This window comes from Diabrotica undecimpunctata, unplaced genomic scaffold, assembly GCF_040954645.1.
Source record: "Diabrotica undecimpunctata isolate CICGRU unplaced genomic scaffold, icDiaUnde3 ctg00000626.1, whole genome shotgun sequence".
Classification (NCBI taxonomy): domain Eukaryota; kingdom Metazoa; phylum Arthropoda; class Insecta; order Coleoptera; family Chrysomelidae; genus Diabrotica; species Diabrotica undecimpunctata.
Genome location: NW_027311923.1, coordinates 260,387 through 384,798, shown reverse-complemented (window position 1 = coordinate 384,798; position 124,412 = coordinate 260,387). Strand labels below are relative to the sequence as shown.

The window sequence follows — 124,412 nt, the reverse complement described above, 5'->3', positions numbered from 1 at the left end:
ATTCATTGTACCATGATCGGTATCTGATAATCTGATCTACTGTTACTGTCATGTCAAAGTCAAACTTCATTCATATTATTTGTTAAAATCAGTTATCATTAATATTAATTGTTGTTGGCTTTTTATAAATTGTAAGTGTTAAGGCAGCCAGAAGAATTAAATAATGATAGAAGCAGTTAAAAAATTTATTAACTATTGGTACTTCAGATACCTTTTAGTTACCGAACTTTATATGGTTGAAAAATGGGAAAGAACCATGTTTCGTATCCTTTTAAAAATAATTTATATTAAAGTAAGTTCTTATCAGTACCAAGAGAATATAAAAGTTTGCTGCTTGTTAATGTAAAGGCCCGTCCTCACTTAATAACATGTTACCGAAACTTGTTGGCAACATGTTTTTAATAATATGTTGATAACTTTTGTGTTGAACGTCCTCATTGGGATATTGGGATTGCAATTATGAAATTGCAAGCAGTAACATTTTAATAGCCCAGTCCATTTGAACATGTCCGACAAAAATGATGTACTTCTCGCGGTTGCCGCTTGTGTAGTTTTAGCGTGCAAAGTTTTGAATTATTTCAATTTTTGAGAAAAGAAATTATAAAACAACCATAAACATATAATTACATTAAATTTTGTAAGTTCTTATCTTAATTTGAACCTTCAAGAGTGGGACGCTGCCTGTTCTTAACTTTTTAAAAACATCAAACTTTTAAATACAGATAACGTCACATGTAAATGTCATTAATTCCGACTCCTGAATGAGATTTATTTTCTTAACTTCTTTCTAAATTTATCGTATTACTCCTTTAATATTTTTCTCCTGTACCTTAATCTACTACTACTGTATCACTCTTAATTTTCCGATTTTATAACCTTTGTCAAGGCAATCCCACAACACTCTCTTGTCCTTAAATAAATCAATTCAATGCATAGTCTCTTCTTTTGAGCACTCCATTTTTCCACAAAACTCAAAAAATATCAAAGCAAATCACACAAAATATGTCCTGCATTCACTTGCTTCTGGCCTAAATTGCAACTGAAGAATAGATTCAAAAACATTATGCAGTATCAACATGTGGCACCAACATGTTGACAACATTCTTTTATCTTTACCACTTACTGACAGCTAACAAATAACTTGTTGAAATAACATGTAATATGTTAATTTTTAGTAGAATTTCGGTAACATGTTGAATAACATTGTTGATAACATGTTATGTTACTAAGTGAGGACGCACCTTAATGATAATGAATAGACCAACTTTTGAAGTTAAATACAAAATTTGTTGGTGAATTTCTATCTAGTTAAAGATTAAATCAAAACTAATGTACTGAGTCTGAAAGCATATTTTATTTTTTCCTGAAATGAGTATCTAATGTGTTGGCATCATTTTTATGATTTGGTGAAATCATAAAAAGGATGTCAAAACATTAGAACTTCGTTTGACCAACACCAGGTCTCTTTATTTTCAAGCTTTTTTTCTAAGGTTGGTCCAAGTATTTCAAATGCAGTACCTCTAATAATAATAGCCATATTTGTTTCTCCAATGTTTTGGTTTCATTTCATAACTTAGTTCAATGTCCACCATAAGCAACTTAATGAAATAGTTACTTTTTTAATTTACTGGTATTATTTTTGTCACAATGAATTTTATAAGATGGTTAAAAGTGATCCTCACACCAAATGTTTGTATTATTAGTGTGGTTATCCTTAAACTTTGTCATTGCTCTTATTATGATTAAATGCTAGTAGTTAGTAGTTATGACCTATGCATTTTGTTTTTAATTTCTGCTTTTGTGCTTTTTGTGGGTTTTTTACTTTCTTACAATTATTTGAAAACTATTGTTCTGATGCTATTTTACTGTGTTATTTTAATGTTATTTACTTTCTATAATAGGAGTTAACCACAATTTTGGTTTATAGTGGGTTTATTTTGATAATTTCAGTTCCACTTAATAAATTATTCTCAAAGTTTATATTGTTTAAGCCCCAACGTATCCCTAATAATCCCTCATTATTCTGTTACAATAATTATTAAGAAAACACAAAAATATATTCTCTTATTGTTGATATATTTTAATTCAAATAAAACTAGTTTTTGTCTCGTCCGCTTTCTGTTGACTCCCGCTAAAACAGATTGTTTATTTTAATATTCAAAACACTTTGAGATTAAAGTACCGCAATTCTCCCCTCCTCAATATAAAAAACTCATTTTTACGACCACAACTGCCAACCGCCTCGCTAATTCGTTACAAAAGAGAAGCTTTTTATATACCTAGAGCTGGGTCAACAATATCTATTCGGTTTTCGTTTAGTTTTATTGTTTTTATGCAGTTTCTGCGTAATGTATAAAAAAAGTGGTTTTTAGAACCCACTGTTTGGGACATGTAAAGTTCGTTAAAAACGTTAAAGTTCGTTATAATTGTTGAAAGAGTGGCGGTTGTTTTTCCCTATAAAAGGTTGAATCAAAGAGACATTCAGAGACTTCGTTCCCGGTGCTCCCACTGAACAGTAGTTACTCAAGACTTCTTTCTCGGCTTTTACTCTTATCAGACTTTGTATCCAGTCTTTGTACTGAACACTAGTTAAATACCAGACTCCTCTCTTAGACTTCGTACTCGATCCTCAAGTAGGATAGTTCTTACACACGCTTTATGTAAACCTTACCTTCATACACATAGCAGAAAATAAAATAGTTAGTGTTAGTTAAACACTAACTAGAATCTTTGTAACTATAGTGCAACATAAAATAAAGTGCCATTAAATATAACAAGCATTATTACTACCAGTTCAACTTGGAAAATTGTTTTGACAAAGGATTATTTACTCCTAGTCTAGATACTAAGCCAGTTCCAACGTCTGGCCCGCTTCTTGTGTTGTAGAAAGGAGACAATCCACAACAGTATTTTGATATGGATTTGTTATTGTGGAAATTGAAATCTCAAAATAAACATATCTATACCTCAGTTCCATAAGGAAGTAAGTCAAAATTTCATGAGTTTGTTAAAAATCAGATTTAAATGATCAAAAATTTTCTTCTTTTTCTTTACCATACTATTGTAATTATTATATATAATAGATTTATGCATTAAAAACACATATTTACTTACTAAACTAAAATTCTGTTTTGATTATTAATCTTAATTATTTTTATATTAACACACTTATATTTGCTGCTTTTACTACTGAGTATTATTTTGTGTTGTTGTTTTATGAATCTTGTAATATGGTAAGGTATTACCGATGTTTTGATTTCATTTTTTTAGATAGTAAGGAACTGACTAGTTGGATATGAATTTATTTAAATAAACTAGGTAAAATTTATTTAAACTTCATTCAAAATCCATATTATCGATGTGTGCACTTGTTGATGCAAGGTTATTGAAAAAAGCCCACTAGTTTTGCAGTAGTAGTAAATATCTTTGGACATGTGAATGTTTTTTTAGTTGGGAAATAATGGGAAGACCATACTCCTCCTAAACGGCTTTACTGATTTTTAGAAATTTTACATGTATATTCGGTGGGTATGATAATCGGTCGTAATCTCTTTTTCATACCCCTAAGTGGTAAGGGTGATCCATCCGAAACATTTTTTAAAATTTTTTGAACAAATTTTTTTTATTTTTTTATGACGTGGCATTCAAAAATACATAGAGCCCTTAATTTTCACTCTTCTATCAACAACCCCTACTTTTGAAAAGCCATATTAGTGTCACATAATTAGTTGCCATAATCCTCCGAAACGGCTTGACTGATTGTTATGAACTTTTATATTTATATTCGTAAGGTCTAAGAATCGGTTGTAATATATTTTTCATAAAGTAATTACTCTTTTAACGGGAATAAGCCACAATTGAAGGTTAAAGTAAGTTTATTGGCGTTTTTCAATTTCCACTTCGGAAATCGTTCTCAAAATACAAACATTAATAATTCCGCGTTGGTTTTGATAAAAACCATTATTTTGACGACGTTTCGGCAAGGTCGTACTTGCCATTGTCCAGTCAGGTAGTAGCGCTTCTCGCTGATGCTTGAAGTTAACTGACTCTTCTGGTCGATGCGTTTACTTTTTATAGCCGCAAGGCTTCTTGTGATTGGTCCTGTCCGTGTGTAGGTAGGAGTCCTACTAGTCGGTGTTGTGGTCTGATGTATTTTTGACTTTTTCTTTATTACCGTTTTCCATGTTGTTGGAATCCTTTGAGCATCATCTCTTTGGTTTAGGCTATTGGGATTTTTTTTCTATTTCTATTGATTCTCTGATTTCGCGTTTTCTTTTAATTTCAATATTAGCTAGCATCGTAATTTGGTTCAGGTGTATTGTATGTCCTGTGTTTGAGACATGTTGGGCAAGGGACGACGGTTTTTCTCTCCTTTCGATGGCATTTCTATGTTCTTCTCGTCTAACATTGATCCTTGGATTGGTCTGTCCGATGTACGATTTATCACAGTCCCCACATGGAATCTCGTATACTCCTTGAGTTTCTAACAATGTTTTTGTTTTGTCAGATGCTAAAATGGTTGAGATTTTTCTGTCGGTATTAAATATCGTTTCTATTTTGTGTTTTCTTAGCACTCTCTTAGATTTGAAGTTTTGCACAGTCATACAGGTGGAAGGTCCACATTTTTTAAGATACCCAACTGAAATTTAAATTTTAAACGCCGCCTACTGCGAATCTACAAACAGGGTAAATTTTCAATATTCTGCTTCGCGTTAAAGACATCGGAAAAAATTATAAGCAAAAGTTGTTCCAAATATTCCGAAACAAAGTTCGCAGTTTTTCATTATTTTTGTCAATACCTACACAAAATTGTATATATATTGATTGGAATCTATTCAACCCAAACGAAAGACAACCTACCATCGAAGAGGTTGCACAAGCCATTAAAATGCTTAAAAATAATAAAGCGCCAGGAACTAATCAAATTTGTAGTGAGCTCTACAAGAATGGTGGCGATGCCCTGCTACAAGCACTGCATAAACTTTTACTTCTTGTCTGGCAAAATGAGACCATGCCCTGTGAAAGGTCTCCAGGCGTGATAGGCCCGTTACATAAAAAAGGCGATCAGCTCCAGTGTGACAACTGACATTTACAGAAGTATAACCCTGTTTACTAACTGCTTACAAAATACTAGAAAAAATTCTTTATGAAAGTTTACACAGTTGTAAATCAACAATTTACCAGATTCATTCAATAAGACAGCTTTCGACATCCTCTTCGAGCCTCCAGTCACTAATCACTAATCAATGCACTGGGTCATTTATACCGTCGATGGTGACGTGGCTTAGGTGGAGGTTGGCGTGGGGGCCAGCGTGAGGATTGGAGCGGGACTTGGCGCGAACATTGCTGACAGTAGGATTTTGATTGACGGGTGAAGCGAACGGTATTTTCTTTATGAGAGGTCTCTAAGTGGCAAGTAACCGTATGCTGTCGTCTCTTTTATTTAGACAATTTGGAATGTTTAATAAGAAATAGAATGTTCATAGATTCTATTTTTTATTCTACGATATGTTTGGCCTATATAAGGATAAACGACGTGGTTTAACCCGGAAGACTGTTGAATTTAATATTAAATCCTATAATAGTATTAATCTTAGCTCTAGGTGTACTAACTGCGGAAACCTAGAACGGAACATATATATATATATATATATATATATATATATATATATATATATATATATATATATATATATATATAAAAGAACAGTTCTAATATGAGACTTGAGAGCATGTTCGTTACAATATATATATATATATATATATATATATATATATATATATATATATATATATATATATATATATATATATAAAAGAACAGTTCTAATATGAGACTTGAGAGCATGTTCGTTACAATATATATATATATATATATATATATATATATATATATATATATATATATATATATATATAAAAGAACAGTTCTAATATGAGACATGAGAGCATGTTCGTTACAATATATATATATATATATATATATATATATATATATATATATATATATATATATATATATATATAGTTTTATATATATATATATATATATATATATATATATTTATATAATATATATATAGTTTTATATATATATATATATATATATATATATTTATATAATATATATATAGTTTTACATATGGTTCAGACTTCAGAACTTGAATGAAATGAAAACATGAATTTTATGTTTTTTTTTGACAAATTGCGTATATGACTGAAAGTTGAGTGCTTGAGGTTATTTTAATTTATAGGTCTTCCTTCCTTAACTTCACTTAGATATTGTAATGCTGGCTATTTTGTCCGTCCTTTGTTTATTTAATGTTACAGTGATTCTAGGATTGGTTAAAATCATTACCAACACAGGACCTTACGGAGATTTATTAAAAGTAGAAGATAATTTAATACTAAAAGCAGTACCAAATGTATAACATATATTTTGATTATTTACATAATTTGACACCATGCTACATTAAAAATATTTAGGGGAATATTAAAAGTAAAGTTTTATTTGTATAGTTTTACCTTATTTACATTACTAGATATATATTTAAATTCTAATACAAAAACCTACGGTATAATAAACTTAACTAAAAATGAAATATTTTATTTTTAGGCAATAGTGCCCTATCACGTGTTAAAGGTACCTAAACATAGGTACATTTTTTCAAGGATTTGGTCAAAAAACAAATATTTTCACAGAAATTTACAATATATTAAAATTGTAAAACAATGTGTATAACAACATACATACAATGTATGTATTGTTGTGGAAAACAACAATTTGGTCCGACTCCGTAGACAACCACAGTAACTTTCTATTAAATTAAAAACAACTACGTTATAACTAACGCTATCATTTGCCAGATGGCACCAGTTTTTCTTTCATTATTGTCAATAAAATTATTCGCAGTTTTTCTATTACAAAAAATTCATTTCTTTGCTATCTGTGAACGAGTAGTCATCTTTGTAAAACACATGTAATTAATCCGGTGTAATTAACGTAAAATCTGTGTTTAATTAGCAGTGGATATTTAAATTCAATGCTTCCAACTTTTATTCATCCATGTAACCTGTGTGTGATCGCCATTATCCTGGAAATTGTGTAGTTAGTCAAATCGAAATCGAGTGCAGTGTGATCACATAATTAATAATCCACGTTAATTTTCATCGTTGCAGCAGAAAAGCTGGTAAAAAATATAAATACCACGCAAATCTTACGTTATACGGAAAACCAATAACATAGATCCTCATATTCAATTTTTTGCAATGCATTTTGACAACAAACTAACATGGCGAGAACATATAAAGCAATTACAATTAATTTGCTATAAGAGAATAAATATTTTAAAATCATTGTCAAACAGGAAATGGGGTTCCGACCAAAATACAATATTATTAGTATTTACCGTTTTTAAATAAAATGAGCGGTTCTTAATTTCTATAAATTAAGATTATATTTATTTATAAGTTTACAGCACGAAAATATTTTATCAACTAAACTTAGCTAATATCGGAGCTACTTATATATAAAAGTTATTATGTACTAGAATATTCTGGGTGAGTCCACTTCTAATTCGTTTGTTTGACGAGTCAATCTCTCCCGCGCTCAATACATCTCTGGAAGCTTCTTGTCATCTCGAGGTTCAACCGTTATATGGGCTACGTCGAATGCATGCTAACAGTATAAAAATCGTTAATCAGATCTAACCTTTATTATGGATGCATCGATTATTCCTCTGCCACAAAGTCTATTTCAAAATCTTTAGATACAATTTATAATAATGGTCTAAGAATCGTACTGCGAGCATTTAGTACATACACCTATTGAGAGCATATACGCTGAACTTGGTGAGCTATCCCTTTACTCCTTTACTACAGGCGAATGCAACACATTCATCCTCGGTATACTGTAATTCAGAAAAACCTATTTACAGTAACACCTTCATAGATAAATATAGACTACTCTTTAATTCTAATGATAAACTAAGAAAACCATACTATGAAAGAATTAGAACATGTTCTAAGAAATTAAACTTTGATTTTTCCGATATATTCGATCCAATCATCGCCGATCCTCATATCCCTTGGTCAATCAATATTCCACAATGTAATGTATATTTAAGCAAATACAAGTCGGAAATGCATCCCTCTGTAATAAAAACTATTTTGTCAAATATACTCCTCTGTCAAATATACTACTCAATCTTATAAAAAAAAACTATTTTGTCAAATATACTACTCAATCTTATAAAAATTTCTCTAAAATATTAGCATATTCTTTAAAATCTAGCAATGAAGTTGTCAATTTCAACTATCTACTCACTGTAGTATATACACAGCCGAATTATTTGTTCGTTATCGAGCAATTAAATTTATTAATGATACCAATTAAAGCGGCGATTCTTTCTGATTCTCTGAGTTCGAGTACTTCAATTCAACGAGTAGATCATAAACATCCAATTAAACAAATGATCAAATCAGAACTTTACGTCTACAGCCAGGTTAGCACCCTACTGATAGACTTTAAAACCATACAGCTCATAGAAACAGGATTATGCCTCGGAACAGGAATGATTTCATTAAAACGACTAACGCGAGAAAGAGGAAATTACAAAAGAGTTTATAGAATATATATATATATATATATATATATATATATATATATATATATATATATATATTTATATATATATATATATATATATATATATATATATATATATATATATATATATATATATATTGTTATGTTTCTTCTTTCCCAACCAAAAAAAAAAAATAAAAAAAAATCCATCGAAATAAAATTTTAAGATATCAATATAAACAAATTGTATATAGAAATTTAAGATAAGATTTAGTGTAGATAAGAATAGAAATTTGTTTGGCAAACGACCTTTTTCCGTTTCAAACAAAATTATCAAAAAACCTTTGTTAGAATTAGAAGACATTTTATCTGTAAGTTAATCTTTTCATTGTTTGTATAATCGAGTATTAAATGACCATATTCTAATCTTTTGAAATATGTATAAATTATGTATTGACAAAACCAATTTTAAAGTAAGCTATTTAGTTTTTCTCTGAAACCGAAATTAGGCTTTTCCAAAATCATGGTAAACACAATTTGAGCTTTTGATTGGACGGTCGTTTTTAAATGAGAATTTGTGAGCCGATCATAAAAACGGGAGACGTCAGTTATAATTTGGTCATCGAAGGAAACAGTCGTTTGTCTCAAGATAGAGTGTGGTTCGTGAGTTTGGATACCGGCATTGTGAAAAGAAATGAATAGTTTTGCAGAAGGAGATAACAAGTAGATTAAAAGAGGTTATTGTATCTACCGTGGGCATTTTGTGAAGTATATGTTTATGTATTTTTACTGCATCAAGTTGACAAAAGGAGGTCCTTGTGTCATAAATAAGTAGCTGAGTTTGGAGAAGTGAATCAGGTGTTTTGTGCAGTGTGCAGGAGGTTTGCAGAGCCGTTAGGAAGGAGCCGAGGTGCCAAAGAGGAGAGATCACATCGTTGAGGAGACTGGACTTTTCTGGGTATGTTCCAACATACAACTCAATAAGAAAATAAGCTGTAAGTGTTTTGTACAATTGAATTTTATATCTGTGAAGGATCGGCTTGACATCATGGTCATTAGCATTCAAATTTAAGAACTGAGGTTTTGTTAGGCTAATCAAAAGTTTAAAGTTTTGTTGTTTCTAGTTTCAAGTAAAGAAAAATTTAAGTAAAATTGGTTTTCACTTAATATAAATGTATGTAGATTTAAAATCTTATTATTATAAAAATTTGATTTATTTTCTTGTATGCTGATTGATAAGATAACGACAGAATTTGATAATTGTTTTATTCGTTCATAAAAAATAAAGAAACGTAAATTTTTGTGATATAATATATTTTTTATTCTTATCCTTCTTTTCTATCCCGATAAAAGACAACTAGAAAATCTTTGAATCCATCGAACACAGGTAATATAAGGAGTTTATTTTACTTTTGATAACAAATAAGTTATATTTTTTTATTGGCTCAATAAACTAAGATTAAAGTCAAAATAAACAATCATAACAATATATATATATAAATATATAAATATATATATATTATTGTGATATTTTATAGTCTTGGTGCGCCAAGCAATAATTAGCTAATTAATTTTTTTTGATTAATTAAAATTATTTAAGTATTTAGTAAAACATATATATTTAGTAAAACATATCTAAAAGCAATACTGAACATCTATAAATGTCCTCAAAGCACTGTAAAAACAGGAAATACTTTCTCAAGGGTATTTACAGTAACGAAAGGCTTGAGACAAGGATGTTGTCTTTCCCCCACCCTATTCAAAATATATATCCAAGAAGCACTGCACCAGTGGAGACAAAAATGTGCGGGAATGGGGTTGAAGCTTAACAACCATTATCTGACAACGCTGTTCTTTGCAGATGATCAAGTACTAATTGCAAGCTGTGAAGAAGATGCAGATTATATGCTTAGAAAGCTCAAAGATGAATACGAAAAATGGGGGATGAGTATGAATATGTCTAAAACAGAATATATGCGAATAGGCAATGAAGACGAAGACCCGGATTTGGAAATTAGACAAATGAAAAGGTGCTACGAATACAAATATTTGGGAAGTATTATCTGCAGTAAAGGAACAACGGAACGAGATATAGACTATAGAGTGCAACAAGGCAGGAAGAGTGTTCAAATTCTGAATTCGATACTTTGGTCCAACAAAGCTACTATGAGAACTAAAATGACTATCTACAAAGTAATTGTAGAGCCCATTCTTACATATGGAGCAGAATGTTGGCAAATGACAGTAAAAGGAAAGAAAAAAGTTGACACGGTTGAAATGGACTACCTAAGAAGAGCTTGCCGTATATCAAGAGTAGAACGTATACCTAATTCTGAAATTAGAAGAAAAACAGATAGAGTACATACAACTTCTGAAAGAATAGAAACTAGACAGTTAATATGGTATGGACACGTACAGAGGATGGACGACAACAGATGGCCAAAAAGAGCTATGGAATACAATCCAAGTAATAGAAGGAAACGAGGAAGACCAGCCAAGTCTTGGATACAAGGTGTTATGGAAACCATGAAAGATAGAGCCATTGATGAAGACACCTGGAGAGATAGAAAAAGATGGCGATCGAAATGCGGGAAGCGGCAGAAGCTGTAGGATCCCCGCTTATATATATATATAAAATTATTTAAATGATATGATTATGACTTTATCACAATTTTTAATTCTTTTATCTCAGGGTTAAATTCGTGCTTCAATATCTATGCTATTACATGTGAAAGGTAAGGTCCAGAGAATACCGGAATAATAAAAAACACATATGATCTAACACTATATATTGAAATAAAAATAATGAAATAATTCACACTCAAAAGTTTTCAATAAACAAATCTCATATAATGATTCTCAAAAATTTTGTTCTACGTACGTGAACAATCAAAATTAATGGTACAAACAATATTAATTGAAATCTCAAAATTCCGAACTATTCTAACTCTCCTAATCAAAATATTTATATCCTTTCTAAATTAAGTGTAAAAATTGTGTCATCAATAAAAGAAAAAACTGCAGAAAACAAAATATCTCTCTCTGATGATGAGTGGTCCAAATCCTTGTTCCTTGTAGACTATATTATCTCCTCTCAACCGCTCCCTATGTAATCAGCAATCTTACACAGATTGTTGCAAGTATATCGTCCTTAATGATCTCCTTCAAAAGCACAAATCATTCAAATTATGATAGCCTTTCTCCTCTCGATAAACTGAATCTCTCGTTGGCCCGAGTGAAAAATGACTCTTGGAATATCTTCTCTTTACGATAAACTGAATCTCTCGTTGGCCTGAACAGTGACTCTTGGAATATAAGTAGAGAAATATGACTTACAATATTTTGCTGCTTCAGCATTCTGTCAGATACACTAACTCCACAAAAACTCACTAACATTCAACACTACTGCTTGCTACATTTCAGGAACCGCCAGAGAACAATCACTGTTCCTCTTACAGATTTGGAAAACCAACTGATTCTATCTTTTCTCTCTCCTCAATCTCGCTAAACTTTTTCCTACATACTTATCCAACCTTTTTCAATCTCCGCCAATCAAAACTCGTCACAATTCCCCCATTTTTTCATTTCGATAACAAACAAATTTTTACCTATAATTATAAAATTTCCTAAAACTTATTTACAAATAATATTTTCTATAATTCTTAAAACTAACAAAAACCACTTTCTAAAATCTCTTCTATTTGTCTCTAATCACTGCATTAATGTATTTTGGAAAACCCCGTTCAATTGTCTTTTTGTTTTCACTTAAAATTATGCGGGTCACTCAAGTATAACAAAGAAATAATTTATGCAAAGCTTATATTTTGTTTAGTACAGGTAATTCAAGAAATTAATAACTCTCCTTCTTCGAAATGTTTGTTTAATATTATCCTACTTATCTGAATTATTTTAATGTTATTGAATTTTGAAATATTTTTAAACAAACCAATATTTTTCTCGATTTTACATATCATAACAAATCCCCGCCATTTGATCTGCCGAAAACTCTTTGTTAAATTTTAAAAATGACAAAAGTTTTCTAGGATCAAATTATTTCACTATGTTATTAAAATCTATTCATGATATTGATAGATGTCGTGAATGTTAAAAATACCCCGTATATTGCCTGTCTTTATACGGGATTGGATATATTTTCGTTTTAAATTTTTCCAAGTATTTTCCCTTAAAAGAAAGTTCATAATTTTTAACCACTTGATTTACTTTATTAACAAAATCTCCATGGTTTCCTAAAATCTTCTCTATTTCCTTCTCCATGTTTTTTCCACAATTTATTTTTCTTTCATCCACCTTTTGTTCACATGTGTTCACTGTCCATAATACTTCTTCACAAAATTCTGGATTCTCGTCCATCAGTGCCATTTTTTCTTCTGTTTTCTTTTTCTCCTCTAATTCCCTTTGGTATTCCGAGCACCATGTTTCTATTCCTTTCATTTCTCTGATGATACCTTCTTTTTCTTCCTGCTTCCATTCTGTTTTATCGTCGGTTGCCAACAATTCTTCTGTACCTTCTATTTCCTGTTTTTCTCTGGTCTCCATCTTATTTTCCTGCTTTCTTTTCGAACTCTTCTTCTTTTTCTTCCTTCTCTTTTTCTTTTTTGTTAGATCTTGTTCTTGTACTTTCGGTTTATTCTCTACAGTCATATCGATTTCTTTGCGTTTTTCCTGTGCATTGATCCTTCCAGAATTTGTTTTCCTATCTGTTTGCTTTTCTTCTCCTGTGTTGTCTGGTTCTGCTCTGATTTCCAGTTTATTTTCCGAAAAATTTATGGTGATATCTTTTTTCCTCAATTCATCAATTCCCGCTATCATATCATGATTTAAATCTTCAATCACCACACATTTCATAATATGGACTTTGTTTCCCACTCTTATCTGTACTCCCAAGCCTTCGTTTACTGTCGTCAAATTTTTATTGTTTGCACCCACTAAATCAACCCTAGGAATCTTATACACAAATCTGTCCAAATTTAATTCTTTTACTAGTTTTTTATTGATTAGCGATATCTCCGATCCAGAATCAATCACAATTTTAATCGCTTTATGTTTTATAAATGCATCTAAAAATATTAGATTAGAATTAGAAATTTGTCTGTCGTTTCCTATTGCTACATGATTCATCTCCCTTCTATTTTGTTGTTGGAAGCTCTGGTTATTTCTATCGTCCCTTTGTTCGTTAGTATTCCTATTCGGAGGATTTTGTGCATCTCTATTCCTGTTGTGATTTTCATATGTTCTCTGTTGTGTGTCATTCCTGTTATCGTAATTTTGTTGTCTATTGTAATTATTGTAATTTCTCGGCCTATATTCGTTTGTTGATCTGGGATGTCGGTTTCTCTGGTCATAATTTGATGAATACCTTCTTTCCGGTCCATTATATTGGTCATGTTGTCTTCTATTTCTCATTTCTTTTCTTTTCGCTTCTTTTAATTGAAGGAATTGGCACAAACTATCAATATCTTGATAGTTTCTCAAAATCACGTGATCTTCCAACGTTTCCTCAAAATGTCTGCTGATCATTTCTACCAGCTGTTCGGTAGAATATTTGTATTCTAGATATTTTGAATTGTTATATATCTGCAAAGCATATCTTTCTTCAGATATTCCCATTTTTTCGTGATATTTTCCATTCTGTAGCTCTTGGTTGATTTCTCTCTGTTTATTTTTCCCCCAGAAATAGTTGAGAAATTTATTTTCAAAATCTGTCCAATTTTCAAACTCATCTTCCTTGCTTTCATACCATAACGCTGCTCCTTCTTTCAAATGGTTTCTAATTGTTTCTTTGCAATCGTCAAAATATCTAATATGTTGTAATTTGGTTTTCAAATTTTTAACAAACGGTACTGGGTGTGTTTTCCGAATATCCCCGCCAAACTGTATTTTTATGTCACCCGGACTTTGGATGAGTACTTCTCTCCTGTCTCCCATCTCTCGTTGTTTTCTGATATCCTCAATTTGTTTTTCTATTTCTTTCTTGTCTTCTTGTAGCGCCATTACAAATTTTTCTTCCAACTGTTCTATTTCCTTTTTCTGGAAATTTCGTATCTCCTTCATTGTATCTTGGATATATTTAATCTCTGTCTCTTGTTTTGCATTCTTTAGGGTTATTTCTTCTATCTGTTGTATTAGTTCTTTCTTTATCCCCTCAACACATCCTTTAATTTCCTGTTCATAGTTTTCCAAACGCTGCTCTATATTCCTGTTATTTAGTTCTATTGCTTGCCTTGTTTCCCGTTGGTTTTCTTCCATTGTTTGTTTTGTTTCATCCATTTTTTGTGATGTTTCTTGTTGATTTCTATCCATTTTATCCATTTTTTGTGACTGGAGTTGCATTAGTTGTAATATTTTATCTATTCCTGATAATTCTTTTTTTTCCTCAACTATTGTAACATTTCCTTCATTATCCGATCCTTCTTCAACAATTGTTTCCTCTTCTCTGTTATCCTCCTTCCTTTCTTGCATTTTGCTTTGACTCCTTGTGGTCGACATGTTGTTTCTTTTCGTTACTGTTTTTGTCCCCGCCAAATGTGAAATTTTACAACACTCTATATGTTTCAGAACACGACAGTATTTCTCCCCAAATGTATTAAATTTTCACGACAAATATCAAATATGCAATCAGTAAAATTCAAATAATTCAAAATAAATATCAAATGTACGATTGGTAAAGAAAATAAAATCAAATAATTCAATAGCAGTAAATATCCACTAACTACGATCAATCAATAAATCAAATTTATATTCCCTGGAAAAATTGTCAAAATACTTTCAAATTCAAATTCCCTCAATGTTATATGTTTTTATCTCTGGATCACCTGTACTTATTCCAGATCTCTTTCCCTTCCTTCAAATGTAAAGCTGCGATATTTTCAAGCCCCACGTTTTGGAAGCCAGTTATTGTGATATTTTATAGTCTTGGTGCGCCAAGCAATAATTAGCTAATTAATTTTTTTTGATTAATTAAAATTATTTAAATGATATGATTATGACTTTATCACAATTTTTAATTCTTTTATCTCAGGGTTAAATTCGTGCTTCAATATCTATGCTATTACATGTGAAAGGTAAGGTCCAGAGAATACCGGAATAATAAAAAACACATGATCTAACACTATATATTGAAATAAAAATAATGAAATAATTCACACTCAAAAGTTTTCAATAAACAAATCTCATATAATGATTCTCAAAAATTTTGTTCTACGTACGTGAACAATCAAAATTAATGGTACAAACAATATTAATTGAAATCTCAAAATTCCGAACTATTCTAACTCTCCTAATCAAAATATTTATATCCTTTCTAAATTAAGTGTAAAAATTGTGTCATCAATAAAAGAAAAAACTGCAGAAAACAAAATATCTCTCTCTGATGATGAGTGGTCCAAATCCTTGTTCCTTGTAGACTATATTATCTCCTCTCAACCGCTCCCTATGTAATCAGCAATCTTACACAGATTGTTGCAAGTATATCGTCCTTAATGATCTCCTTCAAAAGCACAAATCATTCAAATTATGATAGCCTTTCTCCTCTCGATAAACTGAATCTCTCGTTGGCCCGAGTGAAAAATGACTCTTGGAATATCTTCTCTTTACGATAAACTGAATCTCTCGTTGGCCTGAACAGTGACTCTTGGAATATAAGTAGAGAAATATGACTTACAATATTTTGCTGCTTCAGCTTCTGTCAGATACACTAACTCCACAAAAACTCACTAACATTCAACACTACTGCTTGCTACATTTCAGGAACCGCCAGAGAACAATCACTGTTCCTCTTACAGATTTGGAAAACCAACTGATTCTATCTTTTCTCTCTCCTCAATCTCGCTAAACTTTTTCCTACATACTTATCCAACCTTTTTCAATCTCCGCCAATCAAAACTCATCACAATTCCCCCATTTTTTCATTTCGATAACAAACAAATTTTTACCTATAATTATAAAATTTCCTAAAACTTATTTACAAATAATATTTTCTATAATTCTTAAAACTAACAAAAACCACTTTCTAAAATCTCTTCTATTTGTCTCTAATCACTGCATTAATGTATTTTGGAAAACCCCGTTCAATTGTCTTTTTGTTTTCACTTAAAATTATGCGGGTCACTCAAGTATAACAAAGAAATAATTTATGCAAAGCTTATATTTTGTTTAGTACAGGTAATTCAAGAAATTAATAACTCTCCTTCTTCGAAATGTTTGTTGGATATTATCCTACTTATCTGAATTATTTTAATGTTATTGAATTTTGAAATATTTTTAAACAAACCAATATTTTTCTCGATTTTACATATCATAACAATATATATATATATATATATATATATATATATATATATATATATATATATATATATATATATTTCTTTGTAGTACCAATTGACTTCTGGACGAAAAGTATTCCCATTTGGCATCCGTGAATATTCACGGGCCACAATATACAGCGAATTCTGTTGCGGTACCAATTGGCATCAATCGCTGTTACGGTTTCTTTGGCATCGATTGGCTTTGGACCTTTAGCATCCATTGGTTTATGACTCAAGTCGACAATAATACCTAAAGGTTTCGGTGGAATTCTACCTGAGTCAATTCATCTGTTCAGTCATTGTAATATTTTGTTGTCGAAACGGATGTTTAAAAATTTAACTTGTTAGAGTATATTACTCTTTATCCATAAATTGTAGGCAGGTAGTTATTGCTTTTTTCGAGATTGAATATTTTTCTTTTAAAATTATGACAGCTTCAAATTTGATTTAATTAGCTAAATACTTTTATTTTACATTTTTTAAGCTCAGTAATTTAAAAATGTTTTATCGTCTTTTAACAACTTCTAGTCTGATTATTCCCTGAGTAAAAGAGCTCTGTTGTAATGAATTATTTGGTATTACTAAAGAAATTCTGGTATAGTAGGATTAAATGTTAAAATTAAATGTTACAATGATTGTAACTTCATGTCTTGGGCTGTTACGTCGCATTATGGGCTATATGGGCTGTATTTTGTCGTTCTTGTTCGTATTTCTCTTCGATTTGCATTTTCGATGACACTTTCCAATATTTTAGCAAATTCAAAGTCCATGAAAAATACTTAGAAAGCAAACAAAAGTACTTATAAGAGTATACGACCATTTGATAACACTCACTGTGAAAATTTTTGCAAGTGAAGATGTTTAAGACAACAGGCACATTATTGCCGAAAGCAAAGTGCACATAACTTTCTCCTTTATTTTTTGGTATCTGACTTCTTACAACTGTGTGTATTTTTCTTTCCTCTGCCCATACTTCTCGTACGTCACTGAATCTGGTTTGATGTGGTATTATATAATAATAGATGCACAATCAAAACGAACCAGATTCTTTTACATTAAAAAGAGATAAAATATTATGTCCATATAGGTACTATGAAAAGCAATAATTAAAAAAGAGTCGTATTTTAACACATATTTGTTTTTCTTTAACCGTTTGTTAATAAATAATATATCAAAATTTATTCGACATAATGTATGTTTTATTTTAAGGCTGTAACATAAAAATAAGAATTACCTGTTATGAAGGCACTACATAGATAATTATTATCTGTACCTAACAAAAACCAATTTTATCAAAATCAACCTAGTTTGAAATATATGGAGTCTCGATTATATCTCATGGTTGTGTTTGCCCTACGTAGAAAAAAATAAAATAAAATTACTGAAATCTCTTGGGAATTGAAGTACTCAAGAATTGAAAAGATGTTGAAATTACTGTAACTTTGAAGAAGTTGAAAATCAAATGTTTAAAGGTACACTTCTTTTAAACAAAATTCAGAATCAGTATTTTATCTCTTAACTTCATTAGAAGTGAATAATAAAGAAGTTATATACATACAAAAGGTTTTTGTAAGAAACACAGTTGCAAACATATAATTTACAAAATTTCTTGGTCTCTCTTTTTAAAATGGCGATACATAGCTTACAACGTAAACAAAGTTTTAGGAGTAGTGTCCACTTAATAGCTTCTAATGGTAATAGTGGGTTAGGGACAATTAAAACCTAGTTAATGTTTAAAATTTGCCAATGTTTTTACTTTATTTTAAGTCTTTATCAAGGCTATACATGGCACATACCTATAATGGTACATAAAATGATCCATTGTGATTTATATACAGTGAGGTCCTAAGGTAACGGATAAATTCAATATTTTTGTAACTAAAAATCTTTTGACGAAATCCTCATGTAGGTCGGTTTTTATTTTTTGTTGTGCATTTTTTTCAATAGAATCTTTTTATACAGGGCGTGTCGTGTAACAGTGGCCAATACCAACTTTCTTATTTTAGATACAACACCCTGTGTATTATTATATTTTTGAATTTCTTAGAATATTAGGTAAAATTTATATTTAATCTTCTATTCTTATCTTTAACCGTTTTTAAGTAATCGAGGTTGGAAAAGTGACATTTCGTGTATTTTTCCTCACAAAATCTAAACAGTTAGACCTAGAGTAAAATGGTTTTTACATTATTATCTTACTTTTTAATATGCTATCTAGTGGTATCAAACCCAGAGATGATAGGATTATATTCAAAATGACAAATTTTGAAATTTAGGGCCGACCACGACAATTTTCGTATTTTATTTTTATTTAATACCACTAGATAGCTTATTAAAAACTAAGATAGTAATATAAAAACTAATTAAAATGGACCAAATCCAATAGTTGGCTGTATACCCTGAATCAATATAAACACAAAAGCTTTTTGTAAATACAAAAAGCTTTTGTCTTCATATAAAAACCATTTTACTCTAGATCGAACTGTTTAGATTTTGTGAGCAATTGTCACTTTTCCAACCTCGATTACTCAAAAACAGTTAAAGATAGGAATAGAAGATTGAATATAAATTTTATCTAGAATATTCTTAGAAATCAAAAGATATAATAATATACAGGGTGTTGTATTTAAAATAAGAAAGTTGGTATTGGCCACTCTTACACGACACGCCCTGTATAAAAAGATTATATTGAAAAAATGCACAACAAAAAACAAAAATCGACCTGTACGAGGATTTCGTCAAAATATTTTTAGTTACAAAAATATTGAATTTATCCGTTACTTTAGGACTCACATGTCGTATGGAAATAGTCAACATTGACCACACCGGGTTTATTTAAAAAAAAATAGCCTCGATAAAAACGTAAAATAGGTAAAGTCTATACGTTAGCAATTGTACAAAACCCACTATTACCATTAGAAACATAGACTAGTTAGAAACTTTACTTTAAAACTAGAACAGCTAAGAAAAAATGAATGTTTGTCCAACCTCAAATTCTATCTACAACATTTCATTGGATTTACAAAATCCAAGAGAAAATATTAATATGACGACGTTTTAAAACGTTAATAAAATTAGGTTTAATTCAATAAGAAAGTAATGAAGGATACATTAAAACTATAGGATTGTAATAGAATATTTTATTGAAACTCGTAATCACTTGAATGAATTATTGTGATTTATATTTATTTTGTACAAATACTTTTATTGTGTCCCATTTCCTGTTTTTAAAAACATTTGGATACTTTTCTACCAAATTTAAAACTTCCATTTTTTTTGGCGGAATTTTCTTCTTAATATGAGGTGCAAAGAATTTTTGCGTAAGTTCTTTTTCCTCTTTTGTCCATGGAACTAAAATACGTTTACCTTTCTCCTGTATTCTATTTTGTGACGGGATGTTTACTTCATTTTGTTGAAGAATAGGTTGATTAGTATTTTCTTCGTCACTATCAGCTTCTTCTGCGTCTTCCAATATCTCGTTATCGACTTCAATCTCATTTAAATTTCGATTTTTATATTGGTCAATATTAGTGTTTTGAGCGAGCAATAATATTTTGGAAACTTTTGCGGTTTGGTAAATGTCTGACGGGAGACGATACCACTCATCATGAGTTTTTGAGGTACGCCCCATAAATTTTGCTAGTTGTTCTAGTTCACCCTTTTCCATTTTTAAAATTTGTATTATTGTTGCTAAGTGTTTTCTGAGGCGAGTTGACGTGAGGGTAGTGATTTTGTTTGCATCATTCAACACCTTAGAAGCATGCTTTCTGAGAACATGATATCCACTGATGCAGTTAATAGTATTCGGTATGCCAAATAGGTATTCGTTGTAAGAGGTAAAAAAATTATTCCTATATTTAATTAAAGTGTCAACTCCACTTTTGGTCAATTTGTCAAACAGAACAGGTACGCCTCTACCTCTCTTACCTCTTATTACTATGCGTTTTAAAGAGTGAACTAAAATTTTCTCGGTTTCTGTTAGGACTTTCTCAAACTCTTTAGAATATTGAGAATCATGATGTTTTAAATAAATATCTAAAGGTAATCTCTGCAGCTCCATATAAAGTATGAATAATTAATAACATGCTACATGTTTTGACATTGCATTATTTTATGTTTCATGAATTTGGCCAAATCTTATCATACGTTAATTCAATCCATAGTAATATTAAATTTACAAGAGAAATAAAACAAAACCAGTCAATAAATTTTCTAGACTTAAAAATTATAAGAATTGAAAACAAACACGAGTTCTCTGTATTTCATAAACCTATACATACTGACACAACCATACACAGTACTTCATCCCATCCTGCACAACATAAATTAGCAGCCTACTATAGTATGTTCCACAGATTGACAGAAATCCCAATGTCAAATAATAACTTCGAAGTAGAATTGAATATCATTAAACTTATAGCAATAAATATTGGATACAACGAACACATAATAAACAAAATGTTACAGCAAAAACTACTCAAGAAAGCCCTTAAATCAATCTTCCCACCACAAGAGAAAAAGCCCAATACAATATATTGCTCGATCACGTCATATACAGGTAATATATTAACTAAAATAGCCAGACAGATCAAAAGAAAAGAATAACACCAGCATTTAAATATATTAAGAACAACAAGAGCCATTTGCTGATCGGTTTAGGCCGCCGAAACCCAATTAATTATGTTTAGATCAACAGAAACAACTACTCCGAGGGCTAATACCCCTACCGGCATTGAATTATACTATTGATCCAATGGTCGCAGCACAACACAACCCATCAAGTGTGAAACGCCAAACAGTTGTTGCGGTCCGCCAGACCTCATCAGTGACGCTTGGCTTCTCCATTGGAAAGTTGTCCGTTCTGCTTAAGGGGACAAGGTCCTCTGCATCTCAAATGTAAATGAGAATGCAATCCATTCTTAACTGATCAACATTTAATATGTCATCACCGGTGTTCCGTGTGCAATGCTGCCAGGTCACCCATGTACAACTTGGAACAACAAGAGCCCTTTGCTGATCGGTTTAGGTCACCGAAACCCAACCAATTATGTTTGGATCAACAAAAACCACTACTCCGAGGGGTAATACACCTACTGGCATTGAATTATAGTATTGATCCAATGGTCGCAGATCAACACAACCCATCAAGTGTGAAACGCCAAACAGCAGTTTCGGTCCGCCAGACCTCATCAGTGACGCTTGGCTTCTCCATTGGAAAGTTGTCCGTTCTGCTTAAGGGGACAAGGTCCTCTGAATCTCAAATGTAAATGAGAATGCAATCCACTCTTAACTGATCACATAGGTGACCTAGCAGCATTGCACACGGAACACCTGTGATGACATATTAAATGTTGATCAGTTAAGAGTGGATTGCATTCTCATTTACATATAAAATACTAGCTTTTATCCTCGATTCGATTGTGATGGCGTCTTCTGCCGAGAAGTATCCCTTGAAAATATAACTTTTTTTAATAAAATGTATCATCTGTGCTTATTTGTGTCCCTGTCAAAATTGCAAAAATAATCAATATGATCGGTTAAAAAGTTAAACAGGGAATGCGAAAAAAAAACAAGCCGACAAACACCTTACACTCACATTTATAATATTAGTTAATATTTTCACAGAAAAAAAGACAAAGCATAACCAGAGATAGATAAAAACTAAGCATCTTAACGAAAGAATCTTATTAACACAGCGCCAAACCACATTTTCAAAATTCACAACATTTTTAATGCATTATAACCCCTAACATTAAATGCTTTTTAATACACAACGTTTTAGCAATGTGCTTCAAAAAATTATACACATGGCGCTGAGAAATAAGGTTATAAAACCTTTCAAAAAGAATAAAAGACTGCAGATAACAAGAAAGTAAGATAAAACCAATAATATATTGTAAATCCAAAAACTAAACAAAAAATATCGCATTCTAAGAATTAAACTCAAACGCGAATCGACCAGATGTTACTCGAACCTTTATAAACCTGGAATCTAAGACAATCTAAGTGACTAACTGGCTTCCAAAATCGTATCACATCCTGTAGATGCCAATTGAACCGCTAAGCTGTAACGACATGAATATCGCTTCAACTCAATATACACAAATCGATGGTGGCGCTGCTTATTTTTTGCCTCGAACTACGATTTATTTACGAATCAAAAAACGGTCCAATTGGATTCCGGGTTCATATCGCGTAAAGAGCCTTATAATATCATCCACTATGCGTTTCTGATATTATTTTGAAGAGGTCAATTGGCATCCGAATACCGGATGCCAATTGACCAGCGGAAGCCAATTGAACCTACAACTTTACATGTGGGAAGTCAATTGTTACCGTAAATAAATATATATATATATATATATATATATATATATATATATATATATATATATATATATATATATATATATATAGTTTGAGTTTAGTTCTTGAACCTTAATATATATTTTTTTAGTGGATTTTCTTGGGCTTAGGTTCATAAAAAAATTTGATTTGATACTAAGGCATTTTTATATATTTTTTCGACGATTTTTTCTACTTGTTAGTAACAAATTTTTACATGCTTGTCAATATTACTTCTTGAAAAAGGCATGGATTTCCTGCCGAAACGTCGAAAAAATATATAAAAATGCCTTAGTATCAAATCAAATTTTTTTATGAACCTAAGCCCAAGAAAATCCACTAAAAATATATATATATATATATATATATATATATATATATATATATATATATATATATATATATATATATATATATATATATATATATATATATATATATATAGACATATATGTGCACTACAAGAGGCGAAGAAAAAAGGAATGAAACCAGAGCCAAAGAAGGAGTCGCCCTGTTAGTACACAGAAAAATTTTACACCAAGTACAAGAATGTAAATATACCTCTCAAAGAATAGTACGTGTAAAAGTATGGATGATTTTAACGCCCGTGTTGGCAATGATATAATTTAAAACAGCGATATAATGAAAATGGGGACCTTCTGACGAACATCAGCAACATAAACGAAATACGTATTATTAATACATTTTTCCCGCACAAAGAACAATACAAATACACTTTTGTAAACAGTAGAGGACAAAGGTCTATGATAGACTATATTCTACCGAATAGAGAGTTACAACCCCCTCTCCAATCTTGTGTAAGAGCACTAACATTAGCAGAAATAGGAAGCGATCATAAATTGGTATTGTGCAGAATCTGAATGAAATCACATAGGTATATGTGATAACAAAACACCAGAATATACCACAAAATAAGAATCGAAAGCTTACAGGATGACTCCACAAGTTACCTATTCCAAAAAATAATAACCGAAAAAGCAGAAACACATATATCACAGAAAGTGATTGAGTTGAAGAAAGAAAGAAATATAAATAAAAATAAATGGTTCCCAAGGCGAAGAACTCCATGGTTTTGTACATAAATAAGGGAAAAATGTAAAGAAAAAAGCTTAACTGAAACACGTGTCAACCAAAACACAAGAGGCATACCATAATAACTGTTGTATATTTAAGAATTAAGTTTTATGTTTAGAGTAGAATCTAAGTTTTATTTTAGACATTACTGTTTGTGTTAGTCTGTATGCAGCTTAAGATCATGAACTTTAGTGTGTAGACAGCTTAAGCTGACAGCTGACAGAGAACAATGATGGCCGCTAGTTAGAGCCCATCGAGTTAGAATCTATGGAGAAGCTATGAGCATATTAACGTGTGTATTAAAAACGGCGTAGGTAGGCGTGGCTAACTGTGAAACCAATATGGCGGTGGGATCATGGCCGGACTCAATAATATTAAAACTACTATAAAAATATGAGTAGTTATTCAGGAGATTTAATCATAATCTACAAAGTGCAATACATTTTTAATAAACTATGATTTATTTATCCCGCGGTAAACACAAAAAACACGATATATTATACATAAAGATAAATTAATACAGTCAAATACTCTTAATTTATTCTCTGAAGTACGGGCCATTCCTTTGTTTACATATTTGTATACTAACCTGTAGAACCTTATTCCTGAAGATTTTTTATTAATATTGCTTCTGCCACTGCAACTACGTTGAGAACAAGAAACCATTATTATACACTATCACAATATATTATTACAGTTTCTATAAAAGTATTATAAAACTAAAAATATTCGAAAAATAACAAAAGTAAATAAACATATACGATCTGTCAAAAGTGGCAAAACAATATGGCCGAAGTGAGGTCGTTTTTAGTCACGTGATGCCCTCTCCATAGATTCTAACTCGATGTTAGAGCCGGTAATGTAAGTTTATGTTTTAATAAAAAGAAAATAAAGTCTCCAGAATAGTTATTTTTATATAATCCACCACCAACGAAATAAAACATGGTATCAAGTGTGTTTTAACGTGCTTGTAAGTGGCGATTCGTAGCAGAAAGTGTGTGAATACGAGAAATACGAAGGGGCGTTTATCCACTCTAGTTTTTGGAAAACCTCTAGGAAATTGATAAAATGGAGTGCAGGGCACCAGAAACATTTGATGTAAGCGATCCAACCAAATGGCCGCGATGGAAACAAAGGTTTGAAATATATCTCCTAGCAGCAGGAAAGGATTCAGCACAGGAAAAAATTAAAATTGCATTACTGTTACACAGTTTGGGGGAATCATGTTTAGATGTATATAATACTTTTCCCAAAGACAAGAAAACCAGTCTGGAGGATGTACTCACTAATTTTGATGAATATTTTCTCCCAAAAAGAAATGTGACAATGGAAACATTCAAATTTAATAATATTACACAAAAGGAGGATCAAACTGTGGATGCATTTGTTACAGAACTTAAAAATCAAGCTGATAATTGTAGTTTTTTATGCCAGAATGATGAATGCAAAACATCTTATAGTGAACGCATGATAAAAGACAGAGTTGTTTTGGGTGTACATGATAAACAAGTACAACAAAAGTTGTTAAGAGAGCCTGATATGACATTACAACAAATACAGGATTATTGTAAGTCAATAGAAGTGACAAAACAACATATAAAACTATTAGCAGATGATGATTCTACAGAGGTTAATGTCTTAAGAAAAATCAAATGCCGAAGGTGTGATATGGAACATCCTATCCGACAATGTCCAGCCTTTAATAAAACATGTTCAGTGTGCCAAAGAAGAGGACATTTTGCAAAGATGTGTTTTTGGAAAGATAAAAACATATCACAAAATCAAGCCAGGAAAGTTGAGGTTGTAAATGAAATGGCAGCAACTGCACAAACAAGTAAAGAGAAACTGTAAGTAGTGAAGATCACCTTTCTCATGAGGATCATGTTTTTGTTTGGGAAAGCAAACAATCTAATAAAATTTCAAGTTGGTATGAAAGCATTAGAATTATTGATAAGAATATTGTATTTAAGCTTGACTCGGGGGCTGAGTCAAGCATTTTGCCATTAAAATATTTTAAATTGGTGGGGCTAGATCAAAAGATATAACCCCATCATCAATAACAATTGTCTCATATGGAGATTTTAAATCGAAGCCTTTAGGTTATGCTACTTTAAAATGTTATTATAAAAATCAAGTTAAAAATGTTCAGTTTCTTATTGTAGATCTAAATACAGAACCTCTTTTAGGATTAGCAGATTGTATTGAATTTAATATGATTTCACGTATAAACACAGTGCAGAATAAGTTATTTCATTCAAATATTACTTTGCCAAAAAATATTAATCAATTACATAAAATGTTTCCAGAAGTTTTTGAGGGATTAGGTTGCATTCCAGGCATGGTTGACATTAAGTTAAAACCTGATGCAAAGCCAGTTATTCAGGCACAAAGGAGGGTACCATTAGCGTTACATAATCAATTAAAAGTTGCACTTAATGATCTGAAACAAAAAAATATTATATCAAGAGTAGAATATCCTACTGATTGGGTTAATTCTTTGATGATAGTTGAAAAACCTAATGGTAAACTACGACTGTGCTTGGATCCTAAACCTTTAAATCTTTACATTTGTAGGGAAATCTATAGTATTCCAAAATGTGACTAGCTTCTTAGCCAGCTGGATGGTAAAACTACATTTTCAGTAATTGATATGAAGGATGGATTTTGGCAGCTACAATTAAGTAAAAAAAGTTCTGATTTGTGCACCTTCAATACACCATTTGGTAGGTACAAGTTTAACAGGGTTCCGTTTGGACTTAGCAGTATTCCTGAAATTTTTCAAAAAAAAAATATGGAGGTTTTTGGGGATATTCCTAATGTTTACATATATTTTGATGATTTGATTTGTTGTGGTATGAATGAAAAAGAGCATGATGAAGCTTTTAAAAAAATTTTAGAAAGGGCCTTAAAATACAATATTAAATTTAATTTAGAAAAATTGCAATACAAGTTAAGTGAGGTAAATTTTTTGGGAACAAACATATCAAGTAATGGTATACAACCTTCTAAAAAAAATATTGAAGCTGTCATGGCTATTGAAAAGCCATTAAACAAAAAAGATTTGCTTAGAATACTAGGACTGTTTAAATTTTTTTCAAAATTTTTGCCAAACTTATCTCAATTAACTGCAAATATGAGAAATTTGACACGAAATGATGTAAAATTTCAGTGGAATGACTCTCACCAAAAAGAGTTGGATGCACTTAAGGCACTTATAACTAATAAACCAATTTTAAAACCTTTTGATGACAACAAACCTATATTAATTCAAACAGATTCCTCTAGTAAAGGTATTGGTAGTGTGTTATTGCAAGATATGCATCCTGTAAGTTTTGCTTCTCGTTCAATGAATAGTTCTGAAATTCGATACGCTTAAATTGAGAAAGAACTTTTGGGCATAGTATTTGCGTGTGAGAAATTTCATTTCTGGATATATGGTCGTGAAATACTTGTTCACACAGACCATAAGCCATTAATTTCAATTTTTAAAAAGAATCTTGATGATGTATCTGCTCGTTTACAAAGAATGTTGTTAAAATTGTTAAAATATAACATTAAAGTTGAATATTTACCGGGGTCAAAAATGTATGTTGCAGATACTTTAAGCAGATCTTTTATAAAAACCGAAACTCCAATTGACAAAGAATTAGAATATACTGTTCATGCTCTTTCTCTGTCAGTACCAATGACAAAAGAAAAAAAGAATAGTTTTCAAAAGGCCATAGAAAATGATCCGGTTTTGACTCAAGTGAAAAAGTTTTGTTTATCAAACTGGCCTAAAAATCCTCATAAACTTGAACCTGATGTAAAATATTACTATAACCTTAAAGAACATATTCATTTGTCAGATAATTTGCTTTTCTTTGATAAAAAAATTATTATTCCTGCTCAACTGAGAAAAGAAATGCTGTGTCTAATACATGCTGCACATTTTGGTATACAAAAATCAAAACTAAGGGCTAGGGAAATAATGTACTGGCCAAAAATGTCAAAAGACATTGAATTTTATATTGAAAACTGTGAACCATGTCAGTTGAACAAACCTTTAAATCAAAAAGAAACGCTGATTAATCACAAGCAACCTGAAAGGCCATGGCAGTTTTTATTCTCAGATTTTTTAGAATTTAAGTCAAAAAGTTATCTTTTAATTGTTGATTTGTACTCTCACTGGATAGAGTTATTTCCTGTGAATGACAAAACTGCTAATACAGTTATAAGGTGTTGCAAAGAAACTTTTTCAAAATTTGGTATCCCAGATATATTTTTTGCAGATAATGTTCCTTTTAATAGTTTTTGTATGAAACAATTTGCTCGGGAATGGAATTTTGAATTAGAGTTCTCAAGTCCTGATCACCACCAATCAAACGGTTTTGCAGAAAAATATGTTCAGATATGTAAAAATATGCTAAAAAAAATTAGTAACGTAAACGAGCTGCAAAACTGTTTGATGGAATACAGAAATACGCCTCTTACAGGTATAGGTTTCGCTCCCTCTCAATTATTGTTGAACCGTATTGTCAAAACAAAACTGCCGATTTCTTCTGAAAATTTAAAATCTAATATTGTTGATCCACAAGTAGTTTCAGAAAAATTAAAAGCAAATTCACAAAAAATGAAAGATCACTATGATAAAACAGCTAAAAACTTACCTACTCTTCAGAAAGGCGATAATGTGTTATTCCGGAAGAATAATTCATGGCAAAAAGGTAAAGTAGTTGATAGGTATAATGAGAGGTCATATTTGTTAGTTGATACAAAAGGCCAACAATTCAGAAGAAATCGAAAGTTATTAAATAAAACCAACCTGCCAGTTACAGTTTCTGAGTCTTATTTTTCAAATTTATTATATGATGATGCTCCTAGTTCTAGTTTGATGTGCCATGTTGAAAATAATGAGACTGTAAATATGTCATCTGAGATGGAATCTGCTGATGAATTAGAAAACACAGTCATAGAAACACAAAATACCTCAACTGAAACAGCACAGAATGAGGACTCCAAAGATAATGCTAATTGCTGTGACAATCCTGTTGGTAATAATGAGGAACAGCCGTCCATCTCAGGTAACATACATCAAGTAACTGAGAGTAACATAGAGCTGGTGTTTGAGAGTGACTCAGAAACTGATAAAAATAGTGAAATAAACGAATACCCTTCCGACAGACGTAAAACTAAAAAACCAAATTATCTTAAGGACTTTTTCTTGTATTAATGTTTTTGTTAAAAAAAAAAAAAGAAAAAGCGTGTTGTATATTTAAGAATTAAGTTTTATGTTTAGAGTAGAATCTAAGTTTTATTTTAGACATTACTGTTTGTGTTAGTCTGTATGCAGCTTAAGATCATGAACTTTAGTGTGTAGACAGCTTAAGCTGACAGCTGACAGAGAACAATGATGGCCGCTAGTTAGAGCCGGTAATGTAAGTTTATGTTTTAATAAAAAGAAAATAAAGTTCTCCAGAATAGTTATTTTTATAATATCCACCACCAACGAAATAAAACAATAACAAGACAATTAGAAACGAGACACATGCACTTATAAGAAAAATAAAAAATGATCATTGGGAACGCTTTTCGAAAGAAATCGAACTTGATTTTTACGGTCTGCAAAAGGAAATATGTGCAAAACACATAAAAAAGGATACGTGAATTGACTACCTAAAAAAAGCTCTATGCAGAGGAAGAACAAACGACGCTAGAACCGGAAACAGCAGAAATTACCACAAATGAACAACTTAAGGAAGTACCGGAAGTTCGGAAAATACTTAAAAACCCGAAAAACAGAAAAGCAGCAGGTAAAGACGGGATACCAAGCGAATTACTGAAATACTGTGGAGCAGCAAAGACAGAACAATTAACAACATTAATTAATAAAATTATAAAATACGCAATATTCGTTATAAAGCAAATTACTGAGAAATCACTAGAGTATAATAGACCATCATTTCTTTGTCTGATTGACCTAAAGAAAGCGTTTGACAGAGTAAGACTCAAAGATGTAATCCATCTTCTATATAATAGAGAAGTTCCCCTAAATATTATAAAAACTATCGAAAACATCTACCAAAATAACAAAATGTAAGTCAGAATAGATGGACAACTTACAGAACCTATAGAAATAGATAGCAGAATAAGACAAGGGGATTCATTGAGCCGCATGCTCTTTGAATGAATTTGATCATGGATGAAATCATCAAAACCGTTAACAAAGGAAGAGGATACAGAATAGGAAACAAGGAAATAAAAATACTCTGTTACGCAGACGACGCAATATTAATAGCCCAAGATGATCCACAGATTTAACATAAGATCAAAAGAATTTAATGTGACAATCTCATCTCAGAAAACTAAAACAACAGTAGTCACTAAAGAACCAACCAGATGTAAAATAGAAATTGATGGCATCAGTATTAAACAAGTAATGGAAATAAAATACCTGGGAATTACACTGTCTAGCTATGGACACCTGGACAAAGAAGCGAGAGTACAAAAAGCAAATAGACTGACAGGATGCATTAATAACACTATATGGCGAAACAGACAGATTAACACTGAAATTAAGTCAAGAATTTATAAAGCCAGTGTAAGACCAATAATGATATATGCCTCAGAAACAAGACCCGACACAGCCACTACGCAAAGGCTACTGGAAACGGCAGAGGTGAGAGTACTGAGAAGAATTACAGGAAATACGCTGAGAGATTGAAAAAGAAGTGAAGACATTAGAAGAAAATGTAACGTACAGTGTATAAATGAATGGACACAAAATAGAAAAAAAAAGAATGGACTAACCACATAAGCAGAATGGAGGAGACCCGTGTCGTCAAAATAGCAAGAGATAAATCACCAATCGGCAGAAGTGTCGGACGACCGTGCAAAAGATGGAGTGACAACCTTCCATAGAGATATTAATCCGTCAATGAACAAGCAGAATTGCTAATAAAGATGAAGAAGAAGAAGAACCTTACATATGTCAAGCAAAAGGTAGAACAGTTGACTTCATATGGATTCCTTCCCATGTGTTTAAGCAAACTTAAGTACACGTAGTGCAATGTCTAGTGCGGACTCGGAAATAATGTTAAAGTGCGGTCCAGAAGATTTAAAACTTTTTATTATGCAAACATCTTATAATCAAAGTCTGGCACAATGAATGGCAAACATCAACGTCTAAGCTGCGACTCAGTTATAGGGACTAAACCTTTTTACAAAAATTGGCATAATCAGAGTGTAGTTAACCGATTACGATTAGACCATACTAGACTCCACACTCTTACCTATTTTCAAAAAGTAACCCACCAATATGCGAGCACTGCAATACAACATTAACAGTAACACATATCTTTGAATGTGACAAATTCAAACATCAACAATCTCTTTATAACATATACAGTATACTCCCTCTATAACGGACACGGTTGTTACGAGTTTTCGCTTATAACGAGGTATATTAGATGAAACGTGAAATTTCTATTGAACTATAACCCTCTATACCGAAGTAAATTTGCTTATAACGAGATAAAATAAGAATGAAAAACGTATTTTTTTATGTTTTGGCCCGACCGTAGCTATAAATAAATACCCGTTTTAACTGCCGTCCGCAATAAACTTCTTACAATTTATGATTCTTAGTCGGAAATTTATAATTTATGATTCACAAGTGTCATTGTAGGGGGTTGACCATTCACACCTAATAATATAGGTCCAAATAGACAAGATGTGTAAAATGTTTTAAAGGTTGTCAGAAACTTTATCCAAAGAGAAAACGCAAATGAAGAAGCATAAAAGTGTTTCATCTTTAGAAAATATGATAGATAGAATACTGGACAATTTAAAGCAGTCAAAAATGACAGACTTCTTCCAATTGCAGATGCAGTAGTTTATGTTATTCTTGAAAATACGCTTTATACAGATTTACAGAATACAGATTTTTTGTTTTAACGTATATCATTGACAATAAAAGTAAACAACTTTTTTTCAAAAACGCCGTTCAAACAATATTTATTAGCATCTTATATTGCTCCGAATGGCTTCACTATAGAAAGTTAATGTTTTAGAAAACTACATATTCATATGTATGCACAGTATTATTGTTGTTGGATATAACGAGATCCGCTTATAACGAGGTAATTAGTCTGCCATTTCAGTTCTCGTTATAGAGGGAATCTACTGTATTTAAATTTATCAGTTGTAATAAGTCAAAATAGTCATTCAAAGAACTTAATAGACTATTCTATCTATGCTATCGATGTTTTCCATTAGATTTTTAAAATTAGGAGAATACATTGATAATAGATTGCCAGTCAAAAAGTGGCCGCAAATATTTTTAATTCAATTAATAGTAATTGATTTTTGACAACAATTTTATTTCGTACATTTATTTTTTCAATAAAATACTCTGCCCATGACGTATATGCATGTTTGTTTATATCAAATTTAAGCTAATATGATGATATAAGTTTGCCTGAGCAAACATGGTCGAAAATTAGGGTTTCTAGTTGTTAAAACCGCGATTCTCAGACAACCCTATATCATCATTTTAAGAAAAAAAATTAGCTTTGATATAAAAAATATGCATATACGCCACGAGCAGCGTATTTTATTTAAAAAATAAATGAACGAAATAAAATATTTGTCGAAAACTACTTACTATTAATTAAATTAAAAATATTTGCGGCCGTTTTTTAACTGTCAACCCATTATCGATGTATGGAGTTTTGTCAACTTAATAATATATTGGTTATTACTAAAAGATATATTAATAAATTAACATTTTGTCACAAATTTAGATAGAAACATGGCCGTACCATAACAGATTTCTTCTAAATAATACTGAAATTTTAAAATCTAACTGGGAAGCGTATCCTCTAATATTTCGTTATTTTGTTTTAAAAGTAGCTCACTGGACGTTTCATCGTTACTCTAAAATAAAAAATAAATAGTAAAGAAAATACCTAATGACTTAAAACATGTATATATTATCATTAATGAACGCATATGCATATTTATATCACACACTGAATATTCAAATGAATGGGTGATTGGAAAAAGGATAACATTCCAAAAATATGGAGAATTAAAGTGAGATAGCCATTTTATGAATATTGGTGTCTTCTATCGGCTAAGCGCAAAAACGATCAAATCGCCGGTCGCCTTTATATAAAAACATTATTGTTGAGCGGAAAAAGGATCATATTACTGGAATGTTATCGTTTATCCGCGCAATGTAAAAAACGTGTCAAGAAATGTTTAATTTACGCAAACTTTGATATTATGTTTTTAATGTCCATAGCATTGGCAATGATATATCGATGTTCTACACATACACAGAGGGAGATGCTCAGCGAGGCTCCAATAAAGTCAGTACGTCGGTTTTGGACTTCATTACCGAACATATTCCTGAATAAGTAAAAATCTTGCATGTCTTTAGTGATGCATCCGCAGGACAAAACCGTAATCACACTTTAATCAGGTTGTTTACTGCACTGACCGTGAATGGTAAATTTCAAGAAATCCATCAGTATTTTCCAATCCGAGGCAATAGTTTTTTGTATTGTGACAGAAACTTTTCAGTTATTAAGCGCTCTTTAAAAAAATTAAAAGGATTTATTCTCCTGATCAATACAAAGAAATCATTGCGTCTTCCAAGAAAAGGACCAATAATAAGTTCCAAATAAAACGGCTAACAAATACCGAGATACTGGATTTCAAAGGCTGATGGCCACAATATTTAAAAAAAAACAAAGGTATTGAAAAAAAAATAGTCATTTGTTCACTGAATTCATTGATGGTTTCACCTATGGTCTTTTTAATATGAAGAAAAAAGATAATGTAAACCTTTCCATTTCGAAAGCATACAACGATAAACTTCCTGTCAACTCCAAGAAGTTAGAAGATATTTCTAAAATAATACATTATATACCAGAAGACTACAGGGCCTTCTATGATGATATACTTACAAATCCTAGTGACCCGAAAGACTAAAAAGAATATAAATGCCATGTTTTATTTTGTCTTACTCACGTTTTCGATTTTGAGTGGAAACAGGATAAGATTTTTGTACTTTCAAATATCAATAACTACTTACCTAATAGGTATGAACTGTTAGTACTTCGGCATTAAATGTACCTTGTCCTTGTACCTTGTTCAATAGAAATATTTTTAGTAAAACTATCGGCTTCGGCGCAAAACAGTTTTTTTATATTTTTTAAAAGCATGGTTCACAGGAATGTTATCCTTTTTCCAATCACCCATTCAAATATTCCGAATATACCTATTATTTATTCAAATTTGGCACTGAAAACAATTTTCCGTAAGAAAAAATGATAAAAATTCTTTATATTAAACCGACCTACATAAGTGCATTTAAGCAATCGTCAACAGAAATCTTTCAGAAAACTTTACATTGAAGTGAAAACTTCTGTTGTAATTGGTATGCACTTAACCCCTTCGCTACCAGGCTTACAGATGAGTTGCAGGGTATTATAGCAGATTTAGCGAAGAATACAACTTTTTTAAAACATCGTTTTGCGTGGTCCGTTTAAATTTTTGGTGCTTTGAAGAACATTTTTTATTATTTAAAAAAGTATTAATTTACCATAGGCGCCTCACTAAGCGACAACTCATATAAAAACAAAAATTATAAATAAATAAAAAATGCCTGCCTTGCATTACATTTTTGTTATATAGGTACAAGTATTTTGGATGCGATTCCATATTTTTGTGTTAGTTTTACACATTTTTATACAAAAGCTTATTGATCAGTGGCGTAGAAATGAGAAATAAAATAATTTTTCAACTGTTTCATGAAGGCAGGAAATGAACAAATTTTCTAATACAAATAAATTTTCAAGTTATTTATTCATAGCCATGAAATACATTGAAATGCTCATTTGAACAAAAAAATGGAAAATCAGGACACATCATGCAAAAATTTGATGTTAGGTTCCGTTTCTTCTCATTTGCGTAACATACTTTACAACACTTTCTCTTTCGTCTTGTTCCTTCTTCTTTTGACTGCGAAGCCATAACGTGCTTATGAGATTTTTCTTTAGCCGAATTCTTATAAACTATTTTCAGTTTTTGGTAAGACCCTGAATGTTTTTGAAGTAAGTCATTCACTAACTGTTTCTCAAAATCCACTAAACTAATTTGTTATGCGCAATTGTATAAAACATTTTTGCGTTTTTCAAAAACCAACTTTTTTGAGCCACGTGTACCTTTTTTTAGTAATATCGTAGGGCTCAATATCTTGATCTATAGCATCCACTGCTCCCATGTGTTGGTTGTTGTGTTCAACCTGTTCAGGTTTTAGGACTGATATATTCATGCTGGTTCTAGCTTGATAACGTTCTTTTTCGATAAATCCTGCTGTAAGTTTTGTAGTTAGTACATACACATCCCTTTTATCTTTGAAACGTACCATCAGAATGTCGCCCTTTCTATTTGAACAAGATTGAAATGTCTCAAGTGGAATTTGAGTGAGCTCTTGGCACTCCCCTGTTGACACGAGTCGTACCACTAACATAAGTATTTCGTCGAAGGAGAAAATTTGCTAGACGTAATGACATGTACCAGTTATCAAGGATAATTTCTCTTCCCTCATCCAACAAAGTTTGAAACAAGTAAACGACAACCTTTTCTGACATAGTTAGATGCTCTGTATTAGGGATATGGTCTATTGTATAAACGTCCTTTCCAATGTATAATGAAAAATTAAAAGTGTAGCCACGAAACGGGATCACTGGATCAGAGACAAAAAAGTTTCAAGCCAAAACGCGACCTTTTGGTTTTTATAAACTGTCTAAAATGAAGGCGTCTCTTATATAATAGTAGGCATTCATCTATCGCCATGATTTCTCCCAGGTTTATTAGATTCATACAGTTTTCTCTGAGATGCTGAGATTCAGCTCTCCAAATGCATTCGGAGAGGTAAATCGTAAACATTTTAAAATTGAGAAGAACCTGTTTCGACTCATGACATCGTAACAAAATATTTTTGGCCCAAAAAATAATTATATATATATATATATATATATATATATATATATATATATATATATATATATATATATATATATATATATATATGTATATATATATATGTATATATTCATTGCCAAAAATACGTATATTTCATCAAGAGTAACATCTTTCCATACAATCGAGTGAATTTTTTGAGTGCCTTTCTCTATCAAATACTGTTTAGAACTTGGCAGTATTGGCAGACCAAGAAAAAGATGGTGCGATAATTTAAACAATTTAAGAGGCTAATATTGAAGAACAAACAGGCTTTAAGGCCTACAAACAAGAAGGTAGAAGACTTTGATATATTCAGATATAGCTGCCTTGTTGGCAAATGCTTGAGGGGGCGTGCTCGATTGTATACGTATATAAATATTGGTACGAGTAAAGTAAGACGAAAACTGAAACGAGGTTAGGTTTGGAGCGGTGTGAGATGTAAACGCTCCATTTTGTGAAGAGTTCGAGGTTTTTTGCGGTATGGGATCGGGTTTAGTGCGGCGGAGGAGATATTATTACATGGTGATTAATCCGAGATTTTGTTTGATAGCTAAATTGTCTAGTTTGGTCACCTTTGTAAGAAGTGTGTCACTAACAGATGCGAGGTTGGGGCCAAGGAGGTTGTCGGTTTTGAAAATTTTGTAGTTTACTTTGATTACATAGGTTTGTGGTATTTTACTTGATTTCATATTTGTATATACGCAATTGAAAGTTGTGGACTCCCCCCTTGGTTGTTTTCCGTGGGAGAACAGTGGATGGGCCTTGAGGGAAAGTGTGTCACTTCTTGACTGGGAGTGTGGTGGTGGTAGGGGTACCTGAGAACACCTGGGTTGCAGTAGTTGACCCACATGCCTTGTGGCATATAATAAATTTCTCCATACATTATAATCTTTCGACACCTAGATTCCTACAATTCTTGCGTCGAGTAAAATCCTCATAAATAAATATCGCTTATTCTATGTATTCTTAAATAATATTGACGTAATCGATTTAGTTAAAAATTGAATTCATCTAATTAGATTAAATTAAATTATATGTATACATACCAATGTACACTCCAAAAGTTCTTTCTTTGATAATTTTTCTACAATTGCTACGGTATAACAATCACCCAACATATTACTAGTAGTTCTTAGTCGATCGCTAAAAAATTAATAATTCATTTGTAAAACTAGAAAATGTTTTATTGAGATTTTCATTATGGCAGATGATATCTATTATAAAAAAAGAAAAAGCAAAAATCTGTTTATGTTCATATATAAATATCGTCTATAAGATTATCGTTTTTTTTTTGCTTACATCTGAGATCATTTATGATGGATGCGTGGAGTGACAAAATAGGATACAATTAAGAATAAGTATATAAGGGAAGTCTAGGGTGGCACCAAGTGTTGCCAAAATGTGAGAGTATAGGTTACGATGGTGTGGGAATGTTCAGCGTCGAGCTGTTAATCACCCAATACGAATAATTATCTATCCTAAAATGATATTTCGGTAAAAACCAAAAAAGTGATTTTACAGAAGACGATAAAAACGATTTTAATGAAACTGGTTGCAATTTTACCTATAAAATGATTATTACATGTGTTTTGAAACGTTCTTAGCGTTCATATTTTTGTTTAATAATACCTATATTATAAAAAACCAATAAATAAAAGACGGTTATTACTAGTTTTTATTCTTTACTTACCAAACATCAAGTTATTACATTAGATTTGCATTCAATTTTGTTTATTCATAACCTAAGTTTTTTTGGATTTAATGGAAGGTTTGCAGTGTAGAGTTCAGCTACATTCCATTCCTTTAACTCAACTAAATCTGAGCAATTCTTCTCAAAGTACGTTAAATGTCCAGCATAAATAATGACTAGCAGTTTTCGCATCATGATATTCCTTCATAATGGCTTCACGCTCATGTGTGGGTACTACTAACTGAACCTCTTCGTCTTCTTCCGACGAGTAACGGTAAGAGTACTCATTGTGTGAGCAAGTATCCACGATCTGTCCATTTTACATATTCATTCGAACTTGGGTCTTCGAATTATTGGATTATTTTGGCCACATCTGGGTCTTTCAATTGTTACACCCACTTCACATATCACGCAGGACACTACATCATCGTGTTCACATGGTGGTCTAGAAAGTGTATTGGCTACCATGTTACGTTTGCCGGGCAGATAATCGATGGTTAAGTCATAGCCTTGGACCAATAGTTCTCATCTTGCCAACCTTCCTGTAGGAGATTTTAGGCTAAGCAGTCACTTAAGGGGTTGGTGATCAGTCTGCATAGTTATTTTAGTACCTTCAATATAACCTCTAAACTTTTGTAACTTCTTGGCAGCCCAAATACTCCAAGATTTTCATCTGCTTGCCGTATAATTGGAAAAAAATGTCTGAGGAGTTCTGTTCCACTTCCGTCCACTTCCATGGCTTACTTTTTTTGGTTAAATCGCTTAAAGGTTTATATATATATATATATATATATATATATATATATATATATATATATATATATATATATATGGGCCTCCGTAGCGCAAGCGGTAGGATGTTTGCCTCGCAAGCCGGTGGTCCGGGGTTCGAATCCCACCGCCGGCAAGAACACCTAGACATTTTAAAAATGTCTATAGGCCCCAGGTCGACTCAGCCTGAATAAAAATGAGTACCTTGGGTAAAACCAGGGGTAATAATAGACGGTTGAAGCGTAGCACTGGCCATGTTACCTTCCTTGTATACCGTAGGCCCTAGATATAGCAGACTACCCTGCTATACTCCCAAAGCCGCGACAGCGGTATAAAACGGGAGACTACTATTATTATATATATATATATATATATATATATATATATATATATATATATATACAGTAATCCCTCCTTATCCGCGGACTCCACCGCGATTTCGCTTATCCGCGGTTTCGATATTCGCCCAATCGACTTTATACAAATGCTTCAACGGTAATTCACTGGCATCCGATGATTTCACTCCTATGCGTCTATGCATATATATATATATATATATATATATATATATATATATATATATATATATATATATATATATATATATATATATATATATATATATCCTCTAAAATAACAGCTGAACTGGTAGATGAAAAAGGGGGGTTGAGGTTAATTGGGTATACAGCTGATTAAAAGCCAAGTGTACTCTGTTTAACAATTCATTATATTTCGCCAATTTTCATTGGCATCATCAGATGAGAGCTACAATTATTTAAAACATGGTAAAATACAATTTAATAATAGTTTGTTGTTTATATACTTACTTAATTGAGGTTAATGGCAGTGCGATTTATTTTAATACCATCAAGTAAAAATTTTTTTTTTGTTGGAATAATATTGATTGTAGTTGATGTTGATTACAAATTAAAATATAGGAAACAAATACAATTTAAATTAAAAATTAAACGTTTAGTTCGGTAAATGTCATTAAGGTTAAGTACTAGAACTATCAAATATCGAATGTTATTAATTGACTTTTGTTAAGATGATTAGTTCCATGGTGTTGACGTAGTAGTTACAACTACTACGTCAACACCATGGAACTAATCATCTTAACAAAAGTCAATTAATAACATTCGATATTTGATAGTTCTAGTACTTAACCTTAATGACATTTACCGAACTAAACGTTTAATTTTTAATTTAAATTGTATTTGTTTCCTATATTTTAATTTGTAATCAACATCAACTACAATCAATATTATTCCAACAAAAAAAAAAAAAATTTTACTTGATGGTATTAAAATAAATCACACTGCCATTAACCTCAATTAAGTAAGTATATAAACAACAAACTATTATTAAATTGTATTTTACCATGTTTTAAATAATTGTAGCTCTCATCTGATGATGCCAATGAAAATTGGCGAAATATAATGAATTGTTAAACAGAGTACACTTGGCTTTTAATCAGCTGTATACCCAATTAACCTCAACCCCCCTTTTTTATATATATATATATATATATATATATATATATATATATATATATATATATATATATATATATATATATATCCGCGAAATTATTTATAAATCGACGCACCTGTATCGATTAAACCTTGATCTTCGTAACCTAATATGTTGATGCGTAAAACCTCGATGGTAAAACCTAAGTTAAGGTGAAATAAATGTATCTATGGCAGACAATTCTAACGAAGATGCTTTTGTATGGCTACAAATTGGACAGTTTGCTCTGATGAAACCTGGTTTACCACAACAATAATAAGTTAAAGGGTGTTGATTAAGCTATTGTGCGGTAATTTCGAAGCAGTTGCTCCAACGGTAGTACTAACCGTACGCGAAGAACCTGAAATTGCTTTCGAAGTAGATGCAGCTCGATCTTTACATTGTTGAGCAAGTAATTTTGACAATCTTCTTTAGAATGGCCGGAAATATGACAATGACTACAAGGCAACCGTTTTTGATGCGATTCACAATTGTGGGAGATCTTCTCCTCCTTAAAACTAGGTTGGTCAGACATTTTCAATTTTCTGATTCTCGAGAAATCTTTTCTCTAATACTTTTGTGCAATAATCCGTACACCATGTCTAATTGAACTGATTCCGTAAGCTACCTGGTTCTAATTGTGCAATTATGGCTCTACATTTACAAACGAAAACGTCAACTGTTGTATTTCTATGTTGTTACTCAGCAAATAGTTCGCGATAAACACGACATGCCGGTTTTTTTTCGGACCAAACGTAATTGTTAAAAGCTTAACGAGTTCGTCCCATATAGATACAGTGTCTACCATTTAGCAGCAAAATCATCAAAATGCATTGCGATTCTTCGAAACGCGTTTTCGTCTGACACTAATGCGCAAACTTTAAAATTTTCTACGGCACTAATAAAAGCATTTACGTCGATGTCAAGATCTCTGTTTTGCGTCGAACGCAAAGTATCAAATGATTTTGCGTGCATAAAATTGGAAAGTACTTGCCAAATTTGAGTAAAATTCCTTCAGGACCTTACTTTCTGCAGACACTGCATTAAATAACTTTGGAACAAATTGACACTAAATCACTTCCGAGTGTTCAACAAAACAGAAGGTACAAACACGTGTAGTCCAGTAATTAATACTGAAGCTCTTAAGAGTACAAAGTCCAGTAGGGAAAATATGCCTATGATGGCATGCTGCCTTTGATGGCATACCACGTGTAATTTGTAAATCGTTTCCTGTCGAACGATATCGGCTGCATAGGCATGCGCATAGACAGTGTTTATTTGCAACGGTAAAGTTACAAACACAGTTAAGTTCCACAGATAAGTCTGTAACGGAAAGTGTGATTTGTTGAGTGTTGAACTATTATAATGCACGTTAACACAAACAGTTTTTTGCCGCTTCTCGTCTGAAGTTAAAATATCCAAAGTAAGTATGCAATTTTGATTAGTATTAAGCTTCAGTAGGCAATGCATTTTAACTTCTGCCATTGTGGTGCTAGAAGATAACGCTCTGTTTTAAATCTGATGCGTACTTGTCCATGACGGCATAGCAGATGTGTTCCAATGATGGCACAGTATGCCATCATGTGCACATGTTATATGCCTTCAAAGGAAAATGAATAATAATTGCAAACATTCCAAAAACTCAACTATTTACTTATATTAAGGTAAAAGTAGATAAACAAGACCATTTTGTAGGGTTTTTTAAACAAATTTGGAGCTTTCAAATCGCACAAAATCTTCAATAGTAAATTTAAGTGTATATCTGAAATATCCTTAAAGGTTTAGTACAATCCTTAAAAATTGAATTGTCGTTATCTAGTTATAACTTAAACAGTCGAATATCTCCTGATATCAGATATAAAGGCTTTGTTTTATTGCAGGGCCTTTGTTAATACGGCGTCTACCAAGAAACATAGGCAGGAGTGGTAAGAAGAGAACATGAATATGGTAATTCAACACATTCAAGAAAAGAATATGGGATGGCTGTTGGCTTCCAAAACTTTTAATGTTCCGGCTTCGACACTCCGTAGGCGTTTTGCAAACAACTCCGGTGAAAGAAAAGGAGATTTGGGTGGCCGAAGAATTACACTACCTCCTCATCTTGAGCATGAGTTAGCTACTCATGTGATTGATATGGAAACAAGATTTTTTGGTCTCACAACGCTAAATTTAAGACGATTAGTTTTCGAACTTGCTGAGAGAAATAACATCAAACACAAATTCAACAAAACGACTCGTCTTGCTGGATGAAAGTGGGTGAGGGGTTTTTAAAAAAAAAATAGTACCATTTCACTCAGAACACCAGAAAATACATCTCTCGCGCGAGCACAAGCATTTAATAAGGACAATATTAAAGCATATTTTATCTCTTTAGCAAAAGTTTTAGATACATACAATTTTCAATCCGAAAATATATTCAACGTTGATAAATCAGGTCTTAGTACTGTTCAAACAAGGCCTCAAAAGGTGTTTGCAACCAAGGGACAGAAACAAGTTGGAGCACTGAGCAGTGCGGAACGAGGTCAGCATTTAATAGTTGTATGTTTAATGAATGCAATTGGTACTTTTGTACCACCTGCATTTATTTTTTCCAGAAAAAGGTTCAAAAATTAATTAATGGACACTGCCCCACCGGGAAGTGTTGCTTTTTGCCAGGAGAATGGGTGGATGTCTTCAGACATTTTTGTTCAATGGCTTAAACATTTTATTCACTATACCAAAGCTCCGAATGAAAACAAATTATTATTATTATTGTTAGATGGCCACAGTAGTCATAAGGGACTGCAAGTCTTACAAGTTGCAAAAGAGAATGGTATTGTACTTTTCTGCTTTCCACCATACTGTTCCCACCGGGTGCAGCCACTCGACGTGGGCTTTTTTAGTCCTCTACAAACCTATTATAACAAAAGAGATTCAAATTTGGTTAAAACAAAATCCTGGCAGACTCGTTACGCACTTTCAAGTTGCTGGGTTGTTTAAAACAGCTTACCTTAAAAGTGCTACTCCTGCTAATGCCATAAATGCCTTTGCCAAAACAAGGATTCAGCCTTTTAATCCTGATATTTTTGAGGAATGGTTGTTCGCTCCATCATTGGTTACAGATAAACCTATAGAGAGCAATCAAGATCGAACTCAAAACATCCATCTAAACAATCCAGATTATAATCTAGAAGAAAACCTAGAAAGTGGACAAAATCACCCACCTAAAGACTGCGAACGGGTCCTTCTAGAAAATACTCAACAGGATCCTCTTCACATAACAATCCAAGATTTATCACCCATTTCAAGTGTTTCGCAGTCAAACACAAAAAAACAAAATAAGCGTGGAAAAACAGGGGTAATAAATTCAACCCCTGAAATTCAAGAATTGAAAGATAAGGTTGTTGAAAAAGAAAATGTAGAACGAAGAAAACTGGCAAACAAAGTTAAACGACAAATAAAACAGAAGATAGAACCTAAAGGAAAAGCTACGTACAACAGTGGATTAGAACGGAAATCTGTGGATGACACTTTTCCTAAAAAACGAACATTATACCGAATGACAAAATAAAGAATAAAGAGAAGTGATGAGAAGGAACAGGAATCCGCGAGCGATAACGAAAATTTTGAAAATGATGATTCCGACGTCGCTTGCTTGTACTGTAATGGCCTGTATTCCCTCTCAAAGTCGAAAGAATGCTGGATTAAATGTCAGGAGTGCCAATCCTAGTGTCACTCTGAATGCGCTGGGGTCGATAAAAAATGAGATATTTCAATTTTTTAATATAAAAATCCACATTCCCTTTGAACTTTATATGTCCAGCTTAATTGATACATTCAACTGAACTAGAAAAAAAAATTGTAACAAATATGATCATGTATTTTAATAAAAAAAAAACGAGAGGTGTGCCATCATAGGCATACTTAACCTAATTAGGCCGAAGCCACTTATTGTTTTAATGAAATACACCACAAAGGTCCGAATTTAATTCCCGAAATACTTTTTCTTTTTTGTAACCGATATGTCCCACAATTAAATATCAAAGCACTAGCGTCCGCCTATAACTAATTACCGAATCACTTTTACTTCTTTTAGCAAAGTATACGCACAGTAATTAGATACCGAAGCAGTTAATAAAATTGTGATTTACCGAAGCGTACTTTTTCTACGGGAACCTTTTGCGACTCAAAAATGATGCGTACAAAATAGGTCACTGTGTTAACCGAATTGTGTCGAATTTTGTCATTAATTAATTCTTTTTACAAGAAATTTATAAACATGGCTAAATATATATGTTTCTTTATTGATGGTTATAACATGACTTCGTCTTAAAAGTAACTCAACTAACACCGCATGTATTTTATCTAAGTTTGTACCAGATAACAAACACTTCTATCATATAGACACATTAACAAACTTTTATCTTATTTTGTACGGCTATTACGATATTAATTTTTCATGTAGCTAGAACACCAAGCTAACTCTAGTAATCTGACTAAGGCCATGTAAAAATCATATTTGTATCAATAATCTATAAACTGTGAAGTAAATCATTCCACAGAACGTAGAACCTCAATAATCTACACAATATTTAACTTACATCTAAACAGGGTGTGAGTTAATGTGTTAAAGATCCGATATTGGATAAATAATGATTGACAATAGAGCGAGAAATGGAAGATATAAAATGAATCAGATTGAGGAAGCACCTAAATATTATTAAATATACTCGAAATAACAAATAGTAGATTTCATAAAGAAACGAGGAAGAGGCTGTATTTAGTTGGCATACCCCGATGAATTTAAAATATGCTTAGATTCATTTAACATTGAAATAGTTACTATAAATAATAACATTTAAAAATACTTACACCAACCAGTCAATAGCAAATAATAAAGGTAAATCTTTTGTGGAAATCCCCATTGAAGTGACAATCATCAAAACAAGTACTAATGCTGCACTAGGTACACTTGCTGAAGAGAACGACATAATCGTTGATGTTAACCTAAAAATGTTTGTAATATGGTTTAAGTGATAAGTGTTGATATATATATATATATATATATATATATATATATATATATATATGTATATATATATATATATATATATATATATATATATATATATATATATATATAAACCTAGAGCTAAGATTAATACTATTATAAAAATTAATATTAAACTCACCAGTCTTCCGGGTTGAAACGCGTCGATATCCATTGGCCCGAGCTTTCGGTGAGTGTAGTAGTGTCTGGGGGCTCGGGAGACTGAGACCTTGGAAGCCCTGAAGAAGACATCAGAGAGGATGTCGAAAGCTCGGTCCAATGGATATCGACGCGGTTCAACCCGGAAGACTGGTGAGTTTAATATTAATTTTTATAATAGTATTAATCTTAGCTCTAGGTTTAATTGTACTAACCGCGGAAATCTTTCCGAACAGTATATTATATTATATATATATAAAAATACAAATTAAAAAGTATATTCAAAAATGGTTTACTATATAAGTTGTTCTATTTAAAAAAAGACAACTTTGGTTCATTCCGTTGTTTTGACTGAACCTGTATAATCGGAAATAATTTTAAAGTATAGACGTCTTTTTCGAAGAAAGAGGAAGAAGCATAGACAAAGATTTTCAAATACAGAATTTTCTCATTTTTTTAACGGAACACTGTATATTAGTATTGTATTTTTTAGAAACTTTCATAACCAAAGAAATTTGTTTTTCTTTGTTTTTTGTTGTTGTATTTAACTCTGTATTATTGCTCAATTGGCGCGTACCTATTTATATATGAATTCTATATTAAATGTACCATTACTCGAAATTCATTCCCATCTCTAAAACCGTTTTAAACCGTTAAAAGGGGGCATCTGAGAGTGGGCATTGTGGTTGTTATTTATTCTGTGACACAAGTAGATACTATTTAGTTTAATAAATATTTTGACATACATATACATTTAACGTTTTTTTGTTTTGAAGCCTACTTTATACGTTCTCAGAATGTCAGTACTGATATTAAAAAGTTATTTAACCCTATATTTCATACCGTAGCTTTAAGGCTATACCGAAATTAATTTCCGTTAGAAAACTAACCTTTAATATATTAAGTGAATTAAAACTGCATATTGCGTACTGAAAGACACATTTTATCTAAGTAATCACGCAAACTTCTACGTCATTATGCCAAGTCAAGTTTTCGCGCCTAAAGTTCTCGGGCGTTGCCAGTCGTGTGTTATAAGCGAAAGGTATAAGATCTTTCAACTTGTTTTCCTGTTGTACACTACATTTGAACGTAAAATTAGTTACTTTATGTAATAATCTTATGTGAGGGAAGTAATTCCTAGTAATTTTATAATTGTAAACATAAAATAAGTATCACAAATCAAGTTGTAAACAGGTGTTGCTTTGAGGCAATTTTATGCAATTGAATCATGGAACTAGCTGAAGTTAGTGTAAATCGATTGTATGGAAATCGAAGTAGCAGAAATGCAAATGTTTTTATAAGACCAGTGCCAGATGATTCTGATGACAGCGAATTAGAGGATAATGACGTTGATATTGATGATCCCTGTTATTTACTTTCTGACAATATTGATGCATCTGTAAGTAAATATTTTAGATTCATCTCATGAGTGACATTTCTAACATCGCCACTTTTTTAGAAAGAAAATACTCACGAGGATGATGATATTGTCTCTGATGAGACATCTGATGATGATGTGGATGATTCTTCCAAAACTAAAGCCAAAAAAATAAAAATTGCATTACCTATTCCCAAGTGGAAAGGTAATATACCTATGTCACACGAAATTAAACAACCAATAGAATACTTTACTAAATTTTTTGATGACGAGTTGATTGGAACTCTAATAGAGCAGTCAAATTTATATAGTGTTCAACAAAGTCCAAATAAGCCACTTGGTGTAACAAAAAATGAAATTCAACAATTTATTGGTATGTCATGCTACATGTCTATATATAAACTACCACGACAACGAATGTTTTTCAATCCAAAAACGAGGATTACCTAAGTAGCCGATGTAATGTCTGTGAATCGATTTGATGCTTTAAAAAAATTTACATATGAGCGACATACTAAACAACCATCTAAAGAGTCTACAGATTATGATAAATTATACAAAATAAGACCATTGATCACTAAAGTGAATGAAGTATGTTCTACAATTCCCCTTGAAGAGTTCTTGTCAATAGATGAACAAATTGTTCCTTTCAAAGGAAGAAGTAGTCTAAAACAGTATAACCCAAAAAAAAGCGAAAAAGTGGGGGTACAAAATTTTTGTTTTATCTGATACTTCTGGTTTGATGTATAAATTCGAAATATATACTGGAAAAGAACCTCATACTCTAACCGATATTGGTTCAGCTGGTAATGTTGTCCTCAGAATATCAGAGATTATCCCAAAACACCAGAATCACAAATTATACTTTAACAATTGGTTCAATATTCAATTGGCACAAATTCTTTTATCACTTTATATTGACATTATGGTTGTTCAAGCATGGCTTTTATATAGAAGAGACTGCACTGCTTTAAAAATACCAAAAAAGGAACAATCACCCCTATTGGAATTCAAGGCAGAAATTGCACAAACTCTGTGTATGAAAAATACAGTAAATGGTTCTAAAAGAGGGCGTCCATCTAGTTCAAATGTATCCACAGCATATGAGGAAAAGAAAAGAAAATACCATGCAACAGCACCCATTCTCTGCGCAGAGGTTAGAAAAAATGGAATGGGTCTATATATTTTGAAAAGAAAGGAAGATGCAAATATTCTAATTGTAAAGGAACTCCCAAAGTTCAATGCCAAAAGTGTAAAATATTTCTTTGTTTTACTACAACTTCCTAATTGTTTTAAGAATTTTCATACCGAATAAAGTTTTCACATAATAAATTTTTATTTCACTAAATGTAGTTTAATTGCATATTGTTGCTTACAGTACACATTCCGTATTTTGCAAAAAAAGGAGGCCTACTCAAAAATTAAATTAGGGAACATTTATGTTCATAATTAAAGCCATATACAATGAAAAAAAGATTTTTAGTTCGCATATTTAAAATTTATGCAATATAGGGTTAATTGACCTTTCTCGAAAGTACAATTTAACTTAGAATTGGTACATTAAGTAAAGCAAAATGATCATAAATTCAATTATTTCCTCAAAATTACTAAAGTAGATTTTAAAATTATTTATTTAATAATTAATTTATGGATATTGATTACATTTATTAGTATGGTAAATATTATTTTGTAACGTGATGAGTTTTGTGAATGATGAATTCAACTAATTTTTACTAGCATACGTTTTTTTTAATCTTTAATATTTTAATTTGTTTATAAAATTAAATTATATTCTTATAATTATTGTTTGTTATATTTCGGTTGGTACAAATAATTTATTAAAACATTTGCAAAAACATAAAATCTATAGTTTTATCTACAAAACGAAACATGCTAGGTATGTAATACCAAAAGAAAGGTTGTGATGCTTTCTACAAAATACAATACTACTATACAGGGTGCTCCGTTTAAATTTTATTAAGTTATTAGATAGCTCCGATTTAAGTTTTAAAAATAACACCACACTAAAAAATCTTTTAAATATTATTTACAGTTTTATTACCATGGAATATCCACAACCCTTTAAATATTACCATTTCCTCAAGAAATGTGTAAATATTTCAAAAATTAATAACTTTAGGCCTATAAAACCTCATACAAACTCTTAATATTTTTAAAAATACATTCAAAAATGGTTTAATATACAAGGTATTCCATTAAAAAAACAAAACTTCGTTTCATTCTGTTATTCCTTATATATATATATATATATATATATATATATATATATATATATATATATATATATATATATATATATATATATATATAAGGAGCAACGACTGTCAAACTCAATAAGCTCAAATATTTTTATAAATCAACTATACTTGTTTAAATCTGTTTTTTCATGGATTAAGTAAGTGATTGTAATCCTACCAATACGATTACAATATGTGAATTTTTGTATTTTTTGACCAATTCTTTGTAATTACCATCGATATTGTATTACTGCTCATGTAAGTCACATTTTACATTATTATTCTCCCTACAATCAACATGAGAGGTCACTTTTTGGGCTTCTCTTTCAATTTAAAGAACTTCATTAATCATTAATCCTTCTAAAAGAGTATTACTCTTGCAGATTTTTTAACTGGTGCTGTTTTCTAAATACAAAATGAAACATTTCCGCTAATATGTGGAATAGTAACATCTTGCTTTGTTTCTTTTCACCTCTTATCTGACTCAGATTTTTAAGAGTTAAAGTGTGAAAGGGACTCCACTTCTTTTCATTGTTTTTCATTGCTTCTATATTAATATATATATATATATATATATATATATATATATATATATATATATATATATATATATATATATTCGACTTTCTTCAGTGGCGCTTCAGTGATCGAGCAATAACAGGGGCAAATTATTATTTAAAAAATGAAAATACGTTATTATAGTATTTATATAAGGGGAGAGTATGGGATGAGTTTAGGCTTTTGGCATTCTCAGCCTATAGCTTGTTTTTATAAAGTGGCAATATTTAAGATCTGTATTCCGTTGAACATATAATTTCCAAAGATTAGTACGATTTGTAAGACTAAAAATTGACTGTACTTGCGAAACCAACAAGACTCGTTCTGATGATTACAGTTATCAGAGAGACTAGAAGATGTAGGTAACAAATTTTAGGTAAACGGTTTTCACTAATTGATTTTAAATTATTAGTCTTAATAAATTTAACTAATTTTAATTACACAAACTTTTAAGCGGATAACATAAAAGGGGTAGTCAAGAGAGAATGAACTGCTGTTTATAGAAATTAACTTGAGTGGGCTCATATTCGGATACGCAGTAAGGGAGCATAGATATAATTATTGAATTACATAATTAATTTTTTACTTCCCATAATGTCAAATCTTAAACAAATATATTGCATGTTAAGGCAGCATAAAAATATAGTATTGTCGAATTGGTAAAAGTTAAGGATTCGAATAATTACCTAGAAACACTGTGAGCCAATAATCGAGCCGCTATTGGTAATTAGATGTATAGAGACGGCATAATATACATCTAAAATCCCGAATTCATTATTCTGGTTATCGAAACAACTATTTTTTAATAATGAAAACAAACAAATATTTTTAAAATAATACTTCTTTACATCTCATCTTGATATATCATAGTAGGAAACAATTACTTACCATATTGTTAAAACGGTTCCAGTTCCTAAATTAAACCCCGTCATCTGTGCTAAAAATACTGTAGAAGTTGCAAGAAATAAAGCGGTTCCGTCCATATTAATATTAGTGCCGATTGGCATTACGAATCTTGTAATAGAAGAATGGATTTTTAAGTCATTATCTAATATATTAAAGTTAACTGGCAAAGCAGCAGCTGCGGAAGCTGTTGCAAACGCCGTTACCGTACCTAAAATATTACGTTCAATATTAAATGAAGAGCGAAATATGCACCAGGGTCTACGTACTATTAAAAATGATTTTAGTGCAGTTTTAGGATATATGTATATTGGTTATATAACAGAATAATGAATGATGGAAATAATGAATTAAGCTAAAATTATTACATCTCTATCTTCTTTTAATTTAAAATCTTCATTAAACAGACTTAATAGCCTGCAAGCCAATGAATTATTTTTAATGGGTCATTTGACCCAGAAAAAACCCAGCTGAAATGTACGGCGTTGCAAAAAATTTAATCTATATACTGATTCGAAACGGTGTGAATGAATGCCGTACTGTGTCAAATTACCGAAAATAAAAAAATTTCCTTTCTCCTGGTACCAATAATTTATGAATGCGGTACAAAAATGTTTTACTAAAAAAAACTTACCCACTTGGGTGGTAAGTTTATCTTACCTGAGATTCACATGTACCGATAATAATTGACGGCATAGTTTCTAAAGTTGTCATATTTAAGTATTGATTTATATGTTATCCATGCTGGGTCAAATGACCTATTAAAAATCTCCCATGTACTCTCCCGTAGACTAGGAGTACCATAAATATTACGTTCTCGGACAAGACAGAAGTAAATTGTACCTAGTATTTGTTTATATTAAGGTTTAATTCAAACCAACAGTCACGGGACGGTCGGATCATCGTTAAATCCCTGTTAAGTCAGGAGGCAACCCATTCACACACACACACAGTCAAGGCAGAACCCCGTCAGTCTACTTGAGCATTCAAGTCGATTAACTCTACAAGTCGAAGATGCGTAAGAGAAAACACTACAAAGTCATAGACGTATATATTAACATATACTAAGCAGTGTGTAGAGCTAAGTGACAACACCATCTTTTTTTTTCATTGTTCGATCTATCTAACTCTTAAAAATAGTGAAGCTACGACAGTATCTTTTAAGGGGGGAGAAGTAGAAATACGTAAGCTTCCCGATACAATGTACCATGGTCTGTCAAATATTAAATGAAATTACTTATCCTAAATCACGCTCCGTAAGCGGTGACATGTAGCCGAAATCACGTGCCCATCATGCATTTTAGAAAAATTTTAATTTGATCATTGGCGGCGCCTAAGAAAATATGTATGTTTCCTTGCTGGTCACTTTACATTGTAACAATGAAATATTATATTTCTGTTTATAATAATGAAAATAATACATGACATCTAGTTTATAAACTAAGTTTTCAATCAAATTAATAATGTGTCGAGTAAGTGGATGAGCAGAAGTCAATTATATACCTAAATATGTAAAAAGTTCAAATTAATATATTTTTTTTTATTTCGGAAGGATATTCAATTATTTAGCAGGTCTATAGAAAGAGTACTAAACCGCAGATGCTTTTTTGGTCTGCATGTATAGAATGTCTTCTAAAAACATGTCAAAAAGTGTTTATTTGGAAGAACTTCTACATCGATTTATGCATTACATGAATCAAATTGTTACAAATACAATACTCTCCGCAATTGATTCTACGTATTGCGTTTACGGTAGTAAACAGAACGAAACGCAATTATCAAGATTCGAAATTTATTTCTGAGAAAAAATTAATTTTCTTGAGTGTCAAATAACCGAGAAGTCTATTTAATTAATAAAGTAATTAATCAATGTCCTGATATTATGTCGAAATGTGTTTACGCAACAAAATAAAGATACATCAGATGAATCAACAGCTGAATCAGCAGATTGCTGTAACTACACATCGAAGCGAATACCTTAATACTTTTATTTTATATGCGTCAATAAAAAACTAAATATTCCGTCAAAGGAAGAAATCGAATACAAAGTAAACGTTTAACTTCACGGTATGGAACAGGAACGATAACACAGTCCAACAAATCTTACTTGAGAAATATCAATATCAATCAAAAATATCATTTTAAATGTTTTTAATGCTCTGATTTTAAAAATGATTTTTTTCATATAGTTTTTTTTTGGAATCGACTGTATAATTTTAACTTCGATCGAAAAGATATACACAAAGGCTAAATGAAGAATACGTTATAGCTTACTTAAGCAAATTACTGGCAAAAATTGAGAGGCATTATTCCACCACAGAAAAAGAATGTCTCGCCATTCTATTTGCCGTAGAGAAAGTAAGGTCTAACCTAACCTAAAAGCTTCTAAATTTGTAGTTATTGATTATTATTTTAAAGTGGTTGTTTTTTATTAAAGACCCCATAGGCAGAATTGCTCGTTGGGCCCTGCGTTTGCAAGCATATGACTTTGAAGTCATACACCGGAAAGGAAAAGATCATCTAGTGCCTGATGCACTATCTCGTGCAGTTCCTTGCGTGAATGCTTTGAATGTAGACTCTTCTACTTCTATACAGGTCAGTTCAGACCGATGGTATTTGGATATGATTTCTATCTATCTAATTAGCCTTCTTCGGTCCATCTTTGGACATAGGCCTCCCCAATTATTTGCCATTTTTCTCTGTATGTCGCTATAGTCATCCACCTAGAGCCCACGTGCTTCTTGATATCATCTGCCCATCTCATTTGGGGTCTTCCTCTGCTTCGTTTATATTCCCACGGTCTCCAACTTATAAGAAATTTGTTCCATCAGTCTTCTTTTTGTCTTATATTGTGTCCGGCAAATCTCCATTTCAATTTTGCAACTTCTTGTCTAACATCCCTCACTTTTGTTTTCTCTCTTATCCACTCGTTTCTCTTTTTATCCATTATTCTTATGTGCAACATTTGTCTTTCCATTGCTCTTTGGGTTTTTATGATTTTGTCCATATTTGCTTTTGTAAATGTCCACGTTTGGGAACCATAAGTGAGAACAGGGAGTACGCATTGATTGTATACTTTGGTCTTAAGATGCTATGGATATCTTTTGTTTTTAAGAATGTAGCTTAGTTTGCCAAATGCCGCCCATGCCAGTCTAACTCGTCTTTTTATCTCCGCTGTTTGGTTTTCTTTGTTAAGTTTTACAGTGTGACCCAGATATATATAATCCTGAACTTGTTCTATTTCATCTTGTCCGATCCTCATTGTGATATCTTCATCTGTATTTGTTATGATTTTGGTCTTGCTGTAATTCATATTAAGGCCTATCTTTCCAGCTTCTACGTCCAGTTCTTTCATCATTTCAAATATGATATGATTTCTAAGGTAAACAAATTTCCGAGAAACAATCCGGTTTGGGGGGTAGAGATAGAAAAACTTTTCAAGAATATAAAACCGCGAAACCACGAACTAGCTTCATCAGAGTGGGTGACGGTGTTTCCAAGAGAACAAAAACTAAATCTTATAAGAGATCATTATGAACCTTGGCGTTTCAAAAACATTAAAAAGACTTAATCAAAAATATTATTGTTATTCAGCATCCTACTGCCAGTCATCCATGGACTCTTGTCAGTATAGCCTTAAATTTAACTTAATGTTAAATTACTTTACTAAATTTATTTTAGCCTTCCCTATTAGAGCCGCGACATCAGCCAATATAGTAAAAATACTAGAAAATCAATGTTTCTAATCTATTATGTACCAGAGAGAATTTTGTTAGATAATGGAGCACAATTTAGTAGCCATGCATTCCAACAACTTGTCTCAAACTATGGTATTGAATTAAAATTTACAGCAATGTACCATCCACAAGCTAATCCCGTGGAAAGAGTTCCTAGAGTAATAAAAACAAGGTCAGTATAATGTCGGAACAAGGAAGGAATCTCTGGATAAACTGTTTTCTGATGTTCGGAAGAGACAAGTCAACGTATGATAAAAGTAAAGTTCCATATAACCTGAGAAGAAGACCAGAAACATATAAAGTTGGGGGCATGGTTTGGAGAAGAAATTTTGTTTAGTGTGATGCTACAAGATATTTCAGTGAAAAATTGGCCCAAAAGTTTGTAAGACCATTTAGTATTAAGAAAGTGGTCTCCCCATGGAGTTATCAACTTGCTGATGAAAATGACTCTCATACAGGAACCTGGAATGCTAAAGATTACAGGAACCTAGAATGCTAAAGATTTGAAACTGGTTACTCAGGACAACGAGGTCAAGGAAATTAAGTCGAAACAAAGAAACTTAAAATACCATTGGAGAAAAATGAAGGAAAAACAGAGTTGCGTCCCTGGAAAAGATTGTAAACATTACCTTCAAAAACTTAAAGTATAAGGTAGGATCCATTTAGTTTTCAATATTTCAAGCGGAACTTAAATAACAGGTCAAAGCAGCCCACAAAAAAAAATCAGTGTTAGTTCTATTATTATAATATTCTGTAATATTGATGGCTGAGTACCACCGCCGAAGGGCGGTTTTTCTTAAAATCAAACCTACCATAATGTAAAATCTACCAGCATAATTTTAACGGCATAAATGATGTTGTTTCTAGAGATGGATCTTCTCATTTACCAAACATAGTATGTTGTACTCTTGTTCCGAAAATACCACTAAGTGTCAACATTTTGCGTAGTTCTGATGAAGCCCAAAAATTATGTGACGAAAGCTTAGCTAAAAATAAAAGACACTCACTTTGAAGCACACGTTTTTATTGCTTGCTTATCACAGGGTTGTTCCAAGTTAACCTTACTCTGTTATATATATATATATATATATATATATATATATATATATATATATATATATATATATCTATATATATATATATATATATATATATATATATATATATATATATATATATATATATATATATATCTATATATATATATATATCTACATATATATATATATATATATATATCTATATATATATATATATATATATATATATATATATATATATATATATATATATATGTGTGTGTGTGTGTGTGTGTGTGTGTGTGTGTGTGTGTGTGTGTGTGTGTGTTTGCAATGACTGCTTAGTGAAAAACTGTGTATTCTTCACTCCTTTTCATACATAATTTTTTTTTCAAAATACTTAAATTATTCATTGAAAAAATAAGATGATGTTCATCACTAAAGGTAAATTCGTAACGGTACAACTTTACATGTACACGGTACATTTAATATGCATAAAAAGGTAAAGCAAGCAGCTGGTCTTCAAAAATCTAACACAGCTAGTAAACTGCAATATCAACAGGGAAACATCATCATGATGATAATAGGTCTGAACAACCTCCATCCTACATATATAATGACCACTTAACAATCACATCAGATGAAGTGGAAAAAGCAATATCACAACTAAAAGAAGGCAAAGCTTCTGGACCTGACAATGCATATGCTGTTTACCATAAAGTGTTCGATACAGTAAAACACGACAAGCTGATGGAGATATTAACAAATATTGGAATAAACATCTGTAATCTAAGAATTATTAGCAATCCTTACTGGAATCAAATATCGTCTATTTGTACAGAGGCAGGAGAATCCGATTATATAAAAATCAAATGTGGGGTCCGACAGGGATGTATACTATCACCCTTGCTGTTTAACATATACTCTGAGGAAATATTTCAAGAAGCAGTAGAGGATATTAAAACCGGAATTTGAATTAACGGAAAATGTATCAATCACATCAGATACGCGTATAACACGGTGGTATTCGCTAACAGTTATAAAGCCCTCCAGGAGTTAATGAATAGAATTACAGAAGTGAGTCAGAGGTATGGACTTTCACTGAACATTAAAAAAACAAAATGTACGATGATCTCTAAGAAGGAATCAGTGTGAATGGTCAACCAATAGAAAGAGTAAAAACATACACCTACCTTGGTACGAACGTCAATAAAAATTGGGACCATTCTCTAAAAATAAAATGTAGGATAGAGAAAACAAGATCTGCATTTTAAAAAATGGCTAAGCTATTCAAATGCCATGATTCATCAGTACCCATAAAAATCAGGTTACTACGATGTTATATCTTTCCTCTACTGTTGTAAGGAGTTGAGTCGTGCACTCTCACATACGCTATCTGCAAAAAAATTGAGGCGTTAGAAATCTGGCTTTATCGTCGAATCCTGAAGATATCATATATCTACCACGTTACTAACCAGGACGTTTTATTAAGAATGCAAAAAGGAAAAGAGTTGCTAACCACAATAAACACAGCCAAAATCGAATACCTCGGTAACATCATGAGGAACAGCGAAAGGTATGGGTTGCTGCAATTAATTCTACAAGGAAAATGGGGACCAGGAAGGCGAAGGATTTCCTGGCTGAAAAATTACCTACGTTGTTCAACACAACAACCATAAATGTTTTGAGAGCAGCAGTTTGCAAAATACAGATTGCCATGATGATCGCCAACATCCGAAACGGATAGGCACTACAAGAAGATGAAGTACAACTTAACGCTCTCCTTTTGCAAAAACGCCGTCTGTATTTTGTACGCCATGACGTTTTATTGCAATTTTATGAATAATTTCTGAAAAAAAATAGATTATTGTTCCTACTTTTTCTATCGCTAAATTGAAAACTGTCGCAGTGTCCCAAAGGAAAATGATCCGGTTTAGTTCCAGAGTTGGAAAAAAGTTTATTTATTGTTTTTTAAACAAATACATTTATAAAAACATATGTATATAATCAAATAAACAAAATAATTACCTTGAGTAAATGCTAAGTAGTATTTGAAGGGGTTCTTTCTTACAAAAAAATAATAAGCGGGTTGCAAAATTATGAGTTGCGACAGAACTACTCCTATAAGAATTGTTGCAATGAACCATCCCAGCTGAGATATAACTAACATTATGTCAGCTACTGAAACAATTTTTGCAGCTATAATACTACATATTCCAAATGGTGTTATCCAAACAACACCTTTTACCATTTTCATTATAACTATGAATATTGTTGAAAAAAACTCCTTAACAACATTTCCTTTTTCGTCTATTGTACCGAGAATTGAGCCAAATATAATGCAAAAGAAAACAATACCGATGTTATTGGTTCCAGGCCTGAAAATAATCAAATTAACCTCGTTAATATATAGTTATAAAACAAGTTTTTGCTTTAGTTATCTATATGTATATCTAGATATGATCCTAATGATATGAGTACGGTAGAGAATTACTTCATTATCATTTTGGCTTAACAACTTTATGTGGATCCCATTCTCCACAACGCTTTTCCTTCATTCTTTCCTGTCCATCGCCTTTTTTCGTCTTCCTCTTCTACACTGCCCAATCGGTTTATGGATGCCCACTATGTCCGTAAAGTATGGAACAAATTCTTTTTTAGCTAAAGAGTGCATTTTAAGAAATAATCCTGAAACACGTCGATTTTTGATTTTAATTTACCGTATTTTAAAATAATATTCTAATATACAAGGTGAATTACTTTCGAGTAATGAAGTCACAGTCATTTTTTTAAATGGAACACCCCCATTTTGTCTCAATTTTCGGATTACTCTAGCTGAGCTCATTCCAAAAATGTATCACATGTTGATTTAAATTTGTACAGGGTGGACAAAAATACAATAGTTTTGTGTGTTCATAAAATAACGCGTTAGTTAAATTACAACAAACAATATTATCAAAAATACTTATTGTCTAGCGGACAGAATATGATGAAATACATGACTTTATAAATGTTCGAACTGCAGCCCTTGCTGTATTTGACAGTAACCAAAACGTTATACAAATTCTTGTTGAACCTTGTTTATTGTGTCTTGAGAAATATTGTTTATTGCTGTCCGAATTCTCTGTTGTAATTCTTGAATATTTGCTGGTTTCGTTTGATACACAACATTAAATTAACAATATCAAAAATACTTATTGTCTAGCGGACAGAATATGAAAGAAATTATTTCTTATCAATTTAAAAGAAACATAGTAGGCTATGGTTTTGTTAAATGTCATTATTTGTTTAGTAATTTATTGATGTTCAGTGACAGTTTAGTACTAGCAAATTCTATACAGCATAAGATGTTTTACTTAGTTTTGAAGAAGATGCGCACACTTTTGTGCGTAAAGTTAGTCGCGATATCAGTGTTAGCAAAAAAACAGTACACAAACTATTAAAGCTTGAAAAATGGCATCCTTATAAAATCAAACTTGTGCAGGAATTAAACGAAGATGATCCCGATAGAAGAATGCAATTTTGTTCGAACATTTATAAAGTCATGTATTTCATCATATTCTGCCCGCAATAAATATTTTTGATAATATTGTTAATTTAACTAACGCGTTACTTTATGAACGCACACAAAACTATTATATTTTTGTCCACCCTGTACCAATTTGAATCAACATTTTTGGAAAGACATCATTTAAACCGCTAAACGCAGTGGCATGGTATCGGGATGCTTCAAGCTGGCAGAAGTCAAAGAGACGTTGCTGAGGTCCTCCACATGAACAGAAGTGCCATTAATCGTTTGTGGTTTCATCAACAAAAGAAATTATTCTTTTCCCTTTTCCCTTTTTTCTCTTATTTCTATCATATCAAATTAATAATAAAATATTTACAATTTTATTAAAGCAGTATACATTAATCAGAATTATTTCTATTTTACATTTAAACTTACCTTAAATATTATTAACAAAAAAAAATTAAAACTAATTACGTGTGTTGTGAATTTATTTAACTGCTATGTTTTTATTTAATTTATAATGTCTTTATTAATTCTCCACATGAACAGAAGTGCTATTAATCGTTTGTGGTTTCATCAACAAAAGAAATTATTCTTTTCCCTTTTCCCTTTTTTCTCTTATTTCTATCATATCAAATTATTAATAAAATATTTACAATTTTATTAAAGCAGTATACATTAATCAGAAATATTTCTATTTTACATTTAAACTTACCTTAAATATTATTAACAAAAAAAATTTAAACTAATTACGTGTGTTGTGAATTTATTTAACTGCTATGTCTTTATTTAATTTATAATGTCTTTATTAATTTATTATATTGTTCTTATCTTAATTCATTAAAAAGCACGATAATTTATATCAATTTATTTAACGAATAATACATAATTTATATAGGCGAACGTAACAATTAAAATCGTGGGCGCGTGTCTTCAGATATTAACTGACTCCTTCAATGAAAGCTCCGTTATTATATATAAAAATACAACTGGCCTAGAATTCAGGAGAATCCCTCTGATTTATACTAGAAGGTAAATCCGGGTCATAGTCCGACCGGGTTCTGATAAATTTCTGCCAGCTAATGGAAGGGTCTCGTAAAATGTAACATTGCACCCCTCTTTAAAGATGGTTCCTCCTGGAACCTTGTCGGGACTGGAACTCGAACGGTATGCTGGTATCGGCAACTAGACCCTCTTTTACAACTTCCAGTTGTATAAAAATGACAAGGGACGTTTTCTCTCCGCACCAGTAACTATGCGGATTGCAACAGACTAACACCTGGACTTCGGTGTCTTTAAAGATCTTCTCCACCATATTTCGGATAACCCTCCAATCTAATTGGCGGCACTCCAACTTTGGCATGGCTAACTTTTGCACGTCGGACTCTAGTACGTGCTCTCTCAATTGAAGTAAGGCTTCCCATACATCTCGGTAGGTAGGTTGGTCACGGGCAGTGTCTTTTGTTACCAGGTAGAAAAGGTAACGTGATGCATCTTGGAGTTTCAAGGTTTTACCGGGAGCTGGCACTTGGCATTGAAGTTCTGCAACTCGACCAAACTTCCTTTGAAAGACGGATGCCAACCCTGGTGCGTCTTTGATACTGGCCGGGATGGTAAGGGCCAGCGAGTAGTCATCGGGGAGCGCGAGTAGATCTTGCTTTTCGTCAGTGGTAACACCATGTCTTGCTTTACCGGTACCTCCATAGGCACCCATGAATTCCTCAAACGTGAGGTCAGACACATCTTGGACTTGGTTTACTTCCACTTCTTCGTCTACGTCGTGGTCACCTTCGAAAGACGCCAGCCGGTTATGGTGTACTATCATCGGCTTTCCCCTCGGAATCTTGCTTATTCGGTAGATGACATCGTTGATCTTCTCCATAATTAAGTATGGGCCTTCCCAAAACTGCTGCAATTTGGGAGAACAACCTTTTCGTTGCTTGGGATTATACAGTCATACTTTGTCGTTCTTCTTAAAGCAACCCTTTTCGGCTTGTGTATCGTACCGTTTCTTCATTCGGTCGCTAGCGATCTGAAGGTGGGAACGGACCAACTCATGTACATCGTCCATTCTTCTTCGTAATTCGATCACATAATCTTCACCTGCTACATCTTCTCCAGGTCGACACCCAAACTCTAGATCACAAGGTAGTCGCATTTCGCGTCCGAATAGGACTCTGGCTGGTCCCAGTCTCGCTGATGATCGGACACCATCTTTGTCAAATATTTGCCAACTGTCCTATTCATTCGTTCTACCATACCATCAGATTGCGGATGATCTGCTGTAGTTCTTGTTTTCTTCATGCCTAGTCTATCACATATTCCTTGGAATAGATCGCTTTCGAAGTTCCTGCCTTGGTCACTATGTATCTCCAAAGGCACCCCAAATCGGCTGATATATTCTTAGATCAACTTATCTGCAACGGTGGCGGCCTTCTGGTCTGGAAGTGCGTAAATCTCGACCCACTTAGTAAAGTAATCCATTACTACCAACATGTACTTGCCTCCATTTTCACTTTCTGGGAATGGCCCAGCGATATCCAAAGCTATTCTTTCAAACGGGCTTCCAACATTATATTGTCTCATAGGAGCTCTCCTTTTTCGGTAAAGCCCGTTACTCGTAGCACAAATAGTACATTTCTTACACCAGTCTTTTACGTCGTCGGAACTGTTCATCCAATAAAACCGTTCCCGAATTCGCTGAAGGGTTTTCTTTACACCAAAATGCCCTCAGGACTCGTTTGAGCAAGCCATCTTCCATGATAAATGAGTCCCACTGGGGCCAATACGTCTTAACTACTGAGCATAGGTTTGATATTTCTTGCCAAGGTGGTCGACGGTTTTCCTCTTTCCATTTTCGAATTTTCTGTATAACTGGATCTCTTTCTTGTTCTTCTCTGATCTTAGTAGGCGTCCAGTAGTCGTTGACCATCGTTGTTCTTAGCACTGCTGCTTCCTTGGATTCCGTTTTGTAGCAGTGGGAATACTCTGCTGGGCATGGCCTTCTGGAAAGAGAATCAGCGTTTCTGTGGCTAACTCCGGCCCGGTGCTCAATCTTAAAATCGTATTCTTGGAGTCGTTTGATCCACCTGGCTATCTGACCCTCTGGATTCTTAAACTGCATCAACCACTTAAGAGCGGCATGGTCGGTTCGGATTAAAAACTTTCTTCCGTAAAGGTATTGATAGAAGTGCTCTACTGATTTCACTACTGCTAGAAGTTCTCTTCTCGTGACACAATAATTCCGCTCAGGTTTTGAAAGAACTTCACTAAAATATCCGAGGACTCGTTCCTGTCCTCCTTGAATCTGAGACAGCACTCCTCCAATTCCCACATTACTTGCATCTGTATCTAAGATGAACTCTCCTTCTGGCAGTGGATACCCTAAAATTGGTGCTGTTTTTAAATGCTTTTTCAAGGTCTCAAAGGCATTTTGGCAGTCTGTATCCCAGCGGTAATCTCTTGCTCTCTCCGTAAGTCGCGTTAATGGCTTAGCGATATCTACAAACTTCTTAATAAACCTTCGGTAATAAGTACATAGTCCAAGAAAACTTCTCACTTGGTGTTTTTCAGTTGGTTTTGGCCATTCCTTAATGGAATCGATTTTTCCCTTATCCACGGCCACTCCTTCTTTACTGAGTATATGACCCAGATAATTGACTTTACTACCTTGAAATAGCTGGCACTTCTTGGGGTTTAGCATCAAGACGATTATGTCATCTAAATAAACCAGGCATGTTTTCCAAGATAACCTTCTCAACACATTTTCCATAAGCCTCTCAAATGTCGCAGGAGCATTACAGAGTCCAAATGGCATAACGTTGAATTGCCACAATCCAGATTTTGTGGTGAAGGCTGGCGCGGGTCTGACGTAACAATTAAAATCGCGGGCGCGGGTCGTCAGATATTAACTGACTCTTTCAATGAAAGCTCCGTTATTATATATAAAAATACAACTGGCCTAGAATTCAGGAGAATCCGTCTGATTTATACTAGAAGGTAAATCCGGGTCATAGTCCGACCGGTTTCTGATAAATTTCTGCCAGCTAATGGAAGGGTCTCGTAAAATGTAACACGTGGTTTAGTTGACAATTTATTTATTTAACTAATGCATATTCGTAATGTACGCAAAAAGTACATGCAAGTTCAAAAAGAAACGTTGAAATACATCAAAAAGGACCAGCGATACAGTTATCAGCTCCTTCCCCCTCATTTCAGCTACCGCGAGTTTCAAAGTCAGCTGATTTTAAAGAACACATTTTGAAGCTTTGTGGACGATTCCATTAAAATTCAATATTTTTAGAAGCTAATACATTAAAACTATAAAGTATATTCTTTCAAATAGCGCTAATTAGATTTCTTAATTGTTATAAACAAAGCTGCTATGAATTAAATAACAAAAGAGGCTAACTTTGTCCCAAATTATTTTAGGAAAAAAAACTAATGCTTTGTAAAAAACTAATGCTTTTTAAATATAAAAAAATAATATTTTTTCAGGAAATGGTTTAAAAGTTATTCGAATTGTTTATAAGCAAAAAATCAACATGTTTTGCAAAATTATTTTGCAATATTTTAAATTAATTTTCTTATTTTTTTTTAAATGTAAATAACAAGTCTTTTTCTTCCAGAAACTACCCTTACAATTACTAAAACTATATAATTTTCTGACTTATATTGTTGCAAAAAAATGTATTTGGGATAAACAAATAACATAACTTTTAAACTATTTGACCCATAACTTTGAAATTTTGATTGTATTTTAAGCACTATAAGGCACAGCATTCCACAAAATATAAATATTATAAGTTTATTTTCAAAAAAGTTATTAACATTTATAAAAATAAAAAAGTTTCTTTTCTTCTAAAATTTATTTAAAATGCTTCACTTTTTGCTGGTAGACGAAAAAAGCAAAAATGTTTCGTTTTTTGACGTTAATTTGTTAATAACTAAGTTAACTACTTAACTACTAAGTCCAAAAACTCGACTACAGAATATAGGTTTTTGTTACAGAGGACCATACTACTCAAAACCATTATCGTTTGCCTGCCGGGCGAGTGTCAAAAACAGGATACTTTTTTTGCTTATTTCCCTGGCCTATGACAGTGAAGTGAACGCTGGAACTTAAAATAAAATGCATTTATTTGGTCGCAGCGAGGCTCGGTGCTCGGCATCTCGTAGTGTCGATCGTAGAGTACTATAGACGAGTATTGAACAAATACTAAGCTGGAATACTATGGTCCAACCCCATGGTCCGATATCTGGCTCTAGGCTGGACGCTGCGCGTTGACGGTGAAGGCTGGAATTTTTAACGTAATGCATTTATTTTACGTGGCGCTGATACGATGATACCATCCGATGGTCCGACCGAGGGTCGGCGCCTCGATATGAAACACTCGGGCCAGAAAGGCTCAGGTTTGTAACATCGTCGCCCTCTATTACATAAATAACTATTACAGTACCTATTAATCCTACTTTATAGCCACTTGTATTTTTAATTTTAAAGACACTTTGATGCGCATTGTATAAAGAAGTAAAATATGTAGGTTTTTTAATCAAATCGGAACTGAAATTTGGATTTATTTATACTTACCGTGTACCAAGAAATCTCTCGTCTTTGCTTATTTCTACTGTCTGATTATTTCTTAGAATTTTTATAGTAGAGTTGATATAATCTGTGTGTGTCTAAAATAATATATTACTGAACTATATTATATAGACTAAATGAAAATGTTAGTACATAAATAAATGCATATTACACAGTATATAAAAGAATAAATAAAATCCTAAGCCAACTATTAATAACTAAATCAAATTAGCAAGGTTCTGAAACTAGTTTATTGTGGCATGTCTAAGTTAAATATTATATTTTTATGGGATTAAGCCACAATATATTGGTTGTGATTGTGATGAATTTTTAAATAACTAATGTTTGACGTTTCGATTTTTACTCCGGAAATCGTTCTCAAAAAAGGATTTCCGGAGTGGAAATCGAAATGTCAAATATTATTTATTTAAAAATGTGATTATCGTCACAATCACAACCAATAATTGTGACTTAATCCCATAAAAACATAAAATTAAAACAAAATTAAAACAAAATTACATACACAACTAAAAAAGGTAAGTATCAGAACTGACAGAAAATTTTTGAATAACCTAAATCTAAAAACAAGCCGATAATATTAGTCCAAGCTGTAGAGACAATAATAATGAATGATTTAGAGCATTATTTGCCGCTATTCAATAGTTAAAGTTTTATGAGGAAATATAATATCCTCATAATAATCCTCATAATTTATATATTTATAAATAATAAAAATTTATTTACAAAAAACTACGATTTATAGTAAAAACATGAGTAAAGTTGAATGTTTTTTCAAGTAGCCGAATCGGCTCGGTTTTGCCTGATTCTCATTGTCGTCTCCGGTGTAATTAATAAACGTATGAAAATGTGTTTGCAACTTGGTGCAAGTTTCCATGTTTATTAATTTATCCAACTATTGCGCAATATGGTGTTATATTGCGTAGTTGGCCGGTACGCTCTTATTGTGGCATTATCTTGAAGAGACAATGCCATTGTGGTTTTATTAGGTGGTTGAAAAAAAAAACATTCTTTCTAAGAAGAAAAAAACACAGCTTCAGAGTCTTAGAAAGAAACAGAGCCCTTCGAGCAAAGTGCTCTAGGGAGCTACTCTACACGGGTAAAACCATGAGTTAGACACTACTATCACAACTGACTTGAGATCCGAAAATGTCCCATATTTAAAGATAAATTAACTTTTATATGAAACTTTTTCATTTCTCAACCAATTAAATTTAATTATGTGTTCCAGAAGGAAGGGCGATGAACATCGAAGTGCGTGATTGGTGGCACTTGATGACATCATTTTGCCCCGATAACTTCGAAACCACGGCACTCTGAACAATTTACATCTTCGTTAAATATGGAGAAATGTCACTATCATTTATCTAGAGTAGCGGAAAATTTTGTGAACATTGGCGATATTTTTTTGCTGCGATTTACGCTTTAGTGAATATTTCTTTTTAAATTACTCTTAATCATCTTTATTTTACATATAATATACAGTGTGTCCGTAAAGTATGATTTTTCCGTCGATTTTTAAATTTAATGTTCTACATGTTGTAATAAAATTTCATTATACAAGGTGATACACATTACAGTGATGACGTCATCGGTTCTTTTTTTAAATGTAACACCCTGTATTTTAGGACATATTTAGATCGATAAAAATGAGCTGATTCCAAAAAAGTATAATACTAGGGGTCTACGTCTAACTACCTGAGTGCCGTCAAAGTTAGACGACACTGAAAAAAGGACCCTTTTCAAGTTAAAGAGCCTGATTTAAACAACTTTACTCTTCCTTTACTCATCCATGAAACAAAATACCATTGACAATGTTATTGCCGTGCAAACAAACAGTATGCAGGCAAATAACAGTCCAATTATTGATGATCTCGAGAAATATGCTAGATAAACCGAAGAAATCCTTATCAATCATGTTTGTGAGAAAGAACCGTACATAATAATGAATTTGGAAGATTTTAATATTACAAACGCGGTCACTAATGGCACAGAAAGATCAGAAGAAGGCATCTCGTGCATGCAAAAGACGAACTGCCAAGACAATGAAATGTCCAAAGACCCGGACTTAATAGGGAAGCAGAGATGGAGTAGCGGTTTCGAAAAATTTATGTGCAATGAAGGATGTAAAGAAAACGATTCGAACAACAGTACACTGAGTCCAAAAGAATCAACGAAGCGTTCAAGCTCTAAAAGGCGTAAAACAGACAAAAACAAATGGAGCAAACACGAGAACTACAAGAATAGAGAAAATGGGCTTAAGTATCAGGGAAGAAAAAAAGAGAAAATGATTAATGGAATTACAATATAGAAAAGGCGGCAAAAACTATGAAACCTTATTGCAATTATAAGTTAAGTATAAACGACAAGACAAAATTGAAATGTGGTTCTATTCTGACAAGGCTAGACACGAAATATTCGACAAGTTTTGGAGAAGTTTGGACTTATATTTTAATCTATTTTTTTTTAATACGGTTCTTTAATAATTTTTTTCCATTTTCATTAATTTTTGTTGTTGTTTTAAACTGCTCTGCTCTAGAGCAGTGGCATATACCGCTCCGATGAGATCTAAAGAGGTCGAAATACGTATAAGCGGCTTGCCACTGCCCTGTATCGAAGCAAAAATCTAATACCGTCATTATGTTTTATTTCTTTACTCTTTAAAAGGCATTAGAAGACGTAAATGAAGGCATATTTATTAACGGAGCACTTCTGAAAAATCTTAGATACGCAGATGACAGATCTTAGTTGATCGCATTACCCAATACTGCGAAAGGTATCGAATGGCACTGAATACAAATAAAATAAAAATCATGGTGGTAAGCAAGAACGAGATTGAGGAAGACAGTATTTATGCTAAAGGAAAACTTTTGGGCAGGGTGCACAGATATCAGTACTTAGGTTGCGAACTAAATGAAGAATGGGATAGAAGTACGGAAATAAAGAGATATAAATACGGAGATAGCTAGAAGTGCCTTTAATAAGATGAAAGCAATATTATGCAATGGAAAACCCAACATCGAAATTAGAACTGGAGTATTAAGATACTACGTGTTCTCTGTCCTGTTGTATGGAGTTGAGGCCTGGACAATTACAGAGGCGACAGAGAAAAAACTCAATAACTTTTAAATGTGGTGTTATCGAAGAATGTGGAAAATATCTTGGACACAACACATAACAAATGCGGAAACGCTACGAAGTATGAAAAAAGATAAAGAAATACTTAACACTATAAAGAAAAGAAAAATGAGCTACTTTGGTCACATACTAAGAAACGAAAAATACGAATTGATGCGGTTGGTCATACAAGGGAAGGTGGAAGGCAACAGAGGACCGGGGAGAAGACGCACGTCCTGACTGAAGAATCTGGGACAATGGAGTGGGAAAACGTCAATAGAACTTTTCAGAACGGCTGCAGATAAAGTCAAATGGGCCATGATGATCGCCAATGTCCTTAGGGATGGGGCACGTTAAGAAGAAGAAGTCAGACATAGTGCTAACTATCTAACACAAACATACGTTACACTACTTATTTATAACATATAACACAACATATAACACAAAAAACACACAAAATAGTCAGAATTTGATATTCCTATGTCAAGTATGCCAATCAATCAATGTTGAAAAGTCATAACCTAATAAGAACTTGGTTATACATTTTCGCACAATTTTTAAATTAATCTTTAAACGATTTTCGCAGTGGAAATGCAAACGTCGAGCGTTAGTTAAAATTATTGTAATTTTCATTACATTTATAATTGTGGCTTAATCCCATATAAACATAATATTCATACTATTAGTAATGGTTCTACAGCTAATCAGCTATACAGGTTTTTTAAATGATTTCTGCATTCCAGGTTTTGTTACTGTAACGTTGTAGTTTCGATTCGATCGCTTCGCCAATCTTACTAATTATAACTTATTAATCACTGTTTTGTCGATAATCTTATCCTAAATCTAATACTATTATTGATCTCTAATAAATAATCTGATTTTTGATAATTTTTTTATTTTTCCTTTTACCAGCTACCTTTATTTTAGTTTCTTGGATTTTTTTATAATATTTTTTTGATTTTGTGACAGGGATACTTTTAACGACTTAATCATTGTTCCTCATGTTATATAATAAATGTAATTTACTTTTAATTTAGGATTTGTGGCACTAATTTCACTTAAAGAAATAATACCTAGAACTACTTACCTGCTGAAATGTTGCTTGAAAAATATTATCTGATATGATATTCCTAAAATTAATAAACTCATGTTACTTTATCTAAGGATGAAATTTATCAAAAATAAAGTTTAAAAGTCACAACATAAAGACAAATTCATAATGATTACTTCATTATAGACTAATAGATTCTATATAGATTATAGACTAATCAAGTTACCAAGTACTAATCAAGTCAAAAAATAAACCTTTTTTCGTCACAACGGGCTTGACAGTTGAAATGTGTAGTATGTAGAAATATTTTTAAATAAACAATCAAAACGTCAAACTCCTTATTTTACTCATAACTTAAACACTTTTCTATTTAGGGATTTGACGTCAACAAGCAACATTTTCAGAAAAAAAGATACATAAAATCTTCTTCTTCTTCAAGTGCCATCTTCGTTCCGAAGGTTGGCGATCATCAGGGCTATACGTATTTTCGAAACTGCTGACCGAAACAATTCGTTGCTGCTACAGCTATACCATTCCCGTAGATTCTTTAGCCAGGAGTTTCGTCTTCTTCCTATGGACCTTTTTCCTGCTATTTTCCCTTGCATAATTATTCGAAGCAGTTCATATCTTTCGCCTCTTGTAATGTGTCCCAAGTATTGCAGTTTTCGTTTTTTGATCGTAAATATGACTTCCTTTTCTTTATTCATTCTTCTCAAGACCTCGACATTTGTGACCCTCTCGGTCCATGATATTCTCAGGATTCTGCGATACATCCACAGTTCAAATGCCTCTAATTTTTGGTATCAATCTTTTTCAACGTCCATGACTCCATTCCGTAGAACAGCACAGAAAGTACGTAACATCTCATCAGGCGAAGTTTCATTTCAAGGCTCAAATCTCTTCCGCAGAACACTCTCTTCATTTTAGTGAATATGGATCTGGCTTTTTCTATTCTTATTTTGATTTCTGCTGAGCTATCGTTGTCTTCATTTATAAAAGTGCCTAAATATTTGCATTTGCTAACTCGATCGATAATTTCATTGTGTAAATATAAATTTTGTACATTTTGTGTTGATTTCGATATTACCATAAATTTAGTTTTCTTTATGTTCAAAGATAGTCCATATTCTTAGCTGCAGTCTGCTATCTTATTCACCAATGTCTGTAGCTCTTCAAGTGTTTCTGAATGAAGCTTATGAAAAAATGAGCTTATTTCTAAGGCTATGCCAGATAATTTGACTGAATGGATCTCAATAATCCGAGGAATATTTTCTTCTTTATAGCGAGATTCATAACTCCTTAGAAGCCCCGCTTCAACTGGACTTGATTAAAAAGTTCACGCTTACCGAAATGAGAATTACAATTCGGCTTCAGGATAAAGCATGAGACAATCGAACAGGTCCACAGAATAGTAAAAAAATCTCCTACGTGCTGGAACGTAAATCCCACCTCTCAGCAGTCTTCCTAAACGTCAGTCAAGCCTTCAATAACGTTTGGCATGAAGGCCTACTTTATAAAATAAAGAAAAAATTGCAATATCCTTTCTTTCCACTCCTAAAATTCTATCAGATAGATACTTCCTGGTAAAGCAGCACGATGAATACACTCAGCTCCACCCTATCAAAGCAGGTGTTCCACAATGAACTTATTTTATTCCTAATGTTCACTGCAGACCTACCATCCAGCAGTAACACAAAAGTTGCTACTTTTTCAGACGATACTGCAATACTGGCCGAGGACTCTGGTCCCGCAAAAGCAAAAAAATTTACAAAAAAACCAAAATAAAATAGAAACTTGGCTAAAAAAAAGGCGAATTATAGTAAATGAGACCAAGTCAATACATGTAACCTTTACAATTAAACAATGTGAATGCCCCCAGTCACATTCAATGGCAAGAAATTAAGTAAGGCCAACGACACAAAATACTTAGGAATCCATCTTGACAAACAACTAACCTGACAGGAGCACATCTTTACCAAAAGCAAACAACTTGGCATTTAATTTAGACATATGAACTAGTTGATTAATCGAAACTCTAAATTAACATTGGATAACAAACTGCTTATATACAAGGCGATCCTTAACCCCATTTGGACATATGGTATTCAACTATGGGGCACCGCTAGCAATTCTAATCGTGCAATCCTCCAACGCCTCCAGAAGAAAGTGTTAAGGTCTATAGTAAATGTTACATGGTATGATACATCCTCTTCTATGAAAAAGTCCTGGAAGTGCCTTTATTAAAAGAAGTTGTAACAAGTTACAGTGTCAAATATGGTCAACTAATAAAGGTTCATCCCAATGTACTCGCGAAGCGGATATTCGATGACAATAATGAAGTGCGTAGGCTGAAACGTTTTAAACCAAATGATCTACCAAACAGATTTAATGTTTGAGCAAAACCAACTGTATTTTAAATTCTGCCTTAATTATATGATATGTAGTTGTGATTGTGTTCTATTATTTTATTGCTTTTAACTTACTAACATACTTTTTAATTAAACTATTCATAATAAATTAGTAACATGTACAGTTGCTAAATAAAGAAAAAGAACTATCCATTGGAACATTAACATCATCATGGTTTTAGAAATTAATAACGGCGTTACTGATCATGACACTCGGAAGCCAAGATCTGGCAGGTAAGAAGAAGACAAGGACTCTCAGGTCGTTAATCAGGGAATTCCTTGTCAAAAGAACGTTGATGATAAAATAAGACTGTCCAACACTAGAATAGGAACCTGGAATGTTCAGAGCATGTTTCAGTCTGGTAAAATGCATAATGTTATTCAAGAAATGAACAAAGTGAATATCGATGTACTGGGTATCAGTGAAGTCAGGTGGCCCAACTCAGGTTGTTTTTCAACAGACGAAGCCACAATATATTATTCCGGTAGCGAGAATAACCAACACAGACACGGCGTGGCAGTAATAGTTAATAAAAAATCTAATAGAGCGGTGGAATGCTATTTCCCTATCTCAGCCCTTTACCGCCCTCTATTCAATGATTTCCCAGTTAGTACCTTTTAACCATTCCTCTAAATTTCTTATGAGAGTGCATTGACTTATGTCTTTTATACCAATCGGTAGAAAAAAATATTGCAGTGTGTTCTGTATGTTATAAGCAATACAGTAATTTTGTGACTTGTGACCATTGTACCGCCCTCCATAGAAATGTAATAGATGAATTTAATGAAAAATAATACCTTCCTAGGTCCAGTAAACTATCTAAAACGGAACTCCCTTTCTTATCGTCTATGGCATTTTCTAGAGATATTTTTAATCCTGGATCTCCCGGATGTATAATAATAGCTAAAACTGTCCCCAATAGTGCATTAAGAGCAGAAGAAATGAAAAAAATTAAAAAAGTCCTGATAGCTATTTTTCCATTTAATTTTGCGTTAACACTAGAAGATCCAGTTATTAAACTTGATAATATAAGGGGTAGTATAAGCAGTTTCAGTAGTCGCATGTAGATTTCACCCGGATATGATATTAGTAAGACAGTTGTTTCTGAGACATCTACTTGCCGTAAAATGGAACCTATAAAAAAATTAATTTAATAAGTTAACAAAGAGGTACCAACTGTTATTTTACTTTAATGAATTAACGATAATTAAACATTGTTTCGATCAACTTAATAGTATAACTGTAATACTCCAGTCGTCAGAAACGAAAATGCCACTCAACCTCTAAAAATCACACAAGATAAATTTTGCTGAGAATGTCAATGTTAAGACCGCAAAAATATGTAAAAAAGTTTATCGCTGCTACCCCCAAACATCCCCCTAAACGGAAAAAGTAATTAATTTTCTCACCACAATTTCATTTCACATACATAATTTAAAACAATAACATTGATGGTTGATACTGTTATAATTTTATTTTATTTCAACTTTCACAATTTTAAACAACGTTGGCTTCTGTCTTAAATAGACATATACAGTTACACTGACTGCTCTGTCATAACTTCCGTCATAACCTGCCAAGATTGTCATTTCAATCAGTTGCTTTGACAAAGTCCTCGTAGACATACCGTCTCAGGACTCGCAACTAATGTAGAGTCATATGTCGCCATGTTACCAATCCAACGGTAACTTTAACATCTCAACTGTAAATTAGACATAATGTAAACCAAATTTTATTTAATAATTTTTAAAGGGTTTTTACCCACATATTTAGTGGCTACATCCATGTATTAACTAGTAAGTATTAACCACATTTTACATTAACCTTAGTCAAAACTTAAATTATTTCATGTTCTTTTTAATTAAGTGGTTAAATACTATTTTAGGACACTGATGATTGAATACTTATTCCGAAAACGTTTTGTCAATTCAACATAGCCCAACTGGGTTTTTTATATACCTTTTTATAAAGGATTTTATTCAAAATTTTTTGGAAAAAGTTGATTTACCAAGAATCTGTACGCTGTAGAAAAAATATTTGAAACAAAAAATGTAGCTGAGTTAATGTTGAACAGAACTGTTTATTAGCACTTTTTGTGTAGAATGAACCGTTCTCTCAGAAACAACGCTTGAAGCGACCGCCGATTTTGAATGTCAGTTACGCGCGCGAAATCAATCTTTTTAATTAACTTTGTATCAACTTGACGGTAAAAATTCGATATCATTTAATTAAAGTATCCCATGAAAAAAATGCGTTTTAAAGGCGAAAAGTGCAGATTTAATACGCAATTTTTGAATTTTGCCGCAAATGAAGTGAGTCTCTGTAAAACTGTTAAATAAATAAACGTTGTGCGATCTTTGCTATTTTTTACGATTCTCGTGATATCAATAAAATGTGTCAATTCCATTGACCGGGCACTATAGAATTCCCATTATTAAAGACTAATCTTCAAAACCTATAGCATACAAGGATGTTTTTCGAAACAACATAACTTCAGCTCTACAAACTATACTCAATGCCCTCTTCGTGGATGGATTCCCGTGAAGTAAGATATAAAATGTTCAAAGAAAAGTACTGTAAAAAAACTTTATATAAGTAACAGAACAAAACTATCCAAAATGGAAGACAAACAAAGTTCCAAATTAGCACTGATATTTGCGAATTCAATCGACTATAGGTGGCAGTGCAGCTGTATCAATATGGTGGATATAATTGGGATAACGTTTGTTGTATAATTAATATGGACCATATGGACCATATTAATATGATTAATATGGATAGAAAAGGACCTTTGATTGAAGGACAAGCAGTGCTAGGTGCCAATCACATAATAATATGTGCGGAGTAACCTAAAAAAATGAAGTTCAGGTAAAACTTGAGGCATTATGTTTGCAAACCAGCAATCTGAAAGGATTACCGCAACAAATACGAATTCAAATCCTGTCAACCGATTCGAAAAAGACTTTCAATTGCAAGTGTACCTGTAAAGCTGGAGCCTCTGGGAAATGCAAACACGTTGTTGCTGTTTTGCTCTTTGTTTTTCGGTAAAAATACATATTTATTTTTGTAAGAATTGACAATATATATGTTATTTTTAAATTTTTATTTTTAAATCAAGTTAGCATGCAGCAGATAAACTCCAATGATATTGATGATTTGAATAACCTTATTACCGAAACAGTGAATAAAAGCCTTCTGCAACTGAAAAAACCAAAAACAACATACAATGAATTAGACAAAGAAATATTACAACAAATAAAAAGAAGGAAGATCTTAAATAAATCTAACAAAAAGGGAACCGACGAATATAGAGAACTTAATAGGCAGATTAGAAAAGGAATCAGACAACAAAAAGAAAAGAAAACGAAAAATTAATAAGAGCAACTATTGAAAAAAATAAGAGTATGAAATGCCTCAGACCGACACTAGGACGACGTCAGATGATATCATTAATGGGAAAAGACGAAAATGAAATCACAACTAGAGAAAACATACTGACACGAATAGAAGAATTTTACACAGAACTTTACAGAACACATCAACAAGATGATGAGATGAGACCAGCACGGAAATTAATAAAAAATGTTGGATCAGAAATAATGGCAAAAGTAAGAATTTCAGAGGTAACTACAGCATTGGAAAATATGAAGAGAAATAAAGCTGCAGGAGAAGATAATATTACCACAGATATGATATTAGAAGGAGGTAAGAAAATAATTGCAATTGTAACTAAGCTTGTGGACAGTTGTTTACATCAGGGCAAAGTCTCTAAGAGCTGGAACAACTCTAAAGTAATCTTATTACACAAGAAAGGTGATAGTCGAAAATTGGAAAACTACAGACCCATCAGCCTACTGTCACACCTGTTTAAAATACTCACCAAAGTCATAACTACTCGACTAACAAGGAAATTAGACGAATACCAACCATATGAACAGGCAGGTTTTAGAAAAGGCTATTCAACTTCCGATCAGAAAAGAAAACAAAAAAAAAGGAAAACAAAACTCCGGGTCTATAAAACAATAATCAGGCCCATAGTAAGTTATGGTTGCGAAACATGGGTGGTGACACAGAAATCTGCCAATGCATTAGATGTGTTTGAAAGAAAAATATTACGTAGGATCCTGGGCCCAATAAGTGAAAACAACAACTGGCGAATTAGGTACAATAGAGAAATATACGAGCAATATAGCGAACCAACTCTAGCACAACATACTAAACTGCAGAGATTACGATGGGCAGGGCACGTGGTCCGCATGCATGAGAATAGAATCCCCAGAAAATTATTAAATGCAAGAATGCAGGGAAAAAGACCTGTTGGAAGACCTAAAAAGAGATGGGAAGATGAAGTCGATGAGGATGCCAGGAACTGCCTGGGAATGCGTTCATGGAAAAGAACAGCGGTAAATAGAGATGGTTGGAGAAGCCTGTTGAAGGAGGCCAAGGCCCGATTTGGGCTGTAGCGCCATTGGATGGATGGATTCAACTTCCGATCACCTGTTAACCACAAAAATATTAATAGAAAAATGTAACGAATACAAGTTTCCAGTTTTCCTAGCATTTGTAGACTACGAAAAAGCTTTCGATACCATAGAACACACGGCCGTAATAAACGCAATGCAAAATTGTAGAATAGACAGCAGATATATTAACTTAATAAAAGAAACTATGAACCAAGCTACAGCTACATACTACCTAAATGAAAATGAACACACGAACCCTGTACCATTAAACAGGGGAGTCAAACAGGGAGATACTTTATCACCCAAACTGTTCACCTTAGTTTTGGAGGACGTTTTTAAAAACCTAAATTGGAAATATAAGGGAATAAACATCAATGGCCGCTACCTCAGTAATCTACGATTTGCAGATGACATAATCCTGATAGCTACTGACCTACAAGAAATGCAAACCATGCTGTTAGAACTACATACCGAATCTTCTAAAATAGGACTGAAAATTAATTTAAACAAAACAAAAGTCATGCACTCCGAAGACACCGTGACAATAATAAACGATAAAGTTATAGAAAAAGTTGAAGAATATATATACTTAGGACAAAAAATAATACTAAATAGGGAAATTCAAACTGAAGAATTAAAAAGAAGAAGAAAGTTAGCTTGGACAGCATTCGGTAAATTGAACTATATACTCAGAAATCAACAAATTCAATTACATCTTAGATCTAAAGTTTTTGATGCATGCATTATTCTGATATTAACTTATGCGGCACAAACATGGACAATCACAAAAAAGAATATGAATATACTTAGAGTCACCAAACACGCGATGGAAAGAGCAATGCTAGGTATATCACTTAAGGACAAGAAAACAAACACATGGATAAGACAGAAAACCAAAGTCACCGATGTGGTGCAAAAATCAATAAATTTGAAATGGGAATACGCTGGACATGTAGCTAGGAGCGATCTAAACAAATTGCACAGATCAATTTTAACCTGGAGACCATACCAACATAAAAGACCCAGAGGCAGACCTCCTATGAGATGGACAGATGATCTGAAAAGGACTGCCGGGAAAAATTGGCTACAAGTAGCGTACAATAAAAAACAATGGAAAGGAAGACTTGAAGAGGCTTATGTTCAGATGTGGACGTGAATGGCTAGACGAAGAAGAAGAAGAAGAAGATGTTATTTTGGTTGTAGATGGTCCATTTAGAACTTGGAAGACCTAAGTAGTACAGATACGACGCAACAATGGGGAAAATTGAAAAAAGAGAACACTGTTTATGAAAAAGCAACCCCTATAAATGGTTTCTGTCACATGGGGAAAACTAATTCTCAAGCAGCAGTTGAAAGTCGTCTTGATAGTAATGCTGAGATCAGTGTTTTAGACATTCTACTTTCTGATGCAGAAGGATCAGAACTGCAATTCAGTTTGTCAAAAAGTGAAAACCTTAATTTAGTAGAAGCAGAACTGTCACAAAGTAATTTATTACAATTAGCTATGTACCATGACATTTTTAGTAACAATAAGTTGTTACCTTTGTTTGACAATATTATAAGTTTTACAATGGAACTAAGTGATGACTTGATAAACTTTTATAACAAAGAAATATTTGTGTTGCTCATGAAAATGGCATAAATTTATATAGGGCAACTATTTCTCAGTCTGGTGAAGTGTGGCGGAATGCTCGAAGAATGAGGATTACTGGGACTACTTGCTACAGTGTTTACACTTATTATAAAAATAAAAATCCAAACTGGGTTTTTGAAACTAAAGTCACTATTTGACACTCACTTCAAGGGCAACATTGCAACTCGTCATGGGAAAATATTTGAAGGAGAAGCTTTAAACGCCTATCAACAACAATCGGGCAACAAAGTTGAACGTATTGGCATTATTGTACCATCAAGTGCTTCATGCTTGGGTGTAAGTATTGATGGAATAGTAGACAAAAAATGGTGTGTAGAAGTGAAGTGTCATTTAGCAGGCAGAACCAGAACTTGCTGTGATGTGATAGAAGACTTAAAATATCTGAATATGCACGAGAGAAAATTAACTTTAAAGACCAATCATCAATATTATGGCCAAGTACAATTGCAGATGTTATTAAGTGGATTAGACTTCTGTCACTTTGTCATATATTGCTCATATAATAAATCCAGTATTATAATTGTAATACCATTTGACACCCACTTCACAGGAGAGATGTTGTCAGTAATTAAAAATGCATATTTTTATAAAATTTTACCTGTTTTGTGTAATATGTATAATTAGGATAAATTTTAGTTTTAATATATGATTTTTTTAGCTTTTTATTAGAGTAAAAAGAATACAATGTTTAACAATTAAAAATGTAAAAAATAATGTTTAAACAGCCTAAATTGTATATTTATCAAAATTAAGAACTGGTGTGGAAAGATTTACAATTCCTGCAATAATGTTTACAAATTGAGTACATATATGGAACCATATATAAATTAATTCGTCCTTTAAGGACTTTAAAAATTTTCATTCGTTGAATTATTGTCCTTTCGACATGAACACGAGCTGCAGCTATTTCAGCAGTTGATAGTGCATCTTGGGCTGAGAATTGCTTTGTTTTGCCTAGAAATGGTGGACGTATCAGTTTTATATTATTTTCCAAGCATTCATTTTCAATTAAAAAATCGTTTGTCGACCATTATTGCATGTACATTAGAGATTAACTTATCAATTATATTTGATTGCACAAAAATTTCCTTGTCTGAAGTTCTACCTCCATATACTTGGCTTACAAATGTGATCAAACCTGAAGGTGCAATACCAATAAGTACTTTCACTGTCTGATCACCTTTATAATAAAAATAGGACATTATGCGGCACTTTAAACACCTATTTTTTCCCACAGGAATTTCTGTGCAATCAAGTATTATTCGGGTATTAGGACGTTGGACAAGTTGGCATTCGTTTCAAAACTGTTTCTTGTGCCAGCTGTGGTACAGCAGGTTGTAATACTTTATGTAGTACTTCAACTGTCACATGAAAGTAATTTTTAAAAGTATTTGCTGATACCCCAAATAATACAGATAAACATCTAAATGAAAGGTCAATTTTTAACTTTACAAACACTAGTATTATACGCTGACGTAATGATAAGTGCAAAAGTTTGGCATCTTTCTTTTCTAGTATACTGGCAGCTAAACATATTTTATTAAGTAGAATAATTGACTGGATCCCTGTGAATGCATTCACATCTCTATTTGTTTTCAGCATATCCTCCAATGTGGATTTTCTACGTTCATTTATTATTGATTCTGTAACTTGTACACCTTTATCAGTCAAATAAGTCTTAAAACCAGGATCATTTTCTGCAGCTGTAAAAATTTCCTTCATTAAATTTATCCCTTCATCTTGTGCAGGTGATGTAGATATTGCATCTTTTATACATGTGGTTGAGCAGCCATTTTCATGTACAAGGGCTTGTCCTCGAGCTACTCTTGCAGCTCTAGCCTGCTTCTGAGGTGAAGATATTGTTCTATCAAACCTCCTTGTAGAAAGGTTCTGGGATGGAATATTACCTTTTTTTTTAATCTTTTGTGACTAGTTACACCTGAAAATAAAAACACTATTAAGCGTGTAACACACGTATGACACACTTAAGAAGTGTAACAAAATCAAAATATGTAACTCATATGTTAAGTCTTTTATTAAAATACCATGCAGGATTGGATATACTATTGCCAATTATTTAAATAGTTACTTACTTGGTAGAAAATAGTCATTCTCTGCAAAATGTAAACTGCATACATTCATGTATTTCGATATTTTCTTTCCAATGCGAGGTACACGACCCCATTCCTTCTTCTCCATTTCATTTCGGGGAAAATAATGCAAGGAGATATCCTTCGTTGCTCTCGCAGAACACTGAGGAACTGAACACATTTTGTTACTATTACTAGGCTTTTTGTTTTTGGTCTCCCTAATTATAAGCAATATAAATAGATCTATCGTTCAAATGAATACAAATACAAACGACAAGCATTCAACTGACGTTGATACATACGTTAACAGATGATTTGTTTACATTTTTATCCCAATTCCTCTAGTTCCAAAAAAACGGCAGCACAGTCGCTTGAGTTCGCGAATTATCAAATAATAGAAATTACTTACTATGATTTATATTTAACTTTAGGTAACATTATTAAGTAGGCTTGTTTCAAGCTGGGTGTTTTGTGGGTTAAACCCATCGAGCAAAAAGACAAAAGAGGGAATCAAATCGTTATGAAAAGGCGACCAAAAAAGTGGCCTCTGATGGCGGACATATCCGGAAATGCGAATGCGCCAAATTTAAATTTTCCGACACTTATTAACAGTAGCTATAAAATAGTTTTCAGAATGTGTCTTAGACGAGAAAATTTTAATTAAATATTAACGATAACAGTCTAAAATGTGAAACAATTGTTAAAAAACTTCAATATAAATAAGATTTCATGTGACAGTTGGGACAAATAATAACATAACCCAACTAAATTTGATTTCTTAAACAAGGAAAGACTCTCTTTCCTTGTTTAATTTGGCCTCTCAAGATGGCACTTCCTGTCTAACAATATTTTTGCCCCCACTACCTTTACATTCCCTCTTTTGTCTTTTTGCTCGATGGTTAAACCCCCCCCCCCAGGATCCTATTCCGACACTGTTACTCACACAGTTTAAGGACTCAAAATGGAGGTAGCATCATAAAAAAAAATTTGGTGACCAACCAAACCCCCCCCCCCCCCTAGAGCAAATTCTAGGTGCGCTACTGAGTGGAATCGTATGAATACGAGTATACCCGAAAAGCAAGAGCATTCAATGCAGCTCGAACTAACAAAGCGTTAATTTCAAAAAAGCATACCTGGCTGTTGCCAAAGTTGGTGTAAGTTGACATCAATGAAGTGAACACGGTTTTATTAACACCGCTATCATTAATGTGGATCTCCACTTTGCATTAACCAGTGAGGACATAACTAGTGCTTGCATACAGCACTATTGATTATATGTTTATTAATATTAAGTTAATTATTTATTGAATATATTCAATAATTTATTTCATTATTTATTTAAAGAATCAACAAGGTATGTAATTTATAAAAAGATTATTGATTAGCTGATAAGAAACTGTATGAAAAATTAAAATACAAATCAGTTCTGCAAGATTAAGAAATAATAGATTTGACTCAAGTTACTAACGCCCGTTCTCTTATTGAGAACATTCGGATGTTTAAGTATGTAATACATTTCCAAAAACTGTCTTTTAGTGAAACTGAACTGAAACTAAACTCTTCCTTAGTTTATAGAGCTTTCCTGTATCTGATATCATTTAGTTTTTAATACAAATAAAAATAAAACGTACCGGGGCCTGATGATGGGGCAAATATTGTAAGCATTAAAACCGGTAGCCCAAAATTTACCAACCTTATTAAATAAAAACTATTTAAGATTGTTATTATTGGCTCACTTGCCATAGACTACATAGTATTATGGACTCACATTGGCAACCTGTTCTTCATTATAAAACAATCTCTAATTCCTCGTAAAAAGTCTTCCAGAACACCTCGAATATATGGCCTACCAAAAATTCACAAAACGATATTCCTCTTATTCCTATATTCCGATATTCCTATTATTTCTTTCATTTGCAATACAAATTGCAAATGAAAGAAATAATAAGAGAAAATGAAAATCTAAAGAAAGAAATGACAGCGATGAAACAAAAAATAGATAAAATAGAAATAGCATTGGAAGCATGTCAGAAAGAAAAGAAGAAAAATAACCTAATTATGAGAGGCTTACCAATAGACACAATAGAAGCAGAGCAACTGGAGAACTTCATAGAAACAAAAATGGGAGTAAAATCAGAAATAAATAGGGTACAAAAGATAAATGAAACAATGTGCGTTATCGAATGTAAAAAATTCGAAGATAAAATGAAAATACTGAAAGCCAAGGGTAAACTAATAAACTATAAGCAACATAAAGTATATATAGAATGTGACCTAACATTAAAAGAGATAGAGATACAAGGAAATCTTAGGAAGATAGCAGCAGATGAAAAGACTAATGGAAAAAGGACAAAAATTGGATATGGTTTCATAATTATTGAAGGCATTAAGTGGAAATGGAATCAAAAAACAAGCCAGATAGAAAAAATAACATACAATACAGAACCAACTAGTTCAAAAAACTAGCTGAAGAAAACACAATAACGGACCGAGAAACAAAACAGGCACAGAACAGGGACATGAGCAGATCTAAAGATAATAACACAAACGGGAGTAAAAACAAATTGAAGTACAACTTAAACACAGAAAAGAACAAAACAATTTGGAAAATGGCATCATGGAATGTGAGAGGTATAAATGGGAAGGAAATAGAACTGGGGGAAGAAATTAGAGATAAGAACATTGAAATAGTAGCTATAACAGAGACAAAGAAAAAAGGAAAAGGATCAATAATATTAGAAAACGGAATGTTACTAATATACAGTGGAGTGGAAGAAACGAAGAGAGCTCAGGCAGGAGTAGCGTGCATGATAAAGAAGGAGAGTATCAACAAAATAAAAAATTGGATATATTACAACGAACGTATACTAAGAGTAGACATAGATATGGATACAGAGGAAACCAATACAAACCTAATCATATGTTATGGACCAGATGAAGACGCAACAAAAAACGAAAAGAATGAATTCTGGGACAAATTACAAGAAGTGATAAATGATTGTACAGAGAAAATTGTGATTATAGGAGACATGAACAGTAGAGTGGGGAAAGAAACAGAAAAATGGAACAATGTCATCGGACCTTATGGGGAGGACAAACTAAACAAAAATGGAAAATTACTACTCGAATTCTGTCTAGACAATAACCTGGTGATTATGAACACACACTTCCAACATAAAAGGATACACAATATCACAAGAGAAGTCAAATCAAGAGACGAACAATCAATTATAGACTATACTATAGTGCAAAAAACAGAGAAGAACTGGATAAGAGACGTAAGGGTAAAAAGAAGTTATGAAATTGGTAGTGACCACTATCTACTAGAAACCACATTCAAAAGCAAAAGAAAAGAAATAAAAAGAAATGAGAACATAAACAGAAAACACAAAGAAATAATAAAAATTTATAAACTAAGGGAAGAAACAACGAGAATTAGATACTCAGAAGGACTAGAGAAAGAGATGGATAATGAACATGAAATAACAGAAACAATAGAAGAAGAATGGGGAAAATTTCAAAATGCGATGATAAAAACAGCTAAATCAATATGTGGAACCACAAGACATAACAACCGAGGAAAGCGAACATCTTGGTGGAACGATGAAGTGAAAAGAGAAATAAAAGAAAAAAAGAAATTATGAAAAGAATACATCCAAGACAAAACGCAACAAAAATATGAAAATTATAAGAGACAAAGAACAAAAGTTAAAGAGATAGTTAAGAAAGAGAAAAAGAAAAGTTGGGAAAAATTCGGGGAAAAAATGGAAGAAAACAGCACAGAACACTGAAAAACCTAAGAAGCAACAAAGAAACGAAACTGAAACAAATAATGAACAAGGAAGGAACAATAATAAACGACGATAAGACAATAATGGAAAGATGGAGGGAACATTTTCAGCTGATACTGAATGGAAATCAAGCGAATACAATGGAGAAGGAAAGCCACAACAGGAGAGTATCCATGAGAAACACGGAAAATACAGAAACTATAGAAAAAGAAGAACTGGAAGAAGCAATAAGAAAGATAAAGATTGGAAAAGCACCAGGAAGCGATGAAGTAGCACCAGAAATGATGAAATATATAGGAGTAAAAGCAAAAGAAAAATTGTTATACATATATAACCTAATATGGAAGAGAAAAGTAATACCCAGAGAATGGACAAATGCAGTAATTATACCTATATACAAGAAAGGAAACACAAGAGACTGTAGGGACTATAGAGGTATATCACTACTATGTGTAGCAGCAAAAGTATACGAAACCATAATAGAAAGGAAAATTAGAAAAGAAATAGAACATAAATTAGAGGATGTACAAAGTGGATTCAGGAAAGGACACAACACACAAGACCATATATTCACCATGCAACAAGTAATAGAAAAAGCCTTAAAGAAAAATAAAGAAATACATCTGAGCTTTATAGACATGGAAAAAGCATTCGACTCAGTCAAAAGAAAAGATATATGGGAAAGCCTAAAGAAGAAACAAGTAAGTGAAGAGCTGATAGAAGCAACAAAGAGTATATACATGAGAACAACAAATACAGTAAGAATGTTGAATATACAGTCAGAACCATTTGAAACAACCCAAGGAGTTAGACAAGGGGGAAGTCTCAGCCCAGTACTATTCATAAATGTAATAGATGAGATAGTGAAAGAATGTAAGAAAACATTCAAGAAATACTGCATCGGTTGGAACAGAATGCAAATGATAAATGCTGAGATGTGTATATTTGCAGACGACATAGTATTAATTGCGGAAACTGCAGAAAAACTGAAATACAACTTAGAGAAATGGAACCTAGAAGCAAGCAAATACAACTTAAACGTAAACAAAGAGAAGACTCAAATAATGAAAATATCAAGGAAACAAGGGATGGAAGATCAAATAGAAGTAATGATAGACCAACAAAAAATAATACAGACAAATTCATACAAATACTTAGGTACAGTAATCAACAACAAAGGAGACATCGAGGATGATCTTAACAACAGAATGAAAAACACAGGAAAACTATTCCAAGCACTAAATAGAGGATTCCTTAATAACAAAGAAATATCAACAAAGACCAAGATGACAATATACAAAACAATATATAGACCTACAGTGACATATGGAGCAGAAAATTGGATATTAAACAAAAGACATCAGAGCAGAATTCAGGCAGCAGAGATGAAATACCTCAGAAGAACGATAGGAGTAAAAAGAACTGATAGAATCAGAAATGAAGAAATAAGAGAAATACTCAAAATCAAACCGATACTCGAGTCAATCAAAGAGAAAAAATTGGCATGGTTCAGACATCTAATCCGGATGGACAATAATAGACAAGTTAAAAGAGTGTGGGACGCCAAACCAATAGGGAAGAACAGAAGAGGAAGACCCATTAAAGAATGGAACAGTGACATCTCGCAGATACTACAGAGTAAGGGTAAGACTTGGCAGGAAGCAACACAGATGGCATCCAATAGGAAGGAATGGAGAAAGTTCGTTAAGAGCTAGGACACCTCAGAAGACCGTCAAATAGTGTAATGTAATGAATTGTATTTTAAACGGCCCAACACCGAAAGGTACAAATGGGTCTACTGATTAAGTAAGTAAGTAAGTACTTACTATGATTTATATTTAACTTTAGGTAACATTATTAAGTAGGCTTGTTTCAAGCTGGGTGTTTTGTGGGTTAAACCCCCCCCCCCAGGATCCTATTCCGACACTGTTACTCACACAGTTTAAGGACTCAAAATGGAGGTAGCATCATAAAAAAAAATTTGGTGACCAACCAAACCCCCCCCCCCCCTAGAGCAAATTCTAGGTGCGGATATTTTCTTTCCAATGCGAGGTACACGACCCCATTCCTTCTTCTCCATTTCATTTCGGGGAAAATAATGCAAGGAGATATCCTTCGTTGCTCTCGCAGAACACTGAGGAACTGAACACATTTTGTTACTATTACTAGGCTTTTTGTTTTTGGTCTCCCTAATTATAAGCAATATAAATAGATCTATCGTTCAAATGAATACAAATACAAACGACAAGCATTCAACTGACGTTGATACATACGTTAACAGATGATTTGTTTACATTTTTATCCCAATTCCTCTAGTTCCAAAAAAACGGCAGCACAGTCGCTTGAGTTCGCGAATTATCAAATAATAGAAATTACTTACTATGATTTATATTTAACTTTAGGTAACATTATTAAGTAGGCTTGTTTCAAGCTGGGTGTTTTGTGGGTTAAACCCCCCCCCCCCCCAGGATCCTATTCCGACACTGTTACTCACACAGTTTAAGGACTCAAAATGGAGGTAGCATCATAAAAAAAAATTTGGTGACCAACCAAACCCCCCCCCCCCCCCTAGAGCAAATTCTAGGTGCGCTACTGAGTGGAATCGTATGAATACGAGTATACCCGAAAAGCAAGAGCATTCAATGCAGCTCGAACTAACAAAGCGTTAATTTCAAAAAAGCATACCTGGCTGTTGCCAAAGTTGGTGTAAGTTGACATCAATGAAGTGAACACGGTTTTATTAACACCGCTATCATTAATGTGGATCTCCACTTTGCATTAACCAGTGAGGACATAACTAGTGCTTGCATACAGCACTATTGATTATATGTTTATTAATATTAAGTTAATTATTTATTGAATATATTCAATAATTTATTTCATTATTTATTTAAAGAATCAACAAGGTATGTAATTTATAAAAAGATTATTGATTAGCTGATAAGAAACTGTATGAAAAATTAAAATACAAATCAGTTCTGCAAGATTAAGAAATAATAGATTTGACTCAAGTTACTAACGCCCGTTCTCTTATTGAGAACATTCGGATGTTTAAGTATGTAATACATTTCCAAAAACTGTCTTTTAGTGAAACTGAACTGAAACTAAACTCTTCCTTAGTTTATAGAGCTTTCCTGTATCTGATATCATTTAGTTTTTAATACAAATAAAAATAAAACGTACCGGGGCCTGATGATGGGGCAAATATTGTAAGCATTAAAACCGGTAGCCCAAAATTTACCAACCTTATTAAATAAAAACTATTTAAGATTGTTATTATTGGCTCACTTGCCATAGACTACATAGTATTATGGACTCACATTGGCAACCTGTTCTTCATTATAAAACAATCTCTAATTCCTCGTAAAAAGTCTTCCAGAACACCTCGAATATATGGCCTACCAAAAATTCACAAAACGATATTAATCTACGTCCTATTGTCATTGCATAAAACTGCCCCACACAACCATTGGCCAAGTACTTCATTCTTCGTTAAAAATTCTTTTCATTTCATCTAACTTCCTAAACAATACCCTATCTCACCGTCAGACATTCTAGTAAGTTTCGATATCGGTTAACTCTTTACAAACATTCCTATAGACGAAACTCTAAACATTCTGAAAACTAAATACGGTATCCAGCACTTATATCTCATTAACCATTGTATGTCCAACACTCACTTTATCTCCCAAAATCAATTCTACAGACAAATAAATGGTGCCACAATGGGCTCCTCACTATCTCCAGTAATTGCCAATATCTTTATGAAAGACTTGTAGACCCGACCACTATCCTAATCAATGCTCAAACTACGATATGTTGACATATTGGCTACGATATGTTGATGATACATTTGTCATTGGAGGGATGCTTTGGTGTTTTTTCAAACCAACCTGAATGGTATACATCCTAGTATCCAGTTCTCGATGGGGATGGAAACTGATTCCTCCCTACCCCACGTAATCATAAAGAAAAACCTATGCCAAGGTTTTCCTCATTCTGTTCATCGAAAAACCACCCATTCCAATCGTTACTTGCATGCCAACTCTCATCATCTCCCTTCACAAATTAATTCAGTCATTAATATGCTTGACTCTACATCAATACGCCTTTGCGAGGATGAAAGGAGACCCGCTGCGTTTTCTAGTTTAAAACAAGCCCTCATCCAAAACGGTTACTGTGAAAATCGCATCAAAAGGAGCATGCACAGACATCGATCTTCTACTCAATCTCAACTCAAAGACTCAGACCCTCATTATACGAAAGCTTTTCTTCCTTACATCACAGGTCAATTAAAGACGACATTCCAAATGAACAACACGGAGTTTATGAAATTCCTTGTGCAGATTGCCCTCCGATATATAGGCCAAACAAATCGTAGAATAAAAAATAAGATTTATGAAAATTCCATTTCTGTTCGCAATTCCGACTCAATTTCAGCTGTAGGTTAATACCATCTTCATACAGGTCACAAAATTGATTTTTAAAACTGCAGAACACCCATTCTCTTCTATAAACCAAGAATTATCCGAGAAGCCATACAAATTGAAAAAAGGTCAAATTGTCTCAATAAAAGAGATGGCGGCATACGATTACCTTCGACTTGGAAACCTATGATAAAGAAAATATGGTCCGCTAAACCCGTCAATCAAAATCCTAATGTCAGAAATGTTCGCGCCAACCCACGCGCCAATCACTGCGCCAATTCATACGCTGATCCCCACGCCCACCTCCACCCAAACCACGTCATCGTCGACGGTATAAATGAACCGTCCTTTATTCCCAGCATCAGTAATGCATTGATTAGTGATCAGTGTGGTAGTGTGTTGGGTCTCGGGACACTAAGACCTCGGAAGAAGACATCGAAGAGGATGTCGAAAACTCGGCGCAATAATAATCGACGCGGTTCAACCCGGAACACTGTTGAATTTAATATATGTATATATATATATATATATATATACATATATATATATATATATACATATATATATATATATATATATATATATATATATATATATACATATATATATATATATATATATATATATATATATATATATATATGTATACAGTGAAAACAAAAAAACAAAATTAAACGAGAATAATATCATGGTATATTTAGAAGGTATAGACTATAGAGAATATAATAAGTATATACAGAATTGTCAAAAAAATTCTGATGTAGTAATTTAAATATAATTAACTTATCTTAAAAAGCTCTACTTACCTATTATAGCTCCCAAAATCACACCAATAAGAGTTAAAAACAACAATGAATTATGTTTAAGCCATTTAGCTAGAGTTACTTTGTCGTTCAAAATTGGCTCCCTCCTATGTTCAGTCATCCTTATCGGCAAAGACATCCAAACTGAAAACAGAAGCGTTTTAATTATAGACTCCAAGTTTTTTTTAAGTGGATAATAATAGCCTAATTGCTTTGTTTGTACATGTGCACGCTTAAAAAAAATTGCGTCATTTTTTATATAGCAATTTAGTGCTCCCTGTAAAGGAACGAATTATTTTACATACAAGGAAAAATATAAAAAAAAGGTTACAGTAATATTTATCGCCATGAGACAATACCTTCATTTAAAGCAACTACTTGAAACAAATACGCAAATACATATATGTATTACCTTTTTTATTTAAACAAAAATAACCCTGCATCAACTACCGAGAGTTATTAGCAGGGAGTGCAATACAAATTACAATTGTTCAATTCTTTAAGTATAAAATTTAAATAACTCTGCCTAAATAATAAAAGAAAAAAGTTGACTAATCCTTGGAAAAAATCACTACAACGAAACCCGCAAACAAGCCTCGGAATTATAGCCAGACATAAAGGCAACGATATTGGCAACGGAAAATGGATTTCTCTATTGGCACTTGGAACATTAGAACTTAGAATAGACCGGGAGCGTTAAGCGCCTTGCTCGGTGAATAAAAAATATACAAGACTGATTTGGCAGCAATTCAGGAAACAAGGTAGCATTTATGGTCAATAATAAACTAAAACACCTCATAATAAATTTTTAAGCAGTTATTGAACGAATTTGTACTATACGAATAAAGACTCAGTTTAACTTATCCATAATAAACGTTCACTGCACAACGAATGAACAATATTAGTACATCAAAGTAGCTTTTTTCTGAATTGGAGCAGAACCGAATATCTGTGCATTGGAGCAGAACAAAAAGATCTCATATTAGACGATAACACTACGATAAAGCACTGCTGTGACTACAAATACCTAGGTATCACTATTTCACAAGATGGAACATTAGACAAAGCCATAAGAGAGAGAAATACGTCAGGAAGAAAAGCCATCACAATGTTAAACACCATTTTAACTCCAATCCATCAGCAAAGAAAATAAAAAGAGGATATATGAGACTATAGTAAAAAGTATCACTTTATACAGCTGTGAGGTATGGCCACTGAAAGAAAGAACACTGTCAACGCTAAAAGCGACGGAAATGGATTTTTGGAGAAGAGCCGCAGGAAGATCTAGAAGAGAAAGGATTACCAACGAACGCATTAGAGAAATAATGGGAATCAAACGAACAATCACAGATGACCTTACAACAAAACAACTTATCTGGTTCGGACACATACAAAGAATGGACGAACAACGAATGCCAAAAGAAATACTAAAGTGGCAACCAGAAGAAAAGAGAAAACGAGGTAATCCAAGAAAAAGTTGGAGCGAAGGAATAAATAAAGAACTGAGAGAGAGGGCCATAGAAGAAGATCTATGGAACAATCGGTCTAAATGGCGATTGGAAGTCGGAAAACGGCGGAGAACGTTATAAACCGACAAGTAGTAGTAGTAGTAGTAGTAGTAGTAGCTTTTTTTATTATCGGACAATAATTCTGATCAGTCACGTTTTAAAGATCTCCCTGCGAGTAATCTGTCATTTGTAAATTCCTTGGTATATATTGAAATTCTCTCGTATATGTATTAAAACACCAAATATAATTTTAGTGTATTTCATTTTCTATCGAACGTATTAAAACACCGAATTCTTTCAGTTCCCTTTTGCGTCGCCGAGTTGACATAAACACATTTTTAGAGTTTGTTTATATTTCGCTGACGCATATTCTTTGATCAGAGCCGCTTTAGGCTATTTTGCGTTTCCGTTCCCGTTAAGTGTTTTGTTTATACCAAGTTAAGCGAATGATTTTTAAGTCACTCTCGATAAGGTCGCTGTTAGGGGCAGTTGGCAAATTTTACGTCAAATTTGTAATGTTTCCTCGTTTTTTTTCATCTCATGGAAAATGTGTAGCAGTGTAAAGTTCATGTGTGGTTACAGTGAGGTTTGAAAAGATGGCCGATTGAAGCAGACGTATTTAATTTAGTCGGTCAAGAAGCCGGCAAATTTGTTGGAAATAGTGAATTATACTGTATGTAAAGTGTCAGTTTTGGAAGAGTAGTCAATATTTCTATATTTTTCTAGTATCTAAGAAATTTGTGTCGTATACAACAAATTTGGAAAATAACAACATGTTCCATTGTTGAGATTTAAGAAGCCAAGTCCAAAGTTTGCGTTTAGTGCCACTTCAACCTCATTTTTGTTTGTCCTTGGTCGTCGTTCCAGACTATAAATGCAGTTTTTTTGTTCGTGCGTCAGAGATTCCCAGTCCAGTTCTCCCAGAAATTTTAAAGTCCAGTGAAGTCCAGTTTACAACTCAAGTGCATTTTAGTGAAACTCAGGTAGCTTTTTTGTTTCAATTTTTAAAATGAAGATAGACAATTTTTAATAATAATTTGCTTTCATAACAATTTAAATTGTAATAATTAATATTGTTAATTTTAGGGTGTGGCCATTGCTGTCATTTTATTTGTTCTCTGTTTTAAAATTTAATGTTAACATATGACAGCTAGCTTTATTATTTTTTTGACATTAGTTTCGTTTTTGTTTTTAAAGAAGGTTAACCTCTATACATGGTTTCACTTAAAAAGATATTTCTTTATTTGTAATAATTTATTTCTACCACAGATCATAGCCCAGTAACGTTTGCAAGTATTGTAGTATTGTAGTATCTCCAACTTTTAAGAGTTTGTAAACGGATAGGACATATTTAGTAAGTTTTTCTTCTTTGTTATTTTTGTATAAATCTTTGTAACTATTAGTATAGTATTTTTGTGCCATATATATTTGTAACTGTTTGTGGTGAGACAACAATAGGTGATTAATTGTTTTCTCCTAATTAACTCTCTAACCCCTTTTTTGAGTTTCATTTAAAAAGATATATTTTGTATTTCTAATAATTATTTCAATAGTTACAACTAGTTGTTGTAATCGTCATAATTTGGCACCTCGAAGCGGCGTCCTTATTTTAAAAAGCTAGAGATCCTTTCTGTTGTTTTGTTTGTTCATTTGTTCCAGGAGATTGATGTAAGTACCTCTTTGTTTCATTTTTGTAGTTGCCCCAATCTAACCCCTTTGCCATTCACTTATGCACGACCCAGCTACTCCAAATAAACCGTGAGAGTCGTTCGCATAAGTTTCAATTTATTTTGCATCTCTGCCCCAATAATTTCTGTCCCCAATTCTCAACCCCCTTTAATAATAATATGTGGTAGGCAAAATATTTCGTTACAGTAATACATAGCAGAATATACAGGATATTAGAGTAGAGAATTAATAATACTCAATTCAGATTTAGGAGTGGCTTGGGTACGAGATAAGCCTTGTTTAGTATCCATGTTCTGATCCAGAGATGCAGAGATATAAATCAAAATGTATAAATCTGTGCAATCGATTTTGAAAAACTTTTGGCTAGGTCCGACTTAAAAAAATGCTAGAAATATTGAAAGCAGCTGGATTAGATGATAAAGATTTACAAATATTTGAATAATTACAAATATATAAACTTTGAATAATTACAAATCTAGACTGGCGTCAAGTGGCAAGAATAAAAGTTAAACAAGAACTGTCGGATAAAATAAGTATAAAAAGAGGAGGTGGTAAAATAATGTAATATTAACATAAAAAGTAGACGAGAAGCATGTTGCGGGTCAGACAACCTACTACACAAAGACACCTGGATATTCCCTAAAGAAAATGTTGTGAACAAAATAGACCACGTCTTGATAGAAAAGCGATCAGCAACAAGCATATTGGATGTAAAAAGTAGAGGAGGAGCATGCTGCGGCTCAGAATACTTACTAATAGTTCAGGTACATATCAGATGTAGGATTAACAGACAGGCAAAGGAGAATCAACCTAGAAAAGAAATTCTATGAGGAACAAAATTAAGTGCATGCAATATGTTTGACTAGACTAACTAGAAAAAGCAAAATAGTATTTGAAAACAAAAGACGAATAGAGAGAAGCAAAAAATGACGGGAATCAGACAACAAAACCACCACGACAGAAGAGGTTGAAAGGGCCATTAAACTGCAGAAAAATAAAAAGAACCCTGGTCCTGGTTGTGATAGAATACCCGCAAGTAGAATTTGGTTCAAGACGGGAGGAAGGAAAATAAGTAAAAAGATATACGAGATCTTACATAGAATGTGAATATAAGAGAAAATGCCAAAGGAGTAGATAGAATATCATCTACCCGGTTCATAAAAAGGCGACAAAATTCTCTGTCAAAACTATAGAGGAATCTCTGTGTTGTGTTGTGGATATAAAATCTTGACTATAGACACAACCCTCGCAGAGAAGATCATCGAAAAATATTAGACAGGATTTAGACAAGAAAAATTTACCATCGATTAAATATTCATGGTTAAGCGAGTTTTAAGCAAAGCCTGGGAACATGACATGTATCTATAATATTTTGGTCGACTTTAAATTTAAAATAACATCCGAACTAGTTAGACTCATCCGAGTAACAATGATGGACCCAGTGGCTCAGGTACAGATACAACGATCAGACAGACGATTACAGATCAATTTTAAATAAAACAAGGATTAAAACAGGGCGATGGGCTGGCACCAAAACAGCTTAAATAAACACTGGAATATGTAGTCAAAAGACGTCAGAAAATACGGAACTGCTCGATCTTTCATAGGCGTCAACATGCTGTAATCATCAGAAAAATGTAATCATCATTATATTAAAAATTTTAGAATTATATTGAGTAAATAACCAAAAACATTTGTTATTATTAATAATATAAATTTTATGAAATAACTCTTCAAGTCTAATATTGCACAAAATAATAATTTTAATTAAATAGATTAGATAATTGTACGCAACTGATACCGGAATATTTCAAATTTTATTGACTGTTTAGCGTGTGGTAAAAGTGTATAAAGTGTTGCCGCTTTTTTAGAGTAAGAATATTTTGTTTATGTTTTGATTTCTTACACAATTTGGTCATAATATAATATATATTAATAAATTGTATTTATAAATACATATTAAATTTAGACTAATACAGCCCTAAAAGAGGTAAGTTTAAAATTTAGAATATATAATTTTTGTATTAAAATGTTTTCTTATGTATTTTAGTGTATTGCAGTAGTCTTAAAACTAAGTGTATTTGCTGTTAATATAATAGTTTGACAAATAGTTGACATTTTAAAAATTCCTCACTTACTAACTATTCTGATGTTTTGGCAATGCTGTGGGGTTCTGACGTCGTAAATCTTGAATGACATGCAAGCATTTTTATGTGAAAAATGCTATAGGTCTGTTAATAAACATAACAAAGACTAAAATCTTAATACAATCGATTGGAGAGAGCAACACGACCCTACATGACAGTTGACAACTTAGAAAAAGCAGATAGCTATATCTATTTAGGAGTCAACATAACAAAGGACAACACAGATGAGCTTAGCAGAAGAATCATCCTAGCCAATATGGCATGCTTTGCTATGAACCAATATTTAAACTACAAGACGTACATCAAAGAACTGAGACATGAATCTAAAAGACCATAATCCGACCGAAGTGACTGTAAATCTTCTTCTTCTTCTTTTGGTACCTTTCTATGGGCAGGTCATGTTTTTAGAATAGGAGAAAAAAGGCTTCCAAAAAAACTGTCAAATGCAAGAATGCAGGCGGAGAGACCTATTGAGAGATCGATAAAACGGTGGGACGATGATGTGGATGAGGAAGCAAGAAATCTCCTTGACACTTGCTCAATAATGAATGGAGAGGTTTGTTAAGGGACGTCAGTATCCATGATGGATGGATACAATTTAAATATATAATAAATATTGTAACATTTACACTCTTTTACATACTTCAGTATTTGATTAAACTGGCAGCTTATTAGATCCATTATGTTGGTAGTCAGTTTAGTTGAACCAAATCTCGGACTAGGTTTGTCTTTTACTTGAAAATACAAGAAAACCTTATGGAAAAATCCCAATAATTTCATCACCAAAACCTGAAAAAAGTATCTTGTCACTTAGTCCGCCAGAGTTACTACAATCGCCAAAAAAAGCCGAGTTTAATAAGCAGCAGATACAAACGTAATTGAAATTAAGACTGCTACTATATGGCATGGAAAAATTGTTGACAATTAGCTCGGTACGACGATTGGAAAATTTTGAGTAGTGGATATTTCGCCGGATTCTAAAAATTACATGGACTGACCATGTTAGACATGAAAAAGTTTTCTTCTTCTTGGTGCACTCCATTACTGAAGATTCTACATCAAAATGTTCACTATTCTGCGCGACTCTTAGTAATTGTTAAACGATCATGTCCGTCCAAGTTCTGATATTGCGAAGCCATGACATGACTCTTCGGCCTACTCCTATTCAGCCCTTTATCTTTTCTTTAATTATTAATCGTAGTATAATATATTAATTATGTGGCCTAGGTACAATGTCTTTATTTTCCTAATCGTTGTTTTAAGTTCTAACTCTGTATTCATTGTATTTAATACTGTTCGATTCGTAATGTGTTGTGTCCATGATATTCTGAGCATTTTGCGACAAAGTCACATTTCAAAAGCTTCTAGCCGTCTCATGGTATTTAATTTTAATGTCTAGGCTTCAACTCCATACAGAAGGACTGGCCAAACGTAGCAGTTAATAACTCTATTTCGGATGTCTAAGCTTAGTTTTTTGTTATAGGTAATTTGCTTTCATTTATTGTACATGTTCCTAGCCTGTTCTATTCGTATTTTTATTTCTATACCTGGATCCCACTTGCTCTAATTGATTGTTGTTCAGGTCAACGCGAGAATTTTCACCGGTTTTGCTAATCAACATTACTTTAGTTTTTCGAAAATTTATTGTCAGTTACATTGTTTCACTTGCATTATTAACTCTGTTTAATAACTAACTCTGATAGTCGAGCTCTTCGACGACGAAAGAGGAAACCCACAAGACTTGTCTTTTGAGGACAGAGAAACAAGTGCAGAAATTACAAAGGAAGAAATAATGTATGCACTAAAGAACACCAGAAATGAAAAAAGCCCGGGGCCAGATCAACTGCCTATTGATATCCTTAAAATTTATGAGTACATTGATGTCGTACATTGCGTTTATGAGTACATTGATGCCCTCTTAAAGCTTTTTAATAAAATTTATCAATCGGGTGACATACCCAACGAATGGTTGACCTCAACATTCATTTGTCTCCCAAAAAAGAAAAATGCTAGAGAATGCACCGACCACCGTACCATAAGCCTGATGTCTCACACACTTAAATTGTTTTTAAAGATCATTCATAAACGCATTTACAAAACACTTGATATGGATATTGAAGAAACTCAATTTGGATTTCGTAATGGCGTAGGTACCCGTGAAGCTCTATTTGCATTCAACGTACTAATCCAGAGATGCTTGGATGTGAACCAAGATATGTACGTCTGTTTCATAGACTACAACAAAGCTTTCGACAAAGTCCGCCACAAAGAGCTAATGGACATCCTCAAAGCAAAACAAATACAACACAATGACCTTCGAATTATAACAAATCTATATTATAAACAGCAGGCACACGTACGCATTAATGAACACACATCAGAAGAGTTCGAAGTTAAAAGAGGAGTGCGACAGGGGTGTGTATTGTCACCACTACTATTCAATGCATACTCTGAAGAAATTATGAAAAGAGCTCTTGAGGGAGAAACAGCGGGAATCAAGGTCAACGGAACACCAATTAACAACATTAGATATGCGGACGATACTATCATTATAACAGACAACCTCCGAGACCTCCAAAAGCTAATGAACAAGATAGTTGAGTATGGAGAGGAATATGGATTATCAATAAACACCAAGAAAACCAAATTTATGAGGATATCAAAAACCCAAAATAATGGTGAAAGCCTGACAATTAACGGTAGTGCTTTAGAACAAGTTGAAAACTACCACTATCTTGGCACAATAATTAATCACACAAACGATTACTCCAAAGAAATCAAAGTTCGAATAGAGAAAGCACGTACAAACTTCAATAAAATGAGAAAGGTACTTTGTGCAAGAGAACTGAAATTGGACTTGAGAGTTAGGCTGGCAAGGTGCTATATTTTCTCGACTCTGCTTTATGGGATAGAAGCATGGACACTTAACGCGTCGACTGCTAAAAAGTTGGAAGCATTTGAAATGTGGGTGTATAGAAGAATCTTGAAGATATCATGGACCGAGCATGTAACAAACAACGAAGTCATGAGAAGAATCAACAAAAGAATGGAAGTATTGGAAACCATCAAGACACGAAAGCTGCAATACCTGGGGCATGTTATGCGTAATGAGAGATACAACCTACTTCAATTGATTATACAAGGGAAAATCCAGGGCAAGAGAAGTGTAGGAAGAAGAAGAATCTCATGGTTGCGTAACTTGAGGGAATGGTACGGATGCACATCAATTGAACTATTCAGAGCAGCAGCATCTAAGATCAGAATAGCCATGATGATTGCCAACCTCCGTCGCGGAGATGGCACGTGAAGAAGAGAAGATAGTCGATGAAACAGAGATATACTTTTTTATGGCGATCGTAGCATTTTTAAATGGGTGTTTGAGTCGCAAACAGCGCCTCTCTTGTTCCCAAGGCCTTTCTAAATCCGAACTGAGAGTCACTCATGTCGATTTCACATTTTTTATAATTTCGGTTCTGTATGATCTTTAAGAACATTTTTATTAAGTGACTCACTAAGCTAATGAACCTAAATTCGTCGCATTTGCGGAAACTAGAATTCTTTGGTATAGCTATGAATTCTGAGTTCTTGGTATTACGCCACTTTCATATATGATGTTAAAAATATCTGTAAGTAGTTTTAGGTTGTTATCATCTATTGGTTTTAATGCATATATTTCTATTTCGTCTGGTCCAAAAGCTTTTCAATTCTTTGCACATTGTATCGCATGTTTTACCTCTATGTCTTGGATTAGGGTCTTTCTATTTCCCACGTCGACGTCTGTTGCAATTCAGGTCTGCCACCCGCAAAGGATTTTTCGCTAAATTTCTCCCAGACTTTAATTTGTTCGCTTCTTTCTATAATTATTCTTCCTTTGTTGTCAACTATAGTGGGAATATTATGTTTCTTGTTATTATTGGAGGTTTCCTTTAATTGTTTGCAGAGACTGAATGTATATGTTTGTTGTCTAGGTTTTCTATTTCGTCACACCTTTTATTTATCCACTTTTCTTTTTATTTTTTGATTTTCATAAATTTTTCAGGTTTTTATTTTTCGTATTCTTAAGTTCCTTTATTTGTACTTTTTTCTAAGGTCTTTTTTAATGGTTTGTCATATATTTTCGGTTTCTTCGTCTCCTGTTATGATTGTTTTTTCAGGTCTTCATTAGATTTGCTTGATACCTTTGCTTTATTAGCTTCGTTTCGAAGTATTTTAATATTAAAATCCACAAGGAAAATAATTCCTGCAGCTGGCTGTATACCACGTATCACAAAAAGAGGTTAATCTTTGTATATGGGTATATTTTATATAAAACCCCTTACAAGGGCTACATTAAAAACACGAACGTTTTCGGAACAACAGTTCCATCATCAGGTTAAAATACAGGTTACCATGCCTCAGCCACCAAAATATTTGGGTAAAAACCCTTTAAAATGTATTATGTTACCAAAGATTGTACATGATGTTGATAATGTTATTTGATGTTTAATATTTTAATTAATATTTTGAAGTAAAATTTAATTAAAATATTAAACATCAAATAACATTATCAACATCATGTACAATCTTTGGTAACATAATATATTTTAAAGGGTTTTTACCCAAATATTTTGGTGGCTCAGGCATGGTAACCTGTATTTTAACCTGATGATGGAACTGTTGTTCCGAAAACGTTCGTGTTTCTAACTTTCGAAGCCCTTTTAAGGGTTTTTATAAAATATACCCATATACAAAGATTAACCTCTTTTTTATTTTAATATTGCCCGTTTTGGTTTTTTTGGCGTATTGTTTTTAGTTTTTGAGATTTATAACGACTGGATTGTGGTCTGATGCTACTTCCATACCTGGGTAGGTTTTTACACTCTGGATACTTGATATAAATTTATGATTAATCAAAGCAAAATCAATTTGATTTCTTATAATATTTTGATTATTGTCTTGAGGGGATTTTCATGTATAAATTCGCCTAGAAGGTAGTTTAAACCAGTTGTTTCATACTACATACCCTTCTTCTTGGCAAAATTGTATAAGACGATCCCCTCTGTCATTGCGTGTACCTAATCCGTATCCTCCAGTGACATCAGCTATTTTTCCTTTGTCGATTTTTGCATTAAAGTCGCCTAGTATTGTTTGAGGCTTTTTGTGATGTCCGTTATTCTTGCATAAAATTCTTCTACCTCATGTACATGTATTATATTGAGTATAGTGTTTTTACATTAAAGTTGTAGTAGCGCTATCCTTTCGAAGTAAAGGGTGAAGGGTGAAGTTTTCTAGAGAATATATTCATACACAATGTTTTTGTGTATGATAAATGCGATGTTATATTGTTGAGGACAGTTATTTTCTCCTTTAGAGAAGTAGATACCATATTCATCAATTCCTAGTTTTCCTGTATCGGGTCATCTACTCAGCACAGCACAATAATAATAACTTTAGGAATATGGAGAACACCACCATCCAAACTCACAACTAAAGAAACAAACTGGAATGTTTTCAAAAATTCGGTAAATATAACGATTAGACTAGATATTAGGATAAAAAGAAAACCAATATATAGAGAAAGCAGTGACTACTGAACAACGGTTTTATAAACAATAGGATGGGAAGTAACTCCAAAGCTCCAAAGAAGTGTACAAGAAAACCATAATATCCCCCTTCATATAAGAGAACTTGTAGCAGAAAAAAGAAGAGCTCGAGGCGTATGGCAACAAACGAGAAATCCACTAAATAAAACGTACCTAAACAGGATAAGTCATAGACTAAATAGAGCATTACATGAAGAAAAAAAACGACCTTTTCCAATTTTATGGTTCGTAATTATCACATGAAGACACCACCACCTATATGGAAGGCTACAAAATAATTTAAACGACCGACAATAACAAATTCACCTTTGAGACAAACAGATATGACCTGGTTCCGCACAAACACAGAAACAGCAACTGTATTCTCAGCACCAGATACTAATAAGGATAAAGATAATGATATAAGAATGCACCTCGAAACTCCATGCCAACTATCTCTGACAACATTTACTTCGACAGAGGTTCGACAACAAATAAAAATGCTAAATCCTTAGAAAGCTCCTGGCTATGATTTGATAAAAGGAAAATTACTTCAGAAGCTACCGAGAAAAGCAGTGGTGTTATTAATAATAATATACAACAGCATACTACGTCTTCGCTATTTTCCAATACAATGGAAATTTGCTCGAAGAGAAAACGTTTGCGCTGGAATATTTCTCGATATACAACAGGCATTTGACATAGTCTCCTCTACAAACTGAAATTACACTAAACTGACCAACTATACTCTATACTAAAATCGTATCTTAGTGACCGTTACTTCCAAGTCAAAATTGAAGACAGATACTCAAATTACCACGTCATACAACTACTGGCAACTCAGGGTAGTGTTTTATGTTCATTTCTGTATCTGATTTTACAGCAGACGTTCCAATTAGCAATGATACCTTCTTAGCTACTTTTGACGATGATGCGGAAATCTTGGCATTGGATATCGACCCGAATGTAGTATCACAAAACTATCTTAAGCGATGGAAGATCAATGTTAATGCCAGCAAATCAGTACAAACTACTTTTACAACAAGAAAATCTAGATATAATATTTTTTACCTAAGAAGACCGCTTTACAATTAAATGCTGGTAACTTTATTACTAGCGGACCAGATAAGCGGCGATATACATTACACTACCTTTATGAATAATATTTTACTGCTCTGTTGTTTCAATCAGCACTGCTTAACAAGTTATCGTTTATTGGTTTTAATATTTTATTGTAATAGTACGAGTACGGAATATTTATTTAAACAGTGAATTTATTACATGTTAATTTTTTTTTTAATTTCTTCTGACGTATCATATAATGTAGGTTTACCCAATAATCAAAGTTATGCCTTTACAAGAACATATTATTTGAAAACTAAGGAGTAAATGCCATGTGTCATAATAATTGTAATCTCCTTTATACACACTTTCAAAATTTGTTTAGTAATCTATCTATCTATCTATATAAGGATTTTTACAGCTGTCGCCGCCTTCCTTCTTTCAGCCAACGTCTCCAGTCCTTTCTGTTCTGCCATTCTTCATCTCTAAGGTCTCGTCTACCTCTTTTCCTCCTTCCTATTGGGCTTCAATCCGAAATCTTTGCTATCCACCTTGTATGATCTGTTCTTCTCACATGCCCATACCAAATTAAACGTTTTTCTTCGATGTAGCTGAGTATGTCTTGTTCTACTGCCATTCTTCGTTTTTCCACACAATCATTGAAAAATGATTCATGCTGTTTAAAAATATCTTTCTGTTATCGACACTGTCATCTACAAAGTAGATTAAATTCAAACGTCATCTTATTTCGCCTATGTTTATCGTTAAAAATTAATTGATGGTCGTGGGTTGTATTGGTGATATTTAATAATTTAACAAAATACATAATCAGCAAAAATCTTATTTAAAGCATGCGAACGGTTTTTGCAATCACAATCAATGCAGTGTTTATGATTGTTTAGCATTGGCTGTTAAATAATTTGTGTTCGATTGTTTCGTTTGTTGTACAACCCTGGTCCTTTTTAGGGTGTAGTAGTTGTATATAAGTACCTATTTTTTATAGTAGTGTAGTGAAGCGGTACTTTAAAGCAAAATGATAATTTGGAAGAAAATAAAATACAGTCGAAACGTAGAGTGTTATCTCCAGAAGAACCGCGTTTAGTTCTAAAAGTCGAAAGTTATTTCAATTTGGAAAAAATAATATGGGTCCATTGGCATCTGTTATGGCAGTTCAGAAACGCACATGCGATGCTTGCGGCATCTCAGAGAGGACATTCCGAAGAAATAATAACATGAGTAAGGATGAAATAAATAAAGTAAGCAAGAAAAATCGTGGACATCCAAAAACTTTAGATTTGCACCAGTCAATTAAACTTGCAATTAAAAATATTATAATATATAATATGTATAAAGCCAAAGAACATGTAACAGTTAGTGCTGTGTTACAAAAAATAAAAGACAAGGAACTGTGTGATATTAGTTTAACACGTTTGTGGAGAGTGCTGAAACATTTAGGTTTTCGATATAAAAATACAAATAATAGACATGTATTCTGTGAACTCTCTAATGCTGTTTCAAAACGGTGGCATTTAAAAAAAAAATACATGAACAATAGTCTGATAGTCCGAGGGAAGTTGGAATTTTTAGATGAAACTTGGATTTTCGCTAAAGGAAATATGTCAAAATCATCCTGGCAAGATGGTACCACGAAATGTTATTCTTCTAGTCCTTGCGGTAATGGTAAACGCTCCATTATACTTCATGCTGTAAATAATGAGGGTTTTATTCCTGACGCTAGTTTAAGTTTTTCGTCCACAAAGAATACAGGTGATTACCATGGAAATATGGATGCAAATATTTTTGAAGAATGGTTTGAAGAAAATTTGTTAAAAAAATTGGAGCGACCATCCATAATAATTGGATAAAGCATCCTACAACTCAAGAGTAGAAGAGAGATTTCCTTGAGGCAGCTGGATAAAAGAAGAAATAAAGTTGTGGTTGACAGAAAAGAACATTTATCACAGTGACATATTTTTAAAAGTTTTTATATAGGTCGATTTACTTCAAAGATGTGGAGATCACAAAATTCAAAAGAAATTTGTTACTGACCAAATGGCTCTTAATATGGCCATGAAGTTCTTCGACTTCCACCCTACCATTGCCACTATAATGCAATTGAGTTTGTTTGGGGTATAGCCAAAAATTTTTATGATTAATATGCATCCAAAACAACAGATGACGCTAGCGTTCTTAGTTTACGGAAAGAATTGCTAGAAGAAATAAAGGCAGAACAATGGCAAAATTGTATTAGACAAACGGAAGACATAATTAATCGTTTAGTCTTTTCAAACCGAGCGAGTTATAGATGAGGTCCGGCTCTAATTATTCAGATAGACAATTCAGATAGTGACGACTCTGATAGTGAAATATCAGACAGTGAATAGGGCAAATCGTTTGCTAAAAAGAAGTAACAAAAAAGTGTTTCGGAAATTCAATTCTGACTTTGTGGTGTATTTTAGTTAACGATAAAGTACCGTCGGTCTAATTACTGGACTGCATACTCTCAATAGCTTTGGTATTAATTATTGGACTATACGTGTTTAAACATTTTGTTTTGCTGAAAACTCGGAAGTGATTTAGTGCCAATTTGTTTCAAGGTTATATTTAATTAAATTAAATTCACTCTACGCAAAATAGAGACTTGATGAACATTTGATGTCGACAAATAATTTCGTCACACGCCCTGTGTAACACGCCCTGTATATACATATAATATTCATTTTATTTGCCTTTGATACAGTAAAATCCAATATTAGATACTGAACATAAAATACTGGAAATTAAATATTTTTACTTTTCAAGCGATCGGAATTAAATATTAACGCCCCACTGTTTGAGGCCCACTGATCATATCTTAATTGCATATCGACCGTCATAGGATAAAAGGAGTTTATCCACAAGTTTCTGTTAATACTACTCCCGTTCCCCTAAAACCAGTTGTCAAATACTTGGGACTGCATCTGGATGAAAAACTTACATGGAAAACGCATAAACGGAAACAACTAGATCTTAAACTAAAAAGTATGAACTGGCTATTTAACAAAAGGTCTCAGTTATCTCTTGAAAATAAACTGCTTTTGTACAAAGCTATACTCATACCAGTTTGAGCATATGGAATAGAATTATGGGGCTGCAGTAAACCTTCAAATAGGAAGATACTTTAAGAGTTTCAATTCAAAATACTCCGTATGATAAGTAAAACTCCATTGTATGTATCCAACCAAACACTTCACAATGATCTGAACATCCCACTACTTAAGAACATAATAAAGAATCATTCAATATAATATAAAAATCGTACCACTGATCACAACAATTAACTGATAAATAATTTATTCACCCAACCACTTGCTGAAAGAAGATTGAAGAGGGTATGGCCAGAAGATCTACCGCAATAATACTTAGAAAACCGTCACTGGACGGTACCTAACTCGCGTTAATTTACTTACAGACTATTTACTTATTACTCTGTGTATAGAGTAGATTGTAAATATGCAATGCAACAATAAAAAAATTTAAGCTTCTTTATATTGCTGTTTATTTGTTCTGTATTGCTTTTTCCTCTATAGTAAAATGCTGAGGCAAGTGTCACGGAACTAGCGCTACGAGAAGGCGTCACGGGTAGCGTCACGAAATAGCGGATCTTCACATCGATTTACAACTCTCGATCAATTCGTTTCTAGTTATTATTTATTTATTCTAAGTAGGTTTAAATTAAAAACTGCATGAAAAATAACTATCAAAATACATATTTTAAATGAGAAGTAAAAATCTAGAATATATTTCATTAAAAGATTCGATTCGTAACGATTTTCAAAATATAAAAGTCATAAATATCCAATTAATAATAATATTGAATACTCTGTTAAAATTTCTATGGCACTTCCAGTTATAAAATAATTTCATATAAGTAATTACAATTATCATTTTTAAACATCTTATTTAGTTTATATAATTTATTTTATTTATTTATTTATTATAATTTACTATCAAATGATATTTATTTATATGTTATTATTAATTTATTATTTCGTCTGTACTTGACAGGTATGTCAGAAGTAAACAACGCATGCTTTGTTAATACGTTAACAGGTGGCGTTAGGGACAAACAATAATTTATTGAATTTTTTTAATATACCACAATTTGTTTAAAATATAAATCATGAATAAATAATAAAATTGCTTTATTCAATTTCAAAAATATCATTTAAATTTTAAAAATACAAAAAACATAGTATGAAGCTTCGCGTTGGCCTGCTGTATCATCTTATTTTTATAATTTGGTTTTGCCATTGTCTATTTAGTGGTTACTACGTTTATGTATTTTTTATGCGAAATATAATACAGATTATTATTCCCGGACAAGACCTTTTAGTATATAATTTATTTATAGTAAACAAAATTTTTGCAATAAACATTTTAATAATTTTTCGAGTTTCATGTCAGAAATCGATGTCAAAGAAAACTAAATTGACGAATGTAAATATACTCAGTGGCATTAGAAGGTTTACATCCAGAAGGAATAACATCAAGAATGAAACGATAATATTGTCAAGAATTTTTATTAAGAAGTAATCAAAAAATAATTACTAATGTGTTTGGCGACCCCGTAGCTGAATACACTCCTGTATACTTCTAGGTATTGACAAAATGAGATGATCGATGTCTGCTTGTTGCATCTCATTCCAAGCAACTTGAACTTCATGTATTAACTGTGCCAGAGTCTGTGAAGGATGGTGCAAAGTAGACAGTCTCCTTCCCATCATATCTCTGCACCAATTCAAACGTTAATGCCGGTGGTCCGCATTCAAAGGAAGCAGTAGTCGTGGGCGGAATGAAACCAGTCCAAAGGCTCGAATGCGACGGTATAGTGTACGCATAGTAACAGGTCTACCTACTACTCCAAACGATTGGTCAGCAATTTGACGCGTAGTAGCAAAACGGTCTCGCAGAGGCAGTAATCTAAAGCGCCTATCTTGACGCTCTGTGGTACGCTTCGGTTGACCAGTTGGTCTGAACAACCCATATAGGGACAAACCCATATCTCTATACGCAATAATTCCACCCCTGTCAAAATCGCTAACATGTGGTAATTTTGGTATCTTCGAACTCGTGGCATTTTCTTACACTGAATACAATTAGACTGAGGAATAATAACTAAAAATTTCTATACGAACCGGTTTTCACAAATCGGTCTCTTCACAAAAAAATTTAAAGACAAAACTTTATTTTTACAAAAAGTAGAAAAGATAAACCATTGGTATTGTTATCATAGCATGTTTTAAATATAGTCATTCTGTTGTCAAAAAATTAAGTAGGTACGTAATTATTCCTTCTGGGTGTAACACTTTTAATGTCACTTAGTATATGTACTACAATAAATAAAACAATACACACAATATGTGTTAAAATTAATCAAAATAATCGTGGTGTATCCAAACGAACTTAAATACCTAATAAAAAATAATATACTACCAGAAAAAACTAGCAGTAACTTACTTTATTCAGTATTTTACAACGATAAATCCAAAGCTGTTGTATTCAACGTATAAGTTGAATGTATATCACGAGAATACAATCAAATATACGACGCAAATCATTCATCTAATGATACCAAAAAAGATATGAATGTAAATAATTGCTTACTTAATTGTATAACAAAAAGAGCTAATTAGAAAAAAGGACAAGGCTCTACTTAAGTAATGGACTGTGAAAATACATAATTAATCTTTTGATTACAATTTCTAATAAGAAAAGTAGTATTGATTTTTATTAAAATTATTGATGAATATTCAAATTCGAATTAGTTATCATGATAGAATTAAGAATATTTTATTTGAATTATAAAAGGAATCAAAATAATAAAATATAGTACAGTTACAGTTATAATCTATATTAATAAAAATGAATCGACGAAATCTTTGTACGGGCACCACTTAACGACTGCACCAAATTAGATAATTCTTTTTTTATTGTGTTTGTTATTATCAGAAGAAAGTTTACCTACGTAAAAGATAATTAAAAAAAATTGTATGGAAAGACTTTTTTCTCTCATTTTAAATCGCAATATAACTAATAGATGGCGCCATACTATGAATAACAAAGAAAGCTAGGGTGAACAAAATAAATGTCAGTATTCATAGCATAAATTGGGCAACAGCCATACCGCACTGAATATACCGGTTCTCGTTCGATCACCGAAGTCTTGGGAACACCACATGTTGTTGCTATGTGAAACCTTCCTTCTTCGAAACGGCTGGACCGATTTTTATGAAATTTTACGTGTGTAATCTGTAGGTCTGAGACTAGGTTGTTATCTATTTTTCATACCCCTAAGGGGTAAAGGTAATTCACCCCAACATTTTTTTTGTTTTTTAAACAATTTTTTTTATTTTTATGTCTTTATGATGTGACATTAAAAAATACACACAGCCCTTAATTTTCACCCCTCTATTACTAACCCCTTTTTTTAAAAGACCTATTAGCGTAATAGCCGAAATGGCTGAACCGATTGGTAAGAAATTGTGTATTCTGTAGGTCTGAAAATAAATTTTTATCTATTTCTCATTCCCGTAACGGATAAGAGTGATTTACCTTAAAGATTTTCTTATTTTTTAAACAAAACATTTTCTTTTTATGTTTTTGTGTTGTGGCATTAAAAAATACATACAGCCCTTAATTTTCACCCCTCTATTACTAACAGTTTTTTTTTAATTGCCATATTAGTGTCATAGAGTTAATAGTGCCATACTCCTCCGAAATGGTTAGACCGATTTTTAAGCAATTTTTCATATATATTCGGTAGGTTTGAAAATAGGTCGTAATATATTTCTCGTACCCCTAAGGGGAGGTGCTGGTGGTTCACCCCAAACATTTTTTTTTCATATTATGAACATTTTTTTTTAGTTTTTATGATGTGTCATTAAACAATACATACAACCCCTTAATGTTCCTCTTCTATCACCGACCCTTATTGTTTAATAGCCATGTTAGTGTCACAGAGTTAGTTGCCATACTCCTCTGAAACGGCGTCACGGAGAGAGAATCACTTCTCTCTCCTGCTGTCACCCACAATGTAGCTTCTAAATTTAAACAAAATTTATTCAATGTATATAACATTCATCGAAGTGCTGGATAGCCTACTTTTTTTACGAAATGCCCCTGAAGGTGCTCTGAGAGTGAAAATACTTGGGCAAGATTTAATAAGACTGTGATCGATATCTATGATTTTATTTAATTTTATCTGACCCATTCATATTGACAATTCAGACATATAAAATACATTTTAAAGTAGATGACTTTAAAATTATATTGTCAATATTTTTGAGTTTTATTACTGGGACGACTTTATTGGAAAATAGTTCATTCGATTACATGAAATCAACTTTAACATAGAATACCTGTCAGAAAAAAAAATTATAGCATGTGATTTGCCTCTAAAAAGACAACCACATGCAATGCTGACAGTAAAATTCTAATGTTAGTGATCCCATAGTAAATCATGATAAAAAACCAGGAAAAATATCTATGGGACTATCCCGACGTGGTATGTATTTGTTGTTACATTTAGTTTACTCTCAACAAACACCAAACTCTGATTGTAGATGTATGTTATTTAAAAACATAAACGATGAGAGACTTACTTAGAGCGGTATTTTCTTTTTATTGATTTCCTCTTTTAATATGGGTAACCAGATCCTATTGCACTTTGTCGAGGAATTTTCGACGCAATTGGTCTCATTTACCATAATTAGAACCGCTCCTTTGATTTTTCTCTTTTTATCATCTGTTTCTTTTAGGACTATACTTAAATCGTTCAAATAGACCCTATATTCATTTTTCAATCCGTGTTTACATATTCGAGATCTATCAATTTCTCTGTTTTTAATAAAGATTGATGTTCACTTATTCTAACATTGAATGGTCTTGATGTTTCACCTAAATAAAAATGATCGCATTCACAAGGTATTCTATAAATACAATTCTTCATTCTTTCTTGTTCATTGTTAGGCTTAGTTTTAGATAAAATAAATCTCAATGTGTTTGTTGTTTTGAATGTTGTTGAAATGTTGAATTTATTTCTTATCATTTTCAGTTTTTCTGATAATCCTTTGTTCAGTTCTAAGTTGTTGTATTCTATTCGGTCTAGTCTTGAAAATTACATATTTATAAACGACAAAGGAAAATCATTTTTTAATAAAACAGATGTTAATAAGTGTTTTTCTTCCAAGCACAATATAAGCGGGCATATCAGTTGTCTGCAAATACTCAATTTTCACTAAATTCTTAGCAATGGCTTCTCTAATGGAATGATATCGCACATTGATATGTTTGAATCTCTTGTGAAAAGTAGGGTTTACCGACTTTTGCGTACTCTGATTATCATTGAATAGTGCTATATAATACAAATTTCCTATCAACTCAACAAACAAGTTTCTCCAATATATGGCTTCTCTTGAAGCTTCTGTAATTCCCATATATTTAGATTCAATGCTCAATAGAGCAACATGTTTTTATTTTCTACTCTCCTAAGCTATAGCTGAACCAGATTGCATAAAACAAAACCCTGTATAGAATGTCCCATCTAAAGAATCATTTGCATAGTTGGCATCCAAGAAATCAGCTAGATAAATTGTAACAAAAAATTTTTATATAAAAAATTTCCTTTATAAAAGGTATAATAATAAAAACCCTATCGAGCTACATCACAAAACGTTTTAGGAATAACTATTCCATCATCAGTGCTTTCTGGTACATGTTTGAAGCCGCTAAATATGTGGGTAAAAACCCTTAAAATGTAGTTTGATTAACTTTGAGTTACATATTTGATAATAAAAAACTATAAAGTTTAAGTTGAAAGGAATTTATCACAAGGCCACATAAGACTCCACTATGGTTGCTATTACTTAGACGAAGTGTCTATGAGGACTTGTTAATAGCAACAGTTGCTTTAAACCAAACCCGTAATATCAATTATTTATACAAAGTAAATATCTTCAACTTTAGGAACTATAGTCGCATAGCACTAAGAATATAAAATATAAACGCACACATTAATATTTTTCTGTCGTTGGGTCGTTTCTTTAAGATTATAACATTAAATTTAAAACCAAAAAAAACACTTAACAACAGAAGGAGAAGGACAACACTAATTCACGAGGACAATAAAACACGTTAAAATGGGAGAACTTTTTCCAGTGTTCACATTATGCACCCAAGAAGATAGATATGGGAACTGTTTTTTATTGTAGAATATTGGACGTTATTTTCTAATTTATATACCAAGTATACGAATATAAAACCTCTGAATGTGAGAGCGATCTACTCACCTAAAAACAACTCTGAGATCTCAATATAAGAGAAAGCTTCTACGAATACCTCTAAATTACAAAAACAATCTTCTTAATCATCTGAGATTGGCGACAAGCAACTGGAATACATCAACAAAAAAACCATAACTCCAAAAATGAATATATGATCACTATGGATAATTTTAATGCCCGTATTAGCGATGACATAGTACCATGGATAAAAAAAAGATATTTTGAAAATATCAGAAATGTAAACGGAGATCTTCCGATAAACTTTTTAAGCACACGTAAAATACAAATTAGTATCTTTTCCCCTTACAGAGAACAATGCAAATATAGGTTTTAAAATACTAGAGAACACAAATATACGGTAGATTTTATTTAGTTGAGCAGAAAGTTACTTTCTTAATTCTTGAATGTACTCTGAAAAACCCGAATTAAAACACATAGGTATATCTGATACAATTAAAAAAGCAGAATACACCACAAAGATAAAAGTTGAAAGCTTTCAGAATAATTTGCAAGGTCTCTATTCCAAAAAATAATAAAAGAAAGAAGTAGAAACATAATGTATCATACCATTTACCACTATTTTCATTTTTAGTATTTTTTCTAGACCTAGACTAGACTAGACCAAACTGGCACAAAGTTACCAAAAATAAGACCGAATGAAGAAATAAGTTGAGGACGATCGTGTCTCGACGCGAAGTGCTTGGAGGTAATTGAAATGTGATTATACCGAAATATTTAAGTGATAGTCAATGCACGAAAATTTCGATTATCTTTGCGCATGCACCAACGGAAGATAAGGATGAAGATATCAAGGATGACTTCTACGATGCCCTAGAAAGAGAGATAGATACGATGCCCAAACAAGATATGCGCATACTCTGCGGGGACTATAATGCTAAAATAGGCAAAGAGCCTAGTTTATACCCCACAATAGGTAAACACAGCCTCCACAATATATCCAACAACAATGGCTTAAGACAGAAACTGCAGCAGCTAATAATATGCTATAATAAAGTCAACCATGTTTCCGCATAAAGACATACATAAGCAAACCTAAGTCTCAAACGACCATTTAACGCGCAACCAAATTGACCACATCATTGTAGATGCCCGTCATGGAAACAATATCATAGACGTAAGAAGCCTGAGAGGAATAGACGGAGACACAGATCATTACTTATACAATATACAATACAATAAAACAACAATAAACCCACAATGGAACATGGAGGAAATGCACAATACAGAGAAACAACAAAACTATAGAGAACAACTTGAACAAATCTTGAACTCTGAAAGAGAATACAATGATATAGAACAGCTATGGGAAACGACTGCCGAAATAATAACCAAGACAGCGGACAAGATCTTTGGAAGGAGTAGGCAGAAGAGGGCAAAAACATGGTATGACGAGGAATGTCGGAAACAGCTGGAAAAAAGACAAACAGTAAGGAAGACTTGGATATAACTGCAAACAGACCAAAGTAAAAAGGAATATGACGACTACCGAAAAGAAACAAGAAAAATAATACGCACAAAGAAAAGAAACTATGAACAACAAAAATATGAAGCTATGGAGAGAGACCGGCCCAAACCAGGCTCCAGAGAATTCTATAAAGCAATTCCCTATGAGAAAAGAGGACATAGAACCAATTCCATCCATACCCTGAGAGACAATCAAGGCCGTATGATAATCGACGGTAAAGAAGTAACTGAAGAATGAAAAGAGTATTTTAGGGACCTTCTAAACATCATACAGAAAGAACAGCACAAAGAAGAGATCTATATCACAACGGACATGCCCGTCAAAAATCCCTCCATTGAAGAAACCCAAAAGGCCTTAAATAAGCTGAAAAATCACAAAGCGCCGGGTACGGACGATATACCAGCAGAACTTCCGCACATATGGTTAGAAGAAAGAATACCAGCACGATGGAAGGAAAACATAATAGTGCCCATCCACAAAAAAGGGACCAAACAAAGTGCGCGAATTATAGAGGAATTTCACTCCTAAACACGGCATATAAAACCCTCTCAAACATCATTCTTAGTAGACTAATCCCTTATGCAAACAGATCAATAATAGATCAACTATTCGCGCTGAGACAACTTCTAGAAAAGGGTTGGGAGTATAACAGACCCATACCCAATCTTTTCATAGACTTTCGACAGAGATATGATAGCGTAAAAAGAAGCCAAGTATGGAATGCCATGGCGGAGCTGTCAATACCAAAGAAACTAATTCGGATGACCAAAGTCTGTATGGAGGGTAGAATATCTAAAGTACGTGTAAATAATAAACTGTCTGGCAGCTTTGAAATCAACAGTGGACTCAAACAGGGTGATGCGTTATCTCCACTACTTTTTAACCTTGTATTAGAGAAAGCCATGAGGTCGACCGAAATAAAAACAGAATTGCTATCGGTTCAAGGTCCCAAGCTATTACTCGCATATGCAGATGACATAGATCTCGTTAGAGACTCCATCCTATCCACGAAAGACATCTTCAACAAGGTGGAAGGAGCAACAAGTGAAGTAGGGCTGAAGATTAATGAAGAGAAGACGAAATATATGTGTATAAATAGAACGACACGAAGAGACAGAATAGGACAAAATGTGACGATCAACAGCTTTAATTTTGAAAGAGTACAACGTTTTAAGTATCTGGGGCCGTAATCACAGCTGACAACAATGTTACTGAAGAAATAAAAGACAGAATCCAATCTGCAAACCGCTGTCTATTCGCACTGGATAAGCTTATAAAATCAAAAAATCTTACAAGAAGTTCAAAGATCAAAATCTATAAATCCTTTGTCAGACTTGTAATAACATACGTATGCGAAACGTGGACCATGACCAAAGCAAACGAAGAAAAGCTCAGACGCTTTGAACGAAAAATACTTCCTCGCCATGACATCACCACACACCAGTATAAGATCAGAACCAATATCGAATTAAAAGCACTCTACAATGACGCCGATATTGTCCAAGAAATTAAATCACAGCGACTAAGATGGGCAGGCCACGTGCACAGACTGCATAACTATAGACTTGTAAAACTGGTATGGGAAGAGATTCCCACAGGCAAAAGAACACTCGGACGTCCCAGAATGCGATGGAGAGATAACATCCAAGCAGATCTTCGAAAAATGAACATTCCATTTGACCCTAGGTTGATGGAAGACCGAACAAATTGGAAAAAAGTTGTACGAAAATGCACACAAAAATGCACGAAAATATAAATAAGACGAAGAATGCACACAAAAATGCACGAAAATATAAATAAGACGAAGACAGAAGAATATCCTAGCTGAAGAAATATAAAAATTAAATCGACAAACCGATTTTTATTTTAATGAAACAACATTCATATTCAATGTACTACTCGTAGTTTACAAAAGAACTCAAATAAGGCTGGATATTATTAGTATAGTAGCATAAATTGTACAAACCTTATAAATTCAAACATATCACTACCAACTCCAATATAAAAATATTATATTTAGGCGGAAAATTTAATCTTTAGTAGATCTGCTTATTGACGTAATATTAATAACTTGATTCAGTTATATTAAGATAATACCTGATATTTTAAATTAAATATTTGTTGCAGGTCTACTATATTTTTTCTTTTTTATCTTTTAGTTTTTTAAACAACGTTAAGCTATTTACGAATAACTGCATTTTATTTCGTCAGAAGGCGAACCACAGCAATGCAATATCAAAATTGGGAGCATAATTCGATCCGTGTTAGTTTCAGTCTCACCTGCTTTTATCACGGTTCATAAAATGAAGTAGGATTATAATCAAAGCCATTCTGATTTTACGACCTCAATAGTCATATTTTATCTACATCGTCCCTTTCAGATTTGTTCTTCGGATTTTAAGTGCTGATAACTAGACTCAGCAACGATACTGATGACCTAGTCACCTTAGCCCACAGCAAGTTTATTGGCACAGTCAGAGGCAGGCTCTGACTGTAATTACAGAATGGTTCGAATATAGGATTTAACATCACTCCTCTGAAGCTCAAGATCATGAAATTTAAAAAAAGGAGAAATTTAGAGGGATTGAGTCCTCTAAACCTAAACGGTGCACGTTTAAATCTGGTGAGTGAAGTAAAGTATCTTGGGGTAATATTGGACGCAAGGCTTACCTAGAATCAGCATATAGAACGAATAACCAAGAGAACAGTAGTAGCCAAAAGTACCCGTGGAAACATGTGAGGAAACATGACCAGAAATATTATATTGGATTTATAACATAGTGGTAAAACCCACAATTACATATACATCAGTAGTATGGTGTGCAAAGGTGCAGCAAAAAAGTGTCATCCTGAAATTAAACAGGGTGCAAAAACTTGCTTGCCTCGGAATCACAGGGACTATGAGGGGCACACCAACAGTAACTATGGAGAGATGAGAAATTTTGGGATGCCAAATAGATGATGATTTATGGCCCTATGGTACTCAAATATAAGCTTAAAGTACCTTTCTAAGTGTCAACGAGAGGAATGGGCAGAAAAAACTCTCGACCCATACCTGGTTGTCGAACATGTCCAAACCAGCAGAAGGGTTGACCGCAGGAATATTCAGTGTTCGGTAGTGGTGGAAATTCTAACATTTCTATTCCACTAGGAGAATACACCTCTTTATTTCGGCAAACGGTTACCTATTATACGAATAACGATACACAGCATGCAATCGAGCACAAACGAATCAATTTATATTATATGTAAAGACCAATAAATGCAATTTAAAAGTAAAGTTAGGCATAAACTACACATTCAATTAATAGTGAAATTAATATAATTCAGCACAATCAGTACGTGAATTGTACGCAATAATAATGATAATAATAGGATTAATTACCAATAATAGGAAATACCATCATTCCTAACTCAGGGAATAACTTATTTAATACCGAAGGATCAAAATAACACTCAAGATCCAGCCAAGTACCGCCCAATAACTTGTCTTTCAACTTTGTATAAATTGATCACATCCTGTGTAGCCCGGCGTATCTACTAACACTGTGCTCTAAACAATATCATAGAAACTCAACACAAAGGATGCGCAAAGGGTTTCATGGGTTGCAAAGAACAACTTATTATCGACTCAGTCATTTCTAACCAGGCATACACCAAAAAAAGGAACCTCTTCACTGCCTTTATTGATTATAAGAAAGCATTTCACTCAGTGCCGCATGAATGGCCGGTAGATATATTAAGAATATATAAATTCGATGATAATATAGTGACCTTTTTAAGACATATAATGACAGATTGGAAGACTATAATTCACCTCCAAATACCTGGTGAAAGCAATATCGAAACAGAAAATATCGCAATTAACCGCGGCCTATTCCAAGGAGACTCGCTGTGTCCATTGTGGTTCTGTTTAGCTATGAATCTGCTTTCTGCTTAATCATCTGTTGTATATGGATGATTTGAAACTAATGGCTTCCACTCGAAATCTCTTAGATCAAATGCTAAAAACTGTCGAAACGTTTTCAAATGATATCAGTATGCACTTTGGGTTAGACAAATGTTGTGTACTAAATATAGTCAAGGGAAAGATTCAGTCCGGAGGATTCGATATGCAAAATTGACCATAAACAAATGAAAATTGAATTAACATCAGAGTTCATACGCAGTGTAAAACAGCTACTTCGTTCACATCTTAATAGTAAAAATTTGTTTAAGGGATTAAACACCTACGCATTTTCCTCGTTTAGCTACTCATTTGAGATTATTAAGTGGATTAAAACGGATATAGAAACTCTTCAGTGAAAAGTACGAACACACCACACAAAGGCACAAAAACACCATCCTCGAAGTGCAGTAGAAAGAACGACATTACCGCGGTATTTAGGAGGACGAGGACTTATGGATATAAGTGAGCTACTAGAAAAACAGATTACTAATTTGCGAACTTATTTTCAGGTGCAGGCAGAGACATCTACTGTTCATCGCGCGATTTGTGCAGTAGATGACACAACACCGATCAAACTTCACGGGCGACATCAGAATGAAGTCAGTCAAGACTATGTCGACAATATAGCGTCGAACTATTGGCTGACATCAGGAAAGATGTTCCCTGAAACAGAAGGTTCATTCCTCGCCATTCAGGATCAGGTTATACCAACCAAAAATTACCTGAAATATATCGTCAAAGACCCTCAGGTCCAAAACGACAAATGCCGATATGAATGTCAAGCCCAAGAAACTATCCAACATCTTACCGGGGGCTGCCAGGCATTTGCTACAACTGAATATAAACTACAGCATGACCCTAAATATCCTTCATCAAGAGATAGCCATCAAACTGGGACTTCTCCAAAAAGCCATCTCCCATATTATCAATACGTTCCTGAGAGTATACTTGAGAATAACAACTACAAGCTATACTGGGACCGCACTGTGCTCAGAGACCAAACAGTGGTACATAATAGACTAGATATCATACTAGTTAATAAGCTAAAGAGACAAGCAACACTAATTAATGTGGCGATACCCAACAACAATAATCTTCGTGTTAAACAGAACGAAAAGATCGCCAATTACAGGGATCTGGAAATTCAAATACGAAGACAATGGAGAATGGAAAGTGCCCAGACAATACCTATGATTCTCTCTACTACTGAAGTCACTCCGAAGAACCTCCTAGAAAACATAAAAAATCTGGGTCTGAATGAACATCTCTACAAGACTCTGCGGAAAGTTGTACTAATCTCAACATCCAGATTTGTACGAACAGTTTTGGGAAATACACCAGCACACCAAGTCACCTAGGGCTCGATAACACGAAAAGAGAGCTTAAACCTTTTGATACCGTAGATATCTGGGGTAAGTGAATTTTCCCCTAAGAGGGAGTGAAAGCCGTATGGCTAAATTTGGGATGATTAATTATTAATAAACCCAATGAAATAGAATCTGTGGTAAAAAATATAATTATACAATAAAGTAAATACGATAAAATAAATGTTTAAATACACGTAAAATGTTGTTAACAGGTAAAAAGTTTAAAAGTTTAAAACGCGACACAGGATCAAATCATCATCATTAGCTGTTTTGATTCCAATACTGAACATAGGCCTCTCGTAAATAATTCCATTGTATCCAATCTTCTCGTCGTGTTCGTTTACCACAGGCATCAGTCTTCATTCTAAAATTTTCTTGGTCCATCTTCCAAGATCAAATAGTTCAGCTAAAAAGATATAAATTCGCAACAATGAAGATAACTGTGTTATTTAAATAAACGTATTTGAATATATCAGCAACAATATAATGTTTACAAATTATAATGTAGTTTAAAGCAAACCTTGACTTTTCACGTGGGGTGACGCGACGGTGGTGGCGGAGTGATACCAAATAGGTAGGACACAGCCGTGTCGTCGCAATTAGCTGGAGTTACAAGTACGACGTAGAAATAATTGCTATTTAATATTTAATTAATATCTACATAATATTGCAAAATTGCAAAATGAGCTTCTAGTCTTCTGAATTTTCAAGAATCTTTGTAAAGTTCATCTTGGTACGTTGAAACTACTAGAATTTTTCAAACAAATTGGTTATTGCTAACAATATCCATGTCTTCAGCCTTCCATTTTTTTCATAAGTTTTTTCTCTGATACTTAGGTTCGTTTCGTTGCATGACTGATCTGAAAAAAAAAATGCAACTAGTGATTGATCGAAATAAAGGGCTTCTGGCCCATACGGCCATATTTGCAACCTGTAGGTGCCCATATTAACCACATTGCACACAACCTCAATATGATGACAAAAATTTGTATGGGTTAGCGTTGAGTCAAGATGCATATATTACGAGAAGCTAATTACGTTGCCAGATAGTGATGTGTTGGTCTTCTGTCAGTCACAACTGACAACCAAGACACACGGCAATGTGAAATGTGAAGTTATGTGATTTACTTGGAAAAAAGCAGACTATGAGACTTTGAAAACTGGAAATGAGAAATCAAAATTGCAAACAAATGCTCTAACATTTTAAAGGTAAGACTAACACTGGAGAAATACTTTATTTTAAATATAATAGTAGTAAATCAAATATGTTAAAATATTTAACTGAATAATTAAATATTCATAGATTTATTCTTATAGGTTATGTCCCAAAAAAGACAACAAAGATCTATATTATTACAAAAGAGTCAAGAATCACATAAGATGAGTAATTCATGTACAAGTACAATAAAATTAGTTATTGAACATAACACCAGACTTGACACCAATGACGTAGAATGGCAAACAAATCATTATAATCATACTTTTGATTCAAAACATATTAATTTAAAAAAGGAAGATAAGAACATTATAGGTTTAAAGCTAATAATCAGAGTTCCACAGCAAAGGTAAAAAAATTGTTTTTCTTTTTTACCTTACTTACAAAATTCTCTCCTAGTGTGTTCAACATTTATTTCTGGTCGTTTTAGAATTCTAGAAACTAAAAAGGCATATTGATTCACAAATCAGATTTTTTCCATAAAAAAGAAGAGAGTGCAAGGAAACCCCAGTCTTATGAGATCTACTAACCAAGAACTCAGCGATATTAAAGAAAATTTATTACATTCCAATGAAGAATCATTTTTTATATTTAAATCTGTATCACCGTCACGACATGAGTATCAATATTAAATAAAATATGCACATTTTATAAAATGTCGAATTATTATTGTGCTGCAACTTGAAAATTAAAATTTCTTAAATAGAATTGTTTTGTAGTTTTTATGTACGAATGTTGTAATTTATTATATATGTATACCCGGTATTTTAGGCGTCACGCCCTTCCGGTTGGGATCTATGGGGGAGTATCACCGAGCCGCAAGCCCATATCTCTTGCCATACTGCTCCACCATAGGCCGATCAGACACCAGCACATTCTAGTCTAAGCCGCAGATTCATCTAGAATTTTAAACTGCTGCGTTAGACTTTTTGTTTTTCTGTACACCGAGCTGGGGACCGAACCCACATCCACTGAACCACTCGCAGTTAAGCGAATGAGAATGTAATTGAATGTAAATGAGAATGTAATGTAATGTAATTTATTATACTAAGCACATTTTGCAACAGTTGCTTTTAAATAATAAAAAAATTACAATTAATACTACGAGTCAAACAGACCTTTGACCTTTTCCTTTTAATATTAACGGAATAACATCGTAACCGTCAATATAAAAATTTTACAAGTGAAGTTTTGTTGTAAATAAAGTATGTATTCCTTGCTATTAACGAATGAAATACTCATAGTATTTATTTCTTTTAAAAAATAACTACAAAAATATTTCGTTCATTTGTTAATAAAAGGGAAGATTTTATTCAAAACAAATCGTCACTTGTAAAATTTTCATTTTGATGGTTACGATGTGTTTCCCTTACGCCTTTATGTGTTGCAAGAGGATTATCACGCCTCCATCATTTAAAAATCGCGCTAAAATCTAGTTAAAGAAAATCTGGCAATGTCGGTACCATTTGGGTTAATTAGCTTCTCGTCATATATTTCGTGATACTGTGATAATTAATAAGTATTGGATATACGTATACATTATTCTTATTCATCGATTTTATTGTTGTTAATAACAATGGCGCACCAAGGGGGGGGGTTTGGGGGTGCTATTCCGACACTGTTACTCACAAATTTTAAGGACTCAAAATAGAGGTAGCATCATAAAAAAAATTTCGGTGCCCAACCAAAACCCCCTCTCAGAGGAAAATTCTAGGTGCGCTACTGGTCAATAAATATCGTTTTGTTTTGACATTTTAATTGTGATATTTTTAGTGCTACATGTAAGTTTTTGTTAAGTTAATAATTTAGTGAAAATCTTAATTAGCAAAGACACGAAAGAATTTTAACTGCTAAATTTTAAAATAAAAACAGTAATTGAACGTTATTGGTATGAACATTGCAAAAATATTGAACTGGATGGACCAGATTAATTTCTGTACATTTCGGTACATATGGCAAACATTTCCAATTTACTATTTAGAATAAATTATAATATATATATATATATATATATACATATATATATATATATATATATATATATATATATATATATATATATATATATGTATATATATATATATACAGGTTTGGAAAAAAATTGTCTGACTATACGGACTACGACAACGAAACGATTGAAAAAAAAATCGGTTGCCTGTAAAGTCGGTGGAATTGAATTGAATGAAAATGAGAATTGCATTACCGATTTATTAGGTATTTTATATATTATTTATATTTTATATATTATATTTTTATATATTATTTTATATATTATTTATTTTATATTATATTATTGATCTTATTATTTTCTACAAAATTTATTTGAAAATTTTTTCGATATATCAATTAGTTGCGGAGATATCGATCATTGAAGTTATTGTTTGCTACCAGTATTTTATATATTTATTTTTTTCAGTTATAAAAAATTACTATTTCCAATTGTGTCTACCAAGTATGGTCACATGTATTTGCCTACATATTAAATAATAATAAGTACAGATAATGTTATGTGACGTTCACTTCTGATTATATATATTTTAATATTTTTAATTTTAAAGAATCAATTTGAAAATCAAAACACTTATTCAGATCGAAGGTTCAAATTTTTGCTAAATAAATTTGAAATTAATTAAAATTTGTAAATGTAAATGGTAAAGTTGAAAATTAAAACATTTACTAAAATTGGAATTTGAAATTCTTGCTAAACACAGTTAAATTCTAACTCCGCGCGTGGTGATTGGTCGGTTTAGTTCGTTTGTTTGGTCGCCCTGTTTTGACAGGTTAGAAGTTATAATTTGTTATTTTAAATGTTTGACTAGCAATACGCGCTGTTTCTTCTCAATCGACTGAATTACGATTGATTGCAGAGTGATTTAAACTAATAATTTACTTAACACTATCAACATTTGTCAATAGTATGACATAACCTATAAACTCAGTTTCTCAACTTTTGTGTCAATCTAACAATTAATCAATCAATCATAGTTTACGATAATGAAATATTAGTGTACAATTATTTACCTTTATTGTTGTAGTTGTTGTAAATGACGAATCTAAGCACTCCACATTTTCACTACAGACACAGCTGACGATACTTTCAACGATTTTCAACTTAAGCGATTCAACGCGCCTAATTATCTAGTGCCGCGCGCAGCGGACCGATCATGTTTGAGTGGGAGAGAGACGCAAGGCATTCGCCGGTCCGGCGGGCCTCTCTCTCGTTCGGCGACTCACTGTAACAGACGTGAGCGGGCGTTACACTTTTTCTTAAATGACTCCGAGCCACAACCTAATTTAAGACGTTGTCACGTCAAAAACAATATTATATAGATGATGTCCGAGAGAATAACATGTAACCACATGTCTGTGACCCAAAAGCACTATGGGCAGTCTTGTCTGTACATTTTTACCGAAAAAAAGTTTATTTTTGAGATGGTCTGGGGAAATATTTTAACGACAAGATTACAATGATTCAAGATTACAAGATTTAAAATCAGGTTCATATCTTAGATTAAATCAACAGTTTTTTTAATCTCAATTCATAAAAAATAACATAATATAAATTCTTAACGGCATAAATTAAAATAATTTATTCTAATAAATAACTATTTTATAATTTTAATTAAAACTATTTTAAATTAAATTTTGAAAACGTCCACCATGTTCAGCCAAGCAGTAGCCCAATCTATTCTATAATTTCCGGCACGTTCATGCTCATGTCGGTAAATTTGTTGCTTTGCATAAGCCCATACAAAAAAATTTACAGATGCAAGATCAGGAGAGCGAGGTGGCAGTTTTATGGTACCTTTTGTACTAATATCTCTATCTGAAAACGTAACGTTTAAAAAAATCTAACACCTCCCGTGCATTGTGAGCTGTACAATCATCTTGCTGCAACCAAATTTCATCCATATTAATGGGTAATTCTCGAATTGCTGGAATTATGTGATATCTCAGGAGATCTAGGTATTTACAACGGCACAAAGTGCCCACAATTGAAAAAAGGGCCAATTACGTTGTCACCTAAAATACCAGCCCAGACGTTTACTTTTTGACGGTATTGTGTTTTGCAAGGAACACTTATGTGCTTATTTTCTGTAGAGTAGCCTACGGTAACAGATGGATTGAGATGGCCAGTTAAAGAAAAAGAAGACTCATCTGTAAACAAGATTGTTTTCATGAAATCTTTGTCACAATTATTGCGTTCCATCATGTCCTCACAAAACACCATCCTTCGTTCATAATCAACAGGGAAAATATCCTGTTCCAAAAAACAGAGTTTTTTGCAATTTGTAGCAATGGTACTTGTCTCTTTTTAAAATATTAAGTAAAGTTATAGCACTAATACCAGTTTCTCTTGAAATTGGGGTGCTATTACAAGGAAAATTGATTTCAGTTAGACTACAAACAACAGTTTCACGCTGTTCCCGATCTTCATTAATTGCAAGTGCTGGTTGATTTTCATCAAACGCACGGCTGCAAAACGCCGTGCGTGTTCTAAAATTATTGACACAACCAGTTTTTTTTTTAATTTAAAAATAACGTTGTAAATTGTAGATTTTATTGGTACAGGGCCTTTGAATGAAAACCAAAACCTGCTGATTATATCCTTGGCACTACTTCCAGAGTGATGCCATTTAATAATTTGAATTTTATATTTAGTTGTAAAGGTTACCATTTTCCTAACTTGAAATATCAATTTCTTTATTCTGTTTATCTGCGAATAAAACCAGAATTATTACCAATGAGAAAATAAACATATTTGACGTTTTCGTGTTCAAAATTGAATGTTACTTTGAAAAAACTAGAATTCAATCTAATAGGTGTTAAAAACAAACAAACAAACAAACAAACAAACATTTCATACTATATTCGGTCTCTTTCTGTTAGCAGAACAACCTCATACTGTTCTTTTCGCACTAATTATGCGTGCTCCATGCAGGTATTGCATATTCTATTATTTTATATTCGTTTATTTTAGGATCTATAGTTTCTGTGGCAGTTAAGAAAAACAAATGATTTTTTAATTTTGGTCGTTGCTTGCAGTAAGGCACAGATCATCAACCTATGTCATAATTTAACAGATCACTTTACTCATTGTCCCCTGAAACAGTCTTCTGGCCAACAGACCCCTGCCGTATGTGTCATCATGGCATGTGTTGGTCTTTTTAAAGACGAATTACATGCTATGATTTTTTTCTGATGGATATTCTCAAGTTAAAGTTGATTTCATGTAATCGAATGAACTATCTTACAAGCAAAGTCGCCCCAGAAACGTAACTCAACAATATTGGCAATATCATTTTTAAATCGTGTACTTTAAAATGTATAATATATTGACAGAATTGTCAATATAAATAAGTCAGATAAAATTAAATTATTATTAGAAGAATGTTTCACAAAGTAACAAAAAAACAGATTTTGTTTAATTTACTAATGTTTTTATTTTGAGAACGATTCCCGAAATGAAATCGAAACGTCAATAAACTTACTTTAACCTTTAATTGTGGCTTATTCCCATTTAAATAGTAATTACTTTAACATGCCACAAGAAAATAGCTTCAGAACAATATTAAATCACTTTGCTAATTCATTAGAAAAAAACAAGTACCTATTTATGTCTACCAAGAAGTGGGTCAATAAAGTTTATTTGTTTTTGGTACCCGCAAAAGGGCAATCGATGTTTCAGCCTTTTATATTACGCATTTTCCATGCATTAGATTTTATGCATTATCAAAACCACTGTTTGAAATGATACGTTACAGTCACTAAAAATATTAATTTTGCCGGTTTTTCTCTCCTATAAATTATTACATTGGATCGGCATTTCAGCATTTTATAATCGCATCGCATCTCGGGCACTTCTCTCGCCAATCTCACAGTGTAATTTCAGTGATTTCAATCATTTAGCCAAAGTTAGTAGGTATAGGCATAGCTTGCAAAAAAAAGAAAAAATATATAATAAAATATCTGTATAAGATGGAAGGCAACCATATATACGCATTTCTGACTATTGCTCCTCAATAGCAGCATGTTAAATGGGAAAGGATCACTACTACTATTTTATACCAACTAACTTTATTTTGCTATTAACTCGTATTAACCTTTTCTTGTTGTTTGAAACGTTCTAAACGTTTGACATTCCTTTCCTCAGGTAGCTTAGCTTTTTTCGTGGATGTATTAGTTGTTGCTCTGAAATCCTCAGAGTCTTCTAACGTTATTGCTACAAATTGGTCGCATTGCTCCTCTAGTGATCCTTTCTTAAGTTAACATTCCTTCTCTAACTTGGCTGCACCGTACTGAAGACGACTAATAGTCAGAAATACTTATATACGGTTGCCTTAAAGAACTTTATTTGTTACAAATTAAATATTAAATAATAGTACAAAATTAAATTAATTTGAAATGACTACAATAACTGGACTGGTCGAAGTTGCAGCTAAGAGTGGTTCCGTCATCTGAAAATGGTAATTTATAGGTTTGGTATGAAGTGCTGAATCGCTGTTCCCATGAATATTGGCCAACGGTTCGTACAAAGTTCTTCTACTGCGTGCTCAGCGGTTTCTATGGGAATGAGATGATGAAATCTGAAGTCGGCGAACTTAAGCTAGTTCAAGTTTAATATTTTCTCATATAATATATATATATATATATATATATATATATATATACATATATATATATATATATATATATATATATATATATACATTAAATTACTTTAAAATGGAATAAAACAAAGATGATTTTTATAAATTGACATGAAATTGACTTTATTCGAAAGATAATCTTTTGGCATTATA

General features: G+C 32.7%; 2 protein-coding genes across 3 annotated transcripts; one reads left to right on the top strand and one right to left on the bottom strand.

Annotated features, from left to right (window-relative positions):
- The first annotated feature begins 25,422 nt into the window (after positions 1–25,422).
- LOC140431293 (uncharacterized) lies at positions 25,423–26,205 on the top strand. The gene has a single exon (XM_072519226.1). The coding sequence runs from the start codon at positions 25,423–25,425 to the stop codon at positions 26,203–26,205; it is 783 nt and encodes a 260-aa protein (XP_072375327.1).
- A 194-nt stretch (positions 26,206–26,399) lies between these two features.
- Positions 26,400–113,117, bottom strand: LOC140431296 (excitatory amino acid transporter-like). 2 transcript variants are annotated; one of them, XM_072519230.1, is made up of 11 exons: positions 113,044–113,117; positions 88,305–88,445; positions 71,871–72,207; positions 68,701–68,743; positions 64,485–64,576; positions 57,412–57,761; positions 50,613–50,838; positions 45,194–45,328; positions 37,416–37,512; positions 33,156–33,270; positions 26,400–26,794 (listed from the first exon to the last, which is right to left on the bottom strand). In XM_072519230.1, exons 2-10 carry the CDS (start codon positions 88,438–88,440, stop codon positions 33,196–33,198), a joined length of 1,491 nt encoding a protein of 496 aa, XP_072375331.1. In that variant the 5' UTR covers positions 88,441–88,445; positions 113,044–113,117; the 3' UTR covers positions 26,400–26,794; positions 33,156–33,195. The 2 variants fall into 2 exon arrangements, with proteins under 2 accessions (XP_072375331.1, XP_072375330.1); XM_072519229.1 differs by lacking the exon at positions 26,400–26,794 and having other exon boundaries at positions 33,042–33,270.
- Between the last annotated feature and the right edge of the window lie 11,295 nt (positions 113,118–124,412).

Excerpts from the sequence above, each read along its gene's own strand:
- LOC140431296 (XM_072519230.1), bottom strand. The coding sequence starts at position 88,440 with ATGTCTTTGCCGATAAGGATGACTGAACATAGGAGGGAGCCAATTTTG. Across the intron at positions 50,839-57,411 it reads CTACTTAGCATTTACTCAAG|GTACGGTAACGGCGTTTGCA; the intron begins GTAATTATTTTG and ends GTAATATTTTAG. Across the intron at positions 33,271-37,415 it reads AACTTTTGGAGTGTACATTG|AGTAACGATGAAACGTCCAG; the intron begins GTATGTATACAT and ends TTTTTATTTTAG.
- LOC140431293 (XM_072519226.1), top strand. The coding sequence starts at position 25,423 with ATGGAGTGCAGGGCACCAGAAACATTTGATGTAAGCGATCCAACCAAA.